Here is a 144179-nt window from a genome sequence, read left to right on the forward strand (position 1 = left end):
TCATCTATTCAGTGGAGAACCTTTATGCATTTTGGTCCAGGTTTTTGGTTTGGTGTTGTTTACTCCCCCCTCCACCCTCCACCCCAATAGAGCATTTCTTTATGTACATGTATACAACTAAAATACCTATATATATTGTAGCGGTAATTTATTACGCGGTAATGTGTAGAGACGCCAAATGTTGGCGCCAACCTAACTTGTCTGCACTACTGAGTGTCAGTTTATGCTGTTACTCATTTACTGCAATTGTTCAGAAGCTTCAAAACAGTAGTTTCACGTCGACTAAAATCTTTGAACGCATTATTTATAAGTCAAAAAATCCATGAACTGATCAATCTATTGTATTTGTTACAGCTCAACATCTGGCGCGAAACTCTTACTCCCGAAGTAGACAAGGTAGGATTAGCGTCCCCAATTGACTACCTTGTTATTTTGCGTGTTGGTTGATGGAATGAGTCAGTAAGTGCTTGGGGTTTAACGTTGTACTTAACAATTTTGCAGTCATAAGACGACGAAGGAATCATTAGAGTGTATGTAATGTGCCTCCTTGTTGCTGGACGGATTTTCCATCGCTCTTTTATCTAGTGCTGCTTCACTGATACGCCTTACCAAAGGCAATTAAGACGCCCCGCCCGAGCCATTATACAGATACGGGTCAAATGTCGTTGCACTATCCCCTTCATGCTGAACGTCAAGGGAGGAAGTTACAACGTCCTCTTTTAAAGTCTAGGTGTGACTCGATCAAGGATTGATCCTGGATCTACCGTCCCGAAGTGGACCATTATGTATGCTTGGGATTTTACGCCATACTTAGCAGCTTTACGACGAGGAGTCATTATGTGTGTGTGTGCATATACCTTGTCTTCTTGTTGCATTCCACCAACGTACTGCCGCCAATGAAGTATCACACCGAAGACACCAGACATGACACCCCACTCAGTCACATTATACGCTTGTTTTCTTGCTCTAACTTCTCAGTACTGAGCGCCAAGTGAGGCAGTAACAAGTACCATTTTTAGTCTGACCCAACACGGATTTTATCCAGGGGTGGACGCTCGCCACCGAAGAAGTGATTTGCAAAGATGTTTATATACTAGATGTTTAGTTAAAGAGATTGATGGGTATTGATTTGAGATTGATAATTCCGTTTTGAATTGGAGAAACAGTTGTGTACTCCTGGTGAACAAAACCTTTGAGCCTCTGTGCTCGTGACTGGTAATAATTTAATTATGAAATACGCAGAGTATAGATTCTTGAAAACACATGCGGTTTGGGTGTCTTCTTAATTAATCTCTTTAAATTATCATCCGCTCTGAATTATCATTATAATGTTTAACTTTTTCCAGAAATCGTTGAAGGGAGAAGTTCTTCCGCTGTTGTTTTACCCACTTGTTTACATCATATTATACATCATACCCATAGTTAACAGGTGAGCCTCATTGAAGTTATTCGAACCTAAAGTGTGTTAAAGTAAAACAAAGGTAAAATATTAAGTACGGCTCATCATACAGACAACTGAAAACTATGCGTTAAAATATTTTCATTTAGTTTTTCAGATTTTTTTAAGAATGTTGAAATTAAGTCATTCAAAGATTTGAAAGCTATGGTGGGATTTATGAGCCATACTGACGGTATCTAAAAACGCTGACGTCACATCGCCTTTTTTCCTGATGTTCACCAGAAGGGAGGAATTTTTGGGACATTATTTCAGTAATCTTTCACGCATGGCTAAAAAGAATTATTCTAACATTCAGTGTCGTTATTAGAGTTGAAAAATTCCTGTGAGTCAGGCGTCAGAGCCCACCTTAGAATATAAATGTTTGAACATATTTAACTCTCTTCACGGAATTTTAAAAAAATAACTGATTGTATGTTTATGTGTAGTATTAACTGGTCTATTTGGTGATGCCTACTTTGATTTTTAGAGGTCTTTGCGATGTTTCGATAAGACCGTGTGTATACATATATATAAAGCTTCCCATTGTCTTTAAAAAGTTAGCTCGTCCATTTATCCTGTATCCATTATGGATATTCAAGGAAAAGAATTAAATCATTATTTTCCTAAATGTCTCAGTGGTGTGTCTGTTTTGACATAGAATCCACAACGCCATGTATCCCAAGGACCCAGAGTTCGAACTGGTTGTCCTCGCTGCGATCTCAGCCACGTCATTAGGTAAGTCGGCTATAGTCGCCACTCTTCGGTACTTTTCTGTTCTAATGGTTTGGTTTGACGTTTAAGCTTTCCGATTGGTTGCCTTATATTGATTTACTTATTGAATGTTTTAACGCCATACTGGAGACTTTTCACTTATACGATGACGCACAGTCCTACCAGCGGAAGATACAGGAATGACCGGTGCAAACCACTCATCTTTGGCAAGTATCGTGCGAACTTTGCCACGTGTGACATACATTATATTGACCTGTGTAAGAGTGGTGTGGATCGTTTTATTTCTCCGGGGCCCCGAGAACAATGAAAGTGGGCATAGGCGGGGAGGGGAGAATTCCTTGTCCGAGAATGGGACTGAAGCCACATCCCGGCCGACCTTGATATAGCAAGTGTCTTGATTAACCTCCGGTTCCTCGTCCCTTGCTTGTCCGACAAGTTTATGTGTAAAGGCATCAGATATTCGGGAAAAAATTAGGGGTATATCTGGAATTTACATTTAATCTTTGCACAAAAATTGAGAGATTTAAGGCAGATATTTAGTCTATGGCGATATTAGACATGAAAAGATTTTGGAATTTTTAAGATTCTAAGAGAATACTGGGAATTGCCTGACGAAATGAGGTTTAAAATCTTTAGAAATTTTTTTAGGGTGATTTGGCGATTTTAAGGGATGTATATAATGTGAGGTATTGTGCTATTATGAGAAACACCGGTATTTTAAGTAGTTAAGTGTTTTGTCGTAGTAGGAGAATATTTCCATTCACGCTGATAAGCTTCAGCGAATACTCTGACAATTCCAACAATTAAACAGAAGGCGATACAGGATTCCATATTTTTTATTTTTTAAAAACATTCTCAAGAATTTTGAAATCCGTACTCCGCGTTGAGTGCACAGTTCCATAAATACAAAAACTCAATCTATTAGGAAGATTTAATTCGTTTATTTCTTTATTTGTTTGGTGTTTTACGCCGTGCTCAAGAATATTTCATTTATACGACAGCGGCTACCATTATGGTGGGAGGAATCCGTGCAGAGCCTTGGGAGAAACCCGCGACCATCCGCAAGATGCGGCCAGACCTTCCTACGAACGACCTGAAAGGAGCAGATTCAATTACCTGTTGATCTATTAAAATGTCGTTTTTGTAGGTGCTGCAAATTCGTTGATATACGGCCTGGACAAGGAAACTCTAGGAAAACTGACATTGCGGGAAATAAAGGTGCATGGTTTTAAAACTCTCGTGATACAAGTTTGCAAGTTATGTAACAGCCACAGTATATAAAACAAGTGTTTGACGTAACTGATTCTCTCTGTACATTAAGAGGCCTCGATGGTAAAGCCCTTGTTTGCTGCGACCACCAGGCCCTTGCAGTCGCGTGCTCGAATCTAGCTCTCGCAGACTCAGCTATGGTTTTATGTCAAGTGGTTTGACAGGTAGGCCTACGTGATTTGGTTTCCCTCACATATAAGCCTGACACCTGTCAAGCACCTGAAAAAATTCTTGAGTACAGCATATAACACCAATCTATCAAATCCAATCAATCTGAAGTATATCTGATCAATACATCACTCAGTCAAATCAATCAACCAACCATTTATCTTCTGCAGAATGCATGGCTCAGTCATTTCCCACCTAAAGCCAAGGCGGGAGAATACAGTACAGAGAGCAAGACCGGTGACTCTCAGACCGAGGCGAAAAAAGCATACAGCGACACCATGTCATCGGGAGCCTCCCAGACAGAGGTCAAACTGCAGTACAGCATGGAGATCTACTCAGTGTCTGCTCAGTGTGACGGCAGCACGGCGTCAGACAAAATGCCGTCCAGGCGTCAGGCATCAAATCTCCCATAGCGACATCAGGATAGGGCGTTGCCTCAGATCTGAATTCCGCCATGTTGGGAGTGACGTGAAGAGGCATACTCCTTTCAGCGCATGCGCCGTTCTCAATATTTGCATTACATCACTGCCACCGCAAGACAAGCTTGTCCTTCGGAGTCTGTAGGTCTCATGTAGGCTTGTTTCGTGTCCTTGCGCGGACCAACTTAATAAGTAATTAAATTGTTTCAGGTATTGGTTGGAAACATGTTGTGGATACTTTTGATAAATAGAGATAATTAGAGGTTGAGACAGAGATGTTTGTGTTTTCTGACATCACTTCCTGCATGTCTCATCACAGTGACCCCAGTGACCTTGGCGTTGTTCAAGATTGATTTCTGTGCAGAGTTTGTTCATGGTGGCAGTGATTTAATGGGGATGTTTGAGAGCGGCGCATGCGCTGTAACTGGTATGGTGAGGACGTGGTCTAAGACTCAGTCAGAAGCAGCCGCATCAGTTTTGACGTCAAAACCAACCGCATCAGTTTTGACGTCTAAACCAACCGCATCAGTTTTGACGTCCAGGGGTCCAGGGGTCCAGGTCGAAGCTCTCTAGTCTCTGGCGTATCTGAGGAAAGCGAAACTACGGTAAATTGATAGACAAGTCCATTCCGGTTGAATGTTTCTAACCTATGTGGTCAAATAATAAAATATACGGCCTTAATTGCTCAGATTGTTAAAACACTATCTAACATGGACTAACAAACCCTTTGATATGTCGTACATTCGAATCCAGCTGTTGCTGCTTCGATTGTGGATTTGTCGATCAGGATTTATTGGATTACCTAGCGAATGTTGGTAGTTTCCTCCGCCCAAAAAGCTGATTTCCGTCGTATAAGTGAACAATTCTAGAGTAAAACACCAATCAAATGGATAAAGAAACGCTCAAATAGGAATCAATTGCTGTTGAAGGGATATAAATCCACCTTGTTTAACACCGTTCTTAACAAGACACGAATGTAAAATGAACAAACATTCTCTCCATTCCGCCCAAAACAAAGTTTTAACCAACAAAGAAGGGACAAGGCGAATGACAACCTTGTTTCCTTTAGTCGTGAAAAGTAGCTTACAAAGCATTCACTTCAACGTGACCGAGCTATGGGTAGACCATGAAAGGCATACACATTGTGCACCTGGTAGGCCTACTTAATGTAAAGGGGTACACCCCATTAGCACAACCACTCCCTCACCACCCCACCTACCCACGCACACAAATATCTATGCATATCTGTAAAATAACAGCAATGATTTTTTTTCATATACCTGTTAAAAGTTTCAAAACTACAATTTCTTATCGCGATACAAAGGAAGTTTAATAGTATGCTTGTTTGTAGTTTACAAAGCTGCATATTTGCCTGTAGTCTATACATGTAACTGTGACAATGGTCTAAAAATATACTGAGCAAAAAGGCTGGATAGTTGACAATATCGCCTTGCAGAGAGACCAAACTTTCTGGAACTCAAAATGACCAGCAAGTAATTTTTGCATTTTTTTTACTTGTATTTATTTTAATTCAAATCCTCGCTCTCAAGTCGGGACCGGTAGATCCAGGATCAATCCTTGATCGAGTCACACCTAAGACTTTAAAAGAGGAAGTTGTAACTTCCTCGCTTGGCGTTCAGCATGAAGGGGATAGTGCAACGACTGGTTGACCCGTATCTGTATAATGGCTCGGGCGGGGCGTCTTAATTGCCTTCGGTAAGTCGTCTTAGTGAAGCAGCACTAAATAAAAGAGCGGTGGAAATCCGTCCAGCAACAAGGAGGCACATTACACGTACATGCACCCTAATGATTCCTTCGTCGTCATATGACTGAAAAATTGTTGAGTACGACGTTAAACCCCAAGCACTCACTCACTCACTCGCTCTCAAGGATTTCAGCCTACTGAATTGGCACATAAATATTGAAGGATGCTCATGTGACAGAGCACGTATATTCGTCCAATCAGAATAATGTGATTTGTCCCCATTAAATCCGGATGTGAGTGGGAAGTGTCAGCGGAAAGCCTTCAGTACCATAAACTTCTCGTCACCTATTCTACAACATAAGCGTAACGAATCATATTCCAGTTTAATAAAGAATTTTAGGGAATATGGCGATATTTTTAAGGCGAATGCAATTTTGTACGACCTCATAAAATAGGAACCGTTAAGTGTCGAATGTTCAAATACACGAGCATGGAGAGCAAAATTAAATCAGCGAGGACAGTGTAATAATTTGCAAATGGCTTCAAACATTACCTTGCCCATGATGCAAGCAATGTCCTAACATGTGGTCCTCCTGCATGTCGTAACAGTTGACTTCATAATTCAGTTTTTAGTCGGTTTCTCTTGCGATGATGTACATAGTTGAATCCTTAAAAGGCATTTTAAGATTATTGTATTATGATTTTCTCCTATGTTAGATGATTTAATTATTCGCTCATACATTTGTTCATTCACTCTACATTCATTCACTGTACATAATGCTATTTTTTACTCCAAGTACAGGTAGCTTATACTTTTATTTATTTTAAAGGCTATATATTCCTAGATAATAATAGACTTATTTTAACCGTTTAAATAAAGGTTTAACGATTTAAACCTGTGAACACGTATCATATCATTTTGGTGAGGAGTATGATTACACTAATATATATGTTGTATATGTATATATACAGCAAATCAGCCTTATTTGGTTGCCTGATTTATTGTAATTTTTTTGCATGTGCCGTAACATGTTACACTTTACATTCCAGTTTAGTAACAGTACATTTTGAAACAATCATTTTTTGTCTTTGTTGTTGTCTTTGTTTGCGTATGCAGATACCCCATGTTTTCTCGGCAGTATTCTTGTCGATCAAGACCACCTTGTTCTGCAGTAATTTTTCAAACTGTCTCACCCTAACTGAAGTAAGTAACATGAAGTAAACTAAGCCTTTTCCCTTGCGAGATTACGAAGAGAGCCAGAATTAAATTTCCGTCGTTGTTTGTTCCAAATGACGCATATCTGTTAAACTGTATCTTGAAGCATTACACTAAAACAACTGGTCCTTAGTCCGGCCGACTGAATAAAACTGGCTCCTTGGCTCAAATGTAATGCTCGTAACCTTCCTGCATAATAGACGACATGAAATACAGCCGGTCCACTGTCTCTACCACAGATGGTTTGACCATCTGGATCATGTGAAGACATTGGGAGTTGAATGAAATAATTATATGGGCTCTGAATCTTGGTTCATTTTGCTCTGGCATTTTGTTCCACAGTAAATCATGAAACAGCGACATGCAAATTTGTAATCTCTCTTATTTCCTTTCATTGTCTTCACTGTGCTCATTGTGTTCTGAATTGTTTGTATTTAATAAGATTTCAACAAAAAACTGATGGCCACACCAAGCTGTCACACTATATCGATAATCCTGGAAGAGGGCAAATGGGGGTTGAAGAACTCGTTTATCTCCCTTCCAGTGAATTAACTTGTCCAATCAAAGGTTGGACTGTTGTTGTTGTATACCCTTTGACAAAACTGGATCAGACAAGTTGTTTTCAGCAGCTCTACAGTTTCTTGACGGACCTAGTATATCTATGGTAAGGGCAGAGCTTTATTGAATACAAGGAGTTTCAGTAATGCTTTCGTCGAAGAATACTACCACAAGTTCTTATATGCTTAAATATGTGTTTAAATCGAAGATTTCACTTCAGAATTCTGCGTCAGATACATGTTCAAGAAAATCTCAGGAGCTATAACTAGGTTACGATGATACATAAAGGCCCTCTGACGACCATCAGAGTTTACTACAGTCCTATGCGATACGGTGATTCCAGAGGGCTTATATTGCCGCTGAAGGTTTTACGTATGGATCAAACTATTTCTTTTTGCTAAGTTTGCTGACTATTGCTTTTAGGTGCCCGCCCACGTATTGTTTATGAGTGCCCAATGGCTAGCTTACCTGTCCAGCTTATCTGTTCTCGCAGCGTTCTCGCAGCGTAGCTTAACTACCTATCCAATGCGTTGTTCACGCTCCCAGCTTACACGTCCAACGCGTCGCTCACGCGCCTAGCTTACCTGTCCAATGCGACGTTCTCGCTCCTAGGTTGCCTGTCCGAGGCAGCGTTCTCGCTCCTAGCCTAGCTGTCTCAGACAACGTTCTCATTCCCAGCTTACCTGTCCAATGCGACGTTCTTGTTCCTAGCTATGCTATCTAAAACGACCTTCCCACTCTTAGCCTAGTTGTCTAAGGCCTTCTCACTCCTAGTTTACTCTTTAAGGCGATGTCTTTGCATCTAGTATAACTGTCTAAAGCGACGTTCTCGCCCCTAGCTTAGCCGTCTGAGGCAACTTCTCGCTCCTAGCTTAGCTAAGAAGGCGTTCTCACTCCCAGCTTAGCTAAGAAAGCGTTCTCACTCCCAGCTAAGCTGTCTAAGGCGACGTTCTCACTCCCAGTTTGGCTGTCTAAGGCGACGTTCTCACTCCTAGCTTAGCTGTCTAAGACGACTTTCTCATTCCTAGCTTACCTGTCTAGGATGACGTGGCACCGGCTTTCCGTACATTATCCCGCGGGATCATTACGACGGGAAATGTTCTTGACCCACGTGTATGACTGTTGCTGCCTTGATTGGCGCTCAGCACGGAGATCATGAAAACCGGACTGGTTTGCCCGGTGTCAGGTCAATTTGACTGGGTATGGTGTCATGCCTGGTGTCTTAGGCATGATACTTCAGTTAAGGCAGCACTTTGACGCCATGGACTCACTATATGCACACACACCTGATGACTCCCATCATCGTATGACTGAAAACCTGTTAAGTACGGCGTAAAACCTTAAGCATACATGCAAAACACATGCATACGTTTATGACTGTCCACCGTACTGAGAATGAAAGTACGGCATGATGGATACCGTGCACAACTTCAGATCATGAACCAGAGTGAGTGAGTGCTTGGGGTTTAACACCGTACTTAACAATTTTTCAGTCATATGACGACGAAGGAATCATTAGGGTGCATGTACGTGTAATGTGCCTCCTTGTTACAGGACGGATTTCCACCCCTTTTTATTTAGTGCTGCTTCACTGAGACGACTTACCGAAGGCAAGTAAGCTGCCCTGCCTGAGCCATTATACTGATACAGGTCAACCAGTCGTTGCACTATCCCCTTTATGCTGAACGCCAAGCGAGGAAGTTACAACTTCCTCTTTTAAAGTCTTAGGTGTGACTCGACCCAGGATTGATCCTGGATCTACCGGTCCCGAAGCGGACGCTCTAGATCATCAACCATTTGAGTCACACGGTGGGAGGCCGACAAAAGAGTCCTTCAGTTAGAAGTTACAAGATGAAACTTGTAATTTCTAACTTCAAATTATAATTAGTTTACCTATTCTAGTTTGAAGTAACAAGCTAAACTTGTAATTTCTAACTAAAGGAGTCTGATAGCTTTGATTCAAACACAAAAATGTGTGGATATGTTCATATCTACACATATAAGTAAGTGATTCTACATTTACTATTTACCCTGTCATCTGAACCGTCTGCCTGGATCAAACATCGGGTGGGGTCATACCAAGGACTTTAAAAATGGTACTTATTACTGCTTCGCTTGGCGCTCAGTACTGAGAGGTTAGTCAGGACTGGAAACTGGAAAGGAAACAGGACTGGTTTTCCCCGTGTCAATATAATTTCATTGGGTGTGGGTGTCATGTCTGGTGTCTTAGGCATGATATTTCAGTGGCAGCAGCACTTTGGCGGCATGGACTCGCCCTTTCACAAGAAGACAATATAGGTACTCACACCTAGTGACCTACAGCCTTGAGTTCGGAATAATGGTGTGCGTTTTCCCGCGCATTGGTGCCTTGGTTCCTTGAATTCACCATTATTTGTTTCTTTACTACTTTGCTTGTTTGGGATTCATCGTCTCTTTCATTATTTTGGTCATATCACGACGTGGGGCCTCCAAGACCGAAGGGTTAGCACGCCAGCGCAATAACCCAAGAGCCTCCAACCAATGCGGTCGCTGTGAATTCAAGTCCAGTTCTTGTTGACTTTCTCTCCGGTCGTAAGTGGGAAGGTTTGCCAGCAACCTGCGTATGGGCTTGGGTTTTCCCCCGGGCTCTGACAAGTTTCTTCCCACCATAATGCTCGCCGCCATCGAATAAGTGAAAGTACGGCGTAAAACAATAAAAATAAAACATATCACCACATTGCCTCCTTGTAGCCGTCTTCCTACCGGCAAAGTCGATAGCTACTATCATTATCGGAACACGTCGATTCAAATTTGCTGTTAACGATATGCATGTCAAAACGAGGCTCATGAAACATCACTTTACAATATCCCATGAAAACACATAGAGTGGGAAAGAGAAAAATCTCTCTTCGGGCACTCGTTAATTTTATCTCGAAAGTTCGCCACACATGTAGATCCTTATAACAAATGCGGTATTATTCTGATATCAAGTCATTAACACGTGGTACATATACCGCCTAATATGTAAGCCAGTACAAGTAATTTACCAAAACACACAGAAAACTTCTAATATATTTTTAATACATTTCCCGAGACCTTTTTTCTGGAGCGGTATTTTTTTCTCTTTTTGATTTATTTACTTACGTTTTGGTTTTCTGTTATCGCACATGTACCATTGCTTTGTGCCATCGTGCCATCGTGTCATCGTGCCATATCATCGTGCCATCGCTTCGCGGGGATGGATTATCACCACTTGATCAATAACTTGATTAAATAAAGAAAAAAAGATGTGTGAAATACATGTGGAAGTGAGTGTAATGTTTGTGAAATGTTACCTTTTCTGTTCCTTAAACTGACACCACCGTAAGTAAATTAAATAATAACTATTATCACTGAAATTCAAACAAAATTTACCAGAACTTGTTCTGTTCCTGAAAATGAAACCAGTGTTGTTTGTTTATTCACCAATATAATATACAAAACATAAGATTCACATAAACATATAGAAACATACTGGCGGGAATAAAGCTCCATGGAGCTTGCTCTATCCAATTAACATACAATTTGTATATAATACAGGCATGTGAACTATGGCGATTATAAACATCGTGATTATCTGTTCCTGTGAAAAGAGTAAATAAATAAATAATATATACAGGTGCTGTATATAGTAACGACTATCAGGTATATTATTGTGTGTTAGACTAAACGGAGAATAAGTGCCAGCATATACGATTTCAGTTTAGATTTGAATAAGGAAATTGACTGGATATTGCGTAAGTATGAAGGCAGTTTGTTTCATTCTCGAGGGCCAGCTACTTTAAGTGAACGATAGGACAGATTACTTTTACAGGGGGTTCGATACAGATCTAATGGCCGATGTGTTATGCCAAAGTAACGTACGTCAATGTTTTTAATAATGTAATTATTAAAGCTAGGTGGTAGTACTTCGGGGTGATAAAAAAATTTATGCATTATCATACTAGTAGAAAAAATGTTCAGTTAAGATAAGGACAGAATTTCAAGGGTACAAAAAAGTGAATTAAGTTAATGTAAGTTAATCAAATAATAATTATTATTATAACGTAATAGTTAAGAAATAGGAATCAATAATTTATAGGTAATACATTGTTTTATATTTTACTCAGATCTATTAGACTTGTCGGTCGACTTCTTGCTTACCGCGAAACTCATGAGACACGTGATGAAGATGCCTCGACGAAACATTCACAGGATTCATGTTTCCGACAACTGTTTCCGGATATGCCTGCGAGCATGCGCATGGATGATACTCACGACCATATTTCTGACGTCCCTTCTGTCGCGGGTTGTTCAAAGGCTCGAACTAGGGGAAGGTAAGATTAAATGGCAGAGTTAACAAAAACCAAAGTGGAATTTGTCATAAACGTAGCAATGCTTACCATGACCAATGTTCGATTTACAAAATTTCACGCCTGTGTTAAGGTGAATGTGTTGTGGTATTTGATACATATATTTATTTATTTCTTTCATTGGTGTTTTACGCCCTACACAAGAATATTTCACTTATAGGTCGGCGGGTATTTGATTCAGAACGTTATAATCATGGATAGCAGTGTAACCTTGGAATCTCACTGAAGAGAGTACCTGGAAAAACACACTGGCTGATTTGCCGAAAACACAGGCACTCGAACCCAGTATGTATATATATATATATATATATATATATATATATATATATATATATATATATATATATATATATATATATATATATATATATATATATATATACCTTCCCGGGGCCTCCGTGGCCGAAGGGGTCAGCACGCCAGCGCGGCACATTGACCCAGTAACCTCTCACCAATGCGGTCGCTGTGAGTTCAGCCCATGCTGGCTTCCTCTTCGACGGGAAGGTCTGTCAGTATCCCGCGGATGGACCGGACTCTGCCCCAGTTTCCTCCCATCATAATGCTGACCCCCGTCGTTTAAATGAAAAAATTACCAATCAAATAAATAAATATACAAGCCTCTTATATATAAGGAAAGAAGTTTGCTCATTCGTCTTGTCTTTACCTGTATTCAACAGATCAAGCAAGAGGAACAGTTGTCAAAAGGAGGAATGCGCAGGTGCGTTTTCAGTAGGAATTATCTCATTTTATGACACGCATGGTATGACATCTCAAACTCCAGTGGTTTTCATTTGCCGGTCCACACTGCATCGAATGTGTCATCTAGTGCGTCAAGTAAAAACACTTAAATGAGTTTGACAAATGTACTACGATAAGTTTTGCTCTGCGTGTCCGCAGTTGTTCGCCATACCTGTTGAATTGTGCAATCCACCCGGTAGCGACTTTTTGTCTTTTCTCTTTTTTCCCCTGTTTATAAGTTTTGAACAGTTACAACTTTCTGCCACACTTCCATGCTCCTCTCCGTCTTCGAATCCACTTCAGTCCACATTATTGGTTAATGCCACTTGTTTTCCTTTGAGATAAATGGTATCCACCAGTTCAAGGGAGAACAACGCTAGAATTATTTTCTTGATGGTAACTTTCATACGCCTGGATCATGACAAAGATTTCACTAGAACAATCATACATAGACGATGTTATGAGGATCATAGATCAACGTCACAGTTTTTACACATGCGCATCATCATCTGATATTCTCGGGTTTAATAGGTCGACATTAGTGAGTTTGGCTTATCATTAAGAAAAAAAAATTAGAAATATACCCGTGCCTTTAACCAAAGCGTTGGAGAGGAGACTAGATAAAACAGGCCAACAGAGGGACACCTTGATTCCATTATGTCACCCTCTTTTATCGACTATGCAATAATATGGAAGTTTGCTGATATTTGCAGATGGGCATGTTGGAGAGAACAAGACGAGAAATAAGCATCAGAAGAGCCCAAATGATAGAAGAGTGTAATAAACCCGACATTCAGCCTCTGAAGTGGAGCATGCACGAGGACCTGTTCTTAGAGAGCATGTATGTGGACTTCAGAAACAAACTCGTGTACTGCAGCGTTCTAAAAGGTGGAAGTACATTTTGGAAGCGTCTGTTGGCGATTACCTCCGGATTCATCACCGCCAAGACCCCATATGACATCCCAGCAAACGCATCACACGACCGTTACCTTGACAACCTCAACCAGCAGCTTCCGCAAAGAGTGGACGCCATCTTGGATTCCTCCTTGAAGTTCATGTTTACTCGCGAGCCTTACTCCAGGCTGTTCTCATGCTATGTGGATAAAGTCTTCACCCCACGACCGTTCTATTCCCGCCTCCGAGATTCTATACTTCTCCTAACTCGTCCAGGTTGGGATAACATCCTTCAAGGCAGGTCGTGCGCGGTCGACGTTTCCTTTGCCGAATTCTTCAGGTTCGTGGTGTTTTCGGTCGAGAAGAACGTAGCAGTTGATCCTCATTTCATACCAATGTACCAGTCATGTCGGCCTTGTGAGATAAAATACGAGTTTCTCGGCAAAATGGACACGTTCTGGCGAGACACCAATTTCCTGCTGCACGAGCGCGGCCTGGATAATTTCACTGGACTCACCAACCAGCGCTCTGATTTAGACTCCATCCACGACATGGTTGACAGCGCGTTTTTCGAGCGAGAAGAAAGCGAAAAATGTCTTCCTTTTAGCAAAATTTTGCAGGTTATTTGGAAGAAGGCCGTCATTAGAGGAATACTTTCTACAGACAAAGTTATGCCAGCGCGTTTTCTGAACCATTCTGCGATATCGCGAACTGCTTTTCAAACATCTTTAGTCGAAGCATATCAGGCATCTCAAAGAGATTCAAGTCGGCATTTAAACCGAAAGTACGCTATGATAGAAGCTTACCAGACTGTCTCGCGGGAAGATCTGACGACTTACCAAAATCTTTTCCGCCCTGATTTCGAGATCTTTGGTTACGAAAGCAATCGTTCTGATATTTTTGACAGTAGTGTACTAAACACGTCGTTTTCTTTCTTTGCCTGACCGCACTCATTTGTGACTTGAACATGTGTTCCCGCTTAAAAGATCGAAAATGAAAATGTTGAAATATATGGAATGTGTTGACTTCGTTGATTTTTCGAGTATAAATCTTTGATCTGTCTAATGGCCAAACTTTCCCGCGGGGAAACTCTGGTCTAGAAGTTGTGTGGTCTATTGTCCATTTCAGCCTTTGTCACGACGTCCGATTTCTGTTCAAACTGCTAACGTAATGCTCATAAAGCAAAAAAGACCAATAGTCACTTGGAACCGGGGTCGCCATTTCGAGTTTTATTTATTTATTTAATTGGTGTTCTACGCCGTACTCATTTTACGCATACCGTGGAGGCCAGCATTATGGTGGGAGGGAATCGGGCAAAACCCGGCGGAACCAACGATCATCTGCAGGTTGCTTGCAGACCTTCTCACGCACGGCCATTGCGGATTTTAAGGTTTCCCACTGTACCCTGACCATGCTAAATTACACTTGATAATGCACAGCAAAACCGATACATTACGGAAAGTTGTAATATTTGTGTAGCCCGCGTCTTTCCTATTAGTACGCTTATCAGTTTTTTGTTTTTGTTTTTTTTTTTTTTACTATCATTTCAATATACTCTTATATATTATTGTAAACATGTTATAAGTGCCGCCACTCTGGCTTTCTCCATAGAAAAACCGGTCGACATATGTAACTAAAATGCTTAAGCACAGCGTCAAATCAGATAACTGAATGAATGAACTCAAGCCAAGGGTTTTTGACCTGGCATTTCAGTGAGTCCGCGTGCGCTGTAAACATGTCACTAAGACACCAACCTGCTCCAAAGACACACTGCGAATATTCCACCAAAATAATATGGAAAGCATTGCTAAGGCCTTAAGAAAACTAGATCTAGAATCTGTTTCATTCTTCGCAGCTTGGCTTTCAGAATTACAGATCTGAACTCTTCCATTTACTAACCTGGAACTCGGTGATTCCGAGTGTGCTGCCCTCAACATGTGAAAGCTGTACGCTACAAAAACATGTTTCCTGTAATTCAGTAGTATTTTTGTTTCTAGTAACGATCTCAAAATGATGTCTTATGCAGTAGTTCTGTGTTATCATGTCACTTCATGGAGTGAATGGGTAAAGTATACGTCTCAGCTTGGGCCGCGCAATCTGCTAGCAACATGTTTGTTTGGAGTGAGTGCTTGGGGTTTAACGTCGTACTTAACAATTGTTCAGTCATATGACGACGAAAGAATCCTTAGAGTGTATGTAATGTGCCTCCTTGTTGTAGGACGGATTTCCACCACTCTTATCTAGTGCTGCTTCACTCAGACGCCTTACCGAAGGCAAGTAAGCTGCCCGCCGAAGCCATTATACTGACACGGGTCAACCAGTCGTTGCACTATCCCCTTCATGCTGAACGCCAAGCGAGGAGGTCACAACTTCCTCTTTTGAAGTCGTATGTTTGACTCGACCCAGGATTGACCCTGGATCTGCCGCTCCCGAAGCGGATGCTCTACCCACTTTTTTGAAAGGATAAAATTCTCAAGACGGCTGCCTCGATTCACACCAGCCATTTGTGCAGTACTGTCGCTGTTCTACATGTTATTCGGTGAAATCTCATTAAAATAATAAAGTATGATACTTTTGGGAAGCTTGACTATCCTGCTTTCGATTGAAATATGTTTTAGCCAGGTGCTGTCTTGTCCTTTAAGCTCTCGTGTAGGTCTATGCCCAGCTTTACGATTCTGAAAGTGAAAGGCAGGCACCATATATGCGCGGCCACCACCTTCCTCAATGAGTCTGGAGGAAACCCAGAAATGTGTACAAATGGCCACGAATTTCGCGAAATGTACAAAACACAATTCTACTTGGAAACTCATCCAGTCATCCAAGAACCGAGGGAAACTCTGATATGGTAACATGTATACACACAGAATAAAATATTTTGAACATACTGAAACCACTTGTATTTATATCCAGAAAATGTAAATTGATGATTTCATTGAGAGTCTTAAATATCCAACAACTATTATAATACATATTGCACTCATGTCTCAAAGATCCACTTTAGGCACAAACGGCATTTCATAATTGTTCATTCATAGAAAGCAAAATTGTGAAATTAACACTGAATACCTCATTATTTTTCAGACATGATAGATTTCCAGACGGCCCCAATATGCCGTGGTGGTCCAAATAAGGAACTTTGACCAAGGGTCACTGGGACTGTCTGAACAGTGAGTAGGTTGTGAGAACTCTTGCTAGCAAATACCATGCGTCTGGCCGATTCCAGAGCAGATGCCGGCATGAGCTGCTCCATGTCGTTCAGATCGATAGCACTGGCTACAGTCTCCAACGAGGACAAGCGATGGAGAGGGTCATCAGCATTTATAGACACGTCTGCCACATGGTTGTTGCCAGTGGATAGCCCAACTAGTGGACTAACCCTACCAGAGGCAGTCCTAGGTCCATGGTTCTCCTTGTACCGAGCGCTTTTTCTAAGACGGCCTCTCCTTTCAGAACTCACCATATCTTCTGAACTTTTCCGTTTCTCAGGAAGTCGTTGTCTGCCCCTTTTTTCTGCCGGTTCAATGGAAGTTCCAGACCGCAGTGTCTTGCAGGCTCTGCCCTGAGTACGTTTCTCTTTCTTCGCCTGCTTTTCCACCCTTTTTTGTTTCCTTAGAACTTCTTCACCGTCAAACTTTTCTGGTTTCTTTCGGTGTCTGGAAGCTCCAGGTTGTATTGTTTTGCAAACTCTATTCAACTGTCTCCTTTCTTCTTTCTCACTTGAAACTGATTTTCTTGCAACATTATTATGAACCAGAAAATCTTCTTCTCTTGAACACAACTTTTCATCACTCTGCTTTGAGAGTCTCGTTTCCTCACCCTTTACTGTTGTTTGTTCTGAATACTTACTATCTGCCATACTTTTTAGTTTACAGTTTCTCAGATACTGACTCCGAGTTTGTCGTCTTGAACTGAATTGCTCACACCGTTCCACCTCTTCAGAACAGATTTCCCTGCTGGTGAGGGAAGTTTTCCTCCCCAGCTGTTTTCTAATTGTCTTCAATGGGGAAACAGCTGTTTCACACCCATTCTTCAGTTTTTTGCTTTTTTTTTCAACATGCCAACAGGAATCAGATATTCCACTATTCTTAGCACTTCCAGGACTTTTTCCTCCTAGTTTCCTTCGCCCTTTTGAGGGCGAAAGAATTCCAGTAGAACCTGCACTTCCACGACTTGTCCTCCGCAGAGTTCTTCGTTGCTTTGATGAAGGGTCATGGCAAGATGATGGTTTTTGTATGTTTTTATGCTGGGTACTGCAACATTTATAAAACAAAAGTGTCATACTTCTTTTTTTAGGCATACAAAGAAATTTTCTGTACTTGACTAATACACTCTGGTTTCCTACAGCCATTAAACTGACCTAGGGGCCTCCGTGGCTCAGTTGGTAAGAGCGCTAGCGCAGCGTAATGACCCAGGAGCCTCTCACCAATGCGGTTGCTGTGAGTTCAAGTCCAGCTTATGCTGGCTATCTCTCTGGTCGTACATTGGAAGGTCTGCCAGCAACCTACGGGTGGTTGTGGGTTTCTCCCGGGCTCTGCACGGTTTCCTCCCACCAAAATGCTGGCCGCTATCGTATAAGTGAAATATTCTTAAGTAGGGCATAAAACACCAATCAAATAAAAAGATAAATAAATAACCTGACCACGATCATCATAAGTGCAAAATTCTTTAAATCGAAGTTTTCAAAATCAAAGCAGAAGATGGCTAGATAGAAATAATTTAGAGCTCTCTTGTAGAATCTGAACCTTGACTTAGTATACTGTCTAGGAATGGATTGTAAAATTTTGTTACTGGCTACAAACTGTAACTGAACTGTACTTTAATTTAAAGCAAAGAATAAAAAAAACGTCAAACAGATGTGTGAAGGCAGTGCACTACGTCTACTTGTGTGCAACTCCTCATCATTCCAATACTCAGATGTACCTGTGCTTCCTTCTGGCTCTGTAAAACCTTCCTCTTGAGCCTCGTCTATGTTGTTTGGCCTTCACCTTCAAACCTGAACAGACCCATGTTGAAATTTTTTTCAAATTAACCAGAAAACATTATAATATTGTTTCAAAGTTCTGCTTGATGGTTTCACCCTGAAGCCATTGTGCATTTTTAATCCATGATCATCCACAGGTTGCATGGTTACCAAAAGTGGCTATGCTTTTTTTTCTTTTTTTTTAGTAAGAGTATTATCCTGTTGAATTTGGTATATTAGTTTAACTTTGTATATATATTGAATATATATACAAACCATGATCTAATTATTAATACAGGGGTGCCTCCGTGGCTCAGTTGGTTAGCGCGCTAGCGCAGCGTAATGACCCAGGAGCCTCTCACTAATGTGGTCGCTGTGAGTTCAAGACCAGCCTATGCTGGCTTCCTCTCCGGCCATACGTGAGTTCAAGACCAGCCTATGCTGGCTTCCTCTCCGGCCGTACGTGAGAATGTTTGCCAAAAATCTGCAGATGGTCGTGGGTTTCCCCTGGGCTGTGCCCGGTCTCCTCCCACCATAATGCTGGTTGCAGTCGTATAAGTGAAATATTCTCAAGTACGGCGTAAAACACCAATCAAATAAATTCTTAATAAAGCGTTAATGGGTGACTGAGCATCTCCATTCATGATGCCTGTGACATTGATTTCCCTAACCACTCTATGACCATGTCTTTTGTCACGCAGTCCCACTTGCCATGACTGCAGAAAATTATTTCGACGAGCAAGAAGTTAAACATTTCTGTGGATTGCAACAACATTTTGACTCGGGATTGGATTTATAGTGGAAGAAGTGATAATAAAGGTCTCTGTTGCTTTAGAGTGAAGTTAAAAGCCCACATCGTTACGGACTGACTGGATTTTGGAATTCAGTGTTAATCGAGTTAACATCCTCACAAATCTTACACATAACAAAATGGTATATGAAACAAAATTTGCAAGAGAGATGAAAGGTTTTGGAACAGAAACATTTGTCAATGCCCCCTTCCCACCCTTGGGTTATTTTTCCTCTTTATTTATCTTCAGACTGCTGCTAATGTTGCGAGTTGCCAATTACATCCACATATTGTTGTATTAATGTCGTATAAATTAGACCAAAGAGCTGTATAAGGTACCTAATACCAGCATTTCATGGCTTGTGAACTGGTTGGATTTTGGAGAGCGCCTGGTGGCACAATATCCACTTGCGTTTGAATGGACGCTGTCTGCATCGCTCACATTGCCCACATCACCTTCCTTATTCTCAGCGTTTGGATTGTCGGCTGGAAAACAATTAAACACAAGTGTTAAGGGTAGGTAAAGAATTGTTCCTTTGTAGCTTCAGCATTGTATTTGAGTCTTTATTTACCATATCTGATTGGTGTTTAATGTAGTACTTACTCTAGAATTTCTCAATTATACTATGGCAGTCTAGTTTATGGGTTTGAGGAAACAGGAGTGCCCAAGGTAAAACCACTGCACTTCCACAGATACCCTTAAGCAACTGTTAAGGCCGCAGCAGATCAGGTTTTGAACCTGCATCCTAATTGGTCAGAGGCTGAAGGACTGTGGCAAGAGCAACTCATAGCTTTTAATCAGTGTCATCTTTTAAGGAGTGTCAAAAAAATGATCAGATGACCAGTTGGAAGAGTGGTATGTCTACAGAAACGTCTTTGTTTAATTGTCTCAGATGATAATATAACCATTAAGTTCATAACATAATCCAGCTCATGATCGTCATTCACAAACAGGTTATGGGTTTTAACGGAGCCCTGGGGCCAGTTTCATGAAGCATACTTAGTGCTAAGTAGCCCTTAGCTAAGTGGACTTTATATCTCTGTAACATATGTCGTCAGGGTATTTAAGGGCAAACTTAGCTAAGTGAACTTCATGAAACTGGCCCCTGCCCAATAACTAAAACTAAAAATCCACCTTTTTATTTTGTCCTATCTTAATGTTTTACTTGGATATGATTTTCCTATTTTTCAATCACCTTTTTCGATCATGTAAAATATATGTTTTTATAACAGAAACAGTTGCTCGAACACAGAAGTAAGATCATTTTTCTGTTTTATTTTCATACCCTCTAATAACAATGAATAAAGATTCATTCTGCGTGTAAAATAAAAATTTCAACCTTTGTGGCCTTAAAAGAAGAATGTTTGCCTGACATTGACTACAGAGAGGAATTATTGACCACTGAGAGTGATATGAGGTTTTACCCTTGGCGGTGCTAGTTGGCTTGTCCCGGTCAGAAGCCTCCATTTGGCCAGGGTCAATGACAAAGGCTGTATTACACGCAGAACTGTTACTAGTTTGGCGATTTGTGACATGTCCTGAGGTTTGCACACTGGCTCCTTCAAAGTTCTTACCTGAAAATGAACAGATATAAATGTAATTATTTATTTACTTGTTGCACAATGTCATAGTCAAGAATATTTTAGTTTTAAGGATGGAAGAAAATGGAGTTCCAGAGGTAAACCACCAATCTTTGACCACTTACAACCTTTCTCACGTGTGATCTATAGATTTCACACTCTGTCTGGTGGTCTTGAGAGACAAGTGATCTCCAACAAATGTTAGATTTCGCAAATGGCCAAATGGACATCGTAGTTGAGCTTTGATCTTTGCAATGAATCTTAACTCAAGTGTTACACAGGTATTCACACATGTAATTTGAGCCTAAAGCATGAACTCTGACTTGTCCAGCATCAATTATTATTGGAACAAGTTTAAGTAGCATCATCCTTAAAGCTTTCAGAGTGAATGGTTAAGGAATGTTCAAATGATACAGTACCTTCCTGTACTAACGGCGAGAAGTCTGGACTAACAACAGGGGAGATAGCTCTGTCTGTAATATGTTCTGATAAACTCTGACACGCCTTCCCTTCATTATCCTTGCCACCACCAACTCTGCTGGGGGATACCACATCCTCTGTGGTCAGCTGCAGTGAACTGCCAGAACATATACCGCTGTCACACTCATACAAATCAGTAACTTCTAATCCCTCAGTGGAGACCGTCTGGGGTAGAGTCGTTTCTGACAGGGAATAGGGGTCCAGGTTAGGTGCTTCTTTGAAATACTGCCGCAGTGTGGGCTGCGTTCTTCTCTTCAGTGTAGGTCGTGATCTAGGTGCTGCACAAGCTGTTTGAATGCATGTATTATCTTCTGAACGCTGTGGTACATCGGGCTGACTTCCACTCATCTCTGTAAGCTCAGGTCTGGAAGCACATGCCCTCTTGGTGCATTTACTGTCATTGGAGTTATGTTTCTGTAATTTGAGCTGTTTTCCACTCATCACTGGAAGTTTAGGTTTTGAAGTATAAGCTGTCTTAACGTACGAGTTGTCTTTTGACTGCTTAAGTGAATTGGGCTCTCTTCCACTTTTCTTTGAAAGCTGAGGTTTAGAAGCACAGGATGTCTTAACAGGTGTAATGTCTTTAGAATACTGTGGTAATTTGGATTGTTTTCTATCAGAAAGTCTTCCTTTGACAGTATCACTGCATGCTTTCTGGAGAGAAAGACGACTTCTAACAAAGCCACTTTGATTCCAAACCTTATTATCATCGTTCTCATCTGATTCAGATAAGTGTATAGGTCCATCCAACTGTCCATCAGTCAAATTCTGAGCTGAGTTCTGATCCAGTCCCTCAGGCATGTGCTCATTATCTGACAACAGAACGTTTGCTTCTGATGAATCAGATTCATGCCCATCACCATTATCATCAAAGTCTGAACTTAATGAAGAGGTCTCTTGGCCCTCCCTGGCCTGTGTACACCTATCTGACTCCACAAATTGACGATAAATCATGTCAAACTGCCACTGAATCATTGCCTCATCCCCCATCACCTCCATCATCAGTCACTTAGTCCATTTGAAATCTGGAACACAGCCAAGTTATTGTTACAAGTATGAAGTAAACACAGCATGGAGGCTCTAGCAGAATGGGTGTGGCCTGCAAACCTGTCTTAATGCTGAAAGCAAAAATGTTGTTATGGAAGGGGATTAGTCACAGCTTCAAGCAAAATGTTGTTATGGAAGGGGATTAACCACAGCTTCAAGCAAAAATGTTGTTATGGAAGGGGATTAGTCACAGCTTTAAGCAAAAATGTTGTTATGGAAGGGGATTAGTCACAGCTTCATGCAAAAATGTTGTTATGGAAGGGACTAGTCACAGCTTCATGCAAAAATGTTGTTATGGAAGGGACTAGTCACAGCTTCAAGCAAAAATGTTGTTATGGAAGGGGACTAGTCACAGCTTGATGCAAAAATGTTGTTATGGAAGGGGACTAGTCACAGCTTCATGCAAAAATGTTGTTATGGAAGGGACTAGTCACAGCTTCAAGCAAAAATGTTGTTATGGAAGGGGACTAGTCACAGCTTTAAGCAAAAATGTTGTTATGGAAGGGACAAGTCACAGCTTCATGCAAAAATGTTGTTATGGAAGGGACTAGTCACAGCTTCATGCAAAAATGTTGTTATGGAAGGGGACTAGTCACAGCTTTAAGCAAAAATGTTGTTATGGAAGGGACTAGTCACAGCTTCATGCAAAAATGTTGTTATCGAAGGGACTAGTCACAGCTTCAAGCAAAAATGTTGTTATGGAAGGAGACTAATCACAGCTTCAAGCAAAAATGTTGTTATGAAAGGGGACTAGTCACAGCTTCAAGCAAAAATGTTGTTATAGAAGGGGACTAATCACAGCTTTAAGCAAAATGTTGTTATGGAAGGGACTAGTCACAGCTTAAGCAAAAATGTTGTTATGGAAGGGGACTAATCACAGCTTTAAGCAAAAATGTTGTTATGGAAGAGACTAGTCACAGCTTCATGCAAAAATGTTGTTATGGAAGGGGACTAATCACAGCTTTAAGCAAAAATGTTGTTATGGAAGGGACTAGTCACAGCTTTAAGCAAAAATGTTGTTATGGAAGGGACTAGTCACAGCTTCATGCAAAAATGTTGTTATGGAAGGGGACTAGTCACAGCTTCATGCAAAAATGTTGTTATGGAAGGGGACTAGTCACAGCTTCATGCAAAAATGTTGTTATGGAAGGGACTAGTCACAGCTTTAAGCAAAAATGTTGTTATGGAATGGATTACAATTCACCATGGAAAAACTGCCAAATGCTGTGTTCAGTGCTTTAACTTCAAGTTAACAGAAACAACAGACTTGACACTTAAGGTTATTAAAAATCAACACAGAGTGAGTCCAAAATTCAGCTGACACAGTTGAATTAATGCTTCAAGTGCTTATTAATCAGTTATGCTATATCTTCTGCACCATTGTCTGCCTGTGTGACTGTTCATGTTACTCTACAACATTAAAACACATGATTAGAGTTCTGAGTCCTGTTCCTTTTTGTTTTTCAATGGGTACACTAGTCCAGTTTGGGTTATGGTTCTAACGACGCTAGCTGAATCGGCATTTCAGGTTAGGAATTTTTTCAGTTTATGTAGGTTAGGACACCACATGTAATCACATGAAATATTAAAATGTGAACTCGTGAAATCTTCACTCAGTTGTTTATACTTCAACAATATTTTACATACCTGTACTGGTAACAGATTAGTTAACCCCCTATTTTTAATCTCTGAGTGTACCGGTATGGTTAACCCAATTCCATTCACGGAGGTGTTAACTTGTGAACACTTAACAGCTCAGTTTTTCTTTATGTTCACAACAAAAGTTTTTTTAATATTTCACATCAGTCGATTAACACCCCACGGTTAATCTTTGAATGTGTTGCTAATCCAATTTCACTTAACTCAGGTGTTAATTTCATGCAGTTTTTGCAATTATATACTTGTACCATGTAAATTTATATATTATATGCTATTTATATTTTATATATGTATGGAATTCCACATGAATAGGGATTATATATTAAGTAGGGTACAAAACTCCTTGTTCGGTTGGCCATGTTTGCAGCTTAGCTTCCACATTAACTGCTCTGAACAGTTACACTCACTAACCTGGAACTCGATCCTGTCCCCTGTGCTGTCTCCAAAATGGCAATGCTGTACACCACAAAAAAAAGGTGTCCCGTGATCTTACAGTAATTCTAAATTCACATCATCTCATTGTGTGGGAATAATAAAGACAATAACATTACAAATAACACAAATATAACCGTGGCATCCACTCTGACGGCATCAAAACTTCGCAAGCCGCCATTTTTAAATCATGGGACTTGGTCGCTAGAATGCACTCAGCTGCTCTTCCCAAAATTAAGGTCATCTTTTTTCACAACAGAATCAATTATACATCATTTCTGTTCATTATTAACACACAAATTAAAGTTAAGACTCCCAAACAATTTGTCAATCACCCTTTAAATGGTGTACATCTCATTGGTTTCAATGAAATCATTCCAAGAGTTTATCATTTTCCAGATGATGCCAAGTGCGAAAGATTCTAATTGAAAAAGATGGTTAACGAAGATGTCAGGCAACATGTTTTTGTAGTGTACAGCTTTGACATGTTGAAAACAGCATACTCAAAAACACCAAGTTCCACATTAGAAAATTCAAGAGTACAGATCTGTATTTCTGAAAGCTAAGCTGGGAAGAATGAAACAGATCTCAGATTTAGGTACGAGGTAACTACAGTTCGAGGTAATATGGGACGACGCTACCTGGGTTCGAAGTAGCCCCGAAAGACTCCAACAACTTTTCTTATATTGCCCTAGCGTTGTTGGAGTCTCAATGCTTATAATGTTAATTTCATACTCAACAAAGGCCCAGGGCGATTGTCTTTGTTATCAAAGAAGTCTTGGGTAACTAAATTTTATTTATTTATTTGATTGGTGTTTTACGCTGTACTCAAGAACATTTCACTTATATGACGGCGGCCAGCATTATGGTGGGTGAAAACCGGGCTGTGAAACCCACGACCATCCGCAATTGCTGACAGACCTTCCCACGTACAGCTGGAGAAGAAGCCAGCATGAGCTGGACTTGAACTCACAGCGACCACTTTGGTGAGAGACTCCTGGGTCATTACGCTGCACTAGCGTGCTAATCAACTGAGCCATGGAGGCCCCCTGTGCAATTAAAAGACACCAGTATAAAGACCTGCTTTCCACAGCCACCGCACTGCCACCTTATGTCCTTACTCGATTTAGAATAGATTTATTATAGCCGTGAAGGCTTTGCCGGTACATGCTCCTAAGTGAATGCCACCATCTTCCCAATGCTCCACTATGGAGCAGGACAATTGCATAGCTGCTCAACATGGTGGCGATGTTTTCTGAGAGAAATACACTATAGCTTGGAACGGGTTTGAGAGTGTTTACCTGGCTGAAAGGTGTTACATAACCAGCGACAAGAAAGAAAAAGATCACGTGGTCCAGTACAGGTAGAGCCATTGGCAGCTGACTTCAGATGCAGGTGGGGCTAGACAAGGTAGATTGGATAAGCTAATTTTACTACACATCGAACTGCTTCAAGTCCACCTGTTCTGTGTTTAATTAAAACAGATCACTACAACAGGACACAAAAACACTTCAAAGCATTACGATTCAAGACCGAATTTCAAACGAGACAAATGTAATCTAGAAAGTCACACTTACTGTTAGTAACTACTTCCCGGAGAGTAAGACCGGTGCATCTAAACAACAGGAATTCGAGATACAAATGTCAGCAGTGTTTACCACACCAAATGTCATATGCCGCCATTTTTTGAAAGCTTCTAGCCTGAAGAGTTCCACAAAGGGAGCATACTCTACACAATTACCCGAGCCATTCTGTCGGAGGCTCCCCTTGGGGGCGGACTGACAAACAAATTATGGGCGAAACAAACTTTGGTCGCGCTATAAGCTTTCGTCAGTGCAGGCTATTGCCAAAAATGGCGTATTAAATTGCACGTAATAAGTGAACGTATGCCACAAACTGATGACGGAGTTCACCGAGTCTTCATCTGGTGTTTTGCAATAAAAAAAGGAAAGAAAAAAAATAATATATATATATATATATATACATATATTATATATATGCACAATCACAATACACAACACATACAATCCCTCTATAAGAAGCCAGATAACCTACCATAAACAACTTAAATGCGACAGAATGAAGAAGAACAAATCTTTGCCTAATGACTTTCCGGTGCATTTATAATACATGCTTTTAATTCTTGACATTTATTTGTTTATCTGTATGCATGTCTCTGTCTCTCTGTTAACGGGAAAAAAGCTCCATGTAACTTCATAGGCCTATATTGTATTGAGGGAAATAATGGTCAAACTGTTCCGAAGGCAGATAGATATCTTACAAAATTGAGCAAATGAACAAAAAAGTTTAACCCACACTGGTTGTTTCTTTTTCACTCGGTAGTTTCCGCAATTCTTCGGGTATGTCCGTGAGGGCGGCGGCAGCGAAGTGCGAACGTGCAAAGCACAGGCCGCTAGATATGTCATAGTGTAAGAGCCACGGCGGCACAGCTGAGATTTTAATCTTGACGGACCAGAAAGTATAACCCGTTCCCACTCTAGTGTCAGTTGTCTGGCTTACTTTACCGCTTGGACTCGTTTTAATCGTGACTCTCAGCATCTGGTGAGTAGGACTAGGTTTTCTCATCGCTAATGCAACGTCTGTAACTTTCAAGTGGTCATTCGGAGACGAATGAAGTTTGCAGTACAACAACAACGAACACACAGTTCATAAAACTTACGTACAGTTGTGGGGGGGGGGGGGCGGGGAGAATTGGTTTTGGAAGGTACGGAGTGTCGTATCATATTCAAGGCATATGTAGTTACTAGCTAACTAAGTATCAAAGATCGCGTTGTCAATTAATGAGAGAAACAGATTAAGTTTTATGATTTTATCAGTGTGAAAGTTCTCGGTGCAGGCTGTTACTTGATTCTAACAGCAAAGTGTTAGCAGCAGGCAGTGAGCCCTAGTCTGGCAGCCTGGATTGCTAACCATACACATGAGCCTCAGCTAGTTAGCAGGTATCCAGTTACAAACTGTAGTAGCCAAAGAATGCAGGCTACTTTTTATGTTGCCAGACTCTGTGCCTGGCTATTGCTGAGCTGTCTGTGCCAAAAATAAGATTTAAGGGAAATAATCTTCAGTGTATATGTGCATATTGTTAGATTACAGGGCTGCACACGTCTCATTTTCAAGTATTAAAATGTGTTCCATTCATATTAGCCAGATTATCGAGGCTTCTGATGCAGGCCCTACTTGTTTTCATTGACCACAATCGCTTGTTTATTGGGTTAAAATAAAAAGTTTGAAAAATGTGTGTGAAAACAAAAGCTCATGAGATATGGGCTCATTCTTTTCTCTGTTGAATGAATGATTATGGCTTACCGCCACTTTAGCAACATTGCAGCCATATCATGGGGAAATTTCTCTGTTGTATTATCTGGATTCAGCATGATTAAAATTTTACTTCTGAAACTTCTAATAATAATTTTTATTAGAGAAAACTACAGAAAGCAGACTTTTCTTTTATTGACCCCCGTATTAAAATTCCCTGGTGTCCCACTTAGTCGATTATGAGATTGGGGTTTTATATAGAACAGCTTTTCGTGTGTTGTTAGGCTAGGATAGCAGAGACAGGAAATTGACAAACTGGTCAATAATTACTGTTTATTACTATGTTATAAAGTTTAAAAAAAAAAAAACAAAAGAAAAACAGTTCTGAGGAAAAAATCGCTTACGTGGCAAGTTACGGGATTCTGAATGATGAATAGAAATTTATGTTTGCGGAGAAACACTCCTACAGAATATTAAGATGTCTCAGTCTATACTGTCACATTGACTCCAATTCAAATTGAGTAATTAACATGAGTAATTAACAAAAGATGTAGTTAAAATGAAAACAAAAGCCTTTGATGAGAATACAATTTTCACGTGATCAGTAAAATGAGCTCTGCCAACACATTAATATTATACTTTGAAATAGACTATACATGTGTTAAAGGTAATCCTCTAAATTCCCACATTACATCACCTGAATTTACCCGTTGCTAATTACTGTGATGTAGAGAAACTTATAAAGTTGCTGATTACTGTGATAGAGGAGAAATATACATGTACATGCACAGCATACATTTAGCCCAATACCCTACTTCTTCGAATTTTTGGGACACCTGCAGGCCACAGAATTTGGTGCGAACGAAATGATCGTTCGCGTGTTGTTTATGTATGCTCAATGGGTACATGTATATTAGAGTAACCTTCACAAGGTATCAGCTGTTGGAGCTACCTCTTCCCAGGCTGGTTTAATACTTGTCCCTGGACAAAAAACACGTGCAGATACGATGGTGAACGAAAGCCGTTATTTACTGTCTATGAACCAGTTGGATATTACACACACTACAAGTAGCTAACTATAAAAGTAATTATTAATCATCAAAAGAAAATAAAAATACTCAGGAATATAACACATGTTGGTCTGGCCTTGAAAGCCATGTGATTCTCAACGTGTGTGACAAATATGTTTTATAGTGGCTTCCTGATCCAAGCTGCTCACTGTACATGCTGTGCACCCTTACCCCACCCCCCACTCCCACTCCCACTCCCAACCACCACCCCCACCCCCACTCCATGTAGCCATTGTGCTGTCTGAGGATTCCACTGGACATGTACATGTATGATGGCAGACTGTACTGCAATACAACCAACTTCATAAGCAAATTTATAGGCTTTGCAAAAGTTACAGTAAATAAAAGGAAAAAAAAATCTGTTAGGAAGTTCTGTTGATGACATTATTAGCAACTTGTTCACGTAACCAATTTGAACAAACGGTTGGTCTGTTTATGCGTCGTGGCAAAACTGAACAATCGGTCATTCAAGGCTTAAACCCATAACCAATTTTTGGTCCGCTCACCTTAGCCAATATATTATGTAATTGTAGCAAGAATATTGAGTTTCTCTTTGGTCACATGGTTAGACCATCTAATGAACAACATACTCATATCTTTCCTTTTCCAAAAGACTGGTAAAAAATGTAACATTCTACACGTACTTTCAGCGCTACAAAAATATGTCCCAAAAATTAGAAGAAGTAGGATAATCATCATTTTACCTCTGAAAGGAAAGGCAGCTGTAAATTGTACCACACACACCCCCTCCTGCCTTGCCCATCCATCAGCCCTAGGGCCTAGCCTATCAGCAGCTCCCTGACCAGTCAGCTGATGACTGGTCAGGGACCCACAACATGTAGTACATGGATACAGGAAGACATATGTAACGTAAATAACCGAAAATTTGTCCACAAGTAAAGTTTCCCTGATTCATAGGGTGTTTCTGTTGTGTTGATCTTAGAAAGGTACTTGGTAATTTGTTTAATATGATATGAATATCATACTGGGAAAATGTAACTTTTAGCACACAAAGTACATGTAAATTTAATATGCACGAGTACAGCATAAAACATCAAGCAAATAAACAGAAGATGCATGATATTTTCTTACCTCATTTATTTGCCTGCTAGAATTTCCCTGTTTTGGGGTCAGAGTTTTAGGTTGTTTACTGTACCAAAATTTACTGGTGTAGCTGTGGGCTTGGTCTCCCTTCATACCCTGACGTCCAACTCTGAGCTAGATGCTGGTGTTCATGTACAAAGAAAGATTATGGTTATATGGCATATAACGAAAATTATTCTCTGAAAAGTTTTTCAATTTTCTTAAAGTTTTGGACATATTTTATGCTGCTCAGGTACCCCCCCCCCCCCCTTACTAAGCATATCATTATTTTCTGCCAGTGGTCGAACATTTTTGTTCATGTGGCAGTGTGCTTGATTACAGGCTGCTTAATTTGCAGAGTGACCACTGCATGGGACTTTAGAAGGAATGTAGCTTAACGCCATTTTTGCGTGGCCTCCGTGGCTCAGTCGGTTAGCGCGCTAGCGCAGTGTAATGACCCAGGAGCCTCTCACCAATGCGGTCGCTGTGAGTTCAAGTCCAGCTCGTGCTGGCTTCCTCTCTAGCCGTACGTGGGAAGGTCTTGCAGCAACCTGCAGATGGTCGTGGTTTTTCCCCGGGCTGTGCCCGGTTTCCTCCCACCATAATGCTGGCCACCTTCGTAGAAGTGAAATATTGTTGAGTACGGGATAAAACACCAGTCAAATAAATAAATAAATAAAGCCATTTTGGGGGGTTTTTTTTGGCCTCCAAAGATCAAGGCTGAGTAGCATGTACACATATTTTGATATTATTAGGAAATATAAACCATACATTTGAGGTCGACATGTGTGCTGTAGGTATGCCAGTTTATAGTGACATTGTGCATTAAGAACAGATTTATCTTAGGTTGTACAGACTGACAGTTTAAAGTGTGTCGAAAATTCTTCAATCATTTTGAGGGGCCTCAGTGGCTCAGTCGGTTAGCGCGCTAGCGCAGCGTATTGACCCAGGAGCCTCTCACTAATGCGGTCGTTGTGAGTTCAAGTCCAGCTCATGCTGGCTTCCTCTCCGGCCGTAAGTGGGAAGGTCTACCAGCAACCTGCGGATGGTCGTGGGTTTCCCCCGGGCTGTGCCCGGTTTCCACCCACCATAATGCTGGCCGCCGTCGTATAAGTGAAATATTCTTGAGTACGGCGTAAAACACCAATCAAATAAAAAAATAAATCAATCATTTTGTTATAGAATGCCCAGTCAGCATTATAATTCAAGATCTTGAGTGTTATTCTGTACAATACCAGACATTGTAGTTGCCTTATTTCCTCAAATTTTTCACATCTGAAAGAGCAACTTTCAGTGTGAATTGCACATACATGTATGCACATTTATACTTAAGTTTTGGAGACAAAACTACATTGGTTGGATTGGCCAATTTCAGGGCTTTACACAAAGTATAATTTTGTCTGTCTACACAGAATAATTCCCTCTGAATATGTTTGAAAAGCACCTTTGCAAACTTATGAAAATGTTGAAGAATTACAGTAATTTCCTTTTAATGATACTGTGTTCAGCATTAGCCAGATATATGCCTTAGAAATGCTGTTTAACAGCAACATTTAAAGTGTTACACTTTTGCAAAAGAATGTGTTTAAGCTAACTGGTTGTCTAGAGCACAGGTATGTCTACAGTAAACAACCTAAAAATTCACCTATGACTAAGTTTTACTTGTTGCAGGATTCTGAGAGCTCTGTTAATCTTAGAAAGACATTTTTAAGTTTCTTTAGAAGGTGGGATGATATCCTACTTGAAAAATGTAACTTTTAGCATGAAAAGTGAAATTTCATTTAATTTATCTGCTTCTAAACAAGCACTTTTTGGGGCGAAATGCTAGGTCATTTGCTATAACTTTTCCCCCATCAGAAGATTTGACTTTCTTGTGATATCCTTGTCAGGCACATACTGGGATACATGATGACAGTCTGGGCGTACTACTGCTGATCACATTGTTTCAAGGGCATGACAAACCTGTCAGATTTCCTGTGGTGATTAGCACAGATTGAGGGTAATTAGGTCAGAGGTCATTGAAGCGTGACATAGACACATTCCAAGGTCTTAAAACTTTTCCATCTGTGCAGCTTCTAAAACTTGACACAGGGAGTGATCATTACACATGTAACTTTAAGAATGTCTTATTGAACACTAAAGAAAACCCTCAAGATTTACTTACCTGAACTTTTAATACTAAACATAACACAAATTCCTTAATATCAACTTGGCCCTGACTTTTCATTTTGTAGTTACATGTAGCTTTATCAAGGAATCTGTACCATAGTATTTCCAAAAAATGGTATTTCTCAAATCTATTTCTGTGATGTATAATTTTGACATAAGTGTGTAAGCTATCACATTTATACATGTAATATGAAATGTATTCATTGAAACTTACACGTTGGTCAAATTTTGCAGAAATGTATGTGTTATTATTATTATTATTATTTTTTTTTTTTTTTTGCAAAATGGAAATCATGACAAGTAAATAAATTTCACATGCTTGCCTTACAGAGGTCTTTAGCCTTTTATTGACGACCTCTGTTGAAAGAGTACATAAAATGGCGTAAAAGTACATACAGACGGCTAATATTGACATACATGGGCATAATCCAGAATCACTGTATTATCTTAAGTCATAACATGTGGTTGTTGTGACATTACTATGACAGCACAGGATGGCCGCAGCTTTGAATGAAGTGGAAAGGTGAATAGGGGGCAGGTTTTTGCAAATTCGATGATGCAATGAGGTTTTAAGTATGGACACTATTCATGATTCACTTGTGGACGATTGATGATGCCAGGTATTGATAAAGTATTACTCTCACTTAAAATCAGAGAGGAAGCCATCATGAGGTGGACTTGAACTCACAGCGACCACATTGTTGAGACTCTCCTGTGTGCTAACCATCAGGCCTTGTAACAGTTTAAAACAAATGTAGCTGTTGGGGTTTCCTAATAAATCCTCACAGTAATAAAGTAAAAGTTTCTTTTGATCATCGTCATTGAACAGTTTAACAGGATTTTCCACCTGGGAGACTCAGAGATAAAATCGCTTCCTTAATCTGTATGCATGCTTTACTGAAATAAAGCACACGTGGGAAACCAGACTTGTCGCATATAGCATAATTTATAACATGGCTTGTATATAGTGTGTAGGTGTGTAATAGTTACTCGTTGTTTTAACCTGCCTTAAGGACATCTTACCTGTCTCACCTATGTGTGGGAGTACAGGTATTCTTACCGGCCAGGTGACTTGAATACACCTGTACCTACTGATCGTTGTACTCAGCAGACAAACTGGTTTGTGTGGGTACCTGTTTACCTGAACAACAGTAAGCCACACCTCACCACATCTTCTGTACTAGCTTACTTTTCTGTGGTGTTATCAGTGTTAGGCTAAGTTTATATATGAATGGTGCAAATGTGTAATCATGGTTGGATTATTGCTGTCATTTTTTTTTTTTTTTTTTTATATTTCGTCCTTTATAAAGTTACACTTCTCCTCGTCCCTCAGCAGATACATATCCCACTTTTATTTATTTATTTATTTGATTGGTGTTTTAGGGCGTATTAAAGAATATTTCGCTTATACGACAGCAGTCAGCATTATAGTGGAGGAAACCGCCCACTGCTTTGAATTAGTGCGGATACACTTGTACATGCCATATCTGTACAGTTGATATGTACATGTAGTGTGAAGTTTCAACTTGCATAATTGCAAAGAATGATGTTGAAATTGTTCAAATGACCCTTTGACTTAAGTGGTTTAACTTTGTGTTTAAAATGATGAGAGAAGTAGAAAGTTTTAACTTTGAAAGAATTCCAGTGTGGGGTGCACTTTGAGGAACACGAGGAACCTAAGTAATGCTTCCATTGTCATCTGTTCACACATGCTAGTGTGTATCATATACATGTACATTGTCAAAGCATTGAGAAATCTTAAAAATTTTGCCACATTGAGAAGATAGTTGTATATTGTTTCAGTATTTATTATTTACTTATTTGATTGGTGTTTTACGCCGTACTCAAGAATATTTTACTTATACAACAGCGACCAGCATTACACTGGGAGGAAGTCCATGGCCATTCTCCATGACCATTCTCACGTTGTAGGCAGACCTTCTCACGTACTCTCGAAGAGGAAGCCAGCATGAACTGGACTTGAACTCATGAAGTTATGTGTATGTTTTATTTGTATGTAGTTAGTGTATGGAAGACTGATTTCAGAATGTATGTATGTGTTTTGTACTACACAATTGAAAACCATCCTATGTTTGCGTGAAGTAGGCAGTGATTGCGATAGGGTGCTTCCTATTTGGGGGAATTTTTACACTTTTTAAAAAAAATTCTTGTCAGCCTTTTTTTTCACCTATATATACATGTATGCTATGCTGACATTGTTTTAGAAGGCAGCTCTTTAAAAAAACGCAGCAATTTATTCCAGTTTCTTGTGTTTTGAGCTAAACAATTCTTAATTATGTTTCTCTAAAGGTGTATTATGTGTTAATATATTTTCATGCATAGTTATATTTTCTTCATGTTTTGTCAACATTTCATTGTATAAAGTCAGTTGTGTTTCTTATACCTTTATAAGCTGTTCACAGCCCACCTGTCACTTAGGTTGACCTACTTTTTGTCTAATTAGGTCATCCCTAGCTGTGGTTGAAATATGATTCATGTCTGATGAATGTGTGGGGCACAGACACCTGAGGGTCACATCACCAGATCAGCTTCACCCCCCCTCCCAGAGCCCTTCACATGCACTTAGAACACAGTTACTGTTAAAATGCAATTTAAGCACATAAACACATTAGCTTTTAACATGCATGCACATGTATAATGCTAAGGCAATTTACTGTACTTACCCTAGATGTACGGTATTTCTTCAACCTTCTGGCATGTTTACAAGGTGTTTTTTCAAGCATATTCTGAAGGCATTATTCTGTGTTGACTGATAAAATTATGCTTTTTGTGAAGCCCTGAATCTGGCCAATCTAACCATTGTAGCTTTGTCTCCAAAATCAAATCAAAAATGTGCATAAACATTTTCATATGGGGGAATTAGGGTACATGTAGTTATTAAAGCTCATGTTTATTCTCAAACACCTCCTCCACCCAGAAAACGGACAGCCATCATATAAGCGAGCAGTTTTTCAGTATGACTTTTTAAAAACAATCACATAAATAAAGAAATGATGATTCAAATGGATTGATAGAAGAGCACTGGATATGCATGTATCACAATATGCACGTGTACATTGCTGCTTCAAAAAAGTACATTGAATTATACAATATACTAGTCTTAAATTGGTCAGCCTGGCCAATGGAGATCAAGGGGATGGCTTCATAAGAAGTCCTGATTAAAATTTGATTTATTGAGTTCCCAAGCAAGTCAGAAAAAGATGTCTCTGTTTGTCTAGGTCTGTTTTCACCCCTCTTCCTAAATAACTATATAACGGTTATGTTTTTGTTGTCTTTTCTTTTTATACTGCCTGCAAGTATTTCAGTCTGTGCAGAATGGAGTATAACACATGTCATAAGGCCACAGCAGATTGTACATACATAGATAATACATGTGTAGAGACACTGAGAGATTAGCATAAGAAACATGACAAGTTGGCCCGGTGTCAGTATAATGTGACTGGGTGGAGTGGGTGAGGTGTCATGCCTGGTGTCTTCGGCATGATATTTCAGTTGAGGCAGCACTTTGACGGCATGGACTCGCCCAGTTACAAGACAACACAATATATGCGCTCGCACTGAATGACTCCTTGTCATCTTATGACTGAAAGGTTGTTAAGTACATGTAGGATGTTAAATTCCAAGCACACACATACATACATACATACAAACATACATACATACATACATACATACATACATGCAAACATACATACATTCATACATACATACATACATACATACTTACATACAAACATACTTACATACAAACAAACATACATATACATACGTACATACATACATACATACAAACATACATACATACATACTAACATACATACATACTAACATACATACATACATACATACATGTGTACATGTGTACATTTGTAGTATGTAAACAGTGAACGAAAGAATGATTATGGCTAAATGCCATATAGCCTCAGTCTACATGGCAAAGATGAAGACAAGCATGTGTACATTGACATGTATGTATGGGCACTGGTAAGCTACATGTTGGCATGGAGAAATCTCGGTACAGATTACTAACATACGTGTTATAAAAGACACAATATGCTGACGTGACAACAATGTCATTCCCGGGAGGAATATTGCGTGTATCTGACGTACATGTATATATGAGAAATATTAGCTTACTATTTATTTAATATTTATTGTTACAAATGAATATATAAATCAATGATTTCGTCTTAATGCCACATCAGCTATATTTCAGTCATATACATAAACTACATATATATATGTGTGTGTGTGTGTACTATATGGGTATAGTGTACTTGTAGCGTGTAATGTATTGACATGCAGTGTAGCTGAGTAAGGAATATCAGTGTCACGGTGACACTATAATATGTCTGGGATCTCTACCGGTAAGGGATATGAATCAGCTCTGACTGCGTAAGCCACACTGCTGTCTAATTATTACATAAATTATGCCTCTGCTTTTTACGGAACCTTCTGCCTTTCCATTTTTTTTTCCATTTTTCTGAACTTTACATAGCTAGCGGGTAGGTACATACGCTGTACTCCCCAGATCCCACAAAGCCCATGGCACGGTGTGTACAATAACTGCTGTTCATGCATGTAGGTTTTGTTACTCCTGATTCTGTATATAGAATTGACCTATCCCACCATTCATATGTCATTGTGTCCAGGTTCTAGTTCATTGTAAACATGGCCCGTCTTGAACTGTTGAAGTCAGGAGTTTGCTAAAATGGCCCTCACTTTATATATAAATGTATGCATAATGTATTTAAGTAGTGTTAGTCATTCAACTTGATGCCTAAGTGTTTGTTTAAATAGCCAAAGGCTCAGATTCATTTTTAACATTATTTCTCTTCAGTTATGCAAAGATGGTTAAGTATTTTCATAGCTGTTACCATTATCCCAATGGCAACATTACCTACATGTATTTGAGGTGAAGCTTCAGTCAATCACCATTTCAAAGACACTTGACATTTGTCCACATGTTATCTCACCCAGCATGCCTAGTGAGTGATAGTATACCATCACAAAAAAAGTAGCTTTAAAGAAACTCTTAACATACACTTAACATGAAATTACAGTCTGAAATTTTTTAACACATTGAGGAGACCAGCTCCACAGGGCACAGGCAAAATTTCTGGAAGAAGAGGGCAGGTCGAATGCAAATGACTAATGTTTTCTCAGTGGTGATTTTGTGGCTCAATGACATCTTGTCATTTCAAACTATCACAGCTAGAAATATGATTCTGGCTGTGACAGACCTATAGAGAGGATCAAAGTTGGTGAAGATTTGTAGATTGACTTAGGTGGACATGATGAGCCAAGCGAACAAGTCAGTTGGACCCGTGACTCTGTAGACAGACACAGCATCCTCTTGATGCAATTAAGTGCACCATATTACAAAGGAGCGAGAGAAGTTAATGTTATTTTGTGAAGAGGTACTTCCTCTGCATGGCCAGCCTCTCCTGTCCCCCCCCCCCCCCTCTCTCTCTCTTTTCTCTGTGCTGATACATGCAGATCTGCATGTAGTTGTTGTATAGAGTGACTCAACAACCACAGTCACGATCAGGATCTGAATCAGCCACATCATTCACGTGATCGAGACTCGTCGTGTGACAGTGTGCTGGATCGTCTATTTAACTGCATGAAAAATCATGCCTTTTATCAAAAAGACATGCACTTTCTCTGTGTAATTTGTAGCATATAGCATTGCACACATCAAAAATACAACATTTGGGATAACCCATGTCAATACCTACAAATACATGAATTTTGTTGTGACCAGGCTGTTCAGAGAAATACGGGAGTGTCTAGCAACTCTAGTAATGAGTGCAAAATCATTCACATTGTTTGTTAGGTTTCTGAAATGTGATTTCTTATCAAAATAAGTCAGGTGTTGGCATCAGAACTGTCATTTTTATGCCCTTATGTGAATACTGTTAGTATCGGGATATGAAGGAATAGTGTGTTACGGTGGTGTCTTCTTCAACATGAAAATGATGTTACCTTTATATATTAGCCTTTATATATTTTACCTTTATAATATTTATATTATATATGTTCAGAATTCAGGTATGGGTATAAGTAAACAAATAAATAATTGCGCTGCGCAGCGTAATGACCCAGGAGCCTCTCACCAAGGTGGTCTCTGTGAGTTCAAGTCCAGCTCATGCTGGCTTCATCTCCGGCTGTGCGTGGAAAGGTCTGCCAGGAACTTGCCGATGGCTGTGACTTTACGCCAGGTTCTGCCCGGTTTCCGCCCACCATAATGCTGGCCGCGGTCGTATAAGTGAAATATTCTTGAGTACAGCGTAACACACCAATCAAAGAAATAAATACATAAATGAATAAAACAAATAAATCGAGTGTTTTGTTAATTTGCGTTTACATTTTTGAATGTGGTTAATGGTGTCAGGATTACAGGTGGAGGAAACCGGAGTGCTGGGTGTATACCTCCACCATTCACCAGATACATGTACCTTTACATGTGATAAACATTCTGACTTTATACTGGCCACTACCTGTGTAGGGGTGGGGCCTCTGTGGCTCAGTTGGTTAGCGGTCTGGCACAGCGTAATGACTCAGGACTCTCTCACCAATGCGGTCGCTGTGAGTTCAAGTCCAGCTCATGCTGGCTTCCTCTCTGGCCGTATGTCTGTCAGCAACCTGCGAATGGTCTGTCAACAGCCTGCGGATGGTTGTGGGTTTCCCCCCGGGTTCTGCCCGGTTTCCTCCCACCATAAAGCTGGCCGCCGTATAAGTGAAATATTCTTGAGTACGGCGTAAAACACCAATCAAATAAATAAATACATAAATGAATAAATCTGTGTAGGTGGGCAGGCTGGGAAGGTTTGCCAGCAACCTAAGGATGATTGTAGGTTTGCACTGGATCCTGTTCAGTTCCCTCCCACCATAATGCTGGCTTTCATCATATAAGTGAAATATACCTGAGTACAACGTAAAACATCAGTGAGATGAATAATAATAATAAAGCCAAACTCTAATCTCACCTGTCAAGATGAGCAAGAACAAAGTATATAAAGGCATCTGGGTCAGCCAGGGATTTCTGAATGTTCCGGCTTCTGAGAACTGTGTTAAGAAGCTATTATCTATAAGGATGAGTTGAGATAGCTGCATACTGTATTTTTCCTAAAAATTCGTTCAAAAAAGAGCATTTTGAAAGGACAAAGAAAGGTCATGAAATATCACTTTGGGGTGTGAAACCTGACGTCTAAACAAATCTTTTGAAGATATATAAAACTCGAAATCATCAAAATTACTTTTTTTTTCTTACATAATTCTGCTTATAAAGGGGAGGGGGTGGGGGGAGGGTCATTACCAGAGCCTTCAAAAAGGGCAAGTAGCAGGCTGCAGACAGGATGGAATAATCTTGTAGCGAGTGTACAACTGTCACCTGAGTAATGTATGGCCATGAACTTCGTGTACAAATACATGTATGTTAATATATAAGAATGTGTGTGTTTGTAATCATCAAAGGTCAACTTGAGCAGCATTTGAACATCTTCATAATACATTCTGTTGAGCTAACACAGTTTTCTGTGCAGGTATATGCTCCTCACGCATACCTTTTCTGCCCCTCAGACCTCGCTCTAGCTGTTAAGTTGCAGTGTAGACGACCATGTAAGTTTGGGTATGTGTCAGTGATGCAGTCATGCATGGCATTGTCCTCAGTAACCGTAATTAAAATAGCTTACATTTATCTATGCAGAATATGATTGGGCAGGTGTAATACCTGCTGTAGTTTACTGCTCACAACCTACATGGAACTCAAGGTATTCTTCAAGCCCAGGTAAGAAGGTACAATGTACCTGTAAACTGATATTAAAGATGTAGGTATTTTTATTGCAAAGTATATTGTGTGATATTTTGCTTATAAGTAATTACTTTCGTTGATCTAGGTCCAGTGTGAAACCATAGTACAATCATTTTGCTTTAACTTTCTTCTGGGAAGTTGATTCACATGGATGGTTATGGGTTTTCCCCAGGCTCTGTCCTGTTTCCTCCCACCATAAGAACATGCAGGTGCTAGGACCAGTCTGCTAATAGGATCATTATATGTCAGTCACCATCTAAGATGTGTCCATTCCAAATATAGTTTAATATTGGGACTGAGATATATCTCAGTGGGTGTTAAGCTGCACAACTCCTAACCACATGATATTTAGGGGTATGGTATTTTTCAGTTCCATTGTGCTCGCTGATTTGTGTAGTAAAACAAAGCGGTTGACGGAACTTGTGGTGCCGTTAAAGCAGACCACATGTAAATCTTTCACGAACATTATGTACATGTCTTAGCTTCAGTGGTTTACCCCAGTTACTGGAATTTCTACCATCCACAAAACTGACCTGGAGTGACTGCCATCACGCATAGTGGAAAAACCAATCAGTCAATCAATTGTTCTAACAGAGTTATGGCCCTTGGCAAAAAAAAAGGCCTTTTGGAAAATGACTGTTGTTTGCATACTTGTGCAGGAGATGTGCATGTGTTACATTGGCTTCTGTGCTAAATTAATGCACATATATTTACATTACGATTGTTTTAGGTCACTGAATGTAAACTTGACCTTCACCTCCCACCTGAAGCTAGTCGTGTGTGTTGGCCGCCGTCGTCATTGTAGTGTCCAGTCCACTCCAGCAAAATGATGAAGATATTTGGGGAGACGGTGGAACCATACAAGAACCAGCACTATGCAGCTCTCAAGAAGGACTGTCAGGCCAAAGGTCACTTGTTCTATGACATGGAGTTTCCTCCAGAGGACAGGTCTCTGTTTTACACGCCTGGGAAACTGTCAGGGGTACAGTGGAAGAGACCAAAGGTTAGCCTCCTATATCCTATATTAACTTATTTGATTTATTTATTTCATTGATGTTTTATCCCGTATTGAAGAATATTTCACTTGTACGACGATGACCAGCATTATGGTTTGGGGAAACCAGGCAGAGCCCAAAGGGAACCCCCAGACCATCCGCAGGTTGCTGACAGACCCTCCCACGCATGGCCAAAGAGGAAGCCATCACGAGGTGGACTTGAACTCACAGTGACTGTATTGGTGACATGCTACTTAAATTGTCACTAAATCTCGGTGTTTTCTTTAGTGTTTTAGTCCTCGTTGAATTTGGCCTTGGCAAGCATCCTCTTAGTGTATGTTTATCTGCCCGTCTTTACATCTTTGTCTTTGTGTGTCCGTCTGTCTGTTCATGTGTCATTGTGTGTCTGTCTGTCTGTTCATGTGTCATCGTGTGTCCGTTTCTGTTCATGTGTCATTGTGTGTCCGTCTGTCTGTTCATGTGTCATTGTGTGTCCGTCTGTCTGTTCATGTGTCATTGTGTGTCCGTTTCTGTTCATGTGTCATTGTGTGTCCGTCTGTCTGTTCATGTGTCATTGTGTGTCTGTCTCTGTTCATGTGTCATTGTGTGTCCGTTTCTGTTCATGTGTCATTGTGTGTCCGTCTGTCTGTTCATGTGTCATTGTGCGTGTGTCTGTCTGTTCATGTGTCATTGTGTATCCGTCTGTCTGTTCATGTGTCATTGTGCGTGTGTCTGTCTGTTCATGTGTCATTGTGTGTCCGTCTGTCTGTTCATGTGTCATTGTGTGTCCGTCTGTCTGTTCATGTGTCATTGTGTGTCCGTCTCTCTGTTCATGTGTCATTGTGTGTCCGTCTGTCTGTTCATGTGTCATTGTGTGTCTGTCTCTGTTCATGTGTCATTGTGTGTCCGTTTCTGTTCATGTGTCATTGTGTGTCCGTCTGTCTGTTCATGTGTCATTGTGCGTGTGTCTGTCTGTTCATGTGTCATTGTGTGTCCGTCTGTCTGTTCATGTGTCATTGTGCGTGTGTCTGTCTGTTCATGTGTCATTGTGTATCCGTCTGTCTGTTCATGTGTCATTGTGCGTGTGTCTGTCTGTTCATGTGTCATTGTGTGTCCGTCTGTCTGTTCATGTGTCATTGTGTGTCCGTCTGTCTGTTCATGTGTCATTGTGTGTCCGTCTGTCTGTTCATGTGTCATTGTGTGTCCGTCTGTCTGTTCATGTGTCATTGTGTGTCCGTCTCTCTGTTCATGTGTCATTGTGTGTCCGTCTGTCTGTTCATGTATCTTTGTGTGTCTGTCTGTCTGTTCATGTATCTTTGTGTGTCTGTCTGTCTGTTCATGTATCTTTGTCTGTCCATCTGTCTGTTCATGTGTCATTGTGTGTCTGTCTGTCTGTTCATGTATCTTTGTGTGTCTGTCTGTCTGTTCATGTATCTTTGTGTGTCCATTTGTCTGTTCATGTATCTTTGTGTATCCGTCTGTCTGTTCATGTATCTTTTTGTATGTGTCTGTTCATATGTGTCTGTTCACATGTGTTTGTCTAGCTGTCTGTTCATGTATCTTTGTCTGTCTGTTTTTGTACGTGCTTTCTTTCATTTCCTCATGTCTGTGTGTTCACCCGTGTATTTATCTTTTTAAATACTTCTATGTTTGTCTTTTTACATATATGTTCGTCCATCTGTTCGTGCATATATATTCATTAAAGGTCGGAAAACACCAGTCAGGTAAATAAATATAGGGTCGTTTAATTTAATAATGCTTTTGCTCTTCTGGATAATTGTAATTATAACCTGGGGATAGGTTATAATATAAAATATTAACTATACTTCCGGGGGTCTCCATTGGTTAGTATGCCGGCAGGGCGCAATGATCCAGGATTCCCTTACCAATATGGTCGCAGTGAGTTTAAGCCCAGGTCATGCTGGCTTCCTTTCTGGCCGTACATCAGCAACCTGCAGATGGTTGTGGGTTTCCACCGGATTCTACCTGGTTTCGTCCCACCATAATGCTAGCCATCGGCATATAGGTGAAATATTCCTGAGGACGGCGTAAAACACCAATACATTAATGAATGATAAATGAAGAAATTTACTTCCACATTGCGAACCACATAACGAGCTACAGTGGGTAATTGTGGACTGTTATTCCTTGGTTTTGATTATTATTTTTTTATTTGAAGAGTAGAATACTAACACTTACAGTTTACAGTCACATGTAGGTCATAGTGACTTGTGTTGGCACAGCTTAGAAATGGTGTGAGGACTCATACTGAAATGTTCCTTACAAGATACATGAACATTTAGTATAAAATATAGGTATCAAAAGTAGGACTTTTCTGATGTGTTGAAATAATGGAAGAAAAAAAGTAAAACAAGCGAGCTTGTCTCAACTTTCTACGTCTTTGTACTTCGACTGGAATTGTGAACATGCTTTTCATATTGTGGAATAAATTATTACAGTCCAGATACAATATATACAGTAAATAGATTACTTGTGTGTGATGTACTTTGTGTACTGAATCGACTGTGGATGAGTTACCAAACTTGTGCACCAGGAAAACAATATCTGTAAAAGCTCTCTAGACTGCTGTTTATAAAAAAAGATATACTTTTTTGGTGTAAAAATGGGAAAAGTGGCCAGTTTCATGCATGCATGTATATGTGTCTAGGACTTACTCTGTTATTTGCAGAGGCTGTGTCTGTATTTCCATGGTTACCGACCATGCAGTCATGTGAGGCACTGCTAAATCTTCCATCCAGCTATCTTGCTACCCCCTGCTTCTGTCTGCTTCCAGTGTGTAAACTTGGGTGTCAGTCTGTAGATCCTCTATACATGTGACCTAGTTTATATGCCAAACTTCTTGTCCATGTTGTCATGGCATATGAAACCAGTGTATGTCCACATTCACAACTGCAATGTGCTCAGTTTTCTGAACTCCCCTTCAGTTAACCTCTCCAAACCTATGACATATACAACTACACACAGATTATGTGGTCTTAAGTGTCTACTGCTCAACTATGCCTTTAAAGGCCAAGTAGTTGCCTCAGACTGACAGCATTTCTGAAAGTACTCTAGCTTATACCATTATAACAAGATTGTATCTACAAATGAAGTCTTCACGTGGGAGAGTTAGATCCAGGGCAATCCTGGATGGAGTCACACCTAAGACCTTCAAAGAGGAAGTTGTAACTTCCTCGCTTGACGTTCAGCATGAAGGGGATAGTGCAACAACTGGTTGACCTGTATCAGTATAATGGCTCTGGCAGGGCGGATTACTTGCCTTCGGTAAGGCATCTCAGTGAAGCAGCATTAGATAAGAGCGGTGGAAATCTGTCCTGCAACAAGAAGGCACATTACATGCACTCTAAGGATTCCTTCGTTGTCAATTGACTGAAAAATTGATAAGTATGATGTTAAACCCCAAGCACTCACTCACTCCTCGCTTGGCATTCAGCATGAAAGAGACAGTGCAATGACTGGTTGACCCGTATCAGTATAATGGCTCAGGCAGGGCAGCTTACTTGCCTTCGGTAAGGCGCCTCAGAGAAGCGGCACTAGATAAAAGAGCGGTGGAAATCCGCCCTGCAACAAGGAGGCACATTACAGGCACTCTAATGATTCCTTGATCCGTCGTATGACATAAGGAAAATTGTTAAGTACGACGTTAAACCCCAAGCACTCACTCACTCACTCACTCACACCCATGAATGAAGTTAAATGTTATTAAATTTGCCTGTGTTTTCTGTGCAGGGTTCTGTTATAAACTTGTTTCATTACTCATGTACATGGTTTCAAACTTGTTAATTACCTTGTTGACAATAGAAAGGACAGATGTTTTAACTTGTTTTGCACTGACACAAACAACACTATTTATGTATTAATTCACTCCCTGGGAAGATCTCTCGGCAACCTGCGGATGGTCATGGGTTTCTTTGTGGGCTCTGCCTGTTTTCTCATACCATAATGTTGACTGCTGTCATATAAGTGAAACATTCTTGAGAATGCCATAAAACGTCAATCAAATAAATAAATGAATTAATTAATTAATGTAATGTTTTCAGTTGGCTTTCATATACATGTACCTTGTTGTGTCACTCGTATGAAAATAGCAAATGCAGGAATTTATCGACGGTGCTGTTGAAATTTTTGTTCATCAGTGTTGATGAAGGATGATCATCTGCAGATTTACAATGTTGTAGGACATTTGCAGCACTCCCAAGTTATTTGTGGGTGGGGCTAGTTCTGGAGATGTCCATCAAGGTCGCCTTGGTAACTGCTGGTTTGTGGCAGCATGTTCCTGTTTGGCTCAGTACAAGGAGATCTGGCACCGAGTGAGTAGCAATCATAGCGTGTAGATGTACAAGTGCAGTCTTAATCACTCGTACACGCCAGTGGCCGATTCCACGAAGACATTTCTGACGAAAGTCAAACTTTAAAATTCTTATTACGTTGTTTAATTTTTAAACAAGAAGATAACTGGTGAAGTGGTCAAAATTTTAATTCTAGAACCCAAAACTAGGCTCTAAAATCTTATCTCAAAACTGGACTGCATTCATGTCTGTTCCATGCTATAAAGGGACAAAACCAGGTATTTTGCTGGGTGTCAAAATTTTCTTTTCTACCTACTGTATGCAGTAATGTATCTAATCTGTGTTTTTTTTTTCCCCCCTCAGGTAATCCCAGATCATGAGGAGCAAGAATTCAACGATGAAAAGCCAGAGACGTACGCAGGGATTTTCCACTTTCAGTTCTGGCGGTATGGCCAGTGGGTGGACGTTGTTGTGGATGACCATCTCCCCACCATCAATGACCAGCTGGTCTTCATTCACTCCCAGTCCAACAATGAGTTCTGGAGCGCTCTGCTGGAAAAAGCTTATGCCAAGTGGGTAGTCTATGTAGTTGTCTCCCTTGGTTTATATTTAGAAGCCATTTACCATTATCCTTGTGTTGTGAAGTTTTGTAAATGTGCATAGAGACAATTGTGTGCCAAATTGTGAATCAACAACACAAGCCTCCTTCCCTAACATTGCCATGCCACGCGACAGACAGTTAATGCCATGCGACAGACAGTTAATGACGTAATTAGGTTGTAGTGCTATTGCCCTGCTGTACAAACTGCGACACAGAATGTCGTTGAAAAATCAGGCAAATTTGTATGTGAATTACACATCAAGTTTCACATAATTCTGTCACTTTTTCTTTTTCTGTGTTGAAAACTTCTCTAAAATAATTGGTGATTGTAACACAGTATATCTTTTCATTGATCTCACCATAATGTCATCTCGATCACAGAGGCAATGAAGGAGTGAGAAATCCATCTTTTGTATACTGTGGGCAGTCAGTATTAAGTACAGTCTTGCTTGTTTTTCAGGTTATTCGGCACCTATGAGGCTCTGGACGGCGGCGACTTGGCTGAAGCTTTGGAGGACTTTACAGGTGGTGTCTCTGATCCAATCGACATGGTGGCATTGAATGTGGCGACTGACCTGGATGCCAGACACACTTACTTCAAGCGCATGCAGAAGGACATGGAGAGGAAGTCCCTTATGGCTGCTGCCATCCCAGTGAGTCCATGGTGTTACATTCTCGCTATACCAGAGGTCTTCTCTTCAGAGTTGTGACAGTTTTGGTGGCCTTATGGTTAGAGCACTCTTATGGCTGCTGCCATCCCAGTAAGTCCATGGTGTTACATTCTGGCTATACCGGAGGTGTTCTCTTCAGAGTTATGACCGATTTGGTGGCCTTATGGTTAAAAGTCTGGAAACCTAGGATCAAACCCGGATCAAGTAATACCAAAGACTTTGGAAAGTGATACTTGTTGCTGCCTCACTTGGCAGTCAGCTCTGAGAGGTTAGAGCAAGGAAACAGGAATGGATAGCAGTGTCAGTGTAATGTGACTAGGTGGGGTGTCACGTCTGGTGTCTTCGGCATGATACTTCAGTGGTGGCAGCACTTTGGCAGTAGGGACTAAATCGCCCTGCTACAAGAAGACAGTATATGTACGCCTCGTCGTCATAACAGCGAAAAATTGTTAAGTACCACATAAAACTCCGAGCATACATACAGTTACATACTTCAGTGTTCATTTTTGGTGAGCTCAGCTCAGTTCAGATATATGTAGCATGTCTCGACCAGTGACGTGCTAGAAGCAAGTACCTGCTCTGACCAATCAGAGCATCTGTCTTAAAAGCGCACTGTATACTTGAGGTCTTATGTGGGAACAACATGTGACTGAAGATACATGGCCAGAGATTTCATTGCATGACCTTGTTAACACTAACCTGCAACTGGGACGAACCACCTACAAACGCACTGCTAAGCGAAAGAGAACCTATGATGTTGTGAAGGTTGTTGCCAGGGTCTTTAAATGGTCTGGTTGATGTAGAACCCAGTATCCTTGAATAAGAAAATAAATGTCTTACTAAGAAGAAAACAAGACTACTCTGAGCTCTACTCGGTTTCCTCTACCCATAAAGCTGCCTGCTGTCACATAGCTGAAATATTCATAAGATATTCAATACTTATCCAATAACAAGTTAGCAAGCTGGAGTTACAAGATTTTCCTGTAAAATGCACTTTTAGAAACAGATGCAGACCTTAAAATGAAATGTTTTATGTCAACGCTTACATTTCTTTAGGAGAAATTAATAAGAAAATAATAAGAAATTTATTCTACCAGATTGGCACTTTGTTCTGCCAGAGTTGGCACTTTGTTCTGCAAGAGTTGGCACTTTGTTCTACCAGAGTTGGCTGTTTATTCTGCCAGAGTTGGCACTTTCCACGTATGTCTCCCTTGACTGTTTCAGGCAAAATCCAGCGAGGAGATGGAGACCTCGACCGACGTGGGTTTGGTGCGGGGTCACGCCTACGGGGTCACAGATGTGAAGAGCGTGCCCCTGGAGGGCACTGGCATCTTTGGCATGTTTAACCGAGACACCATGCCCATGATCCGGCTAAGGAACCCATGGGGACAGGGAGAGTGGAAGGGGGCATTCAGTGACGGGTGGGTACCAAGATTGGGCAATTTATAGACAAATAAATGTTCCTAAAGCCCTCATAAGGATTTTTATTTGTTCTGGTTACTGAAAGAGATATTGATTTTGTTTTTATGTTAGCGTAGCAAGACTGAGTAGAACAGAAAAATTTACCGATGTACTTCACAATTTTTGTTGCTTTCAGGTCTCCAGAGTGGACAAAAAATCAGCGAGTCAGATCGTCGTAAAATAGGGCTGACTTTTGATGAAGATGGAGAATTCTGGTACGGATGTACTAAAATAGCATATTCAGTTTCCTTGTGTGAAGTGCCTATAGGACAAATCACTGCATTGGCAGATACATTGTACATACAGCTTGAACTGCATTTAGGCCTACACGTGGTTGTACATATTGGAAGATTATCATGAAGTCATGGCATAAAATTTTTTCCAGATTTGACCCCTGCCTCCAGTTGAAACAACTTCTCAGATCAAAATTGAAAATTGTTGCCAACATCCAATACGAAAAGTTGATCCAAAATTGTCTTCACACCTTCTTAGCCGTTTCGCTCATCGTTGCTTATGTCTGGAAGAAGTGAAACTCTTCAAGAATGTGGTTGAGACGTTCCTTGTGAGACTGCGTAAACAGAGAACAGGTCATGGTTAAGACAATTGTCTTTTCGTTTTTTAGGACATGCGAAGTGTGGGTTCATACCCAGCCTTGGCCAGAAGATTTATAGATTTCCCCAGCCTCGCTGTTCATGGGGCCTTGATGACAGTAATCGACTGTTCGCACATTGCAACATTCATATTAATACAGGGTGTTCAAATCTGTTCTTCACATGTGGGAAAGTTCATTAGTAACTTGGCAAAGGTCAGTGGTTTTCCATGGGCACTCAAATTTCCTCCACTCACAAAACTGGCTGCTATCATATAAGTGAAAAGTTTTTTAAAACATTCAAATATAAACAATACATGCAAATTTTGCCCTCATTTTTTCAGGATGACCTTTGAAGACTATTGTAAGAATTTTACGAATACATCTATCTGCCGAGTGGTGAACACGTCACTCTTCAGCATCAAGAAGACGTGGCATGAGGGGCTGGCTCATGCTGCCTGGAGCAAACCTAACCTAGCAGGTGGATGTCTGAACAACAGGGATACCTTCCTGAATAATCCACAGGTAATATAACAGGGATACCTTCCTGAATAATCCACAGGTAATATAACAAAGATACATTCCTGAATAATCAGCGAGTAAAACAACAGGGATACCCTCCTCAATGATCCACAGGTAATATAACAAAGATACATTTTTCAATAATCCACAGGTAATATAACAGGGATACCTTCCTCAATAATCCACAGGTAATACAACAAAGATACATTCCTCAATAATCTGCAGGTAATATAACAAGGATACCTTCCTCATTAATTCACAGGTAATATAACAGGGATACCTTCTTCAATAATCCACAGGTGATATAACAGGGATACCTTCCTCAATAATCTGCAGGTAAAACAACTAGGATACATTCCTCAATAATCCGCAGGTAAAACAACAAGGATACCTTCCTCATTAATCCACAGGTAATATAACAGGGATACCTTCCTCAATAATCCAACCAGGTAATATAACAAAGATACATTCATCAATAATCTGCAGGTAAAACAACAAGGACACATCCCTCAATAATCTGCAGGTAAAACAACAAGGATACCTTCCTCATTAATCCACAGGTAATATAACAGGGGTACCCTCCTCATTAATCCACAGGTAATATAACAAAGATACATTCATCAATAATCTGCAGGTAAAACAACAAGGATACATCCCTCAATAATCCGCAGGTAAAACAACAGGGATACTTTCCTCAATAATCCGCAGGTAATATAACAGGAATAATAATGTACAGGTAAAAGGATACCTTCCTTAATAATCTAGAGTAATAATAATAATCAATAATAACAACAGATAAATTCCTAAATAATGTACAATTAAAACAGTAATGAATTCTTAAATAATGCAAGGTAAAACAAATGGAATACTTGGTGGAACAGAAAGTATACTGTCCTCCAAAATCCTCAAGTAAGTCACCAGGGATACGTTCTGGAAAAATCCAAATGTAAAACAACAGAACCTATTACCCTAATAATAAAGTAGTTAAGTTTCTTTTGTTCTTTGTCATTTTCAGTTCGTCTTTGATGTCGGTCAGGCTGATGATGACGTTATGTTCCAACTGATGCAAAAGAGTACAAGAGGCAGGTCGGGTGGAGAAAACGTCACCATTGGCTTTAGTCTGCTCAAGGTAAACACATTACTGTCCACTTTGTTCTGCTCATGGTAAATACCTCAGTGAGGTCACCATTGGCTTTATTCTGCTCATGGTTAACACCCCAGTGGGCTCACCATCAACTTAATTCTGCTCACGGTAAACACCTCAGTGAGCTCTCCATCGACTTAATTCTGCTCATGGTTAACACCTCAGTGAGCTCTCCATCGACTTAATTCTGCTCATGGTAAACACCTCAGTGAGCTCTCTATCGACTTAATTCTGCTCATGGTTAACACCTCAGTGAGCTCTCCATCGACTTAATTCTGCTCATGGTTAACACCTCAGTGAGCTCTCCATCGACTTAATTCTACTCATGGTTAACACCTCAGTGAGCTCTCCGTCGGCTTAATTCTGCTCATGGTAAACACCTCAGTGAGCTCTCCATTGGCTTCATTTTGCTCATGGTAAATACTTCAGTGAGCTCTCCATCGGCTTTATTCTGCTCAAGGTAAACACCTCAGTGAGCTCTCCATCGGCTTCATTTTGCTCATGGTAAACACCTCAGTGAGCTCTCCATCGGCTTTATTCTGCTCAAGGTAAACACCTCAGTGAGCTCTCCATCGGCTTCATTTTGCTCATGGTAAACACCTCAGTGAGCTCTCCATCGGCTTTATTCTGCTCAAGGTAAAGACCTCAGTGAGCTCTCCATCGGCTTTATTCTGCTCAAGGTAAAGACCTCAGTGAGCTCTCCATCGGCTTTATTCTGCTCATGGTAAACACCTCAGTGAGCTCTCCATCGACTTAATTCTGCTCATGGTTAACACCTCAGTGAGCACTCCATCGGCTTCATTTTGCTCATGGTAAACACCTCAGTGAGCTCTCCATCGGCTTTATTCTGCTCAAGGTAAACACCTCAGTGAGCTCTCCATCAACCTTATTCTGCTCATGGGAAACACCTCAGTGAGCTCTCCATCGGCTTTATTCTGCTCATGGTAAACACCTCATTGAGCTCTCCATTGGCTTTATTCTGCTCATGGGAAACACCTCAGTGAGCTCTCCATTGGCTTTATTCTGCTCATGGTAAACACCTCATTGAGCTCTCCATTGGCTTTATTCTGCTCATGGTAAACACCTCAGTGAGCTCTCCATCGGCCTCATTTTGCTCATGGTAAACACCTCAGTGAGCTCTCCATCAGCTTAATTCTGCTCATGGTAAACACCTCAGTGAGCTCTCCATCGGCTTTATTCTGCTCATGGTTAACACCTCAGTGAGCTCTCCATCGGCTTAATTCTGCTCATGGTAAAGACCTCAGTTAGCTCTCCATCGACTTAATTCTGCTCATGGTAAACACCTTAGTGAGCTCTCCATCGGCTTAATTCTGCTCATGATAAACACCTCAGTGAGCTCTCCATCGGCTTTATTCTGCTCAAGGAAAACACCTCAGTGAGCTCTCCATCAGCTTCATTTTGCTTATGGTAAACACCTCAGTGAGCTCACCATCAGCTTTATTCTGACCATGGTAAACACCTCAGTGAGCTCTCCATCAACCTTATTCTGCTCATGGGAAACACCTCAGTGAGCTCTCCATCGGCTTTATTCTGCTCATGGTAAACACCTCAGTGAGCTCTCCATCGGCTTTATTCTGCTCATGGTAAACATCTCAGTGAGCTCTCCATCGACTTTATTCTGCTCAAGGTTAACACCTCAGTGAGCTCACCATCGGCTTTATTCTGCTCATGGTTAACACCTCAGTGAGCTCTCCATCGGCTTTATTCTGCTCATGGTAAACACCTCAGTGAGCTCTCCATCGGCTTTATTCTGCTGGTGCTAAAACACCTCAGTGAGCTCTCCATCGGCTTTATTCTGCTCAAGGTAAAACACCTCAGTGAGCGCTCCGTCTGCTTTATTCTGCTCAAGGTAAACACCTCAGTGAGCTCTCTATCGACTTAATTCTGCTCATGGTAAACACCTCAGTGAGCTCTCCATCGGCTTAATGCTGCTCATGGTTAACACCTCAGTGAGCTCTCCATCGGCTTCATTTTGCTCATGGTAAACACCTCATTGAGCTCACCATCGCCTTCTAGTCTGCTTCCCAGCACTAAATAAAAGAGCGGTGGAAATCCGTCATGCAACAAGGAGGCACATTACACATACATGCACCCTAAGGATTCCTTCGTCGTCATATGACTGAAAAATTGTTGAGTGCAACATTAAACCCCAAGCACGCACTCTAGTCTGCTTCCAGTGAAGAACACACGGTTACTGTGTTGTGCTTTAGTGTTAGTGTCATCCGTCCATTATGTCAGTGTCCAGTTAAGTTTTTTATTTAGCTCAGATTTGGGTTTAATTTGACAGGCGTAGGGGATCTTTGACAGCCTAAAAGAGACATTTGATAATGGTTGATAGGTTTCATAGGCTGATGGTGAGTTGTTTAAATTACATGCAGTTAAGGAGAGCGATTGGTTAGGTTTAAACATCGATTAAACTGATTGGATGACAGATTGTTGTTTGATGTTTGATTTATTTATTTTATTTTTATTTGATTGGTGTGTGACGCCGTAGTCAAGAATATTTCACCGATATGACGGCGCCCAGCATCTTGGCGGGATAAAACCCACGACCATCTGCAGGTTGCCTCAGATCTTTCCATGTATGGCCGGAGATTGATGTTAAATAATGTGTTGTCTGGATGATCACAGCAGAAGACTACCGTCCTAGCCTAATGCTGGCCGCCATCGTATAAGTGAAATATTCTTTGGCACAGTGTAAACACCAATCAAGTGAATAGATAAGTATAAATAAAGCAACAGCAAACTACTGAGGTTCTCATAGCCATTGTTATGCCGGTGCTTTCTAATGATGTGAGAGCGTCCGCTTTGGGGCCAGTAGATCCAGGATCAATCCTGGGTCGAGTCACATGTAAGACTTCAAAAGAGAAAGTTGTAACTTCTTCGCTTGACGTTCAACATGAAGGGCCCAGTGCAATGACTGTTTGACCCGTATTGGTATAATGGCTCGGGCTGGGCAGCTTACTTGCCTTCGGTAAGTCGTCTCAGTGAAGTAGCACTAGATAAAAGAGCGGTGGAAATCTGTCCTACAACAAGGAGGCACATACACCCTAAGGATTCCTTTGTCGTCAAGTGACTGAAAAATTGGTGAGTACGACGTTAAAACCCCAAGCACTCACTCACTAATGATGTGTGGGGGACTCTGTTGCCAAATGTTTTAATAGCTTGCTAGCGCACCTTAATGCCTCAGGAATCTCTGAGCAATGTGATCTCTGTGAGTTCAAGTCCAGCTGATGGTGGATCCATCTCCAGCCGTACGTGGAAAGGTCTACCAGCAACCTGCTAATGGTCATGGGTTTCCTCGTACCATTTTGCTGGCCGCTGTCATGTAAGTGGACTATTCTTGAGTGCGATGTAAACTCTTTCAAATAAATGAATCTAATGATGTGTATGCTGTCTTAATGCTGATATCAGTAAGACTTTTTGTCCTAGGTCGAGGAAAACCGACGATATCGTTTACACCAGCTCCAGGAGGTTGTCCAGTCCTCTGTGTTCAAGAACAGTCGCTCCATCTTCATGCGACCCACTTTGGTCAAAGGCAGATATGTTATCGTGGCGTGTACGTTTGAGGCGGGGGTAGAGCTAGAATTTCTACTTAGAATCTATACCAGTGCACCTAACGGATTCAAGTGAGTGACGAAGCTAATGACAAAGTACCAAAGAAGAATCTTTGGGTTGTACAGTTTTCAGTTTATTTCAGCATCAAAAGAAATATATTATGAGCTTTTCGGAACTAAATTTTATGTGTTTTACCATATCTTATGGTAAAGAGGCTAGACTGGAGATTTTGGGCATTTTGCCAAAGGTTGATGGTTTACTCTGGGTGTTCTGGTTTCCTTCACTCATGAAATTGGCTGCCGTATACACGTGCGAAAGTCTTGAGCATGGTATTAATAACAATTAAATTAATAATTTAATGAGGCAGCACTGCACGCATGTATATGAAGTCACCTGTAACCATGGTAACAAAACCCTACCACTTAGATGAAAATAAACAAAAGTTGCTACAGTGCAGTTTGTTCTGTAATTAAATGACAGATTTTAAATTTGATGAATTTTCCACCCCTAAAACAGACTGCCATGTGAAAAAAACTCTTCAGTAATCTGAATGCTGTATATTTTGGTAGACACATGTTACTGGACCAGCCTAAGGCACCATGGTACAACTGCTGCGCCAAACAGGCCCAGATGGTGACCAGGATTAAGGTGATCCGTGCTCAGGGGCTGGAGAGACAGGACAAGCAGGGGGGTGAGTCCTCAGGGATGAGGTGGTGGGCACATAACAGCTGTCCTCTTATTATCGTGCTGAGTTTTGCATGTTTTCCAGCAGTGCTTGGGAATTTTTCTGAAAGTGATGCCAGGTTCAGATCACTTGAATCACTGTTCTTTTGTGGCCATGATAAGACGAAATATTGCCGATGTTCAGCCATAATCATTCACTCAGTGTTCTCTCCCAATACATGCAATTGTTTGATAGTGTTCACAGTCTGGGTCATTAAGTTTAGCCAGACAAAATTATATCAAACTTGGACGATGTTTGGAGTAACTATTGCATGGAAACCAATCATGCATGCAAATCACAAAATTTATTAAATTTGCAAAACGCATGCACACATATTGGGCTGGTTGTAAGACTTGATGGTATGTTCCACAGAATGAACCTGCAAGCAGAATTTCCTAATCACCAAACATATTTTGAGTTGTCTTTGCATGGAGAGCAAAGCCTGACATACTGACAAACAAAATAGAGAAACTTAGTTGAGCTCCTACATGCCAAGATCTGCCATAAACGACAGTGGACAAACGTTACATTTTATCCTGTGTTAAAAGTGTTTTGTTGTTTTAACAGGAGCGGACCCCTACTGTGTCATCTCGTGTGAGGGGGAGAAAGTGTACACCAATGTTGTCAAGGATAATGTCAACCCGGAGTGGAACTCGTCTGCCATCTTCTACAGGACAGACCCCGTGCAGAAACCCATCAAGATACAGGTCAGCCGCAGTTAGTCCCTCAGTCCCTTAGTGAGTTCAACGTGAGTCCTTATTGGCTCAGATAGTTACAGGACTGGCTCACTGGACAAAAATAGTGATGTTCAATGGGCTTTTTCCATTATTGACAAAAGTTTTACAAAAGACAAGTGTCTACTGAGTGAGGCATCCTTTAAACAAGTCTGACCATAGATGGACTGAGATCATTTGAAGGTCAACCAGAAATGGCCCCGATAACAAAAAATTGCTTGCCTTCGTCACGTGCACCTCACTTTTATTTCTGTTCTTAAGTTTTGTCTGGCTGCAAATTAGAAAGGGAAGCGCCAGTGTCTTTAACACCCCCTCCCCCCCCAAAAAAAAATCCTCCTACGTAAATAATATTGTTCAAAGTGGACTGGAATGCCTGCACTGTTTACCCATTCTAACGTCCGTTGAAGACCAATTATGCAAATGCTTGCATTTGATGTGGGAAAGAAGTTTGTTACTAACATTGCAGAGGTCGGTGGTTTATTCCACCTATAAAACTGACCACCATTATACAAGTTAAGAATACTTGAGTATGGTGTTAAACACAAATGAGATAAAATAAACATGTATGTAGGGATTGTTAAGTCTATTCAGTGTGTGAACATTGTGTCTCTGCTTCATTCTAGGTTTGGAACCACAACATCATCAAAGATGAGTACATGGGAAAACATGTGTTGATGGGCTCTGACGAGTGCTCAGCTAAAATGGTAGAGGTCGACTTGTTTGGGAGGAAAAACGAAAGTAATGTGAAGAAGCCAGGAAAACTCATACTGGAGATAACGAGCTCTCGAAACCTCACTTTGCTTTAAATCCACATGCACGGCACATCAGTCTGTTAATTTCAACGAAGTGGAGAGCAAAATGGGAGATCTGTAAGGGGAGATAACCCATAACGGTACAGTGAATATCATTACCATGGCTACAGATTTAAAAAACAAGTTTCCTATTTTTTGCCTCATATTATTTATCAACTTTAGACAAAATCTACAGCCTTTCAAAGCAGTAAGACTATCGAATTATTACATGTATTTGAAATAGTTGGTGGAAATAAGTCATTTATGTGTGTACTGTCAAGTAGTAATCTATTTTGGAAAGCTGGAGGGCTTGGTGCAGAGTTTCCATGGATTTCATCAAACATGTGCAGCTATTATTAGTTACCATTTTATGAAAAACTGATTAGATATTTAGTGCTCCTCCCCCTCCTCCCCCCCCCCCTTCCCCAAAATAAGTAACAAATGAACTTTACGATTGCAGTTTTTAACGGCATTTGTTACTGTCATGTAATGTTTTTTTAAAAAGTTTTATCAGTTGGGTCTCTGAAATTTTTAATGTATTTCATATTATGTGGAGGTTTCTATTTTTTAACTTTACATGGTTACTGCTCTTTTGCTATGATATGTTAAATATGCTGACTAAATATGCTACAGAATGTGCAAATTAATTCAAATTTTCTCTGTGTGGAATTTCACACAGCTGACTTACCTGTGAGGACATAGTCTGAGCATGCCAGAGCAAAGGCATGCGCGGACATAGTCTGAGCATGCCAGAGGAAAGGCATTTGTGGACATAGTCTAAGCATGCCAGAGGAAAGGCATGTGTGGACATAGTCTGAGCATGCCAGAGGAAAGGCATGTGCGGAGATAGTCTGAGCATGCCAGAGCAAAGGCATGTGCGGACATAGCCTGAGCATGCCAGAGGAAAGGCATGTGCGGACATAGCCTGAGCATGCCAGAGGAAAGGCATGTGCGGACATAGTCTGAGCATGCCAGAGCAAAGGCATGTGCGGACATAGCCTGAGCATGCCAGAGGAAAGGCATGTGCGGACATAGTCTGAGCATGCCAGAGGAAAGGCATGTGCGGACATAGTCTGAGCATGCCAGAGCAAAGGCATGTGCGGAGATAGTCTGAACATGCCAGAGGAAAGGCATGTGCGGACATAGTCTGAGCATGTCAGAGCAAAGGCATGTGCGGACATAGTCTGAGCATGCCAGAGGAAAGCATGCGCGGAGATAGTCTGAGCATGCCAGAGCAAAGGCATGTGCGGAGATAGTCTGAACATGCCAGAGCAAAGGCATGTGTGGACATAGTCTGAGCATGCCAGAGGAAAGGCATGTGTGGACATAGCCTGAGCATGCCAGAGGAAAGGCATGTGCAGACATAGTCTGAGCATGCCAGAGGAAAGGCATGTGCGGACATAGTCTGAGCATGCCAGAGCAAAGGCATGTGTGGACATAGTCTGAGCATGCCAGAGCAAAGGCATGTGCGGACATAGTCTGAGCATGCCAGAGCAAAGGCATGTGCGGACATAGTCTGAGCATGCCAGAGGAAAGGCATGTGCGGACATAGTCTGAGCATGCCAGAGGAAAGGCATGTGTGGACATAGTCTGAGCATGCCAGAGGAAAGGCATGTGCGGACATAGTCTGAGCATACCAGAGGAAAGGCATGTGTGGACATAGTCTGAGCATGCCAGAGGAAAGGCATGTGCAGACATAGTCTTAGCATGCCAGAGGAAAGGCATGTGCGGAGATAGTCTGAACATGCCAGAGCAAAGGCATGTGCAGACATAGTCTGAGCATGCCAGAAGAAAGGCATGTGCCAGAGGAAAGGCATGTGGATGTACATGTGCATGTTTACACTATGTCCACAGCGGCACACTAAGGGCATCAGAAGTGCACAGCCTACCTGTATTCATGCTCTGCGGATGTAACCTAACTCCACAGAGGCACATTTCCATGGTGAAACAAGATACAACATACCCGTATCGCTGACGTGTGAAAATTAGAAGCCCTAGAAAAAATAAGCAACATGTGGATTTTTGATAAAAGCTGTGTGTGCACAGATGCCCTCTCAAAAATCATCTATCACAAGATTGTTGGAGATGCAGACATATACGAGATACACACCTGTACAACGAAACGTGGAAAATCTTCATTTGCTTAGGAGTGGTAGACCTTATTTCAGCTTTATTTGAAAACATGAAGTTTGAATTTCCTAAAGTGTGTATTGACAACAGGCTTTTATTTGGTAATAAGCTCTCCATTCACCTTTCTATTAAAGCTACCCTGTGATTGGTCTATTCAGGTAGGCTTGTCGAATAAAACTGTTGATTAGTTTTGCCAAAATAATTTCTCATCGAGTTGATATCTAGACTCTTCATTGCTTAATTTATATTGAAGATCATTTTATTTTTATGTTGATGATACTCATATCAGCCAGTTAGTAGATTTGATTAGCGGAGGGAGGATTTTCGTGAAATGCAACGATTTGCTTAATTTTTTTTTTCTTTTTAATATTGTTTTAAGTATACACTGTTAGCATAAACTAGTTCTATTTACATCAAGGTTTTCTCTCTCAAGATTTGATCCACCAGTACTTGTTATCATGTTGAGCTCTGGCTTATGTTATGTGATGGGAGCATTGAAATAGCATTCGTAACAGGTAAAAATATGAAGAAATGCAAAGTTTGGTAAAGATCAGTCGCCAGGTTTACTACAGTACATACATAAACTTCAGAATATACACTGCTGACTAGATGTTGGATTTTCCTTGTGAAGTGTTTAATATGCGTACAAATATTTGTCATTTGAATCTCGTCAAATTTTACCTTTTTAGATACTGTCTTTTGTTGGGGTTGAAAATGAGACGCATTATATTTGTTATACTTTAAATGTGATTATTATTTTTACACGTTGTAGTGGCTTCGTCTTGTCAACTGTAATTTGGGTGTCTTTCTGATGCCATTAAGCCAGTTTGTGTCTTAGTGTAATTTTACTGTTTGTGTGTTTGTAATTACATTGAGCTCAGTCATCCGGGGTCAGGCTGACTCTTGTCACACCTGGTTTCAGGTACACCACCAGTTATTGTCCACAGATCTCCAAATCCTTTCATAAATTTACAAAGCAAGGTGGTGGTATGAGTTACACAGTTATCTGCCCCTGGCCAAAAAAAAAAAAAAAAAAAAGACTCTGAAATCATCTTTGTTCATGTATGTGTAAGGTACATAGCTGCATGCCCCAATTAAACAACCATTTATTTTAGAAAAGTTTTTAGTCACTGTTTAAAAGCGAAAAGTATAACTGATATATTAGTGATTCTTGTACTACTTTCTGTTGGATTTCTTTTCTTTCACAGAATTCACATTTTCTTGATGACTTTTGTTGTTGTACACATGCGCAGGCTGCAAATGCGCACTATTAGGCTGTCTCGCATACACTTGTATACCTAGTCTGTATACCAAAATCATCCTTGGCCGGTAGCACACCATTGACCCTTTCATAGTGGACCCTTGCGCCTTTTTTTAATCAATATATATGAATGAATGAATATTTTGCTAAGGAGATCAATTAAACACTGCTGATGTAATGTAGTTTTGGTTTCAGGAGGGTAAACTTGGGTAAACCTATGTTTTTTTTATGTCAGCATATTTCATCGATATTATGCATTGCTGCTGGCGAAGTATAATGATTTTATGACAAGATATGTTTGTGAAAGTACCTGCAGTGTGTTTAAAAAGTTTTCAAGACTTTGAAAGTCTCTGAAAGAAGTTAGGGTCCTTGAAAGTGCCATGGTTTTCTAGTGTTGAGTATCATTTTGCCAGCATTATGTTCTAAGTTGACCGATCAATAAGCTGCCCAGGTGTATGTAGCACCCGATAATTTCTCTGTGAAGGTTTGTACTTAAACGAAATAGACCTTGAATGTGCTGGAAAACATTAGGTTGTTTAAAATCAATTTCTTCCACAGGTGGGAACTCTGATTTTACGAGACATGTTGATGACCCCAACTATTGGCACTTAAGGCAATGCCGAACTATTAAAACCATAGCAAATTTGACCAGAAAATGGGCATTTCAATTAGATACTTAAGTGAGCTACATACATGTATATGTGCACACACACAAAAAAAATAATCAGACTTGTTTTTATCGTGCGCTGTCCTGTGAGCTGAAAATCCTCTTTATAGCTTAGAATTCAGAATTTGTAAATTCTCCCCTGATTTTTCTCTTAAGGAATTTGTTGATTTGAGGGACTCATTGCATTATGTTTTATTTGAGGGTTTGCTGATAACCAACATTGTGGAGCACACTGGTCTCCTGTATGACGGTCAAATACTGCTGGTGCAGTGAGAATGTTCTTACCAGCACACCCACTGGTTTCTAGATGCAACAGTGGAGAACCTGACGTAATTCGGACCCAAACTCTTTATTCTGCTGTTCATTTCTCCCTTCACGATGACGGTTTGTGGGCAAACTAATCCAGCTTGGACCCGAATTCGCTTTCTTGGGGAAAGGCTTAAGGCATTCTGTAATATACAGACTTTTGAACTGCTGTCTTCATTTACTGTTGTAAACTGTTTTGAGTTTCCTTGATTTCACTTTCTATTCAACAAGCTGCATTCATGAATGTACATGTGCGACATATTCAGTCTATGGACAAAATCTGTTATACATTCAACTGTTAAGTTTTCCTCTGGATCGAGAACAAATTACCTATTTGCTCAAACTAACCACAACTGGGAATCATCCGCCCGGTTCACACGATTGTGCGAAACCTTGCCTTGTGCCTTGCGCTGATCTATTACAACATGTACTGACCTAATAAAAATATTTACTGTTTACGATATTTGTCTTGGGCTTTGCTTACTTTTCCAGTGTAAGCGAATGAAAACCCTGAAGATCAGGTTATTAATATGCTTATTAGATAACTCTAACGCCGATTTAAGAGGCCGAGGGTTGTAGTGTGCCAGTATGGCGGGATAACGGAGCCTCTCACCAATGCGGTCGTTGTGAATTCGTCATGCTGGTTTGCGCTCCCGTCGTATACGTGGGAAGGCCTGCGAGCGACCCGCGGATGATTGTAGGTTCCCCCACCCCGCCCCCCGGATATCTGCCCGCTTTCCTCCCACCATAATGTTGCCCGCCTTAGTATAAGTGAAATATTCTTGAGTACGGAGTGAAACACCAATCAAATAAATAAATAAATAATTCATTGCTCTTCATAGCCAGGCACAAGAATTATTCACCTATATGACGGCGGTCAGGTTTATATGGGTGAGGGAAGCCGGAATAAACCACCACCGTTCTCAAGCTACATAAGAAACCACCTGACCTTACAGCCGCTGTCGAAGCAGAGAGAACTGGATTCGAACGAGAAACGTTATTCCATCGCCAGGGATTGATGTACTAGAGAGGATTTAATTATCTGGGCTCAGAAGGTGTATTAACAGTTAAGTCCGGTAATAACTTTAGTCCAAACTAAAGTCGCATTTGGTTTTGCAATGAAACGAACCCTCCCACTCTCTCAGCCTGGTATGTTTATTCCAAACTTTTCAAGTTCACTTGTGTCACTCAGTTCAAAACCAAGCATCAGGTGAAATTGCTTGAGCTGACGATTCAGTTTGGTGTCAATCGCGTTTTGCATGGCTGGCTCAAAATCTCCCCGGCCTGAAGTAATTAGAGCCTAGTCTAAGTAGTCTATTATCCACTCCTCTCTTTTTTATGATGTTTTGGGACATACTGGCAAAAGTAGTACTCATTGATTGCACAAGTACAGTGCTCCAGTCATCTTGTACCAGAGACCCGCGGGAAAGGGTAACCCATTCTTTTCCGGAAAACTTGTGCAGTACCATGTACAGAGATTCTAAATATTTTTAAGGTGATGACCACAAAGTTAGGTTTACTTTTCTTTTTATTTGATATTCATATGATAAATGTGTGGTTTACTGATACACTAAAAAAATTAATTTGGTAATTTTAACAGAATGTCTGTTTTCTGAGTGATGCTAGAACGTATTTTGTTTTTATAACATAATACTGTGTCATATTTAACATAATGTTCTGTTAACAGAATAATCCGTGACAATAACAATACATTCAAGCATCACTCATCACTAACACCTTAGTTTTTGTGATATACGCACACCATGTTCGTGGAAGGCGTGTCTTCAACGACCTTGAAGTGCGGAAACGGCTATCGTGTCAGCAGCAGCCAATCGCGACATTGCTTGTTGTTCGCCCCTTCCAAACCTGACGTCACACTAGACACCCCCACACATTACAACCGTCAAAGGAGTTTATGCTTTGCCAGCGTTGTTTATTTACAAAAAAAAACACTGCGAGTAAAATGAGGGTGACCAAAGTTAACAAATCAGCTTTCAGCTTAATTCTACCGAAGCATTTCATTTCATTGCGAATGATACCACGCAGGCTGATATTTGTATAGAGTTGACGTAAACAATTCTTCTAGCATAAAGTAAACTTGCCAGCTATCACTTCCTCAATTGCTTTGTGAAGAAATTTTTTTCTAAGCCAGTATCTATACTATATCAAAGTAGTGCTTGACATTTTGTTTTCTTTTCGAAAAAACATTCCATGCCGTACTTGACAAAAACTACAGCCGTACGCAATTTACTGAACTGACCAAAGACGTTCTGTGAAACTGGGGGCTGAACGTACGTAAATTATGATTATAATACGCGTGCCATAAGCTTTGAAATCAAACAAATGTACTTGCTTAATCCCTCAAAACTAATATCATACGACCAATGGCTGTCCAGACTGACATGATTGCTTACAAGCCTCAGCCAATCGCATGGCCTGTAACGTTTCGTCTTTGGTAATCAACGGAGCAGCTTTTCCTAAAACAATAAGTGGACATACATGTAAAACGTAAAATAAACCGAGAAATCAAAAGTTATGGGAGTTAATGCTCACATCCTGTTAGGATTTATACTAGGCTTAAAAGTCAAGGAAAACATACTTTGCAGAGGAGGCAAGAGATTATGGATTACGGCTTTGATAATTTAGCCAATGCGTGTAAGTTTTACACAGCAGCCAATAAATGTGGCTTTGTAAGTCTCACGCATTAGCCAATCAAACACCAATCGCCAACCATGAGGCAGTCGCACCAATCAACGCGACGCCTGTCTCATAAAACAACTATTCAGCGTAGATTCGGTTTCATTTGTTTACTTTATTTGATTGGTGTTTTACGCCGAACTCGAGAATATTTCACTTATACGATGGTGCCCAGCATTGAGGAGAAACCGGCAGAGCCCCGTAAAACCCTCCATTCTGTTTGTGTTAGCATTGCGTGTAAGTAAAGGCGGGGACAGCATAGATTTACCTTCCAGTACATCGAGGAAATGTTCCATTTCGTTAGCGTAAGCCTGGGGGTAGCGGGTCAGGTAGGACTGGCCGGTCCTGGGGGTAGCCGTGACCCGCGGGCCATGCTCAGATAGGGAGTTCAGAGTTGGGTTGTCGACGGTGAGCATTCCCTCCTCACAGACTGCCTGTCAGGACAGAAATGATTGGTTGACTTACTTACCTCTATATAAATGTATCGACCATTAATCACTAACTAATCGCTAATCAGTAATGCTGTCACACTGTACCCGGTTGACATTATTGCTGTCCAAAGTTCGACACTGACTACGCATTTCACAACAAAAAAAACACCCAATATACAGAAAAATATACACTTAAAAATTAATCTGTTGAATTGAACAGAAAGTCTGTTATCCGAGTGATCCTAGAATGGATTCTGTTATTACAGCAGGTTGTTCTGTTAAATATTGCACACATATTCTATTAATTCAACATAAAGATTCTATTAAACTAATTATGTTGAATATGAGAGAATATTGTGTTATAATAGCATCAGTCACACAGCAGACTTTCTGTTAAATTTAACAGATAAATTTTTTGAGGGTAGGCCAAAATCAATGTAACCAATGCAGATAGGACGTCATGGAAATAGGCATTTTGTCACATGCCACTGTGTGACCCTACTCTGGCGTTATACCGTCAATGTCAATCTATGAATTTATATCTGAGAACACTCAAAAGTATCACAGATTGTAGACAAATACACCGGAACTAAGACAGAGTCTCAAGCCGGTTGCATGGCCCGTCCGAATCCACGTGACTTCTTCAATAAGGAACACCTAACTTTAGCCCCATGAATGTCAATTAGTATCTTGTTTTTCTTTCAAACTTGTCTAAAACACAAATACTTTATTTCCGTTGTGTCGGTTTATTTTTGTCATGTTAAACTTAACTGGGGTTCATCCAAAGAGGTAAGATTTGGGCTATACGCTACAACTTAAGAATACCCTTAAATATGTAGTTCGGAAGCCAAGAATGAACTTTGTCCGCATTCTGTCAGTAACCAGAAACCCATGATCACATCACGAAGTAACCTTTTGGCCCAACCATACGTGTGTGAGCAAGTACTGTACTTATTATATAGGGGCCTCCGTGGCTCAGTTGGTTAGCGCGCGAGCGCAGCGTAATGACCCAGGAGTCTCTCACCAATGCGGTCGCTGTGAGTTCCAGTCCATCTCATGCTGGCTTCCTCTCCGGCCGTAGGTGGGAAGGTCTGCCAGCAACCTGTGGATGGTTGTGGGTTTCCCCCGGGCTCTGCCCGGTTTCCTCCCACCATAATGCTGGCCGCCGTCGTATAAGTGAAATATTCTTGAGTACGGCGTAAAACACCAATCAAATAAATAAATAAATCCCACCATATTATATTACTGTCAAGTATAGGCGTATTTGGCCCACCTATAGATGTGTGTGACCAGATGCCTATTCTCAAAAAATAATCACCGGCCCGGATAGCACAGTTGGTAGAGCGTCCGCTTCGGGACCGGTAGATCCAGGATCAATCCTTGATCGAGTCACACCTAAGACTTTAAAAGAGGAAGTTGTAACTTCCTCGCTTGGCGTTCAGCATGAAGAGGATAATGCAACAAGTGGTTGACCCGTATCAGTATAATGGCTCGGGCGGGGCGGCTTACTTGGCTTTGGTAAGTCGTCTCAGTGAAGCAGCACTAAATAAAAGAGCGGTGGAAATCCGTCCTGCAAACAAGGAGGTACATTGCACATACATGCTAAGGATTCCTTCGTCGTCATATGACTGAAAAATTGTTGAGTACTCACTCACTCACTCAAAAAATAATCCGATAAATATAACAGGAAGTCTGTTGTCTGGGTGATGCTAGAATGTAGTCTTTCATTGCAGCAGATTATTTTCTTAAATATAACACACATATTATATCAACTGCATACAAAGAATGTATTCCCAGGAACCCCTCACCAATGTGGTCGGTGTGAGTTCAAGTCCAGCTTATGCTGGCTTCCTCTAGGGTCCTACATGGGAAGATCTGCGGATGGTTGCTGGTTTTAACCCGGTTTCCCCCCCCCCCCCCCCCCGTTATGCCGGCCGCCGTCGTATAAATGAAATTCACGAGTATGGCGTAAAACATCAATCAAATAAATAAATAAAGACTGAATTAGATTAACATTGTTTTATGTTAAATATGACACAGTATTATTGTGACGCAATGATACGTTCTAGCGTCACTTGGACAACACCATTTCTATTAAAATTAACACATTATATTTTTAGTGAGGTCTAGTCTAAAAATAGAGATGAATACATTAAACATTTAAATAGAATGTACCGGTACCTCAAAACGCTGGTCATAACCGTACAGGGATTGCCGGACATTGTCCAATATTGCAATTACACCGTTCTCAAAGTGGACAGTGGTCACCTGTACATCAACGTCGCCGTGTTTCGCAAACTGATCTGAAAAGGCGTGACCTCGAGAAAACACCAGTCGTGGCCTTGACCCCACCACCCATGAAGTAATGTCAAGGTCATGTATGACGGTATCGATGAAAATTCCACCTGAGAATTAAATAGATTTCAATTCACCAAATGGTTTTATATATACTGTTGTACAGCAGACTTAATTGCACATGCACTTACAATAAACCTGGCCCCGATAGGTCAGTTGGTAGAGCGTCCGCTTCTGGAGCGGTAGATACAGGGTCAATCCTGGGTCGAGTCACACTTAAGACCATAAAAGAGGAAATTGTAACTTCCTGGCTTGGCGTTCAGCATGAAGGGGATAGTGCAACGACTTGTTTACCTGTATCAGACGGCTGACTTGCCTTCGGTAAGGCGTCTCAGTGAAGCGACACTAGATAAAAGAGCGTCCGTCCTTCAACAAGGAGACACATTACATGCACTCTAAGGATTCCTTCGTCGTCATATGACTGAAAAATGTTTAAGTACAGCCTTAAACCCCAAGCACTCACTCACTCACAAACGACTTGTTTACCCGTATCAGTATAATAGCTCGGGCGAAACGGCTTACTTGCCTTCGGTAAGGCGTCTCAGTGAAGCGGCACTAGATAAAAGAGCGTCCGTCCTGCAACAATGAGGCACATTACATGCACTCTAAGGATTCCTTCGTCGTCATATGACTGAAAAATGTTTAAGTACAGCCTTAAACCCCCAAGCACGCACTCACAATAAAAACGTCTATTCTAGCCAACTAACACACACTGGCGTGTTCAGATTATAAAACACCTATTAATTTAGCAGACATCGCGAAACAGCGATCAGAATACCACATACTGAAACCGCGGAAATAAATAAATGTGAAATGCAACACTTTTATTAACCTCTATATGTATGTATCGACCAAAAATTAATATTGGACAAGTAAAACAACCGGAGACATAATCCGAACACATATACGGCGATACAAACAGACAGACGGACGGAAAGAACAAACAGATAGACGAGGCAGACAAAATCGCGACACCTTAATACCCGACTAAACTCGACCGCATTAAATTGTACTATGGGTACATACACGAGAGGACAGACAAACAGACCGAAGGACGAAGAATGACAGACGGGACAGACAAAAACGCGACAGCCCCCTAAAATCCAGCGTATTAACTTGTACTGGTATGGACAAGTTATCTGTGACCAAATACCAGTTTGGTCTAAACTGTTTGGATTAAAATGTAAACCCATTCAGTTTACAAATCGCCTTTTCTGTTCTGCAGTGTTAACAAAGACAAATACCAAGATCGACCATGCTAGATGTATTTCAAACGGACGTCGATCTATGTACAGGCCCAACCCTTCACTAAAAGGGGGTACAATCCCCCCCCCCCCCCCCCTACCACACACACACAACAAGAGTTTTTTCTCAATAAGGAAATGTCATAATCTGCACACCTGGGGCAATTTAAACAAAGATGTTGTACATGTACGATAATCGCACATATACGACAATGGTAAGGTAATTTTCACCTACAAAACATCGTGCGGCAAATGTAAGATAAAAAAAATGTCGCACGCCACATTGTGAAACGGGGCCCAGAAGTTTGTTAGAAGGCCCTCGTTTCGAAGACTTCCTTTTTCGAAACGAAAAGGCTTATCCATAAGACTATACCCAAGGTAAATGTTGATAGATGTAATTAAGTTACTATATACCAGTATTACATGTAGTTACAGTTTCAGGTAAAGTGAGATTTGCCCACCTGAAGTTTTAATGTAGTCTGCTGTGGGAGGTGTGTAGTCCCGACTGCTGGTACGGACCATGCGTAACGGTCCCAAACTCCCACTGACAACGCGTTCATGAAGAGCCCGGAAACTGGGATCAAATCTCCTGTAATTCAGATATTGTGTCTTTGGATTCACTGATCAACTGATTACTTCAGATACGTATGCATATGTGTATACATATAAGAGTGCGTCTCCGTACCTACTTACTTCCTTGTTTATTTACGTTCATACTTTTCTGTTTACCTACAGACTTGTTTATTCGTTTGTTTACTCAATTATATAGTAACTTACTTACTTCTATTCTTCCTTACTCACTTCTATACTCAGTCACTTCTATACTTACTCACTCATTTCTATGCTTATTTTCTCACGTCCATGCTTACTTACCCCCCCCCCCCCCCTCTATGCTTACCCTATAACCCCTGTACTTACTCATTTCTATACTTACTTACTCACTTCTATACTTACTTACTCACTCACCTTTATAATTACTTGCGGCTATGCTTACATACTCACTTCTAAGCTTACTCACTTCTATTCTTATTCACTCACTTCTATGCTTATTTACTCACGTCTGTGCTTACTTACTCCCCTCTAAGCTTACTTTATAACTTCTTTACTTACTCACTTGTATACTTACTTACTCACTTATATATTTACTCACGTTTATACTTCTTACTGACTTCCATACTTACTCACTCACTTCTGTACTTATTTACTGAATTGTATACTTACTTATTCACTTCTATACTGACATACTCACATCTATAGTTACTCACTCACTTCTATACATACTTACTCACTAGCTATTCATCTCATCTATTCATTTGTCGATTTATTTGCTGACTTAATCATGCACGATGGAGTTAGCGCGTGTTGACCCATATGACCTGTAATACTTTGAAGCTCCGCCCCTATACACAGTTCTGATTCTCCTCATGACTGCCACCACTGCTTACACTTGTGCCAGTATATCACCGTGGCCTAGTGGTTAAAGCGTGCTAGTGCATTAAAATGGCTTAAGAGCCCTCTCACCAATGCGGTGGTTGTGAGTTCAAATCCAGCTCATCCAGGCCTCCTCTCCGGTCGTACGTACGAAGGTCTGGAAGTCGCGAGGTGTTAAAATAGGTAATGCGCCTGCTCACCAATCCACTTTTATATAAAATAAATATTGTTTAAACCAAGGTCTTGCATCAACGTGCAGATGGGTTGCCCCAAGCCCGGTTTTCTCCCACCAAAATGCTGTCGCCGTCGTATGAGTAAAATATGTACTTGGGCAGGGCACAAATATAAATAATCACATGAATAAATAAGAAAATTCCTGAGGACAAACTTCACTGGTCGACGTGCTGAGTTGTTGGTTCTCTTTGGATTCCTTGTGTTAAAAGACCCTCGAACGGACAAATATCAACATTTCACTCGAGGTGTTCAAAAATATTGTATTATTATACTGATATAGGGATCTCATTGGCAAAGGTGGTTGGCGCGCCAGCGCGTTCAATGACAAGGAGCCTCTCACCAATGCGGTCGCTGTGAGTTCAAGTCCAGCTCATGCTGGCTTACTCTTCGGCCGTACGTGAAAAGGTCCGCCAGCAACGTGCAGATTTTCGTGGGTATCCCCAGGGGTCGGCCCGGTTTCCTCCCACAGTTATGCTGGCCACTGTCGTATAAGTGAAATATTCTTGAGTACAGTGTAAAATACCAATCAAACAAACATATTGATATAAGTATTATACAAAGTTTCACCAACAGGAAATTTATCTTAACATCAATGCTTGGTTTACTAACCTGTGGAAAGCGCACAATAAATGACAGCCTTGTTTCTCCGCCAGATCGTAACACGCCTGCGTGGACGACACTTCCGTCGTGATTGGCTTCTCACAAAGCACAGTCTTCCCTTTAAAAAATGGAACGCAATCTCACAGTATAACGTAAAGTCCAGAAACCCTCGGAAACAGGTAATGTTGTCATATAAGCAAAATATTCTTGACTAGGTTACAACGTTATTTACTTATTCATTTATTTATTCACGGATTGGTGTTTTACGACGAACTCCAAAATACTTCACTTAGGCCAACATTATGGTGGGAGGAAATCGGGCAGAACCGGGGGAAACCCACGAGCATCTGCACGTTACTGCAAGGCCTTCCCACGTGCGGCCGGAGAGTAAGCGAGCATGAGCTGGACTTGAACTCGCAACGGCCGTATTGATGAGAGGCTCCTTTGTCTAACACCTCGGCCACGGAGCCCCTCCCCAAATTTCAAAGCCGTCAATGTATATATATTTAATAAAGGAAGCAAACGGATATATTGACGGTCAAACTTTCTGTACGGCATTTGTTTGTTGGCAATGAGGTGCGAGTAGACACAGTTACCTCCCTTGAGCGATGCTGCGATGATCTCCTCATGAGAAGTTGAGGGCGAGCAGATGAGAACGCCGCGGACACTGAATGAGGAAAAAAAAAGAACATTGAGAAAGACAACACAGTAAAACTGATTGTGGACGAAATGTGGTTACCGACATTTGCAGGATCAGAAACAGTTCTTAAGATATAGTATACGTCGTCCCTGCTTGTTGTATGAAAAAAATGCAGATTTCAAGTGGTAAAAAAAAAATGCCGTCAGAGGCTATAACATGGTCTGTGGTAGGCCCCCTTACGGTGGTCCATTTACGACAATTTCCTTTTTTCTTAACTTTTGTAACATTTTCTTAGGTTTTCAACTGGGTGGAAACGGTTCTCACCTGGGTGATGATGTTTTCAGCTGGGTGGAAACGTCTTCACCCAGGTGGAAACCTACGTGATGCAAGAAGCCTCGTTCTCGTTTCCGTGGGCAGCCGAACTTTAGGACGGGTTACTAATGGAAAGATGAAATCATTTTGACCACAAATAAAATGTTGGGGACACTTTATAAGGAGGTCGTGTGGAGTTCTATGTGACTTGCCTCATCCACGACTTTCTCCGTCATGCTGAAGTTTTTACATGTTGTAGTTCATCATCATTCTGCCCAGGTGAAAACCTAGGAAAAAGTTACAAAAGTGAAGAAAAAGGGAAAATGTCGTACATGGGCCACTGTACCTATAAGGGCAAAACTCCAAAAAGTAGGTCATGCATGGAACCTCCCTATTTAAATACACTTGTGTTTGCTTTAAAACACTAACTGCAGTATTTCACACTGTAAGCAAAACATATAAAGAAATAACATCCGATCAAACAATAACACGTGCATTCTTACAAATCATACTGTATGAATAAAGCTCACAATGTATATAATAAAACACAAGAACACAATCATATAAGTGAAAAATTCTTCAGAAGGACTTTAAATATAAAATCAAATAAATTAACAAAGCAATGGTGTTATTGGCAGTGGAGAGGTTACATGGGTTATATTGGAAACCGTTTTCAAAGTTTTGATATCTCTCCTGTGTGGACGGATAAAGCAAACAGCATCTGTAAAACACAGCTGTATAATTCTTGATGACGTCAGCTGACGTCATCAAATTTGTCTCACACAAGCACTAACCTGGGGTCATCTATGACATCATTAATCTGTGCAGGCGTAGCGCAACGGGCTGAGATATCGTACGCTTTTACAAACTTTTCCGCTTCTTCCAACTTGTTCCTGACAATCCATTTAAGGCTGGCCCGTGGTGATGTCAGAATGTTTTTGACGTGGATGTTTCCTTCGTGGAGAAAACATCATATATTTAGATATGTGTTTATGGTATAAAGACATACATTTAAATAAGTCTGTAGGGTCAACCATCTCACTTCCACCAAGGCGCTACTTTTCTGGCAGAACGCTATTTTATGACAAATTAATGTAGCGAACAAGAAAACTGGTTGGTGTCTTTGAGATTGGGCTGTATGCATTCGAACGCACTGCCTTCAGGTAAAATCCGCATTTACTCGCAAAAAATCGAAGGATAAAAACTATCACCACCTGATATATGCAACACTGAAAAAGGTATTTGACAAAATATTGCACAGTAACAAATGCGTTTGAATTGTGACGTGGAATTTATGCACCATATTCATGGTCTGGGTCTCATGAACATCAAAACATTTTTTCTTCCTTTATACTCACTAACAAACAATAGTTTTCTGTTTCAGCTTATAATACAAGCATAAATAATCCAAAATTTTATTAATCCATATTTAATCCAAAATATAGATCTATTCAGCCCGCCAATATTCGTGGGATGTCCCGGGCCGTGCCCGGTTTCCTCTCACCATGCATAATGCTGGCCGCCGTCGTATAAGTTAAATATTCTTGAGTACCGGTGCGGCGTAGAATTCTAGTCAAATTGATAAAATAAATAAATAAAAGATCTATATATTCCAAAATAAAACAGATAATCCGACCGGTGCAGTATCTAGATTTTGACTGAGTATCCATTTCTACTCGCTAAACCCAAAATACCAAATAAGTTCGTCTGACAATGACTATTTCTCACACCACAGTAATCCTTGCGATTCCTTCAAAAGTTTACAGGCCATATGTGATATCTTCAAAATTAAGATTGACTCTCAAGAAAATAGCTGATTCTCAAGAAGAAGTGGAGACGCATAGACTTACCAATGCTACCCAGTCCAAACACAGCGAGGCCGATTCGACTTGTCATCCTGGGTTCTCTGTTCAAGCCCAAACGGAATTTATGTCTGTTCTGAAAGTCAGAACAAGACATGTACAGTACACGTGTGTGGTCCTGGGGTAATGGAATAAAAATAACTGCCATGAGAATTTATTCAACATTCGTCTTGAGAAGCCGTAGTCAAGCATATTTTACTTTTATCTGTGACTAATATATTAGCCTGAGCTAAAATGTATACGACGGCTGTTAGCTTAATAGATGGACTTTCACAAAACTTTATAAATCAAGTTTTTAAAACTTAAACAGACTTAACGTTGCTCTATACAGCCATAGCCTACACGTAACTTCATTTATGAACACGATGAAATCTGATCGACGAAGTTTTGTGAAAGTGGCCTCTCATTTTATTTTTACTTGCTCAGACTCTTGGGTGCGTGCATGTGTATATATCTATATATATGTAATCAACCACAGCCGACTCAAGAGCCTCATTATAACAACACTTAGTACTTATTTTCACTCCATGGAGCCGAGTATTTTTTACACGGTATGCAATTTACGACTGGTTGAACCGGAGCAAACCTCACATAGGCAAAGTGAGGATGTTTTTACATCTGAACTGTAAATATACAACCCCAAGTCGATACGCTCACACGCTTATGCACCTGGGAAACACGCATGCGCGTGACACATCGTTCGATCAGTTGTATCTCAATGATGTTATATCTTCTCACTTCTGACTCTGTGGCCAAAATGGCCCACGCATGAAAGGATAGTCAAATAAAATTTTTCAAGAATAACATATCGATATATTTCACTGGTCAATCCAAAAAAAGTAAGATCCTTTGTAATTAATTGTTCCTTTTAATTTACAATAGCTTTCTCTCTGATCTTTAGCTTAACAAAATTATTGCTTGCACGAAAGCATTTTCATTGTTTCGCCCATATTAAGTAGCCAACTCCCACCCTACACCCGTACAGAAACATACATGTACATCTTGATACCAGAAAGTGTGGTTGATGGGGCATGCATGGTTCACGGTATGAAGAAGACGATGGTCTGTGTCAACATTTCCCGCTTTTAGAGGGCAAGGTCTCCTGACAACAACAACAACATGGTGTACCTTCTGTATACATGTAGCAGGCAAAAATCGAACATTTACCGCGAGTACCTAGCTCATAAACTCTTACCTTAAACCGTCTTATAACATCGTGTGTCAACTAAAACACTGTAGATGCGGGCGAAAAGTACCCTATGCAAAAACCGTTAGCAAGACGAACATTCGTCTAGGAAGGCTTCAGTCCCGCACCACATGATAGCATGTAATATATACATACAGCCCTTCTTACTAAACAGCTTGACTGTGTTCTACTTGGTAGTAATGAGGTTAACTGGCTGTGTTTCCCGCTAAACATTTACATATCTTATCAACCATATAGACACAGTGATATAGCGAAGTATATACAAGCGATATAATATGTGCAGTACGTGGTCATACAGTCGAAGTTTGAGAGTGTTGCTATGACGACTCTCTATAGTGCAGTATCAGTCATGAATTGTAGATGTAGCCCTACACCAGTAAGAGCTTATGTGATCATATAGCCTATTTTGACTTCGCGTTGCCTAACAAAAAGTATCAAACCAGACTCGCGTGGAAGGCGAATAAATCGCCATGATCGCGGAAGGTTTTTGTGTCCTCGTGGAAGAAAAGGTGTTGGCACGTGCAAAAGCACACACACTCGATTTTCGCCTCCGTATACACGCGTTCGCGTGCGTATAGACTTGAGCCAAAAGTACAAGGCTATGCACGCTATTCTGAAATGACGAAAACGTTTTTTTCCAGCACATCTAGCCAAAGAAATGTCCGAGGAAGTTTAGATTGATGTGATTATCAAAAAAAAAAAATAGTTAAAATGTTTGTCTGGCAATGAAATGCGCGTTAGCTGGAACTTCGATTATTCCCATATGTCCACTTTCGGACGAACATTTATTTATTTATTTATTTGATTGGTGTTTTACGCCGTACTCAAGAATGTTTCACTTATACGACGGCGGCCAGCATTATGGTGGGAGGAAACCGGGCAGGGCCCGGCGGAAACCCACGAAGACCTTCCCACTTACGGCCGGAGAGGAAGCCAGCATGAGCTGGACTTGAACTCACAGCGACAGCATTGGTGAGAGTCGGACGAACAGATTAAGAATATAATTATACTGACGTGATGCATGTACACGAAACAACGAGTGAGAATCGAGACAGAAGTGAACTCCCGGTTAGGATTGGTCTAATCCGAAAAAAGAAACTTAATGACGGCAAGACGGAGGTCATCGGATTAATCCATGCAGGTGCAGTTCTAATGGGTTAAACGAGAACTCCTTGGCCGAGGTGGTTAGTACGTCATAAATGCGGTCGCTGTGAGTTCAAGTCCAGCTCATCTTGGCTTCCTCTCCGGCCGTACGTGGCAAGGTCTGGCAACAACCTGCGGATGATCGTGGGTATCCCCAGGGTTCTGCCCGGTTTCCACACACCATAATGCTGGCGGCCGTCGTATAAGTGAAATATTCTTGGGTACGGCGTAAAACACCAATGAAATAAATAAATAAATAATTGGTTAAACGCAGGAGTACAATTATTTACAGTGTACATCAACGTGCCAGTGAAATGGTCTTCAGATGGAAAACAACTGTAAAATGCATCTATAATTAACTTTTCTTCTTTGTTTACATATTATTTACTTATGTATCTATAAAATTCCATTTTCTCTTATTTACAACAAAAAAGAAAGCAAACAAGAGAGATGTGCTGTCACAGGCCGCTGCTCATGCGCATTTCAAAGACACACAACACGGAAAACCGTCACTCACCACGCACCTCATACAGGAATAACGTGTAGGCCTACATCTCAGTGTAAGGTATAGATGAGGTGTTTATGGTTTGTACACCTTAATTTGAGTTCTAAAGGGCACAGAATAGCAGTAGGACTAAATTTTGATCAAGCATCTAGAAAGCCTCATGTAAATGTAGGCGTATATCACTGTTGTTGTTGTAAACCAGCTGGGATTTGCAGACAGGCCTCCAGTAAACAAAGAATTGCACTTACAAACTTACAACTTGATCTATAATTTATACAGCCGATATCTAAATGTTTTGAGCTTGTTTTCTATAAAAAAAAAATACCACTGAAAAGAGTGTGTTAAATGTAAGTTACACCCAGGTCCATCCACCTCACCTATAACCATATACCTCCAGCTATACCTCCAGCTATACCTCAGGTACATCTCAGGCATGATACATTTTACCTAATCTTTCCTGGGTACACCTCCACTGAGGTGTACTATATGCGTGTTTGGGATATTAATTTGCATAAATGGCAGTACCCCAGATACACCTTCAAGATATCTCATATATACCTCAAGTATCAGTACACACCTCAAATATATGCTACACCTCAATTGAACATCTCAGACGTACCTCAAGTATACCTCCACTACCCCTTCTCAAGGTAAGGCACCCACCCTTGCATGAGCTGCTCGTCGCAGTCCAAATGGAACAAAATGATATATTTTCAGATAAAGTTTAGGGCCAGAACTTTCATTTTTTAGACATTATATTCACCACAATCCGAAACTGCTCCTGGTTTTTGTTCTTCATGGATAGCTTCATAAAGAGTCGTGTGTTCCTTCACGCATTCCGATCCGGTTTCGGTTGTATTAAACTTTCTATAGTTAAACAAATATATTTACATCAGCACGCGATATTCTAATTGCCTTCGTTCCATACGTCTCAAGCACGAGACGAATCAAAAAGAACGACTCATCTGTTTTCGTTTGTAAAACTTTCATGTGTGCATGTTCACTCAAATGTGCTTGACAAACTTGGATAGTTTCTTCACAAAATTGCACACACCTAGCGAATGTAAAAACAAAATGCATATTATTTCCGGTGAGTGGCTATCACGTGATTATTGCGTTCTCTTTCCAAATCTCTTTCCATATTTATCATAACAGTCCACGGCTTGTGTAAATAGTTTGATGAGTTTGTAGATAATTATAATTGTCTCAGTAATTAAGGGTACAATAATTACATCAGTTAACCTCACTATCATCATCATCATTATCAGCTGATATGCTTGGACATTAATCTAACGCTTATAACTGAGGTAAATCGACAATATAGGTCGGTTTTCAACGGTTTAATTGTAGGCCTAACCCCGTCTCACACTATATCACAACTGTGATCAATGCGGTAGCTTTCCTCCATACCGTAGCGTTTTGTTCATCTATCTATTTGACTGGTGTTTTACGCTGTACGAAAGAGTGTTTCGAAGTCATAGTTTCACGGTTGTATCTCCGGGCCATATCCGGGTTGCGTACACATAACTTAAAACGGTGCACAACGATTTAAAGTTGTACAGATGATCTGCATGAATTCCTACAAAATCAGAACTACCTACATGTATATGTAGGCCTACATGTACTCTGAAGCGCAACACTCTACCACTTCAAACTCTCCATATTTCGACATATACCCTAATGATAAACCCACAGTCGTTTGGCTATTTTTTTTCTTTTTTCGATTTTCGATTTTTTGAAAATATCACATACCATTACGTATTTCAGGAAAACAAAGAGAAGACAGTTATATATCCACGCAAGAGCATCAAGCGGATTTTCGTGGTGGCCGAGAAATTGCTGTAGGCTATATATAAGATAACCAATGAACTAGGACCGTATGGACAATCACGGAAATGAGCGTGCCCCGGCACTTCATAATCACGTGACCTGGACTTACTTCGGAATAAAGATACAGTACAGATAACAGTCAGACGAGGAATTTGTAGCTTTTACGGAGGTCAAGCATTTTAGAATGACGAGCAAAGAGAGTTACGAATTGGCTTCAACTGGCCAGGAAAATGGAATGAAAGTCGCCAGTTATGGCAGTAGCCGGTAAGATGGGGCATGATTAGGTCTTGTCATTTAAATGATTCGTCCAGTGGAGTTTTATTGTTTGAATGGAGAAAAGCAGGATCGGAAAAATCTGAACCAGGTCATGTTGGAATTAAGGACAGTATTATTTTAACCCTTCACGTACCGCTGCACGCGGTAAGGTAGTAGTGCTTTAGGATCGGTTTCATGTTTTGAGGTCCACACCCTCCTGGACACCTATTGAAATTGTTAGGATTATATTTACTCGCTATTTTCAAGCTCTGTGTCGCCAGATAAAGGTAGAGCAACTAACAGCAGTGATAATGTGTACAATGGCTCAAGGAAGAGAGACCAAATTACTTAATTAGTAGGCCTTTACTTAAATCCTAAAAAGTTTTGATTTCCATACGCAAATTTGGTCTTATCTGGAATAGCTGAAAGTTAACTGGCAGCCATCGATGTCAGCCCCAACACCTATATTAGAGGGCCATGCCGTCCTGCATAACGGTGCTACTATTCAAATTGCTCGGATAATTATTGTTCTCTAATTTTAAGCTCCAACATCTCCAAAACTGAGGAAACAAACAAATGAGAATCACACAATGATAGAGGTTGATGTAGGCGTACATGTATTTGTAAGTCTTCATGTAAGGCGACACCGAATAACTTCACGGACAAAACGCAAAATGTGAAAATGAGGATTTGGCTGCCTTGTACTGAGAGACCCATACTTCTGGCTTCTTTCACATCGTGTTTCGCTTTCTTTATTCGGATGACATCAGATTTCAGATATACAAGGTGGATTTTTTACTTCACATTTAAGCTGTAGCCTATAACATATAGCTTATATGTAGGGAACCCGAGCAGTATGTGGATATCGTTTTGAACTTTTAAACCTTTTACCCGTATGACTTACATATTTGAATGGTGTTTTTACATGTGTTTTTTGAACTTGAGAGCATGTCATTCACTCAACAACGGAAAGTTTTACTAGATGAAGATCAGGCGACGAGCCTACGGGCCCTTGAAACGACCATACACCTGACCAACAACCGCCCAAGTAACCACCTGAGTAACCACCTGAGTAACCACAGCTGAACGACTCCTACACGCAGTAGTACACAAACAACAATAGGAGCTACCTGAACTTGAACGTCTGACATGGGTCAACGACAAGAGATAGCAGCTACCTAAACTAAAACATCTGACATGGGGTCAACAACAAGCGATAATAGCAACCTAAACTTGAACATTTGACATGGAGTCAACGACAAACGATAACAGCTACCTAAACTTGAACATCTGACATGGAGTCAACGACAAACGATAACAGCTACCTAAACAAGAACATCTGACATGGGGTCAACGACAAGCGATAATAGCTACCTAAACTTGAACGTCTGACATGGGGTCAAGGACAAGAGATAGCAGCTACCTAAACTTGAACGTCTGACATGGGGTCAACGACAAGCGATAACAGCTACTTGAACTTAAACATCTGACATGGGGTCAACGACAAACGATAACAGCTACATAAACTTGAACGTCTGACATGGGGTCAACGACAAGACATAGCAGCTACCTAAATTTGAACATCTGACAAGGAGTCAACGACAAACGATAACAGCTACCTAAACTAGAACATCTGACAAGGGGTCAAGGAAAAACGATAACAGCTACCTAAACAAGAACGTCTGACATGGAATCAACGACAAACGATAACAGCTACCTAAACTAGAACATCTGACAAGGGGTCAAGGAAAAACGATAACAGCTACCTAAACTAGAGTGAGTGAGTGCTTGGGGTTTAACGTCGTACTCAACAATTTTTCAGCCATATGACGACGAAGGAATCATTAGGGTGCATGTACGTGTAATGTGCCTCCTTGTTGCAGGACGGATTTCCACCGCTCTTTTATTTAGTGCTGCTTCACTGAGACGACTTACCGAAGGCAGGTAAGACGCCCCGCCCGAGCCATTATACTGATACGGGTCAATCAGCCGTTGCACTATCCCCTTCATGCTGAACGCCAAGCGAGGAAGTTATAACTTCCTCTTTTAAAGTCTTAGGTGTGACTCGATCAAGGATTGATCCTGGATCTACTGGTCCCGAAGCGGACGCTCTACCAACTGTGCTATCCGGGCCGGTGCCTAAACTAAAACGTCTGACATGGGGTCAACGACAAACGATAGCAGCTACCTAAACTAGAACTGACATTGGGCCAAGGACAAGAGATAGCAGCTACCTAAACGTGAACATCTGACATCGGGTCAAGGACAAACGATAACCTCTACCGGAACTTAAACATCTGACATGTGCTCAACGACATACAATACCTATTCCTGAACTTGAACATCTGACATGGGGTCAACAACGAACGATAGCAGCTGCCTAAACTTGAACGTCTGACATGGGGTCAACGACATAGCAGCTACCTAAACTTGAACATCTGACATGGGGTCAACGACAAACGACAGTAGCTCCCTGAACTACCTATCTGCCTATCTGTCTATACGCTATCTGTGTAAGGATAGTATACAGTAACATTACATCGGGAATGCTTTAGACCAGATCACTTTTTCCTTGGGCCGGTTTCATGAAGTATACTTAATGTTAAGTAGCCCTCAGCTTAGTGCACTTTAAATCTCTACAACATACGTCGTCATGGTAGTTAAGGGCAAGCTTAGCTAAGTAAGCTTCGTGTAACCGGGCCCTGTGATACATGTCGTTCTTTGGGTAACGGTATTGAACACCTGTTTATTGTTTTTACATTTGGCTTGATTATTGATTCCATATTGAAAGACGAATGGTCGTGGGTTTCCCACGGGCTCTGCCCAGTTTCCTTCCACCGCAATGCTGAGCGACGTCGTATCAATATTCTTGAGAGCGGCGTAAAACACCAATAAAATAAATCATATTAAAAGAAAGCTGAAATGGGGAGAGACCACCATTTACTATATAAGCAATTCACTGTCAGCAATCTGGGATAATGTTTATGTGTCGTTTGATAAACTGAACTGAACTCGGGTAAAACTGTAACCCGGAACAATATACATTTTTGTTGTGCAAAGACCACTTAATAAAACCTGTTTACATAATCTGTAACCCAATGCGTCTAAATTAAAAGTCGGTTGTCCATAGCAAATAAGAAAGTCTATTGAAAACATTATGTAATTTACTGTAACATTTTCGCGCCGATGCCATCGCTGTTGTTGAACCATTGATGTTGAGATTTTCGGCCACCTAAACCTGCTCCGTATGTAAACTATTGTTTTACCTTAGAAAAATAGAAATAAAAGGGAGTAACATTTGTAGGTAAAATATCCGATTTGTGTCACGTAAACCTTTTACATTTGTAAAAACCTTAATTCACTTCCAATTAAGTCGTGTGGTTCTCATAGTTGAAGTTAACATGCAGACGTAGACTGCTGATTTGCGCATGACCGTTAAGATACCTCTACACTGAACTCATTCTCGCTATATATACAGGAGGTCATCATTCCATTCCTTCAGCACTGACTCGGGTATCTATGGTGAGTAATTTAAGTTCAGTGAAAACGTTTCGACCAATAAGTTGTGAGAGCGAAGGAGCTATTGTGACCAATCAACCAGTCTGTTTTAAGTGCACTGCAGACTTGCGATCACACGATTAGTCAGTCAGCTGGATATATTTACATACAGATTTTGACTGGCAATATGTGCAAAGAGATTTCATTATATGACCTATTTAATACTCACCCATAACTAAGTTGAATTGATTGTACACAATCAAGAGTCCTACTGCAGCAAAGCCATAGAATCACCTGGATTGTAAACTATGACAAAGTTGATTGTATGTTTTCTTCAAGTGTTTTAATTGTGACATTGCCATGTTGCCAGCTACGTTTTCCTTAAGTGTTATAAATTGTGACATTGCCATGTCGTCAACTATGCTTTCCTTAAGTATTATAAATTATGTCATTGCCATGTCGCCAGCTATGTTTTCCTTAATTATTATAAATTGTGACATTGCCATGTTGCCAACTATGTTTTCCTTAAGTATTATAAATTGTGACATTGCCATGTAGCCAGCTATGTTTTTCTTAAGCATTATAAATCATGTCGTCGCGGTCAAGTACTATTATTTATTGGAAGTTTCCTAAAAATTCACGGAACACTGCTGGCTTTGCTCTATGGTCATTGCTTGGCGCCCCACAGTCAACCTATTTTTGTATACAGAATTGCAGTACAATATATTGTTCTTGCGGACGAGGGGATTAGTTCGCCAGCGGGGCGCTGTAACACAGGAGCCTCTTACCAATGCGGTCGCCGTGAGTTTAGGCCAAGCTCATGCTGGCTTCCTCTCCGGCTGTACGTGGGAAGGTCTGGCAGAAACCTGCTCATGGTCGTGGGTTTCCACCGGGTTCTATCTCTCACCATAATGCTGGCAGCCGTCGTATAAGTGAAATATTCTTGAGTACGGCGTAAAACACCAATCAAAAAAAAAAAAAATCTATCAGCAACTTACGGATGGTCGTGGGTTTTCCCCGGGCTCTGTTTCCGGAACAACAAGGTCCGCCCTGATTGGCCATCAGCTGGGTTCTATGGGAAGACGGTTCACCCTCAGCCAAAGCGGTCAACTGTTCAAATCAACAACGACTCCTCCTGCTTTGGCTGCTGCTCTACGTTAGGTATGAGGTGCGGTGCTTTTCTCTGTCCACTGCCAGGCTTTGTAGGTCCGTAAATCTGAAAACGTTATAGTTTTTGCTGCATGTGCTTTCCAGTGATATCTGTCCACTTTCTATTCAACCAAGCCGTGCAGTTTCTGGCAAAACGTCGGCCATAGTTGACGTGCGGTCACTTTCTAATATCAGATTTTCCCCCGAATTTTCCAGACACAAAGTCTCCAAATTGATATCGTGCGCCATCTTTTTGGGAGCAGTCATCATAGCGATCGGTCTTGCTATTGGGATAGCAATTGGTCTGTCAAATCGCGACTGTGGCGATGTCCAAGGATGTATAGCATCCAAAGAATTAGATCGAGGCTGTCCAGACACTGACCGACAGATCAACACTGACGGCAACAAGCCACTGTTCTCGTCCCAGCTCGGCCGATACCGGTATGCCTCGGTGGCTTCTGACGCTACTATATGCTCCGATATTGGGACGTAAGTATCCTCCATACTAAAATAACCACATTCAGTGTTTTCATACCTAGAATATCGACTCTCTTCAACGCTTCATCGAAAATTGTGACAGATTCTGACTCACACTTATCACGGGCCGATTCTACAAGGCCATTTCGAACTTAAGTCGAAATTTGGAATACGATCGTAAATTATTATTCGGTTTTAGACATTAATTCTAACCTGGTCAATGTTATTTAAAGACAAATGCGTCCAAATTTCAACTTTCAGAGTCTAACTTTCAAAACTAAGCATTTTGATGAGATTTAAAATTTTGATTAAAGTCAAAAATGCCTTTGTGGAATTGATCCCAGCTATATCGGCTATTTATATATTCTTACTTACATGGTATTTTATGTTATGTTCGAAACGGCTCTTACGTGCACCAACTCTATGGTCATGAATGTCACGCTGGACGCTTCATCAGAAAAATTCATCAGAAAAAAGTAGAAATTCTTTTTCAGCAGTGTATTTTATGTTTTTCCTTTTCACAGAGACATCCTCGCTCGAAAACGAGGCTCCGCCGTGGATGCAGCCATTGCTTCACTCTTCTGTATGGGAGCTGTTAACATGCATAGTATGGGGATTGGCGGAGGTTTCTTTGCAACCATCTATGACAGGTATTGTGAATAGGCACTAAAAAGAACTTTGCAACCATCTATGACAGGTATTGTGAATCGGCACTAAAAAGATTTGAATAGGAGAAATTCCACATGTATATTTATTTATTTAGTTAGTTAGTTAGTTATTTAGATCTGTCGCAACTTGCGGATGGTCGTGGGTTTCCCCCGGGCTCTGCCCGGTTTCCTCCCAACATAATGCTTGCGGCAGTCGTAGAAGTGAAATATTCTTGAGTACGGCGTAAAAAACCAATCAAATAAATAAATTAACTACGTAAATAAAGTTATTTATTATTTCACTTGTACGACGGCACACAGCATTATGGTGGAAACCGGACAGAGCCTGGAGGAAACCCACGACCGTTCGCAGGTTGTCCACATGTATACAAACAAGCAGAAGGTATGAAGTCAATCCATATAAAATTTGATTTGCTTACAAAAATAAAACATAACAAACATTTGGCGAAGTTGGCGTAGTAGCATGTATTCTCCTGATTAATTGCTTTTCTATTTAGTGAGACAAAGATGGTCAAAGTTATGGATGCTCGTGAAGCGGCGCCTTGGAGAGCGAATGAAACCATGTACAATGGCAATAAAGATAAGGCTTTGTTTGGTAAGAATTAATCATCAGTTTGTGAACAGCATTTAGCCTGCCGAGGAGCTAAGAACGTCTTCCTCGTTGGGTTAGAACGCCTTTCCCGTACGCGGGCAGAGGAGTTAGAGCAAAGGGTCAGAGCGCACTTTTCGTACAGTATGTGAACTGAGGAGCTAGAGAGACTTCCTCGTATGCGGGCGGGGGCCTCCGTGGCTCAGTCGGTTAGCGCGCTAGCGCAGCGTAGTGACCCAGAAGCCTCTCACCAATGCGGTCGCTGTGAGTTCAAGACCAGCCTATACTGGCTTCCTCTCCGGCCGTACGTGGGAAGGTCTGCCAGCAACCTGCGGATGGTCGTGTGTTTCCCCCGGGTTCTGCCCGGTTTCCACCCACCATAATGCTGACCGCCGTCGTATAAGTGAAATATTCTTGAGTACGGCGTAAAACAACAATCAAAAAAAAAATCGTATGCGGGCCGAGGAGTTAGAGCGTCCTCCTTGTACGCGGACCTAGGAGTTAGAGCTTCTTCCCTGTACGCTGGCCGAGGAGTTAGAGCGGTTTCCTCGTACACTGACCGAGGAGTTAGAGCGTCTTCCTCGTATGCGGGCCGAGGAGTTAGGGCGTCTTCTCGTACTCGGACCGAGAAGTTAGAGCGCCTTCCCCATACGCGACGCGTCGAGTTAGAGCGTCCTTCTCGTACGCGGACCTAGGAGTTAGAGCGGTTTCCTCGTACACTGGCCGAGGAGTTAGAGCGTCTTCCTCGTATGCGGGCTGAGGAGTTAGGGCGTCTTCTCGTACTCGGACCGAGAAGTTAGAGCGCCTTCCCCATACGCGACGCGTCGAGTTAGAGCGTCCTTCTCGTAAGCGGGCCGAGAAGTTAGAGCGTCTCCATCGTATGCACAATGTGCGAGTTCAATGTGAGCCTGGAACAGGGAATTAGAAGATCCTTCCACTCTCACAAATCGGGCGGTGGAAGACGTTCGGGTGATGGTTTAAAGTGTAGATCGTGGAAGATTACTTGTCTATCACCATAGAGGTGTGCATATCACACGTCACACATCAGAAACTAAACAGATCTGAACACTTAAGGACACTTAAGTTTTATTGTAATACTGTCTTATAGCTAATGTATTGTTTGAATATAAATATAAATAACAGTTACTGTAAATCCAAAGAGTAAACAAACGTTGTGCCATTTATTAATTCGGTTGTCAGGGGCGCTGGCCATTGGTATACCAGGGGAGGTCAAAGGTTATTGGCAGATGCACCGGGAGTACGGCAAACTACCCTGGTCTGACCTCATCCAACCCACAATTCAGCTGTGTGAGAGAGGAATTCCGGTGACACCTGCTTTGTCACGAGCTATAGACAGACTTGTTGAAATGGACGCATTATCCGACGATCTCAGGTAAAAAAACATAATAGTTTAATTCATTAAGTAAATAAATAAAAACTTTTTTTATAAAATATGTAAACCATGCATATGAAATGAAAACAAAGAGTACACTAAAAAAATAATCTGTTGATTTTAACAGAATGTCTGTTATCTGAGTGATGGTAGAATGTATTCTGCTATTGCACCAAATTGTTCTATTAAGTATAACACACATACTCTGGTAATTCAACTTAAATATTCTAATAGCCTAACAGGATATTATGTTGAATATGACAGAATATTGCTATAATAACTGAATACATTCTAGCATCACTCAGATAACAGACTTTGTGTTAAATTTTTTCTGATTAATTTTTAGAGTGTACTGAGCGGCAGAGTTGGTTGGGATAACTCACCTTTCATGGGAGATCGGGTCGGTGTGGGGTGCCCAGTGTTTTCCTTTGTATTGATTAACATTGTTTTTCTTTACACGGTTATTAACAATTCCCCCCCCTCCCCCCTTTCAAATTCCCCTCCCATCTTGGAATCACCCCTTTTCTAATTTCCTCTGAGTTTCTTCAGTATTTGACCGGCCCGGATAGCACAGTTGGTAGAGCGTCCGCTTCGGGACCGGTAAATCCAGGATCAATCCTTGATCGAGTCACACCTAAGACTTTAAAAGAGGAAGTTGTAACTTCCTCGCTTGGCGTTCAGCATGAAGGGGATAGTGCAACGACTGGTTGACCCGTATCAGTATAATGGCTCGGGCAGGGGCGGCTTACTTGCCTTCGGTAAGTCGTCTCAGTGAAGCAGCACTAAATAAAAGAGCGGTGGAAATCCGCCCTGCTGCAAGGAGGCACGTTACACGTACATGCACCCTAAAGATTCCTTCGTCGTCATATGACTGAAAAATTGTTGAGTACGACGTTAAACCCCAAGCACGCACTCACTCACTCTTCAGTATTTCATGCCATAGGATGAGCTAGCACCAGCTTATTATCACGCTAATAATAGCACGCGATTCTTCCTTACTCATTCCTGCGTATTTGTCAGCTCACAAGCTTACAAATACATACATAACCTACAAAGCTACTTGTATATATATCCCTTACTTTACATACTTTACATAAGAGCACAAACATAGTGCAAGAAATATATATTGATAATTACGACTTTAGTACCCGGTGTTACCTTCCATCTGTTTTTGTACAAAACTCATCTTTAGAACCACTGGATTCTATCTGGCCTATTTCATTCACGACCGTTTTAATTCAGTTGTTATATTTGTTCACGAGCGCTTTCGCTAAGGCCAATAACACAGGTCTCGAAATCACGAAGCAATCTTAGAGTCAAAATTTCAAAATTTTCAAATTACACAAAACGATATTGATCTAGCTTAAATCTGCTCACATGCCTACGAAAGGTCATATCACAGGTTACAATGTATTGTAGGTCCCATCGATCTAGTTTTCATAGTTTTTATGCTAATTAGCGGTTGCCCTAGAAATAAATTGAAAACGGTGCATTTCACACACATAAGACATGTTCCAATGAAGTTCACATGGAAAATAACATATAGACTGTGAGTTTTTGAGTAGAAAAAAATTCGACAATTTCCATTGTGGTTTTGTTTTTCTCGCCTTCGGTAAAACCTTGAAACTTCCAGTAAAAAGTATTACCATATTTAGATTCAGCATCCAGAGCTATGTCAGATAAAATCAAATTTGTATTATTGTAAAGAAAAGTGAAGTTGGCATGGCGAATTACATATAACACGGTCTTCTGTCTGTGAGATAATTTTTTTTGGGGGGTGGGGGGGGAATCGGCAATTTTCATCACGTTTTTTTCCCAACCCCGGTAAAAGGTATTGCCATATTTGGATTCAGCGCACAAAGTTACAGATGATAAGATCAAACCTAGTAGGATAAAATTTGCGAGAAATAGAACAAAAATGAAAAAGTAGTCACGTGACCTGTTTAAAATGGCTACAGAGGCCAAATATGCATTCTGAAATAAAACAAAGCGAGGTCTTGATTGTTGTTACTGCTGCTGCTAGTTGCTCTACCTTTAGTTTGGAATTTGCGATGACCCAGGAGTCTCTCACCAATGCGGTCGCTGTGAGTTCAAGTCCAGCTCATGCTGGCTTCCTCTCCGGCCGTATGTGGGAAGGTCTTTCAGCAACCTGCAGATGGTGGTGGGTTTCCGCCGGGCTCTGTCCTTTTTCCTCCAACCATAATGCTGGCCGCCGTCGTATAAGTGAAATACGGCGTAAAACACCAATCAAATAAATAAATAAATAAAATGTTATGTTGATTTTTCTGACGTTTCAGTCAAATGTTGACCAACCCCGTCACAGGGTTATTGGTGAAAGAGGGAGACGTGGTAAAACGTCCAAGATTTACCAGAACCTTGCGTATCCTGGCACAGGAGACTGGGGAGGGTTTCTACCATGGCGGCTTAGCCACCGACATTGCCCATGACATCCTAGACCGAGGTAAGGTAGACTTGGTTGTTCTCGCTTTTCCAGAAGGTTGATAGTTCGAAATCAGATCGGCGCTATTCCCAACTTTTTCCCGCGTGTATTTAAAATAATTCCACAGCAGCAGCCAGAACATTTCGATGCTGTATATAATGCCGTAGAATAGAAGCATCTCGATACCAAATTTGCGAATTATTGTGCCATTTCCAGTAGGTTACATGTATGTGCAAGCTATTTCCACAGGCTTGGATGTGACTGACTACTCGTGATGCAAGTCAAACATGTTAGCTTGTAGTCTGGAGTATACGACGTAAGGTAACCGACTAACTGATCAATCAAATCTGTGTATCAATGAAAACTTCATGATGAAATATGGCTATAGGGAGCCTCCGTGGCTCAGTCGGTTAGCGCGCTAGCGCAGCGTAATGACCCAGGAGCCTCTCACCAATGCGGGCGCTGTGAGTTCAAGTCCAGCTCATGCTGGCTTCCTCTCCGGCCGTAAGTTGGAAGGTCTGTCAGCAACCTGCGGATAGTCGTGGGTTTCCGCCGGGCTGTGCCCGGTTTCCACCCACCATAATGCTGGCTGCCGTCGTATAAGTGAAATATTCTTGAGTACGACGTAAAACACCAATCAAATAAATAAATAAATAAATAAATAAATATGGCTATAGAGAACGAAAATCAAAATGAGCCAGCTTTCGTAAAAGTGGGCTGAAAAATTAATCTTAACTTACGGATCCTTGAAGACGATAAATTTCTTTGTCATTTTACCTTAGAGTTTAACTTTTACTCTAACTGTCCATAAAAATGCATAAATAGTAGCAACGCACATACCCTGTGGCACTATGGCTTAAGCAGAATTAGGTAAAACAAAGTGCTGTGTTAGTTTGGCAATTTATTAGACAGTCATTGGTCTAAAATTATTCAAAATTCTGTACAAAAAAGCTGTGTTGTTCTTTCCAACAAAAGTCTTGTTTCATATTTGAACAACGGTGTTTTTGTGTTGAATTAGCACAAAGTCTTGTTTGTGTTATACATGTATTATTTTGTAACACAAAACATGTGTACTTCGGATTTATTTTACACATGTTTGTGTTGGTTTGACATATTTCTGTGTTGAATGAAAACAACACAAGCGTTTTTTTGTGTGTGCTTAATGTTACATTTAATGAATATTTGCCTTGAACGTTTTATAACCGTTTTATGTTATGAATAACGTTTTTATTTTATAAATAACGGTTTTATTCTCTGCGCTGTACATCTTTATTAATACGACGTAAGGGACATGGTATCGCAGGTGATCAAACCACCAATAGAATCCTGATTTAAAACTAGAGTAGCGACAAAAATGTGATCGTTAACAAATAATCACACGTAACGCAGGTGAAATCTAGCCATCGTAGGAATGAAAAATTCTTGAGTAGTCATTGAACAGCTTTACAATAAATAAATATAACCTTGACGACAAACCTGACCTCAGTTAGCCACTGCTGAGCAAGATGAAATTAGGAAATCGGTCTACTGAAAGGTTTTGGTTTATAGAATACACTGCTCTTACATGCCGAACCAGTGTGATGTGATGTAGACCTACGTAGACCTACTTACATGTACTTCGATTTAAAAAAAAAAAAAAAAAAAAGTTCAAGTCCAGCTCATGTTGGCTTCCTCTCCGGCCGTACGTGGGAAGGTCTTTCACCAACCTACGGATGGTCGTGGGTTTCCCCCGGGCTCTGTCCGGTTTCCTCCCACCTTAATGCTGGCCGCCGTCGTATAAGTGAAATATTCTTGAGTACAGCGTAAAACACCAATCAAATCCGTCTTCTTTGTTGCGGCGTTTTTCCTCCAGGTGGAATCATCACAGAACGGGACTTGGAAATGTACAAGGCCAAATGGAAAGCGCCTCTGACGTTTGGCATGAAGGACGGTTCCATCTTGTACTCTCCACCAGCGCCATCTAGCGGAGCAGTACTCTCACTTATACTGAGTATATTAGAAGGTATATGTATATCAAGAACATTTCGTCAGGTGAATTCTAGTTATGTGAAATTCCTCCTCTTTGATTCGCCTTAATATGAGTTAGTAGGGGCCCTAGTTGGGCTTAGATGGTTAAAGCACTAGCCTCTGCGCTCGAATCCAGCTCTTGCCGTTAAGTCAGGCGGTCTTAAGGCGGTCAGGCGGTTTTTGAGGTGGCTGGTGAAGTGCTGGTGATTTACTTCGGGCACTACGGTTTCCTCCACGCATAAGATTTACCATCTCTAGTCCGAGAGAGCAGGTCATGGTGGCGGGGTTCTACGCTCGTCAAACTATGAAGGTGGTGATTAAATCCCGAACTGGGACAGGCTATTCCCCCCACCCCACCCCCCACCCCCAGCGTGCATTGTTCTAGGGGTCTTTCATGGTACTAAGCGGTAGTTATGTGGTTAAGTGAAGTTCATGGGAGGCTATTTACCTTCCACTAATACAATATACATATTGTTTGGGATTAAGTGGTAGTTAAGTGAAGTTCGTGGGAGGCTACTTACCTTCCACTAATACAATATACATATTGTTGGGGAGTAAGTGGTAGTTAAGTGGTTAAGTGAAGTTCACGGGAGGCCTTCCACCCTTACGACATACATTTTGAGGTCACTCTATGTAGCACGTGTAGAGAAAGTTCGTCACTTATTTGCCAAAGGTTGGCAGATTATTTTGGGCTTTCCGGTTGCCGTCAGTCATGAGGCTGACAATTAAATATTTTTATTACAGCGTTAAACATTATATCAGCCAGTCACCAGCGGCAGAACTGGCTTCAAGCCTAACTCGGGTCATATCTGAGATTTTAAAATAAATTCTGGTGGTTTTTCCTTAACATTTTTGTTGCTCTGTCGTTCTTCATTTGCATAAGAGGACTTTCAGGCTAAGAGCTGAAAGGCAGAAAACCTCGTCAACTTAACTTTAAAATGGCGTGGTTTTCTATCTTTGTCATCTGTGCGCCAATATAACGATAAATTGGAGCGTCTCTCTCCCGTTAAAGTACAGAATAATCGACACCAAGAGCGATGGCCACAATGGTCTTCCATACATGTCGCCGTAGGTGGGAGCGACGTGGTACACGGAAGCGCCGTCGTGATACATGTAAAGCATGGATCTTGTATGTTAGGGACGAGGTTAACTAAGATGGTATGCATTGCTGTACATCGCAAGTTCGTTAGTAACTTACCGAAGGTTGGCGGTTTAGCCCGGACAGTCCCTTTTCCTCTATCCGTAAAACTTCACTGCCATCGTAGAGGTGAAAGGTTCTTAAGAATGGCCCTAACCAACAAACAAATATAAGTTGTAGTATTTTGAACAAGTAAATAACCAATAGTTATGTGTAAACTACAAACAGCCACTTCGGCATGCCTCGGGTTTTCAGTGGGAGGGAAAGATATGAGGTCACAGTGACGCTGTTTCATTTTGGAAGTTTTGAAGTGAATCTTTCCATTTCTTCATCTGCAAGAGTTCAACCAGTATGGATAAATTAAAAGTTAGATACACTTTTATTTTGTCAGGTTACGGATTCAGCAACGACTCTCTAGGCACAGAGGAGAAGACAATACTGACCTATCACCGGATTGCTGAGGCCATGAAATTTGCATACGCCAAGCGGACGAATTTGGGAGACTCCGACTTCGTGGACGTAGATGAGGTCAGTGTGTGACCAGCAGATATACGTATGTAACTTTAGCCGAAGTCAGAGATTGTGGCAGGTCAGTATGTGGCTTGCCGTGGCCAGTGTGTAACTAGCCGAGGTCATAGCCGAAGTCATAGTAGGACCAGCCGTGTTTAGTGTGTGACTAGCCGAGGTCTGTGTGTGACTGAGGCCGTGGTCAGTATGTGGCTAGCCGTGGTCAGTGTGTGACTAGTCGAGATCAGTGTGTGACAAGCAGAGGTCTGTGTGTGGCTGTAGCCCAGGTCTGTGTGTGAGTGTAGCCGAGTCTGTGTGTAACTAGCCGAGTCTGTGTGTGACTGTAGCCGAGTCCGTGTTTGGCTGTAGCTGAGGTCTGTGTGACTGCAGCCGAGGTTAATGTGTGACTGTAGCCGAGTTCGTGTTTGGCTGTAGCTGAGGTCTGTGTGACTGCAGCCGAGGTTAATGTGTGACTGTAGCCGAGTCCGTGTTTGGCTGTAGCTGTGGTCTGTGTAACTGCAGCCGAGGTTAATGTGTGACTGTAGCCGAGTCCGTGTTTGGCTGTAGCTGTGGTCTGTGTAACTGCAGCCGAGGTTAATAGATTGGTATTAAAGTAGCCCAGGTCTGTGTGTGAGTGTAGCCGAGTCTGTGTGTAACTAGCCGAGTCTGTGTGTGACTGTAGCCGAGTCCGTGTTTGGCTGTAGCTGAGGTCTGTGTGACTGCAGCCGAGGTTAATGTGTGACTGTAGCCGAGTCCGTGTTTGGCTGTAGCTGAGGTCTGTGTGACTGCAGCCGAGGTTAATGTGTGACTGTAGCCGAGTCCGTGTTTGGCTGTAGCTGTGGTCTGTGTAACTGCAGCCGAGGTTAATGTGTGACTGTAGCCGAGTCCGTGTTTGGCTGTAGCTGTGGTCTGTGTAACTGCAGCCGAGGTTAATAGATTGGTATTAAAGATTAATGATTTAAATGTACACGTATCATCAGCGATGCAAATTTCCTATAACTTTCACACATATTACAAAATGTGTGGGTCAGTGCTGGCCAAAAATCTTCAGCTCAACACTGTATGCGCTGTATAAATAATTATTTCAGTTAGTGAAAAATATGACAACACCCGAATATGGTGAAAGTCTTCGGAAGCAAATTTCTGATCACACGACCTTTGACCCCTTGCACTATGGACCTACCTTTCATGATGACATGAAGACTGGTACCGCCCACTTGTCTTTGATGGACGTGGACGGCAATGCTGTCTCAGTGACGAGCACAATAAACCTATAGTAAGTATAAAGGAATGTGCACAAACGTGAATCAGGGTGCAAAAATACCGTCTTGTCAGTAGATGTCAGGATCTTCTATAATAACAGTCGTCTGTACAATAACGGGAGGCAATCAAAACAGCTCTTAATATTTATTTAAGTGAAGATTCATGTAATCGTCACCACGCGGTGCAGGTTCAAATCCGGCCTTGGACACGGAATTTGTAGACTCATCCGTTCAACTCCACATGTATCTGACCGTTAGGGCCGTCTAAACTGTGTAACTACTGTAATATTCGTTAAAGACAAAAGTCCATTTGTCTTCCACCAATATGATTTGCATACCTGTATGTCACCTGTGAGAAAGTTGGGGAGTTACTTGCCAAAAGTCGATGGTTTACATCGGTCACTTGTCATTCCGGTTTCCTTCATCCATCACATAAGTGAAAAATCTGGAGCAATAATTGTTCCAAATATTGTTTGATTTTGATAAAATTTTGTGTGGAGGATCTTTGTATCCTAAGATCAAGTTCGTAAGCATTTGGATCTGTTCATACGATTTGTATATTGAACTTAAGATATTATTAAGGCTGATAAGGGCCACAGCATGCCTCCACTAATACACTGGGCGACGAAGCGAAGGTGCGAAGTTGTGATGCGAAAGGGCACGATGCAACTTTGCTTCTTCGCATCGCAACTTCGCCCCTTCGTTCTATCGTAACTTCGCCCTTTCGCATCGCAACTTCGGATTATCGTCTCTTCGCCTTTTCGCATCGCAACTTCACATCTTCGCATCTTTGCATATCGACTTCGTCCCTTCACTGCATCGGACTTGATATTACTGGAAGCATACTGTGGGTCTTACCAGCCATCACAGACTTTCCCTGTTTTCTTCTTAACTGTCTTTGTTGCGAGGATTAAAGCTGTGCGATCTTAATTTGATCCATGCCTAAAACTAAAACTAAAAACTAAAAATTAAAATCAAAACACAATCAAGCAGAGCTCAGCGTACATGTATATACAGCGTTTTAAATGATTTAGCATTTGAATCGGTTTTTGGAGATTTATTTTTTTTAATCTGACAGTTTCGGATCCGGTGTCGTTGGAAAAAGAACAGGGATAATCTTTAACGATGAAATGGACGACTTTTCCATGCCGAACATCATCAACGCTTTTGGCATCAAACCTTCGCCTGCCAACTTCATTTACCCATTTAAGCGGCCAATGTCCTCTATGTGTCCTGCCATAATAGTAAAGGGAGATAAATCAGTGAGAATGGTAACTGGTGCTGCAGGAGGTTCAAAGATAACAACTGCTGCTGCGCTGGTAAGCGACCGCGAGCTGAATGAACTGAATGGCCTGTATACAAATTCCATAAAACATCATTAGGTTCAACACAAAATAACATATTCCTCGTATAGCCGAGAGGCATAATACGGGACTTGGGGATCATAGGTTCGAATCCTATTAACGCGGATTTGGCTAACTGGCGTCATGTGGGTCTAAAACACCAATGGAAAAAATAAATAACACATCAGACTTTATTTAAGTGAATACTGATTTTTGAAGTGAAGAGGAGATTCCTTCTTTGTGGTTATGCATAACGCAAAATTAATATGACATTTTATGAAATGCCTGCGTAACGTAATTATCACGGAAATTCATCAGTATATTTTGAGGCACTGTTAAGTTAAAAACGGACCTGTGGTTTGGTTGATAATCCAAAAAGATACTGCAAGTATGTTTATCATAAGTGGGTTTCTCCATAGACTATGATGTAACGCTTATCCAGTAATTCCCTCTGTTCATTCAGGTTGTTTTAAGAGCACTGCGCTTTGACCAAGATTTGAAAACTGCCACAGACTCACCTCGATTTCATCACCAGTTGTTACCGAATGAATTGATGGTAGAGGAAAATGGATTCTCTGAGGTAAATATATAAACTCTTGCGTTTCCATTGGTGGCAAAAACAAACTTGGTAAAAAATGCAAAACTCTGGTTTAATACATAAAGTAACTTGAGCTGGACAGGAAGTCATGTCGACCGGAATGGTGTGAGGCTGCTGGGTCATTGTGCTCGGTCGCACGCTTGACTGCTCCGTTGCACGTTTGACTGCTGGGCTATGTACTTATTTGGAGGTTTACGCCGTACTCGAGATTATTTCACTTATACGACGGCGCCCAGCATTATTGTGAGATGAAAGTGGTCAGAGCCTGTAGGAAACCCACGACCACACGCAGGTTTCTGAGAGGCTTCCCACATACGAAAGGAGAGGAAGCTAGCATGAGCGACCGCATTGGTGGGAGGCTCCTGGGTCATTTCGCCGTGCTGGCGTGCTTGTTATTGTGCCTTGCATTTTAACAAAACCTAAGATTAATACATGTCATACTTTTTGAGATACCAACTTTATCACTGATTTACCGTAATATTGCTTCAAGTAAAGAAAAGACACAAAGGCCTGAATTGTGTAATTTGTTGTACATAATATGCACACAGAACATGGACGATGGGACGTTCTCCTCGTAGTATTGTTGGCCTGCTTTACATTTATGCAAAGTCTAAGTTCATTGCATGCCATACTTGTTCAGATAGCATACACCATTAACCTAATCAGTGCTTTAGCAGTTATTGGCTGCCGACGGCCACAGTATGCAAAAATACGCGAATACAGTAATACAGTGTACTGTGTACACACGAACTAAAAAGTAAAATAAGTCAATGAGTAGGTGAGGAAGAAAATTAGTTTAAAAACGCGAAGAGAAGGATTGCTTAAACGAATAATTCATTGCGCATTATCTGTTTGCTTCATATATACTTATATTTGATTATCATTTCAGACAACCTAGTTTTTCTCTTTTTTCATTAAAGGTAATACTTGAAGGTCTAAAGGCTAAAGGTCACGTGATCACAACATCCAATCCGAGAGGGTCAGTGGCTCAGACGATATTGACCAATAGCACGGACATTCTAGGCATCTCAGACGACCGGAAAAGCGCAAAGGCTTCTGGGTACTAATGTGGTTCACGATGAATGGCCAGTCTCCTGTGGTTGCGCTTTTACCAGGAGCGAAGTGTTTGGATCTTATCATCTGAACTGGTATTTGGACATCCGGCGGAAGTATTTGGAAGTCATCAGTCAGCCAGATGGTTTTCAAGATGGCGATGACGCCTTACGAACGTCATCTGAGAAAAGATTTGCACGTCAGGATATGCCCTAGAAATCGGCCTGGCCACAGAATTGTCACCTCATACCAGTACGTTTGACACTCATCGCATTTTCACAAAACTTGGGTTACCAAGTTTACCTATGACTGTACAGTAAGGCGTGCCATGTCCAGTTTCCTGACAAACTGCGCCTCCTCATTCACGCACCTAGATTAACACGTTGTACCAACTTTCAAAACCCATTCCATTTAATTTTCACACAGAATTTGCTTCCATATTTCTTACTCAAAGTCTCGCAGCAACCTGCGGATGGTCGTGGCTTTCCCCCGGGCTCTGTCCGGTTTCCTCCCACCATAATGCTGGCTCTTGAATACGGCGTAAAACACCGATCAAATAAATAAATAAATAACTACTCAAAGTGGCTCTTTATGCACATCATAATGAATGACTCAATTATACAAAGGTCTTACTCGTTCGCTCGGGGCCTCCGTGGCTCAGTCGGTTAGCGCTCTAGCGCAGCGTAGTGACCCAGGAGCCTCTCACCAATGCGGTCGCTGTGAGTTCAAGTCCAGCTCATGCTGGCTTCCTCTCCGGCCGTAAGTGGGAAGGTCTGACAGCAACCTGCGGATGGTCGTGGGTTTCCACCCACCATAATGCTGGCCGCCGTCGTATAAGTGAAATATTCTTGAGTACGGCGTAAAACACCAATCAAATAAAATAAATAAAATAAATACTCGTTCGCTCGGCTGCAGCTTTAAGCTAGGAGGTTTGTCAGGTATCTGATGAAGAGCGGTGGGTTCCTCGAGCGTTGTCCTGTTCCCGACACCCACATAACCGACGCCGTTTTCTTCACTGCTGCGGGAATATTTGCCATGGTTGTCAATATCCGAGTGACCTTTTCTCCCTTCCAATGTCTCATGATATTATTGGCTAAAGGGGAATTATTTGCCCATATGCAGTTCTGTAGGGATGAGAACTCTGAGTAATACAATCAGTGAAGTTCGCAAAGGTGTAATTGAGTTCTCCACAATTAATGTAATGGGGTTTTGGGCAATGTAATGAAGTTTATCTCTACGGTGTAATGGAGATCTCTGCTGTGTAATGGGTTGTCTACGGTGTAATGGAGTTGTCCACGGTGTAATGGAGATCTCTATGGTGTGATGGACTTGTATACGGTGCATTAGAGTTCTCTACGGTGTAATGGAGATCTCTACTGCGTAATGGAGTCGCAAACGGTGTAATTTAATGGAATTCTCTGTACGGTGTAATTGGGTTCTTCACTATATGAACGATATCTTGATCCACTTTGCAAAGTTTTTTCTGGCACTTCACTCAAGAGATCAGCAAAAATGCAAGCACAGGTGAAATGCCCGAATTATACAGCAGGGCCGTGACAGGTTGTTGTGAAGCGTTTTCTGTGTTTGCCTTTGATTCTGTGATTATTTTACTCATTAATGGAAAGTGAATGAATGACTGAATCAGTAAGTAAAGTATCCCTTACTCTTTATAGCCAGAATGCCTTTGTCCTCACTTTTGGTATGGTGTGATCGAGTAATTTTAATATGAACAACCTTGAATTGGGAGGTCATGGTAAGTTAATTAAATCTACAGGTGAGGTGGATATTTAACAACTGGTGACATACGATTATAACATCGTCTGGGGACCGCTCCACGAAGAAGTCGAAAACTTTGCGACCGTCAGGCCCATAGCTAATGAACTGAAATAATTTACCCCTTCTGGCTCAGTGCGACTTTAAGCTCCAGGACAAATGACGTTGCGAGATCGATTCCAGACCTCGTGGCTTCGGCTGTTGTTGTAAGGGTGACGGATTGTCCGCGTCACTCGAGATTTCCACTGTCCACTTCTGACACGGTTTTTGCTATAATAAAAGAACGTGTACAAAGGTTCCCTGCAGTCCTACACATGCAGCAAACGACATATCCACAAAAAACAGTCCTGCTAGGACCTAGAGTTCCGGAGTGGGAAAACTCTCAGTTGGAGCTCGGGAGCGGTAGATCCAGGATCAAGCCTGGGTCGAGTCACACCTAAGACTTTAAAAGAGGAAGTTGTAACTTCCTCGTTTGGCGTTCAGCGTGAAGGGGATAGTGCAACAACTCGTTGACCCGTATCGGTATAATGTCTCGAGCGGGGCGGCTTACTTGCCTTCGGTAAGTCGTCTCAGTGAAGCAGCACTAGATAAAAGAGCGGTGGGAATCGTCCTGCAACAAGGAGGTGCATTACATACACCGGATTCCTTCGTCCCTCATATGACTGAAAAATTGTTGGGTACGACGTTAAACCCCAAGCACTCACTCACATCACTCAGTTGGAGCAACGCAGTGACGAGGGTTACGTGTCAATGTGACGTGAGAGCTAGGAAACAGGACTGGTTGGCCCAGTGTCAGTATAATGTGATTGAGTGGGCTCTTGTGTATCGGTATGATACTTCAGTGGTGGCAGCACTTTGGCGACATGGTCTCGCCCTGCCACAGAACTTATGATATGACTGAAAAATTGTAAAGTTCGACGTAAAACCCCAAGCATACACCGACATACATGCCACTTATACCTGATTGGAGGACGTCCCGTGGCCAAGCAATCAGCGTGCTAGTGCAGTCTCGCCAATGCGATCCCTTTTGAGTTCAAGTCCAGCTCGTGTTGGTTTCCTTTCCAGTCGTACGTAGGAAGGTACTGGGGATGATTGTATAAGTAAAATACTCTTGAGTGCGGCGTAAAACATCAATCAAATAAATACAGCTGAATACAGTTTGAATTCTCTATGGTGCAAATCCTTCCTTATAAAATTATAAAAAGGCAGGATTGGTGTCATGGTGACAAAAAACAGGGGAGGGAGTACTTTTTTCTCGAAATTGTGAAATAATAAAAGAAACTCTCGACAATTTTTCAGAAATTTCGACGTTGTAATACCGAATTTTCGACTTTTACTAAAAAAATGTTTTCACGTTGACACTAATGGGCTTCCGAAAAGATTTCCCCTGTGGTACAAATATTTTATCCACAGTACAAAGATTTCACGATGTAAGGGCGTTCTGTCTGGTTTTCGTTGGCACAGAGATTTCATTCATTCTGATTTTTGACTCAGAAGTTGCTTCTCTCATGCTACAAAATGGTTCTCTCATGCTACAAAATGGTTCTCTCATGCTACAAAACAACTGCAGGAGAAAAGCATACCATAAAACTTCCTTTTAGTGGCGGCTCAGTTGGTTAGCGCGCTCGCGCAGCGTAATGACCCAGGAGTCTCTCACCAATGCGGTCGCTGTGAGTTCAAGTCCATCTCATGCTGGCTTCCTCTCCGGCCGTACGTGGGAAGGTCTTCCAGTAACCTGCGGAAGGTCGTGTGTTTCGACCAGACTCTCTCCGGTTTCCCCCACCATAATGCTGGCCACCGTCGTATAAGTGAAATATTCTTGAAATATTCCGGCAATTTTAGTGCCGGAATTTAGCTAGGCTGTTCACTTAAACCCTTTCTCATCGTAATTTACACCGCGAGTAAACCCTTAAAGGAAGTGACAGCAAACACGTTATCATCAGATAGGCCACTGAAAACTGTTTCTAACATACACATTTATTTACTACTTTTTAAGATTAAGCTGAATAGAATTAAATTTATTGCATTTTAACGGAAAGACTGTAATTGTAGGTTGAATTTATAGCAAGATCTTGTCACCTTTCCAGTTGCTCTCCCAATACATTGCAGGATGCCATGTTCATGAAACCTGCCATTTTCGAAACTAATAACGATTATGAGCGTTTTAATCTACGTAACTACCTGTAAAATTAGCAAAAATACTTTTGGACATTTTAAATTTTGGAAAACTGGTCATTGTACGAAACTAAGTTATCAGTTTCCATGGCGTTTTCGTTTAATGTTTTAATTTTAAGAACCATAGACCTTCATTGATTTGAATTGTAGGACATGGACGACGTCACAGGGCATCTTCCGTGGTTATTAAATATTAAAAATATTTTATTAAAAATTATTAAATATTATTATTCGCATGATTAATGTGCACTGCGCCATGCACGATATGACTGAAAATTTGCCAACGTCGTGTTAATTAAGTCATATCAAACAATCGATCGATGAAAAAACAAGCGTTTACTGAACCGATCAATCTTTCAGTCAAAATTTTATGTCGTAATAAAAGTAGCTAGGTCTTCATGTAGTCTGTAAAAGATATACCTAATGTCCTAATTAGCCCATACAAGTTTGATATATTATTCATAAAATATATATATAACGAATATTTGACAGGTCGTGAAAGCTGATGGAAGTAATTTTATAATAAATCTATATGCAACAGTTAAAATGGTATTAGGCTAATCGTAGGACTCCTGATCGTTTGGCCTTAGAGACGATTTCCCAATTATATATTAATTATTCTGCTTTTTGGGCTGAATGGAACTGCGACTTCATCGCATTGAAACACAGTCACTAAACTAGAAAAAAAGATTGTGTTTGGAGACAAATGAGTCCACTTTTTTGGTAAGTTACACTGTAGATAATTTGCCCTTCCATGGGAGAATTGTATATATTAATATAAGCTACTTCAAAATGTGTCCTGAAAGTTACAGCAAGCAAACCTACATAAACCTATGTAATTTTGGCACATTATCAGTTTGGAAAAACAGGTATACATAACTTCCTGACACTATCATGTGATCTTGAAAGGCAAAATCAGAAATAATCAAAATTCACAACCTTACGACAACTGCAGCCATGGTTACATGGATGCATAAACTACAAAACCGACGTTGCAGAAAAACAGTTATTAAAAAAGGACCGTTATTTCAGTAAATGTGGCATGGACATTTCTACTTCAAAAACCACCTACGCTAAGTAACTCTCATAAAAAGAAAGGAAAACAATAAAATGAACTATATGTCAAACGTCATGAAAAATGTCCAGGTGGTTGGATTTATTTTAAAAATTATTTTGAGCCGAGCAAAACGCATGAGAAAAATTGCATTCTATGTAGACGTATACATTAGACACAATAGGCGCCAGTGCGCAGCACGTTTCTGTCATGTAGACATATGTATTCAAAACTACATTGAGCAGCAGTTATAAATGCGTTGTTAGACCGATCCTCATTGCAAACTACTTTGAGAAAAGGAAACCGATCCTGACGTCATTTACTCCTATGCGCCACTATATAAACCAATATTTCAAATGCATTTTACTCGGTTAAAAACAATCCTACATTTTCTCCAACAGTTTTGCGTGGAGTTTTGTCAGACATTCATACTTCATGCTGATATTTTCTTTTCTTTTAAACTAACGACCGCCCGAACATTGTTAAGCAGCCTAAACGATTACGAAACAACCAACACCACCACTATGTCTTTAGATCTACAAAATATCCAGTATGCAATTGTAGTTAATGGTTTCTTGTTTCCAGTTGTCTGCTTTAAATGTTTAAAATAATGTCATTAATGTTGACACAAAAAAGACACAAAGAATGTCTTAAAACCCTGTATGGTCAAACTATTCATAATCCGTATGCATGACACTGAGACGGTGTTTGAAAAAAAACATGTAGGCGATATATTAATAGTAATCTACATTGGGAACATTGCAGTTCGCCATGTTTAGATTACCGAGAAGATATATTTGCAGTACTGTGATGTTTTATTTGGCGAAGAGGCCTGTTTGTGTTACAAGTATATATAATTTCCGAAACCTGAAAAGTGGGGGACGAAAAGATATGCTGGTCCCCCCACTTTTGAAGGGGGGGGGGGGGGGGGCTTGGCCCCCTTGGCTCCCCGACTTCCTACGCCCCTGGCGGTGAAATGTTGGTCTAATTCGCTAGAATGTTTATAAACCGCGATGTTTTGATTCTCTGAGAGGTAACATGTGTTTTCCAGGTTTCTGAATGGAAAATAACAAATTATATTTACCGGTCGGCTTCCACAACACTACCATACACCTCCATACATATAACACGTATATAAGCCTACGCTGTAGGCTACAATACAGGCCCACAGTATTGGCCAACTGGGATAAGGTTGCTAATATTCAACCTACAATATCTCGAAGCATGCATATTTACAACATTTTTCCCCACCAAAGTTTAATTTACACATACGTACTGTACCGTAATTACACGTATTCTATCTTTTAGCTGGTGTTAGGTATGATCGAGGATAGGCCTGCTCTTCACAGCACATGTTTGTGTAGGCTACAGCTTAGAACCGTTTTTTCTTTGAGTGTAAATCCGTAGGACATGACAATGCCATATCCAGGATCCCTACTTTTCTTGCAGGGCGCGTAAAAAAGGACTTCAATAATCAGTGTAACGTGACAAAAAGTTTTGTGACCTTGTTAACAGAAACTGCACAACGACGTAAGAGATCTGGGGTGATAAAACAACTTAACGTGTTAAAATCTGCGATCAACGTAGGCTACGTCTCACTCCAGTAGGACTAAAAATACCAACTGGTACTCTGTAGTGATTCAGTATCAATATGATACCTAATCTTTTCAACTGACTATTCCTCCCAAAGCCGTATATTGTGCAACACGAAGAAGGCCATTTAAAATTAGCCAAGAAGGAATAAATTTATAAGAATAATTTGAAATGAACAATAATTTCACCCAGAAGAAGTACGGTAGCAGCACATCGCTTCTACCGACAGGATTTTTATTTCGAGAGATAGGCATATATGGTTACACCATGGGTTGACGGCGCCTTTGACGACAACAGCTGAAAAATTTCTACCAATACATAGGCCCCTATATTGACTTACATCTGCTCTCCATGTCAGAGAGCATCAGAATCTCACCGCATGTTATTCAGTGAATTAGTCAAAGATGTCGAGCATCGTACACGTTCGGTGAGCTATGTACATGTATATGGGAGATTGTTCATCTAATTATGTGTTTTCAGTTATTTCTTGATAGGATAATTTATTTATTTATTTTTTTTTTTTTATAACTGTGTTGTCATCGCCCGTACTTTTTTTATCAGTCATATGCACTATTACCGGTATTTGTTCAGTTTTTGGTTTGTTGAGACAGAACTGTTCAAATTCCACTGCCCACACGCTCAATATTATACTAGAAGGCTTTATTTTTAAATATTTTATTAATATATGTTTATTTATTTTTTATTTTATTCGTTTTTTTTTGTTTGTTTTTTTTAATTGGCTTGACATTTTACACAAGCTCAAAACAAGGAGGTAGGCTATACATACCTCCATGCTCAAAATGGACTAACGTGCGCACTGCACGTGACCTCGACACAGTCTTTCAACCAACTCAACTTTCATAACCGCTCACTTGACAGCTGGGCGTATTTTACCTCCACACGCGCGAGAGCTCTTGAGGCCATGTGAGGCGGGTTACATAAAGCATACATGTAGGCGGTGTTGTGTAAGTCTGGCGCACACTGGAGCAGAAAAGGTGTGAGTTGTAGAATTTACAGAGAGTAAGACAGACAGTGGCCAGTGTGGAAGCTTCGACAAGCGAGGTACCGGCGTAAGTTATACTAGAGCCATAGATGGTTGGCTTATCGGTGCAGGCATTTTGATTTCACCGACAAGGGTGACCAAATGAATGAAATCATGCAATTTTATAAGAAAATAAGGAAACCATGTCTGACGTGTATAATAGACTAACTGTTAATGATCCGAGAGACATTTCATTATTTCAGGCTTGATGTTTCTTTTTGTTACCGGTATTGTATGACGTTTTTGTGTCAATATTGTGTATTCTCACTAAAGCACACTCTATTTCACATACAGTTTGACCTCGAAAAATGCACTTTCAGAAGTACACGAAAGTCTTAAAATTTGTTAACTATATAGGCCTACCATAGCCTAATGTATACACCTGACAGTTGTGTATATGTTCCGGTATATATGTAGTTCTCACCAAATATTTAACATGTTCCCATTGCAGACATAGTTTTACGCAGTCGCCTATTCCTGTACGCATGGAATATAGAAGCTACCTTGATGATTCCAGGATATCTTAAGGTAATTATATCCACATAGTAGCACAGTCCTTCTCTTTAAATTTAATTATAAGAAAATAATACCTTTGCCTACTGTAGTAGTTTTAATTTATTGTTAAACTATTTTTACTTATGACCGGCCCGGATAGCACAGTTGGTAGAGCGTCCGCTTCGGGAGCGGTAGATTCAGGGTCAATCCTGGGTCGAGTTACACCTAAGACTTTCAAAGAGGAAGTTGCAGCTTCCTCGCTTGGCATTCAGCATGAAGGGCATAGTGCAACGACTGTTTGACCAGTATCAGTATGGTAAGATGCGGCTTTCTTACCTTTGGTAAGGCGTCTCATTGAATCAGCACTAGATAAAAGAGCGATGGAAATCTGTCCTGCAACAAGGAGGCGCATTACATACATTCTAGGGATTCATTTATCGTCATATGAGTGAAAAATTGTTAAGTACCACATTAAACCCCAAGCGCTCACTAAATAACAATTAATTGTTGTTACCTGTGCATATAATAGTTATGGAGCGTATTCTTTAATTTATTGAACCATGCAGGTGTTACTTTCCCAATTCACAGTAAGCTTTCACAACACATTCTATATTATCCATTACCAGATGTGGAATGAGGATAAATGAAGTTAATTTTGAATAGCCATATGAGAAAATTGGTTTTCTTGATTTTGTTTTTCTAAGACAACTTCAGAAGAAAAAAGCGTTCTGATTTTAAACTTACATACGTAAATATACGCACGTATGTTGATAATCAGGTTTAGTCTATATTGATGCGACACCAAAAAACACCAATCAAATAAATAAATATGTTGTTGCAGGTGCAATGCTTTGAGCATGTACTGACTTGAAATCAAATCCTGATCTCCAGTTTTTGTGTTTTTGAGAGATTTCTGTGTTCTGATTACAGTCATCGACAAATGACCATGGTACCGTAGTTAGAATTTACATACAGTGTGGGTTGTACATCTAAATTCATGCTCCCAGAGCTGACCTAATTAGAACAGGACATCCTGTAAAATGTCATTATAAGCTTTATTGCTTCAGGTGATAGGTAATTAAACATATCATGTATGAACAATTCTTTTTGATCTCTTAACTTGTAGATCTTTCAGGATTTAAGCTTGCTGTTATTAATTGCTTTCCCCCTTTTGTTAATGAATGGTTTTCACCCGTAAAGTGACATGCCTGTATTGTAAGTCTTGACAAGAGGGTCTTGTCTATTAATTTTCAGGGAGTATATACACGCTTCAGTAAGCTTTGTCTTCATGCCTTAGAGGTGTAACACCTTGCATGTTGTGAATTCATTGTTTTACTCAGATCTCTTTCACATGTAATTATTCTTTGAGCACTTTAATTTATGACTGAAGTGAGCTATATATATACAGTGCAACAGAAGTAAGTTCCCCCCAAAACGTTGTTTGATATCTCCCGTGGTATGTACCAGATCGCAATGAAATTCTGCACACACTATCCCGGGAATGCGACGGACGTGGTCTATCAAGGATTAACGTGCAGGTGCAGTTGTGTGCTAATGGGCATGAGCAAACTGAAAATGGGTCAATTTTTGAAAATTTCATAAAAGGAGTCAACCAGATTTTTCAACAGCAATTCTTTATTTTATCACAGAATTCGATCATTTTCACTCAATGACCAGTAATTATCAATATCGTGCGTAGCTGCCACAAGATTGTATGACATTTCGACAACACGCTCGCATTGTGTTGATGAGGCTTGCGATTTGACGTTGCGGGATGGCTAACCACTCTTCCTGAAGGTGGCATCTCAGACCTGATGCAGGTCATGTTTAACCGCATGAATTTCTTGTAGTATGTGTCATGTCCTTAATGCCCACCCACACGAATATTTGAGGACTGGTAACACAAATTCTCTGATGAAATCAAATTTTGGCAGTGAAAAATCTGGTTGATTCCTTTGTGAAATTTTCAAAATCGACCCATTTTCAGTTTGCTCATGCCCATTAGCGCACAACTGCACCTGCACGTTAATCCTTAATATACCACATCCGCCAGATTACTGGGATGGTGTGTGCGAAATTTCATTGCAATCTGGTCCATACCACGGGAGATATCAAACAATGTTTTAGGGGGAACTTACTTTTGTTGCATTGTTTATATAATCCCAGGAAACACTTTTTTATTTCAAGCAAAAGAAAAATATATATAAAAATTTGCTTGAGTATGCCTACATAGTATTTGAGTTTATTGTCATACCAGCTTTTTATTCCTTACATAAGAGGACTATTTTTGCGGTGATAATTTCTGCATGTTTGTTTTAGGGCTTGAGACTCTGCTTTCGACCGTTACTTAGCACAGCAGGCCCGTCCTTGTTCACGGCAGTGCTGTTGTTGAAGCTCAGGTCAGCAGACTCACCAGTGGGAGGAGCTATCCGCCCAGTGACATATTCAACCTCCAGGTTTGGATAATCAGCCACTGCTGTCTTTGTCTTTATTTTACAGTAGGTGGACTCTGTTTAACATTTCAAGTTATGATTTGAAAAAGCGAAATTTTTTTTTTTTCGTTGGTTCTGCCACTTGGTGGGAATGTAACAATTGATACAGACTAAGCATTCCAAACATCCCTTAGGATTGTCTGAACCTCTCGTCCTTCTTTGTTCATGCAAATGAGTGTACATGTTCATTGTAACCATGGCTTGAGTGAGTGAATGAGTGAGTGAGTGAGTGAGTGCTTGGGGTTTAATGTCGTACTTAATAATTTTTCAGTCATACGACGATGAAGGAATCCTTAGAGTGCACGTAATATGCCTCCTTGTAGCAGGACGGATTTCCACCGCTCTTTTATCTAGTGCTGCTTCACTGAGACGCCTTACCGAAGGCAAGTAAGCCACCCTGCCTGAGGCATAATACTGATACGGGTCAACCAGTCGTTGCACTATCCTCTTCATGCTGAACACCAAGCGAGGAAGTTACAACTTCCTCTTTTTGAGTCTTAGGTGTGACTCGACCCAGGATTGACCCTGAATCTACTGCCTCCAGAGCGCTCGACCAGCTGTGCTATTGGGGCCGGTACCATGGCCTGAAGTGTACATTAGGAAGTATCTCAAGCTCCTTATGTCAAGGACTCATGATTTCTGTGGGCTGTGAGTGGTTAAATTTTATCCAATCACAAACTACCATTGTGTGAGTGGATGGGTAGTTGAGGAGTCAGTGGAGTTGTAGCGATCAGCTGTATCACTGAATCATGACCAAAGCGATGTAATTTGACTTTTTGAGACTAGATTAGAAACACGTACACAGTGTTAATTTATGTCTAGTAGTTTTCCCAGGACAACAGGGTCGTTTTTATTTCTAACATGATGAAATGCGTAAAAGTGTCTTTGTCTAACTCACTTAAAAAAAAACCCCACAAAATATTGTCATTTACTTAGCAACATCAAGATGGGAGGAAACTTGCACCAGGCTAGGAAGGAGGCGATGTGGGGAATGTTCGTGGCAGATGCTCTCTCCATGCCTGTCCACTGGTACTACACCCCAGAGGACATTAAGTCTGGGTACGGGGGGTGGCTGACAGGCTACAGAGCCCCTAACAAGAGACACCCTCACTGCATCTTGTCCCTCTCCTCCACAGGTAGGCCGAAGCTAAGTGGCACAGTTTGTACATCTACCTCTGTTAGTAATAGCCTCTGGTGTGCCAGCCTTGTCATATATGCAAACAGGCCTGTTTTCTTATTATATCCCACACCATTCCACTTATATCTAAGACAGGCAAAATGTTACTTCAAATGGAATGTATGTGGAACATAAAATGCGTCCCTCGGAGTATATTCTATTTTACTCACCTGCCTTGGTATATTAACTCACCCAACTAGGTATATTTACTATGCCTGCCAACACTCACTCAATATATTTACTCTGCATCCTGTAATTTTATCAAGCCCATCCAGTATAATTTCTCTGCTCACCCAGTATAATTATTCAGGCCCCCTCCTCAGTATTTTTGTGAAGCCTACCCAGTATAATTACCCACCCCACCCACTATAATTACCCAGCCCCCAGCATAATTACTCAACCCCCAGTATAATTACTCTGCCCCTACCCAATATAATTACCCACCCCACCCATTATAATTACTCAGCCCCCACCCAATACAATTACCCAGCCCCCAGCATAATTACTCAGCCCCCAGCATAATTACTCAGCCCCCAGTATAATTACTCTGCCCCCACCCAATATAATTACCCACCCCACCCATTATAATTACTCAGCCCCCACCCAGAATAATTACTCAGCCCACCCAGTATAATTACTCAGTCCCCCTGACCCGTACAATTACTCAGCCCACCCAGTATAATTACTCAGCCCCCTCCCTCTTGTACAATTACTCGGGCCCACCCCACCCATTATAATTACTCAGCCCCCACCCAGAATAATTACTCAGCCCACCCAGTATAATTACTCAGTCCCCCTGACCCGTACAATTACTCAGCCCACCCAGTATAATTACTCAGCCCCCTCCCTCTGGTACAATTACTCGGGCCACCCAGTATAATAACTCAGCCCACCCAGTAGAATTACTCAGCCCACCCAGTAGAATTACTCAGCCCACCTGGTATAATAACTCAGCTCACTCAGTATAATTACTCAGCCTCCTCCCCCAGCACAATTAGTCAGCCCACCCAGTAGAATTACTCAGCCCACCTAGTATAATAACTCAGCTCACTCATTATAATTACTCAGCCTCCTCCCCCAGCACAATTAGTCAGCCCACCCAGTACAATGACTCAGCCCACCCAGTATAATGACTCAGCCCATCTATTTAATTACTTAGCCTCCCCCACCCTCGTACAATTACTCAGTCCCCTAAACCCGTACAATTACTCAGCCCACCCAGTATAATGACTCAGCCTACCCAGTACAATTACTCAGCCCACCGAGTATAATTACTCAGCCCACCCAGTATAATTACTCAGCTCACCCAGTACAATTACTCAGCCCACCCAGTACAATTACTCAGCCCACCCAGTACAATTACTCAGCCCACCCAGTATAATGACTCAGCCCACCTATTTAATTACTCAGCCTCCCCCACCCTCGTACAATTACTCAGTCCCCCATACCCGTACAATTACTCAGCCCACCCAGTATAATGACTCAGCCCACCCAGGACAATTACTCAGCCCACCCAGTACAATTACTCAGCCCACCCAGGACAATTACTCAGCCCACCCAGTACAATTACTCAGCCCACCCAGTACAATTACTCAGCCCACCCAATGCATTTACAGTTAATTATCTTCTTAAATAATCTTTAATAAGGATTTTCACAGGTTTTTTTTAACAAAGATGACAATTAACGGGCCAGAGTCATGAGAAAAACAAAAAAACAGATGTTTTGTTCCAGTATAGTGTAGGATAAATGTCACTAAATGTGATCTTTTGACAAATATTCATCATTTTCATTCTTTTTTAATGAGGTGGCAGTGGTCGTAGTGGCTGGGGATCCAAATCCAAGCCCCTGATTGGTAGTGTCATCCTTCACGACAAGCTCAAGTATTGGACGAGTGCTGATACCTCTACACACTATCACCAAGGTAACGCAGGATAAAAGGTTGAAGAATTACAGTAGTAATAATTAGGTAACAAAAATGCTGCAACAATCCACAGATGTACTACAGCTGTTCACAGGACTGACGTACACAAGGTAGTTTGTGTCTTAGTCTGTATTAAAGGTGTGATGGCCTCCTCCACTCCCTGGGTCAGCCTGTTTGGTCCAAGGGTTCAAATCCTGGCCTAGTTCAGGGGCAGTTTGTAGATTTCGCAGCCTTGTGGTGCCTTGATGAAAATAAGTGATCAACAGTGCATACATGCCTTCCACTAGTGTGTTGTGCATTTCTGTAAAAAAATCATGCGTTTGTCAATACCTTGCCAAGGGTTGGTAGTTTACCCCGGGCACACTTGTTTTTCCACCCATAAAACTGATCACCATGGTGTAAATGATATATTCTTCAAGATGCTATTAAGCAACAATCAATAGTGGAATTTTTAATTCAGGTATGAAGGCAGGGGAGAGCACTCTGAATTCCATGGTGGCACTGCAGATATTGACCACGATGCACCGTGTGGACCCTGACTGCACTCACGCAGACGACACCGTGCGTGCTGCCGTCCTGGAAGACTACGTGAAGTTCATGACGACACCTGGATCTCACAATGACACATACGCTGAGTCGTTTCACAGAGCATTCTTTAAGGATTGGGCTGTGACAGATCCACAACCACGATCTGGTGCAGACGTCCTCAAGTTTGCTGAAGACAGGTGAGGGCACAGTTTTTCAGGTATGAAGGATTTTTCACGTATAGATGTCTAGATTCATTGTTTTAATTGACATTTCCTTATTTTTAGCTTGCCTGTATAAAGTATAGGCATAACTGATGTGGGTGGGCCAGCATTCAATAATAGAGAAAGCAATTTTAAACAAAATGTTAGGGCTGGTGTCTCTAAAAGTATCAAATATATTGAGCTCACATATAGAGCACAATACATGTAGCATGAGGGGGATATTCCATCTTTGATTGGCTGTGTCAAAATCGTAAATTACTGAATTCCTGACAGTATATTGTGTATTAGAATCAATGTAAACATACATGCATATGGAGCACAATGACACCAGGGGAATGTTTCATCGCAGATGCTCTGTGTGCATATTAATTACTGTAAATGACCAACTTCATGATTTCAGTCTTTCTGCATTGAGCTGAAGTTTTGCATTCATGTGTCTCATAGAGTCAAGCCCTTTGGTAGCCATGCTTCCAATTCTTAGTATGTCTCTATCATAGTCTTATTCTGTAGAAAATGAAATGTTATGTTTTATAGATTATGTTAAGATTTTTCTCATGGTTGAGACACTTCTTTGTAAGGAGCTGTACTTTCAAACATAAACCTGAATACATAAATCTGAACACTGCCATACGTAAACATGAATTCAACCACCAGTAAATCTGATTACTGCCATGTGTAAACCTGAATACCACCACCAGTAAATCTGAATACTGCCATGCATAAACCTGAATACCACCACCAGTAAATCTGAATACTGTCATGCATAAACCTGAATACCACCACCAGTAAATCTGAATACTGTCATGCATAAACCTGAATACCACCACCTGTAAATCTGAATACTGCCATACATAAACCTGAAAATCACCACCAGTAAATCTGAATACTGCCATGCGTAAACCTGAATACCACCACCAGTAAATCTGAATACTGCCATAAGTAAAAATGAATTCAACCACCAGTAAATCTGAATACTGCCACGCGTAAACCTGAATACCACCACCAGTAAATCTGAATACTGCCATACATAAACCTGAAAATCACCACCAGTAAATCTGAATACTGCCACACATAAACCTGAATACCACCACCAGTAAATCTGAATACTGCCATAAGTAAAAATGAATTCAACCACCAGTATATCTGAATACTGCCATGCATAAACCTGAATACCACCATCAGTAAATCTGAATACTGCCATACATAAACCTGAAAATCACCACCAGTAAATCTGAATACTGCCATGCGTAAACCTGAAAACCACCACCAGTAAATCTGAAGACTGCCATGTGTAAACCTGTATACCACCACCAGTAAATCTGAATGCTGCCATGCATAAACCTGAATACCACCACCAGTAAATGTGAATACTGCCATATATAAACCTGAAAATCACCACCAGTAAATCTGAATACTGCCATGCGTAAACCTGAAAACCACCACCAGTAAATCTGAATACTGCCATGTGTAAACCTGTATACCACCACCAGTAAATCTGAATGCTGCCATGCATAAACCTGAATACCACCACCAGTAAATGTGAATACTGCCATATATAAACCTGAAAATCACCACCAGTAAATCTGAATACTGCCATGCGTAAACCTGAAAACCACCACCAGTAAATCTGAATACTGCCATGTGTAAACCTGTATACCACCACCAGTAAATCTGAATGCTGCCATGTGTAAACCTGAATACCACCATCAGTAAATCTGAATACTGCCATATATAAACCTGAAAATCACCACCAGTAAATCTGAATACTGCCACACATAAACCTGAAAACCACCACCAGTAAATCTGAATACTGCCATGTGTAAACCTGTATACCACCACCAGTAAATCTGAATGCTGCCATGTGTAAACCTGAATACCACCACCAGTAAATCTGAATACTGCCATACGTAAACCTGAATACCACCACCAGTAAATCTGAAGACTGCCATGCGTAAACCTGAATACCACCACCAGTAAATCTGAATGCTGCCATGCGCAAACCTGAATACCACCACCAGTAAATCAGAATGCTGCCATGCGTAAACCTGAATACCACCACCAGTAAATCTGAAGACTGCCGTACACAAACCTGAATACCACCACCAGTAAATCTGAAGACTGGCGTACACAAACCTGAATACCACCACCAGTAAATCTGAATACTGCCATGCGTAAACCTGAAAACCACCACCAGTAAATCTGAAGACTGCCATGTGTAAACCTGTATACCACCACCAGTAAATCTGAATGCTGCCATGCATAAACCTGAATACCACCACCAGTAAATGTGAATACTGCCATATATAAACCTGAAAATCACCACCAGTAAATCTGAATACTGCCATGCGTAAACCTGAAAACCACCACCAGTAAATCTGAATACTGCCATGTGTAAACCTGTATACCACCACCAGTAAATCTGAATGCTGCCATGCATAAACCTGAATACCACCACCAGTAAATGTGAATACTGCCATATATAAACCTGAAAATCACCACCAGTAAATCTGAATACTGCCATGCGTAAACCTGAAAACCACCACCAGTAAATCTGAATACTGCCATGTGTAAACCTGTATACCACCACCAGTAAATCTGAATGCTGCCATGTGTAAACCTGAATACCACCATCAGTAAATCTGAATACTGCCATATATAAACCTGAAAATCACCACCAGTAAATCTGAATACTGCCACACATAAACCTGAAAACCACCACCAGTAAATCTGAATACTGCCATGTGTAAACCTGTATACCACCACCAGTAAATCTGAATGCTGCCATGTGTAAACCTGAATACCACCACCAGTAAATCTGAATACTGCCATACGTAAACCTGAATACCACCACCAGTAAATCTGAAGACTGCCATGCGTAAACCTGAATACCACCACCAGTAAATCTGAATGCTGCCATGCGCAAACCTGAATACCACCACCAGTAAATCAGAATGCTGCCATGCGTAAACCTGAATACCACCACCAGTAAATCTGAAGACTGCCGTACACAAACCTGAATACCACCACCAGTAAATCTGAAGACTGGCGTACACAAACCTGAATACCACCACCAGTAAATCTGAAGACTGCCGTACACAAACCTGAATACCTTTGAGAGTATAAAATTTAATCTTGGGCCTTTGCCAATAAGAGGATTGGCCAGGTATTGGTTGTGTCAATATGTTCTACACACACACACACACACACATATATATATATATATGTGTCAGTATTGCCACTGGAATGACCCAAACCACACTGTCATGATATGATAGACTTACTCTTAAAAACAATGTCAAACGCTCAGGCAGACCAGCCAACAAAAATATTAGTATAGTGCAGAACGGGGACCACAGCTCTTTGTCAGTGGCTCGGAAGAGGCCAGATCAGTTAGTCTGTAGCTATTGTCTTAGAGTTGTCATAGATTCAAAGGGAAGTAAGGTAACACCTATTTTTTGTGTTTTACCTGTGAGCCAACACTAAAATCCAAAACTGAAATAAAATTGAAAAATTGATCTTTTATTTTGTCCAATCTGAATATTAGTTATGATTTTCACAGCTTCCTAACACATAAATAAGTTTTTTTCATGAGAAATTGCTAGGACAGCCTAGCCCGCATCTTACAAATTAAGGTAGATGATTTTTCTGTTTTTTTTTTTATTTTTATAACCGCTGCTCTGACATGGAAAAAAATTCATTCTGACAGTAAAACAAAAATTTGTGGCCTGGTGTGGCCTAGCCTCAACTTAAATGCAAAACAGCAGTCAGTTTATCAGATCAATTTGCCCCAACCGCAGATCTGCCAAGAAGATGAAGGGAATAGAAGATCACCAGCTGTCCGTGGTAGGTGCTCTTGTGCCCGCCCTACCGTGGATTTTACGGAGTGCTGGCAAGTCTGAAGATGAATGCGTCAAGTCCACAGTGGATTTTGTGAAGCTGACCCACCCTGTGCCCAGCCTTTTCCCGTATGTGGAGATTTATGCCAGGCTTCTTCATCGCGTGCTTCACGGGAAGGATCTGCGAGAGGAGGTGAAGTGGGCGCTGGAGAGAAAAGAACTGGGAGGGTCGGACAAGTACAAGATGGTGCATGGCCTGAAGGAAAAAGCTGACGGGTGAGATGGAGTGAACATGTGGGCAAGTGTATACTGTATGGGGATGTGGTTAAAATGGCTGGCTTGCTTCAAATCTACTGTCAATCTCCAACCTTTTCAACTACTGAAAGCACTTTTTTTCAGAGAAATTTAATGTATGTATTATGAAAATGATGCGTCTGTGTCACTAAAAAAAGGTGCAAATTTCATTAAACCATGTAAATCAATGGGTTCCCCTGAGCCCCATTTTCTCCCACCATAATGCTGGCCACCGTCGTATAAGTAAAATATTCTTGAGTACGGTGTAAAACACCAATCTAATAAATAAATAAATAAACTGTGCAAATAGCACCCCATAGTTCTGTCAGAATGTTTCCAAATATTGGTGATGGTTGAAGAATTAAGGTAAATACAGCATAAAAACAGAAATGAAATATACAAATAAATCGAAGCTGTGGCTTTACGTCTGGAGGTTTGTCAGGTACACGAGAGAAGGAACTAGTGTATCATTAGAACTTCAGATTTCCACCATTACTGATTCCGACTACTGCCACATGAACGAATATTCTTAAATACAAGGGAAATCACTGATCATGTAAATATGGAAAAAGGTGAGCAGTTGAAATTTCAATTTGGCTTGTCAGCTGATACAAGTGAAGTGCATGCTTTATTATAGTGTCTGCATATATACTCTGAAGTAGACGATATACCCTGAAGTAGACGTGTCTTGTGAAGTGCTAATCTTGCGTGATTTACAGAGCCAATGTCTTTTGTCCACCGAATATCTGGTGTCCACGGCATGTGGAACTGCCGGAAAATAAATACCTGCTACAAAGTGCCTGTGAAGTATATATCTGCTCTAAACTGCATATCCATATCTCTAATAAAGAAACACTTGTAAAAATGACACACTGTTAATTCATTTTAATTTTTTTTTTTGGAAATTATTTAATTCAAATTTAATTTTTTTTTTAGGTACAGGAAGGATTCAGAAGAAAGGTTGCGTATTCACCAGCAGGCCACATCCATGTTAGGGTCGGCGTGCTACATAGAGGGTGCTCTGAGCTCACTACTCTACCTGGCTCTGAACTACGCTGATGACTTCGATGGTGGGGTACTGGCGAACGCAAACTGTGGAGGCAAGTTGACTGTTAACCCCACATGAGCAACAGCATAGTCTAATGACTATCTAATTTCGCTCATAACTAAGTTGCCCAATTTGCCTACCTCTTAGAGTTTGGTTGATCTTAGAAAGGTGTTTTGGGGGCTTGTTCACATGGCACGTGAATAACCCACTAGAAAATGTAAATTTCAGCACCAAAAGAAATATATTATTACATGTATATTTACCTCAAAAAATGCAGGTTTTTGGAGTCGAAATATTGGGTGATTTACTATAACTGATTAACACACAGTGTTTCTAGGACAACTTAACACGGTCACCATGATGGAGAACTTTAGAGAGAATTTTGCGACATGAACAATGTTGAATTAGAAGACGGGACAACAAAAAAGGGGAAACTCTGACTAACACATTAAAAACTGTACTTAAGAATACATTCTCTTAATTGTTTTTTTTTTACAGGTTTCTTGTATAAAATTTAATGCATTAAAATATTTTCTTTCAAAACTTGATTTTATGGTGTATATTTAGAATTTGGGAGGGAATCTGATCAAAGTAAGAGGTGACTAAAATTGCTGTGTCATTTTTGTCAAAAAATCTATATTTCATTACATTTCTGTTACTAAAGATTGAAATATTGTGTCGGGTTTTTTTTGGGGTTTTTTTTGTTTCAAATTTTATGTTTTTTTTGTTTCAAATTTTATGTTATTTCCTGTTTTTTTGGTGTGGTTCTTTTCCCGTCAGTCTCGTTTTATCATTATAGCAGGTACACCTGTCGTAATGTTCACTACAACAGCAGTGTTCTACTGGGAACAATCCTCTCTTTTTTTTTAAAATTTTGCCTGCTTCTTGAAAGGAATTTTGCTTTTGCTCTGCAGGTGAAAATTGCCACAGGGGTTCTGCCTTAGGGGCTCTGTTGGGGGCAGCCAGAGGGGCAAGTGGGCAACCAATCACACAGAAATGGAAAGATGGACTTACAACAGCTAAGGAAGGACTCATTCACCTGTCAAAGCCCATATAACAATGGGGCCAAGGATAGTTTTACATTAACATAGTTCTGAATTAATACTCAATGAATTTTATTTACAAAAACATTTACTAATGTTTACGTTTTCGGGTTGTGATGACTGTTATGATGTTGTATGGAAAGATTTTTCTTTGATGATTAATGGGACTTAAGGGTTAGAAAATGTAGGTAACAACTATTTAATTAATTGGCTAAAGATTATAAATATTCAGCATAGAATCAAAACCTCTACCACTACTTTGTGATAAATCATCGTCTAGCGAAGGATTAAGAAGCAATGTTTGTGTATATTTGGAAAGAGTATTTATTACTGTAAACATCAACATAGTAAGAACAATGTATATTTATGTATATTATTAATATTAGTATTATCTATTTTGAAAGAACAATATTTACATTTTTCTTTACCAAAGTGTATGCAAATACCTCATTAGGTGTTTTTCACGATGCAGTTTTCCTCAAAAAGATCAATTTTATGTGGAAAATGTTTGTGGTGATTTCATCGTGGATTGTCAATAAATCACACGAAGGTGTAGATTTATGTGCCGAGTTTAAACCCCATGTTTTGATGTTTGTGCAAACCTGGTAACCAAATTAAAAGTGTCATGTATCCATTGTCTTAGTTTTGTTTTTTTGTTTTTTTTTTTTTTGATATTTGTGAAAACGTTTCTGTTTTTGACCGAAGTTCGTAGCAAAATATAAAACATTTCTGCCATTTGTTGCCCACAAGTAGCTCTAAAACTTGCTCTGTCTCTTGGTTGGATGTCAGACGTTTTACAGATGTCTTGCAACATGAGCCAATGGGTCAAATTACAGGGATTAAACATGCCCTATCAACGGCCCGGATAGCACACTTGGTAGAGCGTCCGCTACGGGAGCGGTAGATCCAAGATCAGTCCTGGGTGAGTCACACCTAAGACTTTAAAAGAGGAAGTTGTAACTTCCTCGCTTGGCGTTCATCATGAAGGGGATAGTGCAACGACTGGTTGACCCGTATCATTATAATGGCTCGGGCGGGGCAGCTTACTTGCCTTCGGTAAGTCGTATCAGTGAAGCAGCACTTGAGAAAAGAGCGGTGGAAATCCGTCCTGCAAGAAGGAGGCACATTACATACACCCTAAGGATTCCTTCGTCGTCATATGACTGAAAAACACTCACTCACTCACTCTTTTAAGATGAACTCAAATTTCATACTTCCTTCTCTTGAGATAGACAGTTCTCTTAATGAGTTCAGGACTACATAGACTGAGATACACATCCACCATTTATCACTATTTATGTAATTATAGATGAGTGGACTGTTTTCGATATAAACTGATTCAAAACAAATTTTTAAGCCATCAGATGTTTTTTTATATCAGCGTTGAAATAGATAATATTTAAGGTTGCCACCCGTGGATTTGCACCCACATTGTATCTTCCATGTGGGTAGGCGTGTCGTGGCCGAGTGTTTAAGGTGCTTGTCTTTTATTTTGAATTTTTGAGTAACCTTGCGCGACGCTAGCTGGAGACCACTTTCCTTCCAGCATTTTCACATACATGTAAGTCTCGCGTGGGAGAAAATATTTATTTATACATTTGATTGGTGTTTGACGCTGAACTCAAGTGCAATTTACTTATACGAATGCGACCGGCATATTGTGAGAGGAAACCGGGCAGAGCCCGGAGGGAAGCCACGCTATCTGCAGCTTGATGACAGACCGGTCGGAGAGGAAGCTAGCATGAGCTGGACTTGAACTCACAGACTTGGTGAAAGGCTCCTGGGTCATTGCGCCGCGTTGGCGTGCTAACCACCTCTGCCATGAAGGTCCCGGTATGCTATAGAAGAACACAGGTAGTGAGTGAGTGAGTGCATAGGGTTTGAGGTCGCACTTAACAATTTTCAGTCATGACAACGAAGGAGTCCTTAGGGGGTATGTACGTGTAAAGTGCTACCTTGTTGCGGAACGGATTTCGACCGCGCTTTTATCTAGTAAACCTTCACTGAGACGACTTACCGAATTATACTGACATGGGTCAACCAGTCGTTGCGCCTTCCCCTTAAGTTGAACCCCAAGAGAGGAAGCTACATCTTCCTCTTTTAAGGTCTTAGGTGTGACCCGACCCAGGATTGACCTGGATCTACCGCACCCGAGGGCGGGCACTCTAGCAATTGAGCCATCGGGACAGGTGAGCACAGGTAGTATTGGGATACCTAAATGTCTTTTGAAACACCAAAATAATGAGCTTACTCAGGTGCTGAGGCAAATCTTGATGAGGAATTGTATAGTGAAGTGAGTCGAGAGGTTCCATGTGAATACTGCACTGGACCCTTCAAATCTAATTCGTCAAAAGTAAGTTTTAAAGTAGTAATTAGCCTATATACTAAAGTCATTAAAATGTTGTTCTAGTTGAAGTGTTTCCATTAGGAAATACAAGTTTGCTTAATTGTTATCAATCAAAACCATGTCAGTCATAACAGTCATTTCCGGGGCAGTCCTGTATACGCATGCGTTAAGGGTCCTGAAATGATAATGGACTGCAATGTTGTCGTTGTTAGCGAAGACAGCGTTATTTTCCAATAAAATAAAAATACTCACGAGAACAGGAATCTAAAAAGCTGTAGGAAACTGGCCTCTTGTAGGACATGGTCGTGGGTTTCCCCCGTAGCTCTGCCCGGTTTCCTCCCACCATAATGCTGGTCGCCGTCGCACAAGTGAAATATTCTTGAATACGGCGTAAAACACCAATCGAATAAATAAATAAATAAATCTTGTAGTACATGCAATTACGTTTACCCATATTTAATCCTTGAATGTTACACGGCAGTAGACCCAGAATGCAGTGGACTTTCACTATACGGTATTTCATCAATAAAACGCCCGCCTTCTGTGTGGTGAGATGGATACTTTCAAAGTCCCACGATATGATACGGCCTAAAGCAAAGGTTTGAAAGGCTGCATTGATCTTCTCTAGTTTGGTGTTTAAAATTTGAGGAAACAAGATGGAGTAGTGAAGTAAAAGCAAACATCAGGTTTACAAGCCGTCAGCTTGAATTTTCTCAGTCAATAATGGTGTGCCACCGCACACGGCACAATCCGAACCAAAGATATCATACAAAAAGATCTCATCATTGCCGTTCAGTGAAAAGTGGAGAGAAAAAAAAAACTTCCATCGGTATATGCAACCAGCCGAACAGCTGTTATGTAGGAAGTAATTAAGATCTTTTATGTCGCCGAGGTAGCGCGACAAGTTCACAAATCTGCCTTAGGATTTAGAGGTAGCACTTGTTCAGTAAGAATGCGGCGTTTTAATACTGCTGGATGTATGGTCATAGCTCCATTTCATTGAATTATCTTGTGGTGGTATAAGAAAGTATAGCCAGAGAAAGATGTATCGTATACTTTCAGTGTTCGTTTTTTTTTCGAGGATAGTTTTTCGCTGAATTACGGCCAGTGTAAATCTGTCGATGGTTGCGTTTGTATTTTGATGAAGATGAGCGGAGGGATAAATGGACCCGATGGAAGGAAACATGGATCTTCCATTATTGCCTAACAAAGGAGACACGAGATCATGGGTTAAAAGTCATACTTCAGTCACACTTCACCAGCCACACGTCACAGCTTACATTAGTTGTTCAACCTGACCAATGATCATCTTTTTATACGAGTCTCTAGGTACACATAAAGACCTCTATATGTAAACTGGCAAATTTATACATGAGGCACCTCCACATACAAGTTAGGCGCATCGTTTAGACGCCGCACAAAATACATATCTTTTGACGCATCCACAGACAGCAGGCATTGCGCACACCTATACATAGTCCAGACCTACACGTGCACCTCCACAGACAGCAGGCATTGCGCACACCTATACATAGTCCAGACCTACACGTGCCCCTCCACAGACAGCAGGCATTGCGTGCACCTATACATAGTCCAGACCTACACGTGCACCTCCACAGACAGCAGGCATTGCGCACACCTATACATAGTCCAGACCTACACGTGCCCCTCCACAGACAGCAGGCATTGCGTACACCTATACATAGTCCAGACCTACACGTGCCCCTCCTCAGACAGCAGGCATTGCACACACCTATACATAGTCCAGACCTACACGTGCCCCTCCACAGACAGCAGGCATTGCGTACACCTATACATAGTCCAGACCTACACGTGCCCCTCCACAGACAGCACACATTGCGTACACCTATACATAGTCCAGACCTACACGTGCCCCTCCACAGACAGCAGGCATTGCACACACCTATACATAGTCCAGACCTACACGTGCCCCTCCACAGACAGCAGGCATTGCGTACACCTATACATAGTCCAGACCTACACGTGCCCCTCCACAGACAGCAGGCATTGCGTGCACCTATACATAGTCCAGACCTACACGTGCCCCTCCACAGACAGCAGGTATTGCACACACCTATACATAGTCCAGACCTACACGTGCCCCTCCACAGACAGCAGGCATTGCGTACACCTATACATAGTCCAGACCTACACGTGCCCCTCCACAGACAGCAGGCATTGCGTACACCTATACATAGTCCAGACCTACACGTGCCCCTCCACAGACACCAGGCATTGCGTGCACCTATACATAGTCCAGACCTACAAGTGCCCCTCCACAGACAGCAGGCATTGCGTGCACCTATACATAGTCCAGACCTACACGTGCCCCTCCACAGACAGCAGGCATTGCGTGCACCTATACATAGTCCAGACCTACACGTGCCCCTCCACAGACAGCAGGCTTTGCGTGCACCTATACATAGTCCAGACCTACACGTGCCCCTCCACAGACAGCAGGCATTGCGCACACCTATACATAGTCCAGACCTACACGTGCCCCTCCACAGACAGCAGGCATTGCGCACACCTATACATAGTCCAGACCTACACGTGCCCCTCCACAGACAGCAGGCATTGCACACACCTATACATAGTCCAGACCTACACGTGCCCCTCCACAGACACCAGGCATTGCGTACACCTATACATAGTCCAGACCTACACGTGCCCCTCCACAGACAGCAGGCATTGCACACACCTATACATAGTCCAGACCTACACGTGCCCCTCCACAGACAGCAGGCATTGCGTACACCTATACATAGTCCAGACCTACACGTGCCCCTCCACAGACAGCAGGCATTGCGTGCACCTATACATAGCCCAGACCTACACGTGCCCCTCCACAGACAGCAGGCATTGCGCACACCTATACATAGTCCAGACCTACACGTGCCCCTCCACAGACAGCAGGCATTGCGTGCACCTATACATAGTCCAGACCTACACGTGCCCCTCCACAGACAGCAGGCATTGCACACACCTATACATAGTCCAGACCTACACGTGCCCCTCCACAGACAGCAGGCATTGCGTGCACCTATACATAGTCCAGACCTACACGTGCCCCTCCACAGACAGCACGCATTGCGTACACCTATACATAGCCCAGACCTACACGTGCCCCTCCACAGACAGCAGGCATTGCGCACACCTGTACATAGTCCAGACCTACACGTGCCCCTCCACAGACAGCAGGCATTGCGTACACCTATACATAGTCCAGACCTACACGTGCCCCTCCACAGACACCAGGCATTGCACACACCTATACATAGTCCAGACCTACACGTGCCCCTCCACAGACAGCAGGCATTGCGTACACCTATACATAGTCCAGACCTACATGTGCCCCTCCACAGACAGCAGGCATTGCGTGCACCTATACATAGTCCAGACCTACACGTGCCCCTCCACAGACAGCAGGCATTGCACACACCTATACATAGTCCAGACCTACACGTGCCCCTCCACAGACAGCAGGCATTGCGTACACCTATACATAGTCCAGACCTACACGTGCCCCTCCACAGACAGCAGGCATTGCGCACACCTATACATAGTCCAGACCTACACGTGCCCCTCCACAGACAGCAGGCATTGCGTGCACCTATACATAGTCCAGACCTACACGTGCCCCTCCACAGACAGCACGCATTGCGTACACCTATACATAGTCCAGACCTACACGTGCCCCTCCACAGACAGCAGGCATTGCACACACCTATACATAGTCCAGACCTACACGTGCCCCTCCACAGACAGCACGCATTGCGTACACCTATACATAGTCCAGACCTACACGTGCCCCTCCACAGACAGCAGGCACTGCACACACCTATACATAGTCCAGACCTACACATGCCCCTCCACAGACAGCAGGCATTGCACACACCTATACATAGTCCAGACCTACATGTGCCCCTCCACAGACAGCAGGCATTGCACGCACCTATACATAGTCCAGACCTACACGTGCCCCTCCACAGACAGCAGGCATTGCGTGCACCTATACATAGTCCAGACCTACACGTGCCCCTCCACAGACAGCACGCATTGCGTGCACCTATACATAGTCCAGACCTACACGTGCCCCTCCACAGACAGCAGGCATTGCACACACACCTATACATAGTCCAGACCTACACGTGCCCCTCCACAGACAGCAGGCATTGCGTACACCTATACATAGTCCAGACCTACACGTGCCCCTCCACAGACAGCCGGCATTGCGTACACCTATACATAGTCCAGACCTACACGTGCCCCTCCACAGACAGCACGCATTGCGTACACCTATACATAGTCCAGACCTACAAGTGCCCCTCCACAGACAGCAGGCATTGCGTGCACCTATACATAGTCCAGACCTACACGTGCCCCTCCACAGACAGCAGGCATTGCGTACACCTATACATAGTCCAGACCTACACGTGCCCCTCCAGACAGCAGGCATTGCGTACACCTATACATAGTCCAGACCTACACGTGCCCCTCCACAGACAGCAGGCATTGCGCACACCTATACATAGTCCAGACCTACACGTGCCCCTCCACAGACAGCAGGCATTGCGTGCACCTATACATAGCCCAGACCTACACGTGCCCCTCCACAAACAGCAGGCCTTTGCGTGCACCTATACATAGGCCAGACCTATACATGCCCAACCACAGCCAGCAAGCCTATGGTACACGTACACCTCAACAAAGGGCAGGCCCATATTTGCACCTCTCTACAGAGCAAGCTCACACGTGCACCTCCACGTAGAGCAGGCCTACGCGTGCACCTTCACATACAGCAAGGTTACACGTGCACATTTACATAGAGTAAACCTACACGTGCACCTCCACATGGGCAGGCCACTATTGCACCTCAACATAAAGCAGGCCTACACGGGCACCTCCACATATAGCAGGCTTACACGCGCACTTTTACATAAAGCAGGTCTTTACGTGCACCTCTACACACAGCAGGTCCACATGGACATCTAGACCTAGCGAGCTTACACTTGTATCTTCATGCGCACAGTGTAGGTCTATACCAGGACTTCCACATATGACAGTGTGTATTTGACACCAGTGTACGTATGAAACAAAAATCAACACTGACAAGGTATTGTTCGTGTTTTGATTTCACTCGGCTGCTGGCATGTTATGAAAAGCCACAAAACTACCCCTGACAGCACTGAAATAAAATGTACAAATTGGTGTATTGTCTCCTGGACATGTACCGGGTGCCATTATGTCAGTGATTCTGTTAACAATGCTACAATACAATGCGACAATGCTACTGTAATTTATAGTGGTACATGTTTGTTGAAGAACACGTACAATCTTTACATGATAGTAGGGGGCACCTGCGGTACTTCTGTTTGTACAGACACAAAAAAGTCTCGCCTATTCTTTCAAATTTGAAATTATTATTATTTTTAAACTTCCTGATCCAACCCGTTTCTTGGCGAAATCAAATGTTTTTGCTAAAAGAAGCCCATCACAGAGATGCGGACTAAAATATAACAGGAAAAGTGACAGACATATCTAAAATTCAGATGAGAAAACATGAACTATATGCCGGTAAATACATTTCACTAATGAGCACGTAAAACTTAATTAAACTGAACGACCGTTGGTTACACCTTCACAAAAGTTACTTTTATCATTATAGAAATAAATAATCAAAATTCTCTCCACAAAGATTTGCCTATACAACCTATAAGCTGCCCCTACAAGCCATTAGGGATTTTAAATCAAAATGTATTACGATGCCCAAACACGATTCCTGGCTCGTAGTGACTTTAGGACCTGGCCATCACCTCGTTTGTAAATCTGTCTGCCTGTCAGTTCGTACGTTTTTTTTTTTTTTTCAAAACGGTTCATCATCCTGGATTCGGCCTTGGTACATGGCTTCATGACCGTGACATGTGACAGATCAAGGTCTAATTTTGGTCCGTTTCGTTTATTTTCGGCAAAAGTGTAGCCGTTTTAGTTCTGTTTCGGACCTTTGACAGTTTGCCCGGACTTCGTTCCACAAACAGTTTGTCGTATTTAATGGAAACTTGGTATATAACTGCATCATGATAAGTTACAGATCGAGTTGCAGTTTCGAATCCGTTTGGTTCTTTCTCGACAACGTTATAACCGTTTTTGTTCGATTTTCAGCTCAAGTAGACAGTTTTCCCGATTTTCTTTTCAAAACACTTGGTTATTCTGAACTGAAATGTACAGGCCTTGTACATGGCTTCACCTACACAAATTACAGACCAAGTTCGAGGTTTTGGGCCTACATGTACGGATAGCTATTATTCTGACAGTGAGAATGCTAGTTTAAAATGTTTCCACGATAGAGTAACGTGCATATTTAAATAACGTCTACTTCAAAGGCCATCTGTGTTCGCATGTATATCAACATTACCCTGCGTACCTGGTGGTATGTTCTGTCCGTTTTTTAGTTGTCAGTAGAAAACAAGAGGCTGTCTCGGTGGATTTTGTGTTCAGAAGTATGTTTAGGTTGACAGTAGGCCTAGATAATTGTGAATATATGTTTTCGTCATTAATTATGGCGATGTAGGCTGAGTATTTGTGAAGTACAGAGATCGAACGTTACACGTAATCTTTTGAATTGCCCATTTCATTAAGATTTTATCATGCTTTTGAAGACAAAATATATGAAAACAAAGATTTATTGAGAGGTTATCACGAGCTTGGGTACTCCGCAGTATTATGTGGGCCTAGGTCAGCAATTCCTGCTAGAACAGTTTCAAAATTCCAGAATCACGTCTAAAAATAGAATCGCTGATAACACGTGATGAAAGTCGTTTTCTTTGTGACCTACATATTTGGCCTGCGGTATCCGGGTCAGCTGACTGTGTTTGAGAAATAATCTTAGCTCAGGGGCCTAATTTCTCCACCGACTAACCCCCACGGTAACACGCGGAGTAACACACGCTACGATTCACACTGTGCCCGGCAGAATCGTACGTCAGAGGTACGTTCATGTGCATGGGTATGTATACCAATGCATGCAGATTTGCGACCATTCTGCCTAGTACACGCGGACTGCAGCACCAGTACAGGTAAGCCTTCGTATTTGTGGAAAATGCATGGGGGACCAGATCTATGTAGATATCCCTTCTTAAATCTTAAAACCGCTCATTAACTAAATTTATAGATCATTTGATTTAATCTTTTAAATTACTCTCATGTTGATATTAATGTGAGAGATTGTTGGATGGAAATAGAGAGACCTGCTTTAAAGATCAGTAGGTTACTTGGTGCGGACCTTAACAGAGAGACAAATTGACTAAGGTCACAATTCTAACATACCTCCTAAAACTTAACGCTAAAAGCAGTGGTGAGCGAAGTGTGCTCAAATTGACAATCTATACACAGTTGCCATCCTCGTCATGGGCGCTCGGACGGCTCCATTTCGCTAATGAAATAGGTGGGAGGGCTTGGCTGTGCTGTCAGAACGTCCGTTTTCTTCAAAATTTGACAGCTCACGTTTTCCAATGACAGAGGCAAAGTGAATTTACATATAACTAGTCAGGCAGTTAGGTTTAAGGGAATTCTTTGAATTACTTTCCGTTACCGGCATGTGACCTATAGGCACTTATCCCGTGTATGGGATATGAAGAGGTGGCATCAAACAACAAGCATCAATGGTACCATATAAAGATAAGCACAACATGGGCAACGATGCGTTTTTTCAACGTTCTCTTACATGTAACCTCTCCAAACGCAGCGGATTGTTGGTATTACGAGCAAGCGATGGGAGTGAACAGCTTGTGCTCGATGATGGCAGACATCTCTCTTGATACAGTACACAAACGACTCTCTCACGCTTTGTACTCGCGCTCGCGTCAGAACAAATATAAAAGAGCCTGGCGTAGTCATCCAGGGTAACATACAACTACAGGCTGTCTGAAGAACAACGTCGCTCTTTGAGCAGTGTTTTACACTCAACCCTATTTTCCTTACCTTCGCCGGATGCCTCAGTGGCTTGTGAAGCGCGCCTGCCTCGATACCTACCGTCACCCAGACATAGAGTGTGACCCGAGTTAAAAAGGTTAGCCTGCCGAAATCGGCTCCACATCGCCATCAAATTCTCGGCAACGCTACCATCTCGGGAAGCACCTTGAATTTAAGCTTCAACTGAAGTGTGTCCAGGAAATAAATCGTTCATTTATGACAGTTTTTTTTATTTGTTTGACTTAAAATCATCATTCCTCTGTCGTCGCAAAACTGTTACGTTCATATTTAGAGCTCGAACTGAAATGGAGAGGTTCTGGCGGGAAATTGTCACGTGCCTCGCTCAGATTGGATGATTTATTTCCCACCCATTCCATTGGCATGGGCTCGTCCAAAATCATAACAAAACAGCATAGACCTTTTCAAATTAGCAAAAAGGGGACAGCGGTTGTTTTAAGTGTTATTTTTTCCCTCTAATGACTTCATTATTTCATAATGATATGCTAGAATAGAAATAAAACTGGTCCACCGTTTGAGAACGAGGGGCCGCAGGCCTCCCGCGTTTTCAAACGTTTTATTTCTTAAATGACGTCGTAAAATAACGCACATGACGTTATTCCAACATAACTGCCATACTCGACGTCATATCTGCGTGACTCATCGTCACATAAGGAAGATTATCACGTCACATCAGGAAAATTTTACGGAAACTCCCGATGATTTTAATTGTTTTGGGGGTATTCTTCACTGCTGTTATTCATCGTAATTTTTTTAACCGTGGTGATAACTATGTTCCATAAGGTATCCTTCGTTCCATTTTAACATTTTCGTTTGGCTTCTCGTCACTGAAGTAGCACTGTTAAACATTTCGTATGATATAACTAATAAATGGAGCTTGGTGTATCTATGGACCAATCAAAAGGACGTGTTTTAGGCGTCGTTATCTGCCATGCCATGTGTCGTGTGTCTTTCCAAGGACTATCCTGTGTTAATGTCACCACAGATAACTGATAAAATGTGACGCGGCAAAATGTACAATCCGATTATAGTTCCATACAATCTGGCCATCAATGGTGACAAGATTCGTACTGAGATAATATCATAACGGTAAGCGCGCAGGCGCTGTCCTCTAACAGCCGGTGTCATTCATTTACAGAGTACCTGCGGATGTCACATCCTTACATAAATAATAATAATACGAAAAATAAGTTTTTATGGAAAAAATGATTCCAAATTATTACGACATTATTATCGATCTTCTGTTTTTTTCCCTCAAAACACCAGATATCATATTCTAATGCAGAAATACCAGCTATTTTGTTGTTAGGGAATCTATATTTTGCCTGAGATTATTTTCAGTTGTGTTAAATTGTTCTTTGTGTGTTGAAATGACCTCACTGAAAACTCTTGATGTCACATAATTAAGGAGAAACAGTACTTTCAGTTTTCAAATGAAAAAGAGAAACTGAAAGGCCTGGCAGTTACAAAAAGGGGGATATCTCGTTGATGAGAAATAGGTGATTGCTGGTATATGAAATTACATCACATTCAGATATATCGAATGTTGAGTTTAAAATCGCTAAAATTAAATTTCAGACAACAATTTATATAGCAGGATCGAAAATCAGTACGAAGTCTCACGTTAACAGTTTTTGATACTTTGGCATTGTTTTTCCAGAAAATCAAACCATTATGTCAACAGCTTGAAAGGCCGGGGATAAACAATGGGAAAAACCGGCCCTCCGATTGACCGGGGATGGGCCTGGATGATAGCTCTGGGTGAGATTGTCTTACTGATAAAACGCCAGTCCCCGTTGTGACAAAGCTGTCTTAGACTTCAGTCAGACTTAGACTTAATTTTAAAATTATTACTAGTTTTAGGCTTAATAATACTTAAATTTGTTTTGGACTTTTGTGAAAGAACCTGGTACGGTAAGGCGGAGAATCGGCCCCAGGGAGGTACAATAAGAAAGTGCAAATTACAAAATCCCAGCACAATTCTGTAAATTTCGGAACCAGGAGTACAAAACTTGGTCGAAGCCCTCATGAAAGTTATAATGCCATAAAAGAGATGGTTGCTTAGTAATAACACACCCAATACGCACTCTCGATCAAACACACCAATTTTTCGTTCAAACATGGCACTGTTTTTTTATTTACAGTATGAAGATCAACGTTAACCAGAAAAAATATGTTAACTGAAACCTTCGTGTGTGTATTTCTACGTGCTGTCAAAGTTTCGTTTTGATTAAAGATTGTCTTCATATGTAGAACATAAACTTTATATTGTGATGAGTTTTATCATAGTTTAACAAGTTTAAGATCTGTATTTCTACCATGATCTGTCAGGTATCCTCCACAGTACACTGGACTATCGAAATTACTGCGGAGAAAAGATTACTTATCGGGAAAGAGTTCGAATCTTTCTGGCTGTTTTTTTTTTTTTTTTTTTGAAAACATAATTTTGAGTGAGTATAGATAAAGACCGTCTTGCACTGAATAAGTGCACTGAATAAGATCACATTTGGTCTTCTGGCTAGTATTAACATTAACATGTTATGCGTAGAGAAAATATCAAGCTGAAAGTTTTGGCTGAATTTTGATAGAATTTTTCAGCAAAGCATATTTGTAGTTCAGCGATTTTCATAATTCTACAGTTTCTAAAGCAAGAAAAAAGATATTTGAGTGTGACTGGAGCCGGCTAGAATTTTTCAATTTTATGACCTATACATCGATTCAGTGCATGTTTGGAGCTTTATAAGCAGCGTGCTTGCCATATAACAGGAAAAGACGAGTAAAACAGAAATGAAAAAGAAGGAGCTTTTCGACTGCGTTAGCCGCTGCCTCTCACAGCTATAGTCAGTTTTGCTACTTGAGGCCCACAGTTCTTTGCACTGGGGCCGACTCCCCCACCTTACCATATCAGGCCCTTTATTTATGTATTTAGTTGGTGTTTTACGCAGTACTCAAGAGTATTTCACTTATACGACGGCGGCCAGCATTATGGTGAGGAAACCGGGCAGAACACGGGAGAAACCTACGACCATCCGCAGGTTGCTGCGGACCTTTCCATGTACGGCCGGAGAGGAAAGCCACCATGAGCTGTACTTGAGGACTTTTGTAGAAATACTGAAAATTATTGTTATGGGTTCAAATCTAAGTTCAGGAATAGCATCAAATATCATGACACGGTCTGACTTAAGTCTAAGACAGCTTGTCCAGACGTGGCATTTGGCATGTTTGGTAAGTGAAGAGTTTTGGCATAAGCTATAACTTCAACATAACGGTCATTTTACAATACACGTTCTATGCTTGAAATATTTTCTACATCCTATGTGGTCCTGTACAAAAGTAAGTATTAGATCACCTTTCGGATTCGAACCTGGCTTCGAGGAAATGGCTTTTTCCATGATGACACATCGGTACATAGTGCTGTCTTAATTCTAGATCTATTATTATGTTCCGATAACTGATGATATCTACCGATAAGTGAAGCTACCTGCTGACAAGTAAAGATATTTGCCGACAAGGGAAGATATCTGCTGAGAAGTGAAGATATCTGAAAGCACCCTGACATGGTCCGATACCGTGTTGTTATTATTACATATTATATTATGATTTTACACTGTTGTTCGATGACCTCGGACAATCTAATTGTAATATTTTCCTTCTTCACAGGTCTTTTTCTCAAGTCGCTCATTAATGGAGGCTTTATAAAGTCTTACGGAATATTTTTCTCGGCGTTTTCCGATACTTATGGCCGGTCAGCCTCGGAAACCCAACTGATTAGGTCAGCTAGAGCAGTCTGCGCTACTCTTTCAGGTAAACACAAGTGATTAGGTCAGACAGAGCTATCCAGGTTACACTCTCAGGTAAACACAACCCATTAGGTCAGTCAGAGCTATCTTCGTCTCTCTCTGACGTAAACACAACTGATTATGTCAATCAGAGCTATCTGCGCTGCTCTCTGGGGTAAACTCAGCTGATTGGGTTAGTCAGAGCTATCTGCGCTATTCTCTCAGGTAAATACAACTGATTAGATTGTTCAGACATATCTGCGCTATTCTCTCAAGTAAACACAACTGATTAGGTCAGTCAGAGCTTTCTGCGCTACCCTTTCAGGTAAACACAACCGATTATGTTAGTCAGAACTATCCGCGCTATTTTCTCAAGTAAACACAACCGATTATGTTAGTCAGAGCTATCTGCGCTATTCTCTCAAGTAAACACAATTGATTAGGTCAGTCAGAGCTATCTGCGCTACCCTCTCAGGTAAACACAACCGATTATGTTAGTCAGAACTATCTGCGCTATTCTCTAGTAACCACAACCGATTAGGTCATTCAGAGATATCTGCGCTACCCTCTGAGGTAAACACAATTGATTAGGTCTTTCAGAGATATCTGCGCTACCCTCTCAGGTAAACACAACCGATTATGTTAGTCAGAGCTATCTGCGCTATTCACTCAAGTAAACACAACCGACTAGGTCATCAAAGCAATCTGCGCTACCCTCTTAGGTAAACACAATTGATTAGGTCGTTCAGAGCTATCTGCGCTAGCCTTTCAGGTAAACACAATTGATTAGGTCATTCAGAGATATCTGCGCTACCCTCTCAGGTAAACACAACCGATTATGTTAGTCAGAGCTATCTGCGCTATTCACTCAAGTAAACACAACTGATTAGGTCATCAAAGCAATCTGCGCTACCCTCTTAGGTAAACACAATTGATTAGGTCGTTCAGAGCTATCTGCGCTAGCCTTTCAGGTAAACACAATTGATTAGGTCATTCAGAGATATCTGCGCTACCCTCTCAGGTAAACACAACCGATTATGTTAGTCAGAGCTATCTGCGCTATTCACTCAAGTAAACACAACTGATTAGGTCATCAAAGCTATCTGCGCTACCCTCTTAGGTAAACACAATTGATTAGGTCGTTCAGAGCTATCTGCGCTAGCCTTTCAGGTAAACACAACCGATTAGGTCTTTCAGAGATATCTGCGCTACCCTCTCATGTAAACACAACCGATTATGTTAGTCAGAGCTATCTGCGCTATTCACTCAAGTAAACACAACTGATTAGGTCATCAAAGCTATCTGCGCTACCCTCTTAGGTAAACACAGTTGATTAGGTCGTTCAGAGATATCTGCGCTAGCCTTTCAGGTAAACACAATTGATTAGGTCATTCAGAGATATCTGCGCTACCCTCTCACGTAAACACAACCGATTATGTTAGTCAGAGCTATCTGCGCTATTCACTCAAGTAAACACAACTGATTAGGTCATCAAAGCTATCTGCGCTACCCTCTTAGGTAAACACAGTTGATTAGGTCGTTCAGAGCTATCTGCGCTAGCCTTTCAGTTAAACACAACCGATTAGATCTTTCAGAGATATCTGCGCTACCCTCTCATGTAAACACAACCGATTATGTTAGTCAGAGCTATCTGCGCTATTCACTCAAGTAAACACAACTGATTAGGTCATCAAAGCTATCTGCGCTACCCTCTTAGGTAAACACAATTGATTAGGTCGTTCAGAGCTATCTGCGCTAGCCTTTCAGGTAAACACAACCGATTAGGTCTTTCAGAGATATCTGCGCTACCCTCTCATGTAAACACAACCGATTATGTTAGTCAGAGCTATCTGCGCTATTCACTCAAGTAAACACAACTGATTAGGTCATCAAAGCTATCTGCGCTACCCTCTTAGGTAAACACAGTTGATTAGGTCGTTCAGAGCTATCTGCGCTAGCCTTTCAGGTAAACACAACTGATTAGGTCATTCAGAGTTATCTGCGCTACCCTCTCAGGTAAACACAATTGATTAGGTCGTTCAGAGATATCTGCGCTAGCCTCTCAGGTAAACACAACCGATTATGTTAGTCAGAGCTATCTGCGCTACTCTCTCAGGTAAACACAACCGATTATGTTAGTCAGAGCTATCTGCGCTACTCTCTCAGGTAAACACAACTGATTAGGTCGACCAGAGCTATTTCTGCCACAAATTCCCTGTCAAGGGCTGAGATTTCAGCCGTACCTTTTGTGTCCTAGCGAGAGAAAGACAAGCTTCTTAAACACCCGAACATGGTCCACCCACATGAATGAATGAACGAGTGCTTTAGTACCTTGACCTTGATTTCTGCAGGTTTCAAGAATGTCGTTGCTGACATTTCGCACATATGTGTATTTATTTCATTGGTGCTTTACGCCGTACTCAAGAATGTTTCACTTAAGCGACGGTGATCACCATTATGGTGGTAGGAAACCGGAAAGAACTCGGAGGAAACACACGCCCATCCACAGGTTGCTGGGAGATCTTCCCACTTACGGTTTGAGAGGAAGCCCGTATACTCAATGTATACTATAGGCCTATTTATCTGACACAGAGTACAGTCTATGTAACAAATAAGTTTCATATTTTACCTTGACCAGGCCCATTCGGTACAGCGTTATCTGAGCGCTACACAGAGCGGGTTGTCGTCATCGTTGGGGCACTCATCTCATCGGCTGGCTTCATTCTTGCTTTTTTCGCCGACAGTTTGGAATTTGTCATTTTCACCTTTGGGGTATGTGGGGGTAAGTGAAAACTTTCGAAAAATGTTTGAAAACCACTGAACGGTTTTGGTTTTGAGTTTGAGAATGTTTTACATTTTTTCCATTGCATTTTTTTTCCCAACAGAATGTCTCAGATTTTTTTCTAATGACTGTAGTGAAAGTGAACTTGTTTGGAATGGGACATTTTCATATAACTTATAGGAAATAAATGAACTTAGAAGCCGGGCTCCGCGCTGAGCACATAACTGTCATTTTCTGTGGCTAAACACCAGAACCTCGACAATATTATTTTAAATGAAAAGACTATCATCAAATATAAGAAAAAAAATTTTTTTTTCTTTTGAAGGCATTGGCATATCATTGATCAACGGACCCTCAAGGGTTTGCTTGGGTCGGTATTTCGACAAAAAGCGGGGCAGAGCAAACAGTTTATCGTTGATGGGTGCGTCTGTAGGTCAAGTGGCTGTGCCTCCCCTTATCTCCCTTCTCATGGCCACATACGCACTCAGGGGAAGTATGTTGATCTACGGTGGCATTTTTCTGAATATCGTAATCACCGGGGCTCTGTTGAGACCCTTAAAGTCCTACTCTAGCACGGAAAAAGAAACTGTTGCAGTAGAAGAATGCAGTCCACATGACGCAAGTGGTGATACCCTTGAAGATGCCGAAACTGGAGATAATACTGGCTCAAAAACCGCAAAAGATGCAGGGGCGTCACGCATTCCGAATGGCAAACATCAAAATCTTGATGAAGGTACGTGCTGCTCTAATGGCACGTTGCGCGATATTCAGGGGTCCCCAAGGGTGGACAGACCAACTCTGCTGTCGCTAACGTCCACGACGTCTGAAGAGAATTTTAAAGGATCTACCAGGAGCATCACTGAGCGCATGCGTCATGTTGGTTCCCACCTAAGTTTGAGCACGATAGAGGACCCGAGATCCGTTCCAGAGGTGGAAATTGTATCCCCATCTGAGACACTCGTGAAACGGAAATGTTCAGTTTGTTCTCCTCTCGTGAGCTTCATCAAATTTATATTCGATCCTCAGGTGCTTGGTAACCCGCTGTACATCCTGTTTCTTTTCTCGTCCAGCCTGTTCATGGTTGCCAATACGAACCAAGTCACCTTCATCGTTCCGCGTGCTGAAGAAATAGGCATTTCCCGAGAGATGGCAGCTGTTCTGTTGTCTGTCGTTGGAGGTTGCGATTTCTTCGGCAGGTTCCTTTTCGGTGTACTGGCCGACATCAAATGTCTTTCCTCACATCACGTCATGGCTTTTGGCACGACTATCTCCAGTGCGGTCATGTTCGCCCTTCCATTCACTAGAACGTTCCCTGAAATGGTAGCTGTAGCCGCAATCTTCGGGCTTGTTGGGAGCTCTCATGCAATCCTTCAACTACCGGTCATGGTGGACTTTGTAGGGAAGGAAGGATTAGCCAAAGCAGTTGGGATGGGTATTTTCTTCCGAGGGATATTCAGTTCAGTTTTGGCACCTCTTCTGGGTAAGTGTGTGGGTAGTCTGTGTTAGCTTACAGTCAAATTATTAATCTGTTCATTTTAACAGAAAGTCCGTTGAGTGTATATATATATATATATATATATTTTTTTTTTTGATTGGTGTTTTACGCCGTACTCAAGAATATTTGACTTATACGACGGCAGCCAGCATTATGGTGGGTAACCAGGGGAAAGAAACCCACGACCATCCGCAGGTTGCTGTCAGACCTTCCCACTTACGGCCGGAGACGAAGCCAGCATGAGCTGGACTTGGAAAGATCAAAATTTATTCAGTGTTGACTTTAACCCATATGACTAAAATATATGACTGCACTACAAGCAAAACTTCTGCACACTGTTTCACATACAAAATGAAACCTTGCAGCCTGTCGTCTATCACGTAAGAGTTTTATTTACACAACGTTACTTTTGTTCAATGATATATTGATCCTGGGATTTTTACACAACGTTACTGTTGTTCAGTGATATATTGATCCTGGGATTTTTACACAACGTTATTATTGTTCAGAGATAAATTCATCCTGGGATTTTTACACAACGTTATTATTGTTCATAGATTAATTCATCCTGGGATTTTTACACAACGTTAGTATTGTTCAGTGATATATTCATCCTGGGATTTTTACACAACGTTACTGTTGTTCAGTGATATATACATCCTGGGATTTTTACACAACGTTACTGTTGTTCAGTGATATATTCATCCTATGATTTTTACACAACGTTACTGTTGTTCAGTGATATATTCATCCTGGGATTTTTACACAACGTTACTGTTGTTCAGTAATATATTCATCCTGGGATTTTTACACAACGTCACTGTTGTTCAGTGATATATTCATCCTGGGATTTTTACACAACGTCACTGTTGTTCAGTGATATATTCATCCTATGATTTTTACACAACGTTACTGTTGTTCAGTGATATATTCATCCCAGGATTTTTACACAACGTTACTGTTGTTCAGTGATATATTCATCCTGGGATTAAGACGGAGGGATATGAAGCTCTATTGTGCTCGCTTAGTCAGGCTTGAGAACCATGCCTTCGCTTCGCTTGATCACGCGGCAATCCGAGACTTCACGAGATTAACTCACCAGCCACAGAACTTTGAAGAGGACATCGCCTAATCTTTTCTGTAGAGCAGTGAAAATACGCCTAAAGTCAACAACCAGATTCCGGAAAAGGTTACTGAGGTCAGTATAGCATATGTTTGCTTACATATTAATTCAACTATCATTAATACGACAGGTATTTACCGCCGAAATTAATTGTTCACTCTCTTGCAGTAAGATCGGTAGATGTCGTCAAAATGTTAAGTAATAGAACAATTTAAATTTTAGATATCTATTTTAGCAACAAGACACATTAGTGTCTTCAATTATTTTAGTGCGTATTGCATTTATTTAAGACAGTATGGCATATAAAATGAAAACCGAGCGTTATGGTTAAATTAAATTGCGTAATATTACGGAGTTTATAGCGCAGAAGAATAATTAACTGTTAGCAGGTGTATAGCTGGTGGAGGTTGGTTCCATTTGATGTTGATAGAGCCTGTGGATTTGGCAGGCTACTTACGGATATATTTAAGGGAAGAGAATGAAAATGTGTTATTTAGGCCTGACTGAAATATGGTTGATTTACGTGTGAATGGTGAAGTAAATATGTACACATTGGATCTCAGCTTAATTGCTGATACAACATTTTAGCCCTCTCTGTTATTACTCTGTCTTTACGAAACATTTTGTTTTGTTTGTAGAGCTGATTTTTTATGCCTCGAAAATCCAGAATTAAGAAGCGAATTGGCCGTCGTTAACCAGACAACTCGTACCTTGACCAAGTCGAACTCAACTTAGACGTCATCCTTGCTCAGCGGGGACAACAGGGAGAGGCGTCTTATTAAAAGAAATGTCGAAGCCATTCTCTAATTTACTAAACTGACCATAACTCTTCAGACATGTCAACGGAAAAAGAAACCCATTCTGAGTGACTTTTTGATTGGCGTGATTGGCATTCAACTTCAGAATGTTGCTCTTATATGATATAGTCATTGTCCGATATGGAGTCCGTGAGACATATAATTGAAAATTAAGATGGCGTGTATAGTGTAAATCTTCAGCCTTTTTTCACTAAAGCACTTTCTTTCAGAGAAATCTGCGCACATATTTTTTTATGAAAATGATGCTAAAATGACTTGTTTGAGTCACTAAAGATGCAAGTTTTTTTTAAAAACTTTACAAATTATTTCTCTACACCTCATAGTCCTCTCAGAGTGTTCAAAATATTCATCACAGCGGTGATTGAAGATTTAGGGTACTCTTACTCTTATGTAAACCAGTTGTACGATAAATTATGTATACACAATCTTTAAAGTTACATAAAATACTGGTTTAATTTAAGACTTACAAGACGGCGGCCAACATTATGGAGAGGAGACGGATAAACAAAACATGGGAGATCCTGGAGAAATGTCACAGATACCTTGAGAATTTCTCCTCAGGTTTGGCTGTATGAACAAAAGCGCCAGGATCAAGAAAGGGAAGAAAGGAAAACATGAAAAGCCTCATATAAAGTTTCTTTAGTGTCTTTCCTTGACCTTTATAAGCGTGGACAAGAACATTATGCCATCCATCATTACACTCCAGGGTAATGGACGTACATACAACTCCTTTATGACGGGACGTAAGATCCATTTTTTCTACTCCATCAGTGGTGAGTAAGTCCCTGTACAAAAAACATCATGTGATGTTTTCATGTGTCTGGAAAACTGAAAATTACATAAATCCAACGATGACGTTGGATTTCGGAAATCATACTTTTCCATGTATGTGATAAATCGAACGGCGGCGGACGTTTTGACCATAACCTAGCGGATTAAAGCATTAGAGAGTGTAACACCGTGGGCTCTAACAGCAGAGTTTCATATCCCTCCGTCTCTTAATCACAGATTGATCTTATATACCCATTGGGAGTCTCGAGAACGCGCTACACAGAAGGTCCAAATGACAGCAGAACGCATCGTTTTCTTGTCTGACGTTGTAGTGCGTGTGTACTTCATATATGCTTTATGAGCAAATGTACACCGATAATTGTGATGTAATAAAGGGAAAAACATTGCTTTGGGCCATCTTGATACAGGCAGAAAGGACTTTTACGAGTTTCCCATTGTAGTCGGTGACGCGTATGTGTGGCTAGAAACGCACATCAGTATTAAGGGGGCGTGGTATTCTTAACCCGCAATGACATGATTTGTCCATTTTTTTGTTCCATTGATGTTAAACGCGGTGATGAGAGATAAGCACGTCTACGTGGTCCGTGGCTCAGCCGGTTAGCGCGCTAGCACAGCGTAATGACCTAGGAGTCTCTCACCGATGCGGTCGCTGTGAGTTCAAGTCCAGCTCAAGCTGGCTTCCTCTCCGGCCGTACGTGGTCTGGCATCAACCTGCGGATGGTCGTGGGTTTCACCACCATAATGCTGGCCGCCGTCGTATAAGTGAAATATTCTTGAGTACGGCGTAAAACGCCAATCAAATAAATAAACAATAACTGGAACTTGAATGTGGCCAAAATCATGTGGAAAGCGGCGTTACACCCTACTGCAACAAACGAATGAAATCTCTATAGGCCTAATGTATTTCTTATAGAATTATCCTTTGTATTTCAGTTGGTACTTAATTTGCATGCATTATATTTGTTTCTCATGTCTATAGTTTGACCACCATACACTAACAACATACTTTCTCTTGGCAATGTCATTCCAGGTTTGGTGAAGGACCGCGCCGAAACATTTGACACCACCTTTTTCGTGACCGCCTCCATGCAGATCGTCGGCTCCATCCTTATGGTCACGTTAGAACCTTGTGCCAGACGCAGGCAACAGAAACGAGAGAAAGCAGCGGAAGTTCAAGCTGAGACAGTCAAACTCGACTATTGATTTGAAAACTTATTAGGAAGCTTTTTTCTGATTGATTTTTAGTGAGAATGGGAAATCCCGTACTCGTTTCTAGAATACGTCAGTGCTTCTACATAGGTGTTCTCGTAGAGCAATGACTCAGTTCACAAGCACCGCAGCGTAACAACAGAAAATGATGTGTTTTAGATTGCTTGGAACCGGTTTGTGAAAGAGAAATCGGAAACGCTGTGACGAATCACGATGATTGGTCATTGCAAAATGTATTTTTGGCACATTTAATGCTGTTGAAAAACGTAGCCTACGAAGTAATTGCAATACACAGTGTAATAGATATATGATTTACCGTGGGTCGCACCAGGATTTGAACTCGGATTTCCACAGCCGAAGTCCAGCACTCTACCAACTGAGCTAAAGTAAAATTCGCTTATATGGTGTATAGAGTACAGACTCAAATTGCAGAAACCATTGATAAATTTAAATAAAAATGCCACAAATGTTGAAAAGTGAGAACCAACAATAACAGAATTTCCGGTCTTCTCTGATCTATGGATTACAGTGGACAACTTTTACATTCCAGAGCATATATAGCCTTAACGCTATAGGCGAATTGTCAAGTGTTATAAATGACGTCTCCAATGTTATCATTAAAAAAAAAAACTGCTATGAAGGGTAATCCCCTCTACGGATCGTAACGTTCATGCTTACTATTCAGTGTAATCCTCTCTACAGATCGTCACAGGCCCGTGTTTACTGTTCAGGGAAATCCCCTCTGTAGAAAAGTAATCTGGATCCAGCTTAGGGTTGGAATTTCATTCCCATAGAAATAAGACAAAAGCTCCTTTACCCCATTACAGAAAACATTGTTATACCCTGTATACCTCTTTCGATAATTCTGCTTCGGTTTTGCACTGTAGGATGAGAATGGGTCTGAGAGCTCTTCACGTCCACTTATTTAAATATAACACAATTGGTCACAACTCATGTCCTGCATGTGGCTCTGAAAATGAAGATACTCAACACTTAAATTGTCCCACATTTGCTGTTCAAAGGGATCACATGCTTAAATCATTCACAAATATCGTCTCTCCTGGTGTTCATCACTCTGTCTTTCTTTATCACTGTCCAAAATATATCACATCGATATTACTGATTCAAATGATTTGACTCTAGACGATAACGTAAAAATATTCGAAAGTATTCACCATTATATGTCAACAACCCATAGATTCGACCATGATAAAGACAGCTATCCCTTAGTCCCATTGCAATATCCGTCTACCAAAGTGACTTATACCTGTATTGTATATTTCCTATACCATATTCTCATATCATATTATTATATCGTATTAATGAATTGGGGAATACCGTGGAAATGTTGTACATACCTTTATGTAAATAGTTTATATATTTTGAGGACACTCCCAAGTGGCACCTAGCCGTGTGGCATTCTGGAAGAAGAAATAAAGAATTAAATTAAAGTTTCACAAAGCAGCGTTCGACATTTTTTATCGTACATTTGTCATACGATATTTTGTACGTCGCTATTACCGTACCATTGTCCTGTATGTGCGATTATCGTATATGTACGACATCTTTGTGAAACTGGTCCCTGTGTACAGAGGGGATTTCCATGAACAGTAACCACGAGCATGTGACTAAATTTTCCGAAAATTTGCTTTTCAGGGAAATCCCCTCTACAGATCGCTACACGCTCGTGTTTACTGATTAGGGAAATCCCCTTTACAGATCGCCACACGCTCGTGTTTACTGATTAGGGAAATCCCCTTTACAGATCGCCACACGCTCGTGTTCACTGATTAGGGAAATCCCCTCTACACATCGCCACAAGCTCGTGTTCACTGATTAGGGAAATCCCCTCTACAGATCGTCACAAGCTCGTGTTCACTGATTAGGGAAATCCCCTCTACAGATCGTCACAAGCTCGTGTTTACTGATTAGGGAAATCCCCTTCACAGATCGCCACAAGCTCGTGTTTACTGATTAGGGAAATCCCCTCTACAGATCGCCACAAGCTCGCGTTTACTGATTAAGGAAATCCCCTCTTCAGATCGCCACACGCTCGTGTTTACTGATTAGGGAAATCCCCTTTACAGATCGCCACACGCTCGTGTTTACTGATTAGGGAAATCCCCTCTACAGATCGCCACAAGCTCGTGTTTACTGATTAGAGAAATCCCCTATACAGATCGCCACAAGCTCGTGCTTACTGATTAGGGAAATCCCCTCTACAGATCGCCACACGCTCGTGTTTACTGATTAGGGAAATCCCCTCTACAGATCGCTACACGCTCGTGTTTACTGATTAGGGAAATCCCCTCTACAGATCGCCACACGCTCGTGTTTACTGATTAGGGAAATCCCCTCTACAGATCGCCACACGCTCGTGTTTACTGATTAGGGAAATCCCCTCTACAGATCGCCACACGCTCGTGTTTACTGATTAGGGAAATCCCCTATACAGATCGCCACAAGCTCGTGTTTACTGATTAGGGAAATCCCCTATACAGATCGCCACAAGCTCGTGTTTACTGATTAGGGAAATCCCCTTCACAGATCGCCACAAGCTCGTGTTTACTGATTAGGGAAATCCCCTCTACAGATCGCCACAAGCTCGCGTTTACTGATTAAGGAAATCCCCTCTTCAGATCGCCACACGCTCGTGTTTACTGATTAGGGAAATCCCCTTTACAGATCGCCACACGCTCGTGTTTACTGATTAGGGAAATCCCCTCTACAGATCGCCACAAGCTCGTGTTTACTGATTAGAGAAATCCCCTATACAGATCGCCACAAGCTCGTGCTTACTGATTAGGGAAATCCCCTCTACAGATCGCCACACGCTCGTGTTTACTGATTAGGGAAATCCCCTCTACAGATCGCTACACGCTCGTGTTTACTGATTAGGGAAATCCCCTCTACAGATCGCCACACGCTCGTGTTTACTGATTAGGGAAATCCCCTCTACAGATCGCCACACGCTCGTGTTTACTGATTAGGGAAATCCCCTCTACAGATCGCCACACGCTCGTGTTTACTGATTAGGGAAATCCCCTCTACAGATCGCCACAAGCTCGTGTTTACTGATTAGGGAAATCCCCTATACAGATCGCCACAAGCTCGTGTTTACTGATTAGGGAAATCCCCTTCACAGATCGCCACAAGCTCGTGTTTACTGATTAGGGAAATCCCCTCTACAGATCGCCACAAGCTCGCGTTTACTGATTAAGGAAATCCCCTCTACAGATCGCCACACGCTCGTGTTTACTGATAAGGGAAATCCCCTCTACAGATCGCTACACGTTCGTGTTTACTGATTAGGGAAATCCCCTCTACAGATCGTCACACGCTCGTGTTGACTGATTAGGGAAATCCCCTCTACAGATCGCCACAAGCTCGTGTTCACTGATTAGGGAAATCCCCTCTACAGATCGTCACAAGCTCGTGTTCACTGATTAGGGAAATCCCCTCTACAGATCGTCACAAGCTCGTGTTTACTGGTTAGGGAAATCCCCTCTACAGATCGCCACAAGCTCGTGTTTACTGATTAGAGAAATCCCCTATACAGATCGCCACAAGCTCGTGCTTACTGATTAGGTAAATCCCCTCTACAGATCGCCACACGCTCGTGTTTAATGATTAGGGAAATCCCCTCTACAGATCGCTACACGCTCGTGTTTACTGATTAGGGAAATCCCCTCTACAGATCGCCACACGCTCGTGTTTACTGATTAGGGAAATCCCCTCTACAGATCGCCACAAGCTCGTGTTGACTGATTAGGGAAATCCCCTATACAGATCGCTACACGCTCGTGTTTACTGATTAGGGAAATCCCCTCTACAGATCGTCACACGCTCGTGTTGACTGATTAGAGAAATCCCCTCTACAGATCGCCACAAGCTCGTGTTGACTGATTAGGGAAATCCCCTATACAGATCGTCACAAGCTCGTGTTCACTGATTAGGGAAATCCCCTCTACAGATCGTCACAAGCTCGTGTTTACTGATTAGGGAAATCCCCTTCACAGATCGCCACAAGCTCGTGTTTACTGATTAGGGAAATCCCCTCTACAGATCGCCACAAGCTCGCGTTTACTGATTAAGGAAATCCCCTCTACAGATCGCCACACGCTCGTGTTTACTGATAAGGGAAATCCCCTTTACAGATCGCCACACGCTCGTGTTTACTGATTAGGGAAATCCCCTCTACAGATCGCCACAAGCTCGTGTTTACTGATTAGGGAAATCCCCTCTACAGATCGTCACGAGCTCGTGTTTACTGATTAGGGAAATCCCCTCTACAGATCGCCACACGCTCGTGCTTACGAAAAACAATTCAGTGCAGGGGATGAATTAAGGTTTTACGAATCACTGAATATAAAAGGCTACAGTATAGAGAGTAGATCCAGATTAGCGAAAACAGTGTGATAGTTGGCAAATGGTCAGATGTATTACCCGTGAGAGCCGGTATCTTGTCAATTTACCTCAATCGCGGTTTTATTCTAACCTTTCACGTAAATGCACCCCCTAGCACCATGGCTTAAAGTGAACATAGAGTAGGCCAGTAAATCTGAATTAATTAATAATGTAGTATTCCAGAAATGTTCTAGAAATATTTAAAAAATTCTCCATCGCTTATCAAGAAAATAAATAGCAATCAGTCGTCAGTACTTGACAACTCAGTTGGCGGCGTCATTTTGCCATGAGTGACGTCGCAAAATTTAGAAGTCCTCTCGTATCATCAGTATTAAACAATATGACAATCAGAAAATACAAACAAAAACGCCTGGGTCCAGTTTCAAAAAGCAGCGTACGAGCTCTGTTCCGTGTTCAAAGGGCCGATGTTTCTTTTAGTTTGACGCTCAGTCAGGGGGGATGTTCGTGGACACAAGCGCTCTCGAGAGCCGTCTTCTTGCTAGGTCACACTGACAAGCTACTGCAGTCTCCTGCACGCCATGTACGCATTGTGACACGGGCAGCCTTTCTCAGTTCCCTGCCCATAACTGTGTGGCCCCAAATGCACCCGCTTAACAGTTACTAACTAACCGCAAAAACCCAATTTATCGCATCGATATCTGTCCATCCACTATATGAGACCACACTGACAATCAAGAGCTAACAGGTGTTTTGACGCGACAGGCAATTATCACGTGACGCTTTCAGCGCAAGTGATTGGCCGAGTTCGTATGAGCTTCTAACAACATATGGCTACTCCGCGTGAGTTGTCCGTCATTGCCATACGCCAATACAGAAATTCATTTTCTCCGCTTTCAAAACTTTAGAGAATTTTTTCACATATTTTTCTGTGATAACTGTTTCCTATATCCCTTTCTCTATGTGTATAGAGTGGCAGACTTTATGTTCACTTTAAGCAGAATTAGGTAAAAAAAAAAATGCAATTTATTAGACATCACCGGTCCGTTCACATCAGTCAGGTTTTTAATGACTCATCAGGTATGCACAATCCAATAAGCATAATTAACTCCATGCCTACATTTTGCTCAACATGCTCTCAGGCTTGCAAAGTGGCATTTCGCGGCCCAGTGCACTTGTTTTTGCTATTTAAGATTTATTGAAAATATGAAATAATCAAAAATATTACATCTTTGTTATGCGTATTCCTATTTACGTGTTGTATTCGTAAACCTAACCATGTAATGAACGTTCCCGGAGACAGTTTCACACAGCGTACGTAGCGTTTATACGTGCACGTAACTTCCATGGCGACCAGTACTGCAGGTATTTTTTCGCCATGATAGTTACGTGAACTTAACGCCTCGTACGCTGTGTGAAACGGGGCTAAGGTCAATAATCGCAAGACCTATTTTCACAACAACGTTCAAACAACCAAGAATATAGATTAAGTAAGAAATTGGGGCGGATTTATGTAAAGCAATAG

The 144179-nt window shown here is 41.3% G+C and overlaps 7 protein-coding genes and 1 long non-coding RNA gene across 8 annotated transcripts in view; 6 read left to right on the forward strand and 2 right to left on the reverse strand.

The window, feature by feature from the left end:
* The window catches only part of LOC135479464 (uncharacterized), an 8317-nt gene extending 1662 nt beyond the window's left edge, over nt 1–6655 (forward strand). The window contains exons 4-8 of the mRNA XM_064759307.1: nt 355–396; nt 1347–1429; nt 2097–2173; nt 3318–3388; nt 3778–6655. Of these exons, the coding sequence (XP_064615377.1) occupies nt 355–396; nt 1347–1429; nt 2097–2173; nt 3318–3388; nt 3778–4020 (516 nt within the window). The 3' untranslated portion in view covers nt 4021–6655. The remainder of the gene's footprint in view (nt 1–354; nt 397–1346; nt 1430–2096; nt 2174–3317; nt 3389–3777) is intronic.
* A 6671-nt stretch (nt 6656–13326) lies between these two features.
* Nucleotides 13327–14451, forward strand: LOC135479428 (carbohydrate sulfotransferase 11-like). Its single transcript, XM_064759256.1, has one exon. It carries the CDS (start codon nt 13327–13329, stop codon nt 14449–14451), a length of 1125 nt encoding a protein of 374 aa, XP_064615326.1.
* A 3976-nt stretch (nt 14452–18427) lies between these two features.
* LOC135479099 (uncharacterized) lies at nt 18428–20828 on the reverse strand. Its single transcript, XR_010445825.1, has 3 exons — nt 20683–20828; nt 19597–19743; nt 18428–18500 (listed from the first exon to the last, which is right to left on the reverse strand). It is a non-coding gene; the product is annotated as an uncharacterized LOC135479099 (long non-coding RNA).
* A 15615-nt stretch (nt 20829–36443) lies between these two features.
* Nucleotides 36444–56103, forward strand: LOC135479251 (calpain-5-like). The gene is given in 14 exon segments (XM_064759064.1): nt 36444–36467; nt 40619–40891; nt 45083–45214; nt 45557–45765; nt 46255–46447; nt 47690–47886; nt 48063–48075; nt 48077–48141; nt 48860–49040; nt 50053–50166; nt 53635–53831; nt 54330–54451; nt 55052–55191; nt 55842–56103. Coding segments are annotated over 13 exon segments (1923 nt in total). The 5' UTR covers nt 36444–36467; nt 40619–40714; the 3' UTR covers nt 56025–56103.
* Nucleotides 56104–62323: 6220 nt separating this feature from the next.
* LOC135479577 (uncharacterized oxidoreductase YrbE-like) lies at nt 62324–73545 on the reverse strand. Its single transcript, XM_064759463.1, has 9 exons — nt 73375–73545; nt 72168–72255; nt 71112–71271; nt 69962–70032; nt 69375–69483; nt 67562–67689; nt 65683–65906; nt 63339–63504; nt 62324–62850 (listed from the first exon to the last, which is right to left on the reverse strand). Exons 2-9 carry the CDS (start codon nt 72211–72213, stop codon nt 62747–62749), a joined length of 1008 nt encoding a protein of 335 aa, XP_064615533.1. The 5' UTR covers nt 72214–72255; nt 73375–73545; the 3' UTR covers nt 62324–62746.
* A 3503-nt stretch (nt 73546–77048) lies between these two features.
* LOC135479429 (glutathione hydrolase 1 proenzyme-like) lies at nt 77049–95694 on the forward strand. Its single transcript, XM_064759257.1, has 13 exons — nt 77049–77128; nt 81983–82086; nt 82141–82255; nt 82768–82893; nt 83409–83506; nt 84701–84893; nt 87191–87354; nt 89186–89335; nt 90870–91006; nt 92074–92261; nt 93326–93566; nt 94054–94170; nt 95109–95694. The coding sequence occupies exons 1-13, from the start codon at nt 77049–77051 to the stop codon at nt 95253–95255; spliced, it is 1860 nt and encodes a 619-aa protein (XP_064615327.1). The 3' UTR covers nt 95256–95694.
* Nucleotides 95695–105693: 9999 nt separating this feature from the next.
* Nucleotides 105694–116561, forward strand: LOC135479574 (uncharacterized). The gene is made up of 7 exons (XM_064759461.1): nt 105694–105829; nt 106802–107001; nt 108848–108964; nt 109425–109689; nt 113511–113825; nt 114780–114943; nt 115806–116561. The coding sequence occupies exons 2-7, from the start codon at nt 106812–106814 to the stop codon at nt 115946–115948; spliced, it is 1194 nt and encodes a 397-aa protein (XP_064615531.1). The 5' UTR covers nt 105694–105829; nt 106802–106811; the 3' UTR covers nt 115949–116561.
* An 11388-nt stretch (nt 116562–127949) lies between these two features.
* LOC135479430 (monocarboxylate transporter 12-like) lies at nt 127950–134358 on the forward strand. The gene is made up of 4 exons (XM_064759258.1): nt 127950–128052; nt 129952–130095; nt 132709–132852; nt 133178–134358. Exons 1-4 carry the CDS (start codon nt 127998–128000, stop codon nt 134356–134358), a joined length of 1524 nt encoding a protein of 507 aa, XP_064615328.1. The 5' UTR covers nt 127950–127997.
* Nucleotides 134359–144179: the final 9821 nt, after the last annotated feature.

Source organism: Liolophura sinensis, chromosome 12 (assembly GCF_032854445.1).
Source record: "Liolophura sinensis isolate JHLJ2023 chromosome 12, CUHK_Ljap_v2, whole genome shotgun sequence".
Classification (NCBI taxonomy): domain Eukaryota; kingdom Metazoa; phylum Mollusca; class Polyplacophora; order Chitonida; family Chitonidae; genus Liolophura; species Liolophura sinensis.

Bases quoted from the DNA above. Each gene is read 5' to 3' on its own strand.
- LOC135479428 (XM_064759256.1), top strand. From the start codon at position 13,327: ATGGGCATGTTGGAGAGAACAAGACGAGAAATAAGCATCAGAAGAGCC.
- LOC135479577 (XM_064759463.1), bottom strand. From the start codon at position 72,213: ATGACAAGTCGAATCGGCCTCGCTGTGTTTGGACTGGGTAGCATTG. The intron at 67,690-69,374 runs GTTAGTAAACCA...TCTGAATTACAG, and splicing joins TTATTGTGCGCTTTCCACAG to GAGATTTGATCCCAGTTTCC. The intron at 62,851-63,338 runs GTAAATCTATGC...TTATTGTTTTAG, and splicing joins TTTCCTCGATGTACTGGAAG to GAAAAGCTGCTCCGTTGATT.
- LOC135479429 (XM_064759257.1), top strand. From the start codon at position 77,049: ATGACGAGCAAAGAGAGTTACGAATTGGCTTCAACTGGCCAGGAAAAT. The intron at 82,087-82,140 runs GTGGCGATGTCC...GAGGCTGTCCAG, and splicing joins TGGTCTGTCAAATCGCGACT to ACACTGACCGACAGATCAAC. The intron at 94,171-95,108 runs GTAAATATATAA...TTTTCATTAAAG, and splicing joins AGGAAAATGGATTCTCTGAG to GTAATACTTGAAGGTCTAAA.
- LOC135479574 (XM_064759461.1), top strand. From the start codon at position 106,812: ATGGGAGGAAACTTGCACCAGGCTAGGAAGGAGGCGATGTGGGGAATG. The intron at 107,002-108,847 runs GTAGGCCGAAGC...TTTTTTAATGAG, and splicing joins CTTGTCCCTCTCCTCCACAG to GTGGCAGTGGTCGTAGTGGC. The intron at 108,965-109,424 runs GTAACGCAGGAT...TTTTTAATTCAG, and splicing joins CTCTACACACTATCACCAAG to GTATGAAGGCAGGGGAGAGC.
- LOC135479430 (XM_064759258.1), top strand. From the start codon at position 127,998: ATGGGAAAAACCGGCCCTCCGATTGACCGGGGATGGGCCTGGATGATA. The intron at 128,053-129,951 runs GTGAGATTGTCT...CCTTCTTCACAG, and splicing joins GGCCTGGATGATAGCTCTGG to GTCTTTTTCTCAAGTCGCTC. The intron at 132,853-133,177 runs GTAAGTGAAAAC...TTTCTTTTGAAG, and splicing joins CACCTTTGGGGTATGTGGGG to GCATTGGCATATCATTGATC.